The 141,837-nt window shown below is 42.8% G+C and overlaps 2 protein-coding genes across 5 annotated transcripts in view; both read right to left on the bottom strand.

The window, feature by feature from the left end:
* The window catches only part of trim108 (tripartite motif containing 108), a 9,659-nt gene extending 2,536 nt beyond the window's left edge, over positions 1-7,123 (bottom strand). The window contains exons 1-3 of the mRNA XM_060920486.1: positions 6,611-7,123; positions 4,479-4,574; positions 123-356 (exon numbers count right to left, since the gene is read on the bottom strand). Of these exons, the coding sequence (XP_060776469.1) occupies positions 123-356; positions 4,479-4,574; positions 6,611-7,042 (762 nt within the window). The 5' untranslated portion in view covers positions 7,043-7,123. The remainder of the gene's footprint in view (positions 1-122; positions 357-4,478; positions 4,575-6,610) is intronic.
* A 16,153-nt stretch (positions 7,124-23,276) lies between these two features.
* Positions 23,277-119,397, bottom strand: setdb1b (SET domain bifurcated histone lysine methyltransferase 1b). Of its 4 annotated transcripts, none has more exons than XM_060921579.1 (23): positions 119,188-119,397; positions 119,040-119,114; positions 101,280-101,521; positions 100,910-101,088; positions 85,463-85,503; positions 85,009-85,312; positions 78,286-78,487; positions 78,122-78,195; positions 73,252-73,442; positions 62,713-62,842; positions 62,459-62,591; positions 55,683-55,796; positions 55,219-55,534; positions 54,719-55,071; positions 49,675-49,791; positions 49,402-49,571; positions 48,902-49,135; positions 47,008-47,175; positions 34,142-34,320; positions 33,963-34,050; positions 29,627-29,862; positions 29,309-29,397; positions 23,277-23,861 (listed from the first exon to the last, which is right to left on the bottom strand). In XM_060921579.1, exons 3-23 carry the CDS (start codon positions 101,507-101,509, stop codon positions 23,744-23,746), a joined length of 3,666 nt encoding a protein of 1,221 aa, XP_060777562.1. In that variant the 5' UTR covers positions 101,510-101,521; positions 119,040-119,114; positions 119,188-119,397; the 3' UTR covers positions 23,277-23,743. The 4 variants fall into 4 exon arrangements, with proteins under 4 accessions (XP_060777562.1, XP_060777564.1, XP_060777563.1 ...); XM_060921581.1 differs by having other exon boundaries at positions 118,985-119,114; XM_060921580.1 differs by lacking the exon at positions 119,040-119,114.
* Between the last annotated feature and the right edge of the window lie 22,440 nt (positions 119,398-141,837).

A 141,837-nucleotide genomic window follows, 5' to 3' on the forward strand; every position in this document is an offset into this window, starting at 1 on the left:
CACATTAAAGTAATGATTTTCCTATAATTAAACAAGGTATGATTATTAAAAGGGTTAAAACTAGATTACAATATAAACATGCCACATTGGTTAATGCACTGTGAATATGTGTGTGAAGTTACCTGTAAAAAGCAGTCAGGTTGATTAATAGCCAATGCAGACTGAAAAACACGCTCTAACTCTTTTCCATCCATCAGTCTTTTGTTGATCATGGACGCGTTTTTGGACATGGCTGTAACGGCTTCCTGCTCTTGAGTCTCCAGCTGCTTTTTTATTTCCTCCTCTTTCTTTTTTAGGAAGCTGTGCATCTCCTCAAACCGAGCAGATATCTGGACTGATAGCTCTTTGGGCCTCATCTGTAGGGGTTAAAGAGGTATTTTTGGGTCGAATTAAGGCCTAATTATACTAGTATAGTAAGCCATCCAGTGTCTTGCATGAGTATTCAGCCCACTTGAACTTTTCCACAGTTTTGTTACAACACTGAACCAAAGTGGATTTTAGCATTTGATTTGATTTACACAATATGTCTAATATTTAAATGTTCACAATATGTTTAAATTGAGGGCGGCATAGTGGTGTAGTGGTTAGCACTGTCGCCTCACAGCAAGAAGGTTCTGGGTTCGAGCCCAGTGGCCGACAGGGGCCTTTCTGTGTGGAGTTTGCATGTTCTCCCTATGTCTGTGTGGGTTTCCCCCGGGTGCTCCGGTTTCCCCCGCAGTCCAAAGACATGCAAGTTAGGCTAATTGGTGGGTGTACCCCGCCTCTTGCCCATAGTCAGCTGGGACAGGCTCCAGCTCACCTGCGACCCTGCACAGGATAAGTGGCTACAGACAATGGATGGATGGATGTTTAAATTGTGGCACAATGTTAATTAGACTGTTGTCGGCTGCATAAGGGTTCACTGCCTGAGTCAAGCTTTGTCCTGGGCTTGTTTTGATTCATGATGTTGCTGTTTGTTTAGATATTTACTCTGGAGCATTCCAGATGCAGGTGTAGTTCTATTGAGACATCTAATGTGACACATTAATTACATACATTAATTACCTCCTCCTCCTCCTCTTCTTGGACTTCTCGAGCGCCTTCAACACCATCCAGCCCCTTATGCTTCAGGACAAACTGAACAGGATGCGAGTGGACCCCTGCCTGGTCACCTGGATCTCCAGCTACCTCACCAACAGGCCACAGTACATCAGGCTGAAGGACATCACGTCTGACACTGTGATTAGCAGCACCAGAGCACCCCAGGGCATGGTGCTGGCCCCTCTTCTCTTCACCCTGTACACCGCAGACTTCTGCTACAACTCTGAGCTGTGTCACATTCAGAAGTTCACCGATGACACAGCCATCGTGGGGTGTATCAGGGATGACAGAGAGGAGGAGTATAGGAGCCTGGTGAGGGACTTTGCCGTTTGGTGCAACAGGAACCATCTGCAGCTCAACACCATGAAGACCAAGGAGCTGGTCATTGACTTTGGGAGGTCCAGACCAAGGTCACGACCAGTTCTGATCGAGGGAGTTGAGGTGGATGCTGTGGATTCCTACAAGTACCTTGGGCTGTGGCTGGACAGCAAGCTGGACTGGACTTGCAACACCAACCACTTGTACAGGAAGGGACAGAGCAGGCTGTACTTCCTGAGGAGGCTGCGGTCCTTTAACATTTGCAGGAAACTCCTGTGGATGTTCTATCAGTCCGTGGTCGCCAGTGTCCTGTTTTACACCGTGGTGTGCTGGGGGGGGCAGCACGTCCAAGAAGGACACATCCAGGCTGGACAACCTGATCAGGCGGGCCGGCTCTGTGGTCGGCATGAAGCTGGACTCTCTGGTGACAGTGGCAGAGAAGAGGTCTATGGACAAACTACTGAGCATCATGGACGATGCCAGTCACCCTATGCACACCGTCATCAGCAACCAGAGGAGCCTGTTCAGTGACAGAATGCTCCTTCCCAAGTGCAGGAAGAACAGACTTAAAAACTCCTTTGTCCCTCACGCCATCAGACTGTACAACTCCTCTCTGGGGGGAGGAGGGGTAACAGGAGGACAGAGGACGGGAAGGAGCAGTAGCCTAGCCTAACAAAAAGCAATACTGGACAATGTGCAATATAAATGTGCAATACCTCTCCTGCTGGACTTTTTTTTAGTATATGTGAATACTTAGTTTAATGTATCTAGAAGTTTTCTCTATTTTCTATTCTCTGTTTATCCTATAATGATGCTGCTGGAATTTTAATTTCCCTGAGGAAAGCCTCCCAAAGGGATCAATAAAGATCTGATCTAATCTGATCTAATCTAATCTAATCTAATCTAATCTAATCTAATCTAATCTAATCTAATCTAATCTAATCTAATCTAATCTAATCGTAGTCTCTATTCAACTGTGAATGCTGATGGCAACTGGTTACACTGGAACTAGTTTTGAATCAATAAATTTAATTCTTATCTAATCCAGTCCATCCATTATCTGTAGCCGCTTATCCTGTACAGGGTCACAGGCAAACTGGAGCCTATCCCAGCTGACTGTGGGCGAGAGGTGGGGTACACCCTTGATAAGTCGCCAGATCATCACAGGGCTGAGACACAGAGACAAACAACATAGCCTAACCTGCATGTCTTTGAAACCTGGCGGCCATGTTTGTTTATAAATGGTCACAATCGCTTGCTAGTTCAGAAGTTTTATGTCTCCAATGTGTGACATCATGTTGTCTTGACAGCCATGCAATATCATAAACCATATTCAACGCTCATTCTCCATTGGGTAGAGTGACGTAATACACATAGGATAAGAAGAAGAAGCCTTTATTTGTTATATGCACACTCAAGCACAGTGAAATTCGTCCTCTGCATTTAACCCATCTGAAGCAGTGAACACACGCATGCACACACACAAGTGAGCAATGAGCACACATGCATACCCAGAGCAGTGGGCAGCTACAGTATGCTACAGTGTCTGGGGAGCAGTTTGGGGTTAGGTTCCTTGCCTCAGCCTAAGGCTGCCTCCATGTTAACCTAACCGCATATCTTTGGACTGTGGGGGAAACTGGAGCACCCAGAGGAAACCCACACAGACACAGAGAGAACATGCAAACTCCACACAGAAAGGCCCCCCTCGGCCACTGGGCTCGAACCCAGAACCTGCTTGCTGTGAGGCGACAGTGCTAACCACTACACCACCGTGCCGCCCAAAGAGATTGGATAAGTGATATGCAAACAATATTGCATGCTGTCAAACCAAATGAATGAAACCCGCTAGAAGGGAATAGAATACATGTTTTTATTCCATCGAAAAAGTGTCCTGTATGTATAATAATATGGGTTGTTTTATCTCATCTCCCATCTCATTATCTGTAGCCGCTTTATCCTGTTCTACAGGGTCACAGGCAAGCTGGAGCCTATCCCAGCTGACTACGGGCGAAAGGCGGGGTACACCCTGGACAAGTCGCCAGGTCATCACAGGGCTGACACATAGACACAGACAACCATTCGCACTCACATTCACACCTACGGTCAATTTAGAGTCACCAGTTAACCTAACCTGCATGTCTTTGGACCGTGGGGGAAACCGGAGCATCCGGAGGAAACCCACGCGGACACGGGGAGAACATGCAAACTCCGCACAGAAAGGCCCTCGCCGGCCACGGGGCTCGAACCCGGACCTTCTTGCTGTGAGGCAACAGCGCTAACCACTACACCACCGTGCCGCATGGGTTGTTTTATATATTGGCCACTTTATTAGGAACACCCATTAACCTGCAGTTTAATGCAGTTCTCTAATCCCTTATAACAGCAGCACAACGAATAAAATCATGCAGATACAAATCAAGAGCTTCAGTTAATGTTCACTTCAAACATCAGAATGGGGAAAAATTGTGATCTCAAAGTGGGACTTTCACTGTGGCCACTGTGGGTGTTGGTTTGAGCCAGATGGACTGGTTTGAGTATTTCAGAAGCTGCGGATCTCCTGGGGTTTTCACACACAACAGTCTGTAGAGTTTACACAGAATGGTGCAAAAAACAAAAAACACTGAGTGAGTGAGCGACAGTTCTGTGGGTGGAAACAAACGTCTTGTTGATAAGAGAGATCAGAGGAAAATGGCCAGACTGGTTTGAACTGCCAGGAAGAATATAGTAACTCATAGCAACTCTTTACAACTGTGGTGAGCAGAAAAGCAGCTCAGCATGTAACAGCAGAACACCACATTGGGTTCCACTCCTGCAGCCAAGAACAGGAATCTTAGAATCAAGAACTCGTTCCTATTAAAGTGTCCGGTGAGTGTAGATTCATGACATACCTATAATAACAATTAAGTCCATTTCTCTTCCAGGGTGTAACACTACAAAATGTATCCTAATGAATACTAACGCAAGACCTATGTATTCTAATAGGGTAACATTTATATTTACAAAAAAAAAAATCAAAAGATTTCAGTTTTGATTGTATATGTCTAAGAAACGGTGCTTTACATGTACAAAAGAGTATTTACCCGAGTCTTGGTGACCTCAGTTGCTTGTTTTTGGGTCATGTCATTCAGCTGTGTGTTCTCGTTGATGAGGAAACCCAGAGCATCCTTGAGTGTTCCCTACACGATCACGAAACAATGAAAAGATCTGATTTGGAAGTGTGGATTTCTTTTCTACAGTGAAGCAATACTTCAGATGATACATTTCAGGGATAGAAAGAGCAGCTTTTCCTCAGCATCAGATACTTGTTACAACGTCATGCAAGCTGATTTTGACATGAAACATCACTTTGATGCTCACTGGACCTGCCATACCTGTTGTTTACTAGATTCTATGACTGTAGATGAACACATGCAGAGGCATTTAGAGTGTCTTGCTAAAGTATTCATCTCCCTTGGTGTTTGTCCTGTTTTGTCGCATTACAAGCTGGAATTCAAATGGATGTTTTGAGGGTTAGTACCATTTGATTTACACAACATGCCAATTTAAAGGTGAAAATTGTTGTTTTATTGTGACACAAACAATAATTAAGATGAAAAATCAGAAATCTGGAGTGTGCATAGGTATCCCCCCCCCCAGCCCAAATTCAATACTTTGTAGAGCCACCTTTTGCTGCAATTACAGCTGCAAGTCTCTTGGGGTATGTCTCTACTAGCTTAGCACATCTAGCCACTGGGATTTTTGCCCATTCCTCAAGACAAAACTGCTCCAACTCCTTCAAGTTAGATGGGTTGTGTTGGTGGACAGCAATCTTCAAGTTATGCCACAGATTCTCAATTGGATTGAGGTCTGGGCTTTGACTAGGCCATTCCAAGACATTTAAATGTTTCCCTTTAAACCACTCCAGTGGAGTTTTAGCAGTATGTTTAGGGTCATTGTCCTGCTGGAATGTGAACCTTCGTCCCAGTCTCAAACCTCTGGCCGACTCAAACAGGTTTTCCTCCAGAATTGCCCTGTATTTAGTGCCATCCATCTTTCCTTCAGTCCTGACCAGCTTTCCTGTCCCTGCAAATGAAAAATATCTTCACAGCATGATGCTGCCACCACCATGCTTCACTGTAGGAATGGTGTTCTCAGGGTGATGGGAGTGTTTTGTTTGCACCACACATGGCGTTTTCCATGCTGGCCAAAAAAGAAAAAAAATCAATTTTAGTTTCATTTGACCAGAGAATCTTCTTCCATGTGTTTGGGGAGTCTGCCACATGTTGTTGGGCAAACTCCAAACGTGTTTTCTTAAGCAATGACTTCTTTTTTTTCTGGCCACTCTTCCATAAAGCCCCGCTCTGTGGAGTGTATGGCTTAAAGTGGTCCTATGGACAGATACTCCCATCTCCACTGTGGATATTTGCAGCTCCTTCAGTGTTATCTTTGGTGTCTTTGTTGCATCTCTGATTAATGCCCTCCTTGCCCGGTCTGTGAGTTTTAGTGGGCGGCCTTCTCTTGTCAGGTTCGGAGTGGTGCCATATTCTTTCCATTTTGCTATAATGGATTTAATGGCACTCCCTGGGATATTCAAAGTTTGGGATATATTTTATAACCCAACCCTGATCTATACTTCTCCACAACTTTGTCTCTGACCTGTTTGGAGGCTCCTTGGTTTTCATGTTGCTTGCTTAGTAGCGTTGCAGAGTCAGGGTCCTTCCAGAACAGGTTGATTTATACAGACATCATGTGACGGATCATGCGACACTTTGATTGCCACAGGTGGATCTTAATCAACTACTTAAGTGACTTATGAAGTGAACTGGTTGGACCAGCTCTTATTTAGGGGCTTCATACCTATGCACACTCCAGATTTCTGTTTTTTTTTTTTTTATCTTAATTATTGTTTGTTTCACAATAAAACAACAATCTTCATCTTTAAAGTTGTAGGGATGTTGTGTAAATCAAATGGTGCTAACCCTCCAAAAATCCATTTTAATTCCAGCTTGTAATGCAGCAAAACAGGACAAGCACCAAGGGGGATGAATACTTTTGCAAGACACTGTATAATATATAATTTTAATGCCTACATTTTATCATCATTGCACTGGTATTAATAGCACTCCTTCTCTCTCTATATGTAGTTTTGCTGGAGCAAAGAGAATATGATAAGGTTGTTAAACTATACTTTGAAATCCCAAATCTTATGGATTTACATGTATACTGTATATACCTTGATTATCTGAGCAGCCTCCTTCACAGGTTGAAAATGGTGGCCTCGGTGCTTCTCTCCGTCTCGGCACACGACGCACACGAGTTTCTGGTCTGTTTCGCAGAAGAGCTTGAGTTTCTCATCATGATCACTGCACACCAGCATGTCACTTAGGGCTTGTGGTGTTTGTGTGGGTGAGGTGTCCGTCTGGGTTTGTTGTTTTGTAAGATGCTTCTTCACGGCACTCGTCACGTTTCTTAGAATTCGGCTGGAGTGCAGATCGCTCTCAGTGAAAGGCCTCCGACACTCAGGACACAAATTCTGGCCACTGGTGCCTTGCATGTGGCCGATGATGCACTGGCGACAGAAAGCGTGCTCACAGGACAGCATCACTGGATCAGTGAACTCGCTCAAACACATCGAACACTCGATCTGCCAAAACAAGGAATCCATTATAAACGAGGTGCCGTGTTGCTCGAGACGAAGCTCTGCTTTCTCTGACTTTGTATAAAGCTTTCACTTTTGATACAAGTTTGACTTACTTATTATTGTTCCTGGCTTGAAAAGCCATCCAACCAGTTCTAGTCCACACATTTACACATGACGCAGATAGCATGATGATTTGCATCAAACTCCTCTAGAATTTACATACAGTGGTGCTTGAAAGTTTGTGAACCCTTTAGAATTTTCTATATTTCTGCATAAATATGACCTAAAACATCATCAGACTTTCACACAAGTCCTAAAAGTAGATAAAGAGAACCCAGTTAAACAAATGAGACAAAAATATTATACTTGGTCATTTATTTATTGATGAAAATGATCCAATATTACATATCTGTGAGTGGCAAAAGTATGTGAACCTCTAGGATTAGCAGTTAATTTGAAGGTGAAATTAGAGTCAGGTGTTTTCAATCAATGGGATGACAATCAGGTGTGAGTGGGCACCCTGTTTTATTTAAAGAACAGGGATCTATCAAAGTCTGATCTTCACAACACATGTTTGTGGAAGTGTATCATGGCACGAACAAAGGAGATTTCTGAGGACCTCAGAAAAAGCGTTGTTGATGCTCATTAGGCTGGAAAAGGTTACAAAACCATCTCTAAAGAGTTTGGACCCCACCAATCCACAGACAGACAGATTGTGTACAAATGGAGGAAATTCAAGACCATTGTTACTTTCCCAGGAGTGGTTGACCAACAAAGATCACTCCAAGAGCAAGGCGTGTAATAGTCAGCGAGGTCACAAAGGACCCCAGGGTAACTTCTAAGCAACTGAAGGTCTCTCTCACATTGGCTAATGTTAATGTTCATGAGTCCACCATCAGGAGAACACTGAACAACAATGGTGTGCATGGCAGGGTTGCAAGGAGAAAGCCACTGCTCTCCAAAAAGAACACTGCTGCTCATCTGCAGTTTGCTAAAGATCATGTGGACAAGCCAGAAGGCTATTTGAAAAATGTTTTGTGGACGGATGAGACCAAAATAAAACTTTTTGGTTTAAATGAGAAGCGTTATGTTTGGGGAAAGGAAAACACTGCATTCCAGCATAAAAACCTTATCCCATCTGTGAAACATGGTGGTGGTAGCATCATGGTTTGGGCCTGTTTTGCTGCATCTGGGCCAGGACAGCTTGCCATCATTGATGGAACAATGAATTCTGAATTATACCAGCTAATTCTAAAGGAAAATGGTCAGGACATCTGTCCATGAACTGAATCTCAAGAGAAGGTGGGTCATGCAGCAAGACAATGACCCTAAGCACACAAGTCGTTCTACCAAAGAATGGTTAAAGAAGAATAAAGTTAATGTTTTGAAATGGCCAAGTCAAAGTCCTGACCTTAATCCAATTGAAATGTTGTGGAAGGACCTGAAGCGAGCAGTTCATGTGAGGAAACCCACCAACATCCCAGAGTTGAAGCTGTTCTGTACGGAGGAATGGGCTAAAATTCCTCCAAGCCGGTGTGCAGGACTGATCAACAGTTACCGCAAACGTTTATTTGCAGTTATTGCTGCAAAAGGGGGTCACACCAGATACTGAAAGCCAAGGTTCACATACTTTTGCCACTCACAGATATGTAATATTGGATCATTTTCTTCAATAAATAAATGACCAAGTATAATATTTTTGTCTCATTTGTTTAACTGGGTTCTCTTTATCTACTTTTAGGACTTGTGTGAAAATCTGATGATGTTTTAGGTCAGATTTATGCAGAAATATAGAAAATTCTAAAGGGTTCACAAACTTTCAAGCGCCACTGTATCACTGCTGAAATATTCTCGGCTCTTTATTATTTTGTTTCTTAACAGATCTTTGGTGTCTTTGTTGCATCTCTGATTAATGCCCTCCTTGCCCGGTCTGTGAGTTTTGGTGGGCGGCCTTCTCTTGTCAGGTTCGTAGTGTTTTTTTTTTTTCATCTTAATTATTGTTTGTGTCACAATAAAACAACAATTTTCACCTTTAAAGTTGTAGGTATGTAGTGTAAATCAAACAGTGCTAACCCTCCAAAAATCCATTTTAATTCCAGCTTGTAATGCGACAAAACAGGACAAACACCAAGGAGATATCACTAAGGAAATCACTTTTGACAAAAGTTGTCACGATTTTTAAAACATTGACTGATAATAGCAATAAATGTTACGAATAATAGTAATAAAAAGATAGCTTTAAGCCCAGCCTCTCAAAGTTATCTAAAAGACACTGCCATTGCAAAGGCTTTGTGTTTATGTCCTCAGAGGGTGGAGAACAGAACAAAAAGCAGGGCTGGTGTAAAATGTAGTTAAACCAGTATATCAGCATGTACAAATCTTAAAAGGGTAATGTGCAGATATGTAAACAAGTCAAAGTTAACATAATATACAGCTGTGTTCAGAAGTTTACATACAGTTACATGAATGCCATCTTGGAGGACTCCCTAAAGTGAATGACGCATGAAATGGAATGACGAATGACAGGTAGTAAATTTGAACAATAAATGGTCCCTTATTATTCAGATTCTTACAAATGGAATAACGATTGAAATCTTTAGTTTTAGACCTCCCTAGGATAAGATAAGTGGGTGCTTGGTGGGATATCAGCTTTTACAAATGGAATGACAGGGTTTCTATATGTATTGTCTTACTTTGAGCTAATGTTGTCAGTGATATCACCTTTTACAAATGGAATGATAAGGTTTCTAGGTGGAATGACATACTTTGAGGCAATGTTATCAGTGATATCAAATTAACAAATGGAATGACATTGTTTCTAGGGTTAGGGTTAGGTTATAGGTGATATCACTGATAACATTGCCTCAAAGTATGTCATTCCACCTAAAAACACGGTCATTCCATTTGTAAAAGGGGATATCACTGATAACATTAGCTTAAAGTATGTCATTCCACCTGGAAACGCTGTCATTCCATTTGTACAAGGTGATATCACTGATAACATAACCTAAAAGTATGTCATTCCACTTAGAAACAATGTCATTCCACCTACATTTCAATCGTTATTCCATTTATAAGAATCTGAATGACAAGGGACCATTTATTGTTCAAATCACTAGCTGTCATTCGTCATTCCATTTCATGCGTCATTCACTTTAGGGAGTCCCCATCTTGGATATGAATGTCATGGCAATATTTGGGCTTTCAGTAATTTCTTTGAACTGTTCTTTTTCTGTGGCAGAATGATTGTACAGCGTACATTTTTAATTTATAAAACAGGAGAATTTGGTGCACAAGTTTTAATTTTCTTTGGGTTTTCTGAAATCAACACAGGGTCAAAAATATACATACAGAACACCTAATATTTGGATAAAATGTCTCTTCGTAAGATTCACCTTGACCAAACATTTTTGTTTACCATGAACAAGCTTCTGGCAGAATTCTGGTTGGATATTTCACGACTCTTCATGGTAGATTTCTTGGCATGGACTTGACTTGTAACACAGTCCATATATTTTCAATAGGGTTGAAGTCAGGATTTGTTTTAAGCTTAATGTTAGCCTGCTTTATCCTCCACAACCAGCTCTGATGCGTGTTTGGGTTCATTGTCCTGTTGCAAGTCCCAAGTCGTGTTCAAGTTTCTGATGGTTTATGCTGAAGAATTCTGAGGTAGTCCTCCTTCTTCATTAGTCCATCCACTTTGTGCAATGAACCAGTTCCACTGGCAGCAAAACAGCCCCAGAGCATGATGATCCTACCACCACCACCAGCTGGTACAGTGTCCCTCTGTACATGGTGGTCATTGTGGCCAAACAGCTCAATCTTTGTCTCATCTGACCACACAGCTTTCCTCCAGAAGGCTTTTTCTTTGTCCGTGTGGTCAGCTTCGAACTTTACTTAAGCTTGAAGGTGTCAATTTTAGAGCAGGGGGTTATTTCTTGGATAGCAGCCTCTTAGTCCATGGTGATCTGAACTGTAGACAGTGATCAATCAGCTTCCAGTTCATGGCAGGGCTGTGCCATGGTGGTTCCCAGGGTTGTTCCTGACCATCCAAACCAATTTCCTTTCAGCTGAGGGTGACAGTTTGGGTTTTCTTGAAGCAAAGGGGCTTGGCAAAGTAACTACACCTCACAATAGCTTGCATACAATTGTTTGAACTGATTTTGGAATTTGCAGTTGTTTAGAAATGGCTCCAAGAGACATTCTGGAGTTGTGTACATCTGTGAGCCTCTTTCTCAGATCTGCACTGAGCTCCTTGGACTTTCCCATTTTACTGTGTGTTGGTCAATCCAATGAGTGCTGTAAACAAATCCTTTTTATGAAGGCACAGAGAAGCTACCAGCTGTAGTCAATCATGATCACGAACAGGAAGTTAGAGACCTCAGCCTTGGCAAAATAAGAGACATTTTGGAAGTTTCAGCACCTTTGAATTAATAATCTTAGTGAGCATATGTAAATTTTTTACCCTGTATGTATAATTTTGACCCTGTGTTGATTTCAGAAAATCCAAAGAAAATTAAAACTTGTGCACCAAATTCTAGTGTTTTTTTTTAATTAAAGATATACGCTGTACAATCTGCCACAGAAAAAGAACAGTTCAAAGAAATTACTGAAAGCCCAAATATTGCCATGACATTCATATCCAAGATGACATTCATGTCACTGTATGTAAACTTCTGACCACAACTGTATATGGAATAAAACATGTGGGGTGTCTGCCATGCAAGTCTAAGCACATTAATATGAAGCTATGATTTACCTTGCAGCCAGAACTATTGGAAGGTAGGAATCCAGCAGAATTGGGACTTTAGTGATTGCCTATTCTAAGGGACATTATGAACATGATAATCAGCTTTTGGGTGGGCACTGCTGAATGTGCTTCTGGTCCTGGGTGATGCAACAGAAAAGCATTTGCCCTTTCTTCTAGAGAGACAATTAATTTGAGACTGCGTTTGGTTAAAGAAATACAAAAAAATATGATCACAGCGACACAGGCAGTCATGTATAACAGTGAGCTCATGCATGCATACGAGGGTAGATTGTAGTGTTGTAGTATTTGAGATTGGTCTTGGTCTCGAGACCACTTTTTGAAGGTCTCAGAATCAATTGTATTTTTGCTCGGTCTTGTCTCAGTCTGAGAGGACTGGGGATTTTATTTCAGGACCGGTTAAGACCACAACTGTGGGGATTTCTCTAAATTGCCTATGCATTGTCTGATTTATTGTTAACATCATGACTGTGATTGGATAGAAAACTTCCTGCTTCAAATGCGACCAGTAACGAGATTCATTGCTAATTTTTGTTACTGTTAACAGCAGTCACCCCTCTCCACCCCCATTCACACCCACTGGTCTGGTCCTGACTTGGTCTCAACCCTTCAAAGTCTTGGTCTTGTCTCAGTCTTGATACACTCTGGGCTCGGTCATGACTTACTCTCAGTTTAGGTGGTCTTGAATACAACACTAGTGGATAGCACTTTCCTCTGCAGGAGTTACTCTGCCCTGTCATGCAGTATGAACTAAAAAACCTCAAGTCCTTCCCGCACCATGCGGTCAGGTAGCGCCGATCTCCATAGCCCTCAGCCACTCACCTATACAGATAGGGTTACAGTGGGGGGCTAGTCCTCTGGTAACCACGAGAGTTTGACTCCTCACTCACATCTGTATTGCAGCATGCCTTGCCGGACAGCAGTAGGTACCATTTGTATGATGGTCTTTGGTATGACCCAACCACAAGTAGAACTCACGATCTCCCGATCGAGAGGTGGACACGCTAGCCCCTAGGCCAATTCGCAGTATGCAGTATGAACAGCAGTTCAAAAATATACATTTGGCTGAGAGGACGCATGTGAATCATCTCTGGTTGGTATCTGTTGTATGATAGGAAAGAGCTTGATGAGAATTGGCCAAGTTTATATTATGGAGACAAAAAAAAAAAAAACAAATTCAAAAGCACATTCAGTCTTTTTGTCTGTATGGACTCACAATTGTTCTTCAAGAGTAACCATGGTCTGATTTTTAATATTAAAGGTAGACTGCCTTTCAGATTTTTCAAGTGTAGGTCATAAAAATAATTTTCCCTGACACCCAAATATTTTTGTTTAGTGGACCGAAAGCTACTGAATTTGAATTACAGACTTCCAATTTTATTTGTTTTTTTTTTTTAAATAGAACAATTAATGACCACATGGCCCTAAATTTTCTGCTATTTTTTCCTGCTTCACCATGACCCAATTCAAGATACTACGTCATGCATTACGTGGTGGGCTTTCCCTGTTCATGCAAGGCATTGTGGGATACAAATCTGAAACAGGAGAGGAAAATGGAGGACATGAAACATGAAAGACCGACTACAGTAACGGAAAGCAAGTAGAAAAGACGTTATGTTATATACAAAGGAAAGGAAACGCAGGACCAAAGTAATAAATATCGGTGTGATCCGCTGTTCGTTTAGCGACAGAATGATGTAACTGTCAGTGCATGGTCAAGGTAAACCTGTAGATGGCAGTAATGCAACACTGTGGATGCCAGCTGCTGTAAAACCCAAAAGAAGAAGAAGAAGGTAAACCTGCGCATGCGCACACGGACTTCCTCTGTCTGCTTGACTGCGCAAAGCAAGTGATTTCATGCATATTATTTGCTTGGGAATCCACTCAAATTAAATAACTTCCCAGCCACAGAATGGCTTGATATATATAAGTGCTGTCAACAGTGATGGGAATAACGGCGTTACAAATAAACGGCGTTACTAACGGCGTTACTTTTTTTAGTAACGAGTAATCTAACTAATTACTTTTTACATCGTTATAACGCCGTTCCCGTTACTTACAATAAAATACTATGCGTTACTTTATTAACGCTGTTCTCATCTGGCACGCTGCTCGTTCAGCCTTTCTTTACTCTGCTTTAGTGTGGGGCGGGGAGACACGAGACAACGGCACAGTAAGCCAATCAGAGTAGATTTGGACAACATACGTAGGTAGGCCATGCCTACTGCACTACTGCGCGCTCTTTCAATCAGAAGACACAGCGATGGCGAGCGGTCAGCCCAGCACTGCGCTTTCACACTGGAAATACAGCCATTACTTTTCATTACTTGAAATAAAAGGCAAGAGTGTTTACGTGCAATGCACATTATGTCGAGGAACAAAGCGTTTGTCCTCGTCAGTGGCCAGTAATTAGTAACTTAATTTTAATAACTACAAAAATATATTACATTTGATATATGTCTTATCTCACATTGTCCCACAAAAATATTAATATAGTGTAGATAACATTACTAATTGGTTCTGTTAAGTGTCCATTTCAGTCATTAAACACATTTAACATTCACTTTTATTATGATTACACTAATTTAATTTGATTTTTTTTTTTTGAGGGGGAACAAAATGTAACGGAATAATTACTTTCTCTGGTAATTAGTTACTTTTATGACAAAGTAACTCCGTTAGTAACTCAGTTACTTTTTGGGAAAAGTAACTAGTAACTATAACTAATTACTTTTTGAAAGTAACGTGCCCAACACTGGCTGTCAAGCGATTAAAATATTTAATCACGATTAATGTCGCGACTGTCATAGTTAACTCGCGATTAATCGCAATTTAATTGCACATTTTTGTGACATGAAAAACCATTGTAATTCTCTTATCAGCATAAAAAAGTGAATGGGCTTGCTTTGTACCAATGTTTTTTTTTTTTTATTGCAGAGCATAACACGTCTTGTCACAGCCACTGCAAAGTCGGGCTGGAGCCGCCGATGGGAAAACAAAACCTAAGCCAAGCACCGTGGCTCTTCGTCCCGAGGCGTGGGGCTAGCGCGCCCTGCCTGCGCTGGTTCTTTGGGGGGAGGGCAGAGGACTCTGGCTGTGCGGGGCGTGGCATTACAGTCTAGCTGCTATCGTTTTTCTAAGCAAAGTCTCTGTTCCAAGTTCCTGGCAGTTTCAAAAGGTTATGAAAAACCTACATCATGTCACAGAGCGTTAATCTCGCGATAAAAAAATTATCGCCGTTAAAATTGAGTCAAGTTAACGCGATAATAACGCGACATTTTTGACAGCACTAATATATATATATATATATATATATATATATATATATATATATATATATATATATTTAGATATTACAGAAATAAACATATCACAATGACCAAATTTCAGAGGGAACTAAATTTCACCTATTTGATGAAATCGAAAGGCCGTCTGGCTTTGATATTTTTATATGTTTAGATATTTGACATTTAGTTATAGAATGACTACTCACTCTGTGTCAGGTTTCTTTGAACGTTTTCTGTAATGGAATCACCCATTTCATTCCACCGCTGTAAAATTACACACACAAGCCATGAACAAGTGATAACATATCTTCCAGGACATCAGCAAAACCCATTTGCTTGGCCCACCTGCATCAAGGTATCAGGTTGAGGCATAACAATCTCTTTTTAATATCTCTTGGTCTCTTTTTCCCTTTTTTGGCCTTTGACTTTCTTCCCTGTAATCAGTGGAATGTAGAGAACTTTACTCCTCCATTTCTAGCTGCCTTCCCCCACAGAAACTAGTGTTATTCCTTAAACTGAGCAGAGATTTTATGAAATGCATCATTAATAAGTACTTTATATGACGTCAGATTATATGTGGAGCTTTCTTTGGTTATTTATGTCCCTGCAGAACAGATCATTAAGTTCTCTGCAAATGAGGACAGGATATCGAGTGCTCTCTTCACTTCCACCTCAAAGATATCAAAGATTCCACTTAGGAGTCATTTGGGTAACACTTTAGAAAACTGATCCATAACGTATTATTTGAAATTTAATTATTAAGAGCATGGTTGAAAGGGGGCGGCGCGGTGGTATAGTGGTTAGCGCTGTCGCCTCACAGCAAGAAGGTCCGGGTTCAAGCCCCGTGGCCGGCGAGGGCCCTTCTGTGCGGAGTTTGCATGTTCTCCCCGTGTCTGCGTGGGTTTCCTCCGGGTGCTCCGGTTTCCCCCACAGTCCAAAGACATGCAGGTTAGGTTAACTGGTGACACTAAATTGACCGTAGGTGTGAATGGTTGTCTGTGTCTATGTGTCAGCCCTGTGATGACCTGGCGACTTGTCCAGGGTGTACCCCGCCTTTTGCCCGTAGTCAGCTGGGATAGGCTCCAGCTTGCCTGCGACCCTGTAGAACAGGATAAAGCGGCTACAGATAATGAGATGAGATGAGATGGTTGAAAGGGAGTCAAAGGAGAATACCGTACATTGCAGCCTTGTACTGTTGGTAATTTCTTGCCTTAGACCTTGATTGGCTAAACAAAAACAACACACCAAGCTTATACTTAACTAAAGAAACACGACTGTGAGGACATACACTCACCGGCCACTTTAATAGGAATTTGTTCTTGATTTTAAGATTCCTGTTCTTGGCTGCAGGAGTGGAACCCAGTGTGCTCTTCTGCTGTTACATGCTGAGCTGCTTTTCTGCTCACTACGATTGTAAAGAGTTGCTATGAGTTACTATATCCTTTCTGGCAGCTCGAACCAATCTGGCCATTTTCCTCTGACCTCTCTTATCAACAGTCGTTCTCTTGCATCCATAGAACTGTCGCTCACTTATTCAGTGTTTTTTTGTTTTTCGCACCATTCTGCGTAAACTCTACAGACTGTTGTGTGTGAAAACCCCAGGAGATCAGCAGTTTCTGAAATACTCAAACCAGTCCATCTGGCTCAAACCACAGTGGCCACAGTGAAAGTCCCACTTTGAGATCCCAATTTTTCCCATTCTGATGTTTGACGTGAACATTAACTGAAGTTCTTGATTTGTATCTGCATGATGTTATGCATTGTGCTGCTGTCAAGGGATCGGCTGATTAAAGAACTGCATACAACACCAGGTGGGTGAGTGCGTAAATTATAAAGATATTTACATTTTTACACACTGAGGAGTTGAACTGGGCTAAAGTACATATATATCAGGTAGCAGGGGTGTAAAGCTGAGGCTTCCACACAATTTGATACAATATTAAATCTTAAGGCAACAATATAAATATTCTTTCAATAAAACCGAATCTACAGCTCCAGTCGATATGTGGCCAACTTTGTTCAGGATCTGGTGAAGGTCACTGTTAAAGATGTGAATGATAATGATGTAGAGCAGGTCTATTTTATGGGCAAATGACTGATACTTTTTAAATTATAAATCAATATTAACTGATTTATGATTGTTGCCTGAACATGCAGCATCACACACTCAGAGGAAAGCGCTATCTTCCCTCTTCCACATATGAACTGACAGATACTCAGGACTGGCTAGAGCTGCTCTGATTGACCTGGAAGTGAGTATTCCATCCCTCCCACCCAGAGAGCATTGCCAATTCCACTCCCTTGACTCTCAGCTACGGACGACTGTGGCATTATTGGGTTTTTGAACTTGTGTTCTCTCTCTCGTTCTTTTATTTGTACCAATCAGGAACCCATCCATCCCTTGTTGGCTGCTGGGCTTGAACCCAGGACATTCTTGCTGTGAGGCGACAGCGCTAACCACTACACCACCGTGCCGCCCATCAGGAACCCATCCATCTGTTATAGCTACTTATCCTGTTCTACAGGGTCGCAGGCAAGCTGGAGCCTATCCCAGCTGACTGTGGGCGAGAGGCGGGGTACACCCTGGACAAGTCGCCAGATCATCGCAGGGCTGACACAGAGACAAACAACCATTCACACTCACATTTACACCTACGGTCAATTTAGAGCAACCAGTTAACCTGACCTGCATGTCTTTGGACTGTGGGGGAACCGGAGCACCCGGAGGAAACCCACGCGGACACGGGGAGAACATGCAAACTCCACACAGAAAGGCCCTTGTCAGCCACTGGGCTTGAACCCAGGACCTTCTTGCTGTGAGGTGACAGTGCTAAGCACTACACCACCATGCCGCCAAACAAGAACCATCATGCTAAAATGTATCATTTGGGTTGTAAATACACAAAATAATATGGAATACCATTCAAGGATACTTGAAACTTTCCAAACTATATATAATACATACAAGTTATAAACTACCTGACAAACCACAAACTACTTGTGATGTAACCATAGCAAATGGATGGATCTGGATTGTGGTACTTTTTTCTGATTTTGGGTGCCTTAGATTACATTCTTTAATATCTAGTCAGGTCATAGGTCAGTTTGCTTAAACTTTTAGTTCTCAATTCACAGGACACTGGTTTCCTATTGCACATGCTTTCAGGCGGCCTTGGATAGAACGCTTACAGAAAGAATGCTCACATGGCAAACTGACCGGACCACTATAATCACACAAACAAACGAGACACATGGATCTGCTTAGACAGAGAAGATACCATTTCTGTACTGTCTATAACCTTAGATCAGAAAAAGTTGGGAGGGAAACACAGACATAAAATGCAAATAAAAAAAGAAAGCAGGGATTTTAAAATTTACTTTGACTTGTATTTTACTGCAGACAGTATGAACCCACGATATTTCATGTTTTATCTGGTCAACTTCATTTCATTTGTTAATATTCATCCATGCCTGCGTTTCAGGCCTACAACACATTCAAAAAAAAAAAAGTTGGGATGAGGGCAATATAGGTCTAGTAATGAGGTAAAACTACAACCCCGATTCCAAAAAAGTTGGGACAAAGTACAAATTGTAAATAAAAACAGAATGCAATGATGTGGAAGTTTCAAAATTCCATATTTTATTCATAATAGAATATAGATGACATATCAAATGTTTAAACTGAGAAAATGTATCATTTAAAAAGAAAAATTAGGTGATTTTAAATTTCATGACATGAATTTTTCATCTCATTATCTGTAGCCGCTTTATCCTGTTCTACAGGGTCGCAGGCAAGCTGGAGCCTATCCCAGCTGACTACGGGCGAAAGGCGGGGTACACCCTGGACAAGTCGCCAGGTCATCACAGGGCTGACACATAGACACAGACAACCATTCACACTCACATTCACACCTACGGTCAATTTAGAGTCACCAGTTAACCTAACCTGCATGTCTTTGGACTGTGGGGGAAACCAGAGCACCCGGAGGAAACCCACGCGGACACGGGGAGAACATGTAAACTCCACACAGAAAGGCCCTCGCCGGCCACGGGGGCTCGAACCCGGACCTTCTTGCTGTGAGGCGAGAGCGCTAACCACTACACCACCGTGCCGCCACATGAAATTTTAAAATCACCTAATTTTAAATGTTGCTGCTTTTTTTTTTTTAAAAGCAGCAACAAATGAATAGATGGGTTATATGTGACAGAGTTAACCAGGGCAAACCCAATGTAAAATTCTCAGACTATACCACTATATAATTCCATTACAGACCGTGCTCATTTGGCTGACGCTTTTATCCAAAGCAGATTACACTTGAGATAGGATACAACTAGCTCCAGGGCCTAACTGTGGCAGTGCTGGGATTTGTACTCACTACTTTCAAATCAGCAGCTCAGAGCTTTAGCTCCTGAGCCACCACTTCACAAATGGTCTGTGCACAGTTCTTGGTTTATATACACTAGGACAGACCTGAAGTGTGTTTCTCTTCGGTATTTCACAACCTTGACCATTGCACAAGTTGAGGGAGAGTCTTGTGTTTATTCATATGATGAACCCATTGGTCAGGAATTGTGGGAAACCATTTGTTTGCTCTGAGGTTTGAATGAATGTGGCCACCTGACAAACACTTGTTTACGCTTTCTGAATTTCCACAAATAGGTGATTTTTGTATTAATTTGTTCTAATTTTGCAAGATCAGAATTTCAGTGATGATTAAATACCCAGGTGGCACAGTGAGTAGCACTATACTAGGCATTGCACGGCTACCAGAGGACCAGAAAGTAGCCAGCTAGTTGAATAGTCATCTTTTCCATTGTTAAAGCATTCATTGATTGTTTCATTGATTCCGAAACTGAGAGCAAACAGCATGGCATGGAAACTCCTTATACAGTGTCTTGCAAAAGTATTCATCCCCCTTGGTGTTTGTCCTGTTTTGCTACATTACAAGCTGGAATTAAAATGGATTTTTGGGGGGTTAGCACCATTTGATTTCCACAGCATTTTTTTTTTTTATTGTGACACAAACAATAATTAAGATGAAAAAACAGAAATCTGGAGTGTGCATAGATATTCACCCTCCCAAAGTCAAGTTCAAAGTGTTTGTCTCATGCACAGTAAGGACATGTCCTCTTCCACAATGAAATTCTTAGTTTGCTGTCCACCATGAATACCAATTACAAATAAATAAATAAATAAATAAATAAATAGGTGGAAGAAATAATACAAAGCAAAGGCAAATGTGGTGCAAAATAAAAGCAAAAACAAAAAAAAAAAAAACCCAGTAGAGTACAAAATAAAGGTAAATCTAGTGCAAAATAGGTAGTATAATACAAAAATAAGGCAATGATCGGACGTAGCAGCAAAAAGGGCAGTAATGTGCAAATATGTGCAAACAAATGTAAACAGTCTATAGTCATAAACTCCTGCCAGCTGTTCAGGAGTCTGATGGCAGTGGGAAAGAAAGAGTTCTTTAGTCTGACAGTCTTACATTTCACACTTCTGTTCCTCTGGCCTGAGGGTAGAAGTGTGCACAGTCCATCCTGGGGGTGGGTGGGGTCTTTGAGGATGGAGGCAGAGGTCTGGGCTTTGATTAGGCCATTCCAAGACATTTAAATGTTTCCCTTTAAACCACTCTAGTGTAGCTTTAGCAGTATATTTCTACGTTGTAGAACCACCTTTTGCTGCAATTCTCTTGGGGTATGTCTCTATTAGCTTAGCACATCTAGCCACTGGGATTTTTGCCCATTCCTCAAGACAAAACTCTTCCAACTCCTTCAAGTTAGATGGGTTGTGTTGGTATACAGCAATCTTCAAGTTATGCTACAGATTCTCAATTGGATTGAGGTCGGGGCTTTGACTAGGCCATTCCAAGACATTTAAATGTTTCCCTTTAAACCACTCCAGTGTAGCTTTAGCAGTATGTTTAGGGTCATTGTCCTGCTGGAACATGAACCTTCGTCCCAGTCTCAACCCTCTGGCCAACTCAAACAGGTTTTCCTCCAGAATTGCCCTGTATTTAGTGCCATCCATCTTTCCTGCCCCTGCAGATGAAAAGCATCCCCACAGCATGATGCTGCCACCACCATGCTTCACTGTAGGAATGGTGTTCTCAGGGTGTTGGGTTTGTGCCACACATGGCATTTCCCATTATGGCCAAAAAGATCAATTTTAGTCTCATCTGACCAGAGAATCTTCTTCCATGTGTTTTTCAGAATCCATGTGATTCTGAAACTGAGAGCACACGGCATGGCACATGGTCTTCTGTAGGACCAGCCTCTTTGAGCTGTCAGGAGTCAGTTGCTGGTGCCATGTTTGTATTCTTGCGAGTCCTGAGTTCAGACAGATGTTTTCTCGTAGACTCCACCATGTCTGGGAACAGTCCACTAGCTTAAATATCTCCACGAATTAAACTATTTCTGCAAATTCAACAGTATAGTGTCATACAGAGGGTCATACTAGCTTGTAGGTGACCCATGATCTGCTGACAGAGAGACTCTGTGGGTTTGAGAAATTGTATGAGCACACAGAGCATTGGATCTGCCTAACTCACACTGATGCCACTGCTGTGCTGCAGGTTCCTTATTGTAACATTCTTCTTATGAGACACATTTGGCTGAATCTCCCAAATGAGAGTCCAGTGCATGTAGCATAGCATTATACACAGATTTAATAATGGATATTTGTCAAATTCTCACGAGCATGTACTGAAATACCAAAGTGGAATGAAGTTCTCTCTCTTTGTACCAGTACACTTTGAGAGCTAAGGCTCTCAACAGTTTTTTCTTTTGATTTTTGTTTTCCCACTGCTTTCAGCCAATGCAACATCCATGTTTTGATGTTGGTGGTAGTGAGCACCATCTCCCCATAGGTGTTCAATTAGGTTTAGATCTAGTGATGGTGAACGTTATAGAATATATGATTTACAACATTTCCATACTCATCAACCTGTTCAGTGAATCCCTGTACCCAGTGGATGGGGGTGGAGTCATGAAAAGAAATTTGTACTTAGGACCTAAACCTTGGCAGCAAAATAAATGCCTCTCACAGCATACAAGTTGTTGCTTTAATTTGTCCTCTGATTAAATGTAGCAATCAGTGACCAAGAATTCTCATATGAGCTGAGAAAAAGCCCTCTTTTTTTCTCTGCCAGAAAACGGTGGAGTGCTCCCTCTGGGTTGGGAGGGAGTTGCTGCCTCAAGTGAAGGAGTTCAAGTATCTTGGGGTCTTGTTCACTAGTGATGGTAAAATGGAGCACGAGATGGACAGGTGGATTGGGGTGGCGTCAGCAGCAATGCAGGCATTGTACCGGTCCGTCATGGTGAAGAGGGAGCTGAGCCGGAAGGCAAAGCTCTTGATTTACCAGTCAGTCAGTCAGTCAATCTACATTCCAACCCTCACCTATGGTCATGAGCTTTGGGTAGTGACCGAAAGGACGAGATTGCGGGTCCAGGCGGCTGAAATGAGCTTTCCATAGGGTGGCTGGGCTCACCCTTAGAGATAGGGTGAGGAGCTCAGTCATCCAGAGGGATCTTGGAGTAGAACTGCTGCTCCATGTCAAAAGGAGTCAGCTGAGGTGGTTCAGGCATCTGATAAGGATGCCTCCTGGGCACCTTCCTTTGGAGGTTTTCAGGGCACATCCATCTGGGAGGAGACCTCGGGGTAGACCCAGAACATGCTGGAGAGATTATATATCTCATCTGGCCTGGGAGCGCCTTGGAATCCCCCAGGAGGAACTGGAAAGCATTGCTGGGGAGTGGGACGCCTGGAATACCCTGCTGCCACCGTGACCGGACTTTGGATAAGCAAAAGAAAATGGATGGATGTTGCTCAGAAATTTGTATTCATGCCTGAAGGATGCAAAATGTGCTCAATCTCAGTCTTGGTTCGGCTTAGAAACATGACCATCACCTCTATGCACTCAACTGGTGAATTAGTGGATTAATAAAAAGGGTTATTATACAATTTATACGAAAGAAAATTTTGGTGGTTCAATTACTGGCGTTGCTCATGATTTAACAAATCGTTTAATATACCGTAGACATTACAAGTCAATTAATATACCTGATTAATATAATGTACCAGGACTTACCTGTAACGCATTAGCAGTTGACAGTGTGGAATATAATGTTGAATGACTTAAATTGTACAATTTTTGTCCATCCAATTATGTTTTGAGTTATATCAAAAGAAAAGGCAGGTTGCTTATGAACAAAAATTTATTATGTTGCGTAGTACAGTTTGCTTTGTCCTTACAAACACAACGAATGCGGAATATACAGACAACGCATATACGGTGGCTTATAAAAACTGTGAAGCAAAGAAAACAAGTTCAATGAGCACTAATTCATAAGCTAAAAGAGATCAGGAGAAGAGAAAAGCATAGAGATGAGGCTTTTCATAGAAATTTATGAAATGCAGGAAATACTCATGTATGCACAACATAGTGTGGCCTTTCTTGGATTTAAGGCAGTGCTTAATGAAGGATGGAAGGAATTAAGGGCAATCTTGCAGCGAGAGTGAGCACCTGACATTTTCTGTTTCATATTTCATTCACAAATCAGTTCACTCTGCGTGATCCTCAAATGACAAATAATATTGTAGATTCCTAAAAACAGCACACGTACAGTCTATATGTAGGTGTGAAGGTAAATAATCTGTAAAAGTGTGTGTTAGAGCAGTCGTCCTCGGCACTCGGTGGAACCACAGCAGCAGAGCAGCTCTTTTCCTTCCACACTGCCAACCTCATAGTTATAATCCCATGTCAGCTCTGTTCCTGCACGGATTCTCCTGTAGATACAAAGTGTAGACGCCATTAGTACATACAAGACACAGTATACAAACCTACAGAGCACTCCACTATTATCGGCACTCCTTAAAAAGATTAATAAAAAGGGTTAGAACAAAAAAAAAATCCACCTTTTGGTGAAGTCGCTTCATCTCGCACTGAAAAAATTAGACAAATCCAACCCTTAATTCAAATAAATTTATTCAGAGAAAAAACACATGCCACTATTATTGGTGCCCCTGAATGAGTTAAACAGCACTGAGTTTTATCCTATACATTTTATAAGGTTGGAGATACAGAGCAGGGCATCGGAGCCCATTACTCTTTACACAATCTCTCCAGATCATTCAGGGTCCTCGGCTCTCTCCTCTTCAGCTCACCCCACGTTTTCAAATGGGGTTCAGGTCAGAGGACTGAGATGGCCAGGGCAGAAGCTTGATTCTTTGCTCAGTGAACCATTTTTGCATCGAGTTGGACACATGATACGGATCATTGTCCTGCTGAAAGATCCAATGACAACCCAGTTTTAGTTTCTTGGCAGAGGCAACTGGATTTTGATTTAAAATGTCCTGCTATTTCATGGAGCCCATGATGCCATGGACCCTAACAAGGTTTTCAGGGCCTCTGAAAGAAAAACAGCCCCAAAACATCACAGAACTTCCACCATATTTTACAGTTGGGATCGGGTTCTTTTCATTATAGCCATCCTTCTTTTTACACCAAACTCACCGCGAGTGTTTATTGCCAAAAAGCTCCATTTTTGTTCCATCAAACCAGAGAACAAGGTTCCAGTCAAAGTTGTAGTAACGTTTCACAAACTCCATGTTTTTCTGGCATAGCTTCCAAATACTCTGTTGGCACTGAGGTGGAGTCTGATGATGGTTTTGAGACTTGGAAAACCCAAGATTTTACTTTTTCTTGTAATTCACCAACAGTGGTCCTTGAGGGTGGTTTTTGCTTTTCTTACCCTCTTCTCTGTACGTGGGGCAAAATAAATTTTGGTCCTCTTCCAGACAAGTTTGTAACAGTTCCAGTTGGTGTCCATGTTTTTATTATTGCCCAAACAGTAGAAATGGGCATTTTCAAGGAGTAATATATATGAACATTCCCTAACTTATGGAGGTCAACACACTTCTCCCTCATTTGGTTTGTGTGTTCTCTGATCTTTCCCGTGTTGATGGATGACTAAAGGGATTTGGCTCTGTGTCACCTCATATTTGTACCCGAGTTAATCAGGAAGTCATGGATTACAGCTTGAAAGTTCCTACACACTCCAGTCAACTCGAAAATGTACAATTTAAATGGGAAACATGCTTCAGGTACAGTGTGTTCACTAAATTCCAGGGGAGCCAATAATACTCTCACTTTTTCTTTTGAAAATTATTATTTCTTGATCAGGGATTTGCTTTTCTCCGAATAATTTTTTTTTTTTCAATTAAATGTTGGATTTTTCTCATTTTTTCAATATTAGATGAAAGCTACTTCAGCAAAAGGTGGATTCTAACACTTTTTATTAATCTTTATAATGGGTGCCAATAATTGTGGAGGCCACTGTACAGCTATTGTTATGTCTGTTGAGCTGTTTTCCATGTTCATCTGAAGGTAAATGGTGTAATAATTTAGAAACAACATAAATTAACACCACAAACTCACCAACACAAAATAAGTAAGGAATAAAACATGATGGGGCGTGATGCAGTTACCACCCCAAAGTTGAGGATAACAGCTTTTTGCACCAAAGAAATTTGCCAACAATTACAAATCTTTAACGATTGACAGGCCATATTTTTATTCGTTTAAAGTCACATTTAATGTTATGGAACATCTATTAAACAAATTCTTGCTTGATGTACGTTAGTTATAGCAGCTACAGTCAGTTGCTCCCTCAGCAGTCTTGGTCTCCATTTGTCTGTGCGTCTCCGTCTGTCTCTCTGTGTTTCTTGCCATCTCTCTGCATCTCCATCTCTGTCCATCTGCGTCTCTCTCCCCATCTCCCTCTCTCTCCCTCTCTTCCCATCTCCCTCTCCCCCGTTTCAGTTAATGAAATAGTTCATGTTATGTCATTAATAATATAGTATAATAACAGGTCATGTTATTAGGCATGTCAAATGAAAATTCAAATTGCTTGAAACTGCTCACAGTGAATTCAGAACTGAATTACAGAATTAAAATATATTTCTGTTCTTGAGATATTACAAATCAAAGACTGAAAAAACAGCTTAAATTTTTAGAAAACTGATGTAATATTGTGTACGAGGACAACATGGTCCAAAATGGGCCTCATTAATAAAGGAGATCAAATGATTTTTTTCTTAATAACTTTTCTATTTTTCAAGATATTTGCATGGAAATTGGCAGGCACATAGACGGCTGTACACTGAAAAATTAGTAAAAAACTATTAAGCAAATTAGTATTGATTATGCGAATTAGGTAAACGTTAAAATCGGTACACTCTCTTCTTCAAAGTTTCACCAAATGGCTTTATTTGTGCAATATAAAGCTGATCTTAACTCATTTACACATCACAAAGAAGGAGAAAATCAATGCTAATTATAAAATCTGCATAAATAAGCACTGAACATGATTCGCATCTACCATTCTCAATCAAAATAAAAAAGGAATAAAAGATAATTTCTAATCCCCTCTTTATGCTCTGTAGGCCTTTGTATTTCTAAGTAGGGCCTACTAATGTTTATATGAAAGAATATAAATGATTATTTCGATTAACGTTCACAGCTTTCAAGGTGAACCTCGAAAAAACTGGATGTGACTCTCACAATAAACTGAGCTGAAATTGACACTCGCATTTCTAACTTCCGTTTTTTAAAAAAATATATCATTCCGACCACTAAGAGCTCAATATTTTTCATCAAAACAACTCCAGTTATATTCTAAACTAGTTATTTATTTACAGGAATCAGTTTGATTTGAAAAAATAAGTACAGTTGTGCTTGAAAGTTTGTGAACCCTTTAGAATGCTCTATATTTCTGCATAAATATGACCGAAAACAATTAGATTTTCATACAAGTCCTAAAAGTAGATAAAGAGAACCCAGTTAAACAAATGAGACAAAAATATTATACTTAGCCATTTATTTATTGAGGAAAATGATCTAATATTACATATCTGTGAGTGACAAAAGTATGTGAACCTTTGCTTTCAGTATCTGGTGTGACCCCCTTGTGCAGCAATAACTGCAACTAAACGTTTCCGGTAACTGTTGATCAGTCCTGCACACCGGCTTGGAGGAATTTTAGCCCGTTCCTCCGTACAGAACAGCTTCAACTCTGGGATGTTGGTGGGTTTCCTCACATGAACTGCTCACTTCAGGTCCTTCCACAACATTTTGATTGGATTAAGGTCAGGACTTTGACTTGGCCATTCCAAAACATTAACTTTATTCTTCTTTAACCATTCTTTGGTAGAACGACTTGTGTGCTTAGGGTCATTGTCTTGCTGCATGACCCACCTTCTCTTGAGATTCAGTTCATGGACAGATATCCTGACATTTTCCTTTAGAATTCGCTGGTATAATTCAGAATTCATTGTTCCATCAATGATGGCAAGCTGTCCTGGCCCAGATGCAGCAAAACAGGCCCAAACTATGATACTACCACCACCATGTTTCACAGATGGGATAAGGTTCTTATGCTGGAATGCAGTGTTTTCCTTTCTCCAAACATAACGCTTCTCATTTAAACCAAAAAGTTCTATTTTGGTCTCATCCGTTCACGAAACATTTTTCCAACAGCCTTCTGGCTTGTCCACGTGATTTTTAGCAAACTGCAGACGAGCAGCAATGTTCTTTTTGGAGAGCAGTGGCTTTCTCCTTGCAACCCTGCCATGCACACCATTGTTGTTCAGTGTTCTCCTGATGGTGGACTCATGAACATCGACATTAGCCAATGTGAGAGAGGCCTTCAGTTGCTTAGAAGTTACCCTGGGGTCCTTTGTGACCTCGCCAACTATTACACGCCTTGCTCTTGGAGTGATCTTTGTTGGTCGACCACTCCCGGGGAGGGCAACAATGGTCTTGAATTTCCTCCATTTGTACACAATCTGTCTGACTGTGGATTGGTGGAGTCCAAACTCTTTAGAGATGGTTTTGTAACCTTTTCCAGCTTGATGAGCATCAACAACGCTTTTTCTGAGGTTCTCAGAAATCTCCTTTGTTCATGCCATGATACACTTCCACAAGCATGTGTTGTGAAGATCAGACTTTGATAGATCCCTGTTCTTTAAATAAAACAGGGTGCCCACTCACACCTGATTGTCATCCCATTGATTGAAAACACCTGACTCTAATTTCACCCTCAAATTAACTGCTAATCCGAGAGGTTCACATACTTTTGCCACTCACAGATATGTAATATTGGATCATTTTCCTCAATAAATAAATGACCGAGTATAATATTTTTGTCTCATTTATTTAACTGGGTTCTCTTTATATACTTTTAGGACTTGTGTGAAAATCTGATGTTTTTGGTCATATTTATGCAGAAATACAGAAAATTCTAAAGGGTTCACAAACTTTCAAGCACCACTGTAGGTAAAGCTATGAAAACTCACTTCAACGTCTCCCATGGAGCATAACATCAAAACTAGCAGACGGAAAATTTTGTTGAATACTTCATCAGAAACAGTGAGAGCGAGTGAACATCCCTATAAAAGGTATCTGATTGATATTCATGAGTAACCCAGTCAGAAACTGATCAGGAGAGACAGAGAGAGAGAGAGAGAGAGAGAGAGAGAGAGAGAGCGAGCCTGACCGCTTTCCCGTAACTCAAAAAGCACCGTCAGTTTCCCGACGTCACGCGAGCAAAGCTTTTATTCTGTTGTACCAACTTCAACCTGCCATTACTCCCAAAGTACTGAACAAATCTTAATGAGATATTTCTTTGGAAAGCAGAGATCATACGCTTTTTAAATTCATGATAGAAAATATTCAAGAGTTAAGCAATGACGGATTTGGAAACTTAGATAAGCGCCTGCATGCACAATTTTCACAGCACCACCAGTGAGCGTCTATTATGCCTAATGTTACAGAGAAAACAGAAATTTCAAACCCCTTTGTCTTGAAGACTTTCCCGTGGTGGTGAACATACTATCTGTTAAAAAGTGCTAACACCAGAGACTCCTTTCATAAATGTTAAATAAACACCTCAAAACAGAAACCTCACTTTATCGACGTTTAGAGGTTTTTCTTCTGTCTTAAAAAAGCAAAATCCATTTATTAGTCTTCAATTATGTGGAGTGTCCATCATACAAGTCGCTGTGAATGAGCTGTTACTATAGAAACGATAACGTATTAGAACGAGCACATAAATATTTGAATTATAACTGGCACTACTGTCAGAGCTGCTGTTGTAGAAAATGACTCTACACCTTCTGACCAATCAGATTTGAGAATAACAGCACTGTGGTATATAAATGAAATATCAACATACTTGCTGGCAAAGAAGGCCACCCACGGAAATCGCAAGTCATGTGTGTCCACAAACACATTCTGGACGAAAAGGTTAGGACTGCAGCTATGCTGTAAGATAAGAATAAGATGGGTTAGATAAAGGGGGGGGGGCACAATCTTCTCTTAAATTCCTCACAAAATGGTAGCACATGGCAGTTACAGACTAAAGGCCATGAAGCTTTGCAGTATGAAGTCATACTAACTTAAGACGATGTAGAATTAGGATGGAGGGGGGGAAAAAAAAAAAACAACTAAAAGAAAAATTTTCTGCCTCCAAGATCAGAGGATCAGTACTGACATTGAGGTAGCGTCCAAGGTTGCCCTCAAGTTTGGCATCGATGATGTAACATGACTCCTCCCCATCAAAGAACTGCCGTGTGCTTTTGGAATTGTTGTCTCCGGTACCGCCTCCTTGGCCCTGATTGGCTGCCGAGCCCCCAGTTCCACCACCTCCTGTTTTCACCATCATGCTGTGCGAGGACTTTAAAGCAATGCCTCGCGTCGATTTCACCGCCACCTGCCTCTTCACCACCGCTGAGAGACAGAGAGAGAGAGAGAGAGAGAGAGAGAGAGCGCACACGCGAGTGAGCAAGAGATTAATAGGAGAGTCAAAAAGACCTGGGTGCCTGGGTTCTAGAAAATTTCCATTCAAGCAAAAAAACTGAATATATAAAGCTCTGCTTTCTGCAAAATCTTACCATGAAGACGCAAACCTCAGATTGCAAAGAACAAACAAGATCAACTGTGAGCTACTGCTCACTTGCGTATCTCCCCCCCCCCCCACTCCAGCTTATATCAGAATGTTGACTTCAACAAATAATGAACCCTGAAACAAGTAAGTAAAGAGCCGTGTCTCTCCCCAGGGATTTCAAATAGCATCCTGGGAAACTGGCATTTTGAAATAGCATGTTGCGTCTTGAAATGGCGTCAAAATCCACCCTGTACGTTTCGTAAATACATTCAGTTGGTAAACAGGAAGTGGATGTGCGACAGACCTGAAAACGGTATACACGGTATAGAACCCCAAGCTGAAACACTCTACCAAATATCAAGCAGTTGTGATTTGTAGTTGCTGAGAAAAAGGGGTTTTCGGATGGACAGAGATACAGACGGAGTGGGGGTATTAAATAAATAAATAAATGATATAATCTCTCCAAGACAAGGATTTGAAGCACGACATTTGGACAGGTGCCTTGAATTATGGTGGCTTTTTCCCCTCCTTTTTTTTTTTTTTAAAAAGTGTAACAAAGTCATGTAATTCAATGGAAATCGATGTGTAGTGTGAACAGAAGCAGTATTGCACTGTTTCTGGTGAGAAAACTCTTGTCTAATAAAGAGTTGTTGAATAACTACACACATTGATGCAGTTTGTTTATTTCACGACAAGGTCAGACTGGCCTTTTTTCAGTTTTTGATATGAGGTCATATTGATTTCACACAAAGTTGGGGCCTTTTTCGATTAATAATTTTTTTTTTTCAGGAATACTTTACAGAGAAAATGCTACAAGACAGCCACCAGGGACATTTCTGTGGAAAAGTGGCTTCAAGGTTGATATAAGATTGACAGGTGACTTTGAACATTTAAGAAAGTCTTGCAAAACTCAGAAAAGCTTATGTTCTTCACTTTTATACAAATATTGTTATAAAGCTAAATGAAATTTAGAGTGTATGTAATGCCTCCTTGTACAAAGCAACAATCATTATGTTGACTGACCATGTGTTTTCGAACCATAGCTGATCCAAAAGGCCAGAAATTGATGGAAAATCAATAAGATAAGCCGATTTTATTAATGGAATCTGACGAGACTGAACTGGAAGATCCCGAAGGAGTGCGTGACGTCACACATGTAACAATCTGGGTATCAATTTTGTTCATGTTGCACAGCGGTGGTTAGAGCAGTCTTGATATGGAATCATGTTTTGGAGAGAATTCTGATAGCGATTGGGATTCTTATACGGTATGTCGGATGAAGGGGCAGATGATGATCAAGGGTTTTCTGGAATAAATGGTTATCTTTTCGAGCCCCCAAGACGAGAAACTGCCAGTTCACGACGGTCTTCCTCTGTGGTGCGCACAAGACGGTGAGGTAGAGAGAGAAATATATGCAGAACATGGTGGTTACCTTTCCATCATGTTTTCCTGAACAAAACTAAAAACAAATCAAGTCTTCAAATACTGCAATCTGAGAGCATTTAACACATTTCAGTTAATAATTAAGGATGATTGTGCACGCACATTTTTCTTCCTGTTAAAGTGCATCAGATGTGATAAGATTGGATGTCGCGAGAGTGTAAATGTTGCTCATAACCTTGAGTCTGGTGCACTGTGTGTGAGAGAGAGAGAGAGAGAGAGAGAGAGAGAGAGAGATAATAGGGGAATCGACAAACTGTCCAAATGTCAGATCAAATGTCATTTATTAAAATCAGTGGGTTTCTTTTTTGCTCCAATAATTCCCATGCAGCGTTTCCGCTAGAAAAAAATTCTGCCGGTCATATATTCCATTGTTCCTAATTAGCCTAGTGCAGAAAAATTGGAAGTAGACTAGTAGCTTAAAGAATGACAATTAGACCGTATAAAAATAATGCAACATGTTTATTGGCCTTACTTTCAAATAATTCCATGAGCACTCGTTGCGCAAACGACCCCATGCGTTATTCGCACGAGGTGCCCGAGTTATTTTTAAGAAACGTATCATTAATGATGAACCAGCAATCATCCTTCCCCATATCAAACAAATCAGAAAAAAAATACAGGTTCTTCCTTGTGGTTTAATAAATTAATCCCCCATCCCCACATCAAACAAATAAGACTAAATAACAGCCTAATAATAACACTGTGTCTTGACGTGCACCTGAATGGTGCAGGTTAAATTGTCAAATAGTAGGCTAACTATCAAATTATTCATAACACTGCCTCGTATAATTGAACTCCTACTTTTTACGCTGTTTGGCAGTGTTGAAGTTGGCAGCTGCCGACATGAAATCGAAACTTTGCAGCGTCTCTCCACAACTGGCGATGCGCATATGTCGCGTAACCTTGTTGTCTGAGAGGCGACTTCGCTGCTTCGTCTTGATCCGATTCGAGACAGGGATCACACAGGCTATTTTGGTGAGCTTGGCCCACTCTGGAAATATTTCGTTGAAATCCCGTATGAGGACTTCACAGGCTGTGGCGAATTGCAATCTTCCATAGCCACGGAGCGCTGTCATCACAGCGAGGGCATCTTGTCGCAGGGCCACGGCATCGATAAGAGTGGTGTCTGCAGACTCAACGCTTGTGAAATGGGAAACAACCATTCTGATCGTTACCACCAATTACCTCACATCTCAGCCATGGGAACTTTTCACTCCATTCCGAACGAAACCCCCGACACTTTTGCTTTTTCTCTGGAGGTGGAGCTGTCGGAACATCTGGGACAGAGCGTTGATCATGGGATTCACCATCACCTCTCTTGTGAGTTGCATCTGGCCTCTGAAAAAAAACTTTTAAGGCTAGTCTGCCTGGGACCGGCCATATTTCAACTTAGCCTAGGTATTTGTTTGTTAGCAGAAGATGTTAGCCGCGTTCACTAAACAAAGTGGTTGTCATGTTTATTTTTACGCAGATTACGCTGTAGAATCTTTGCTGCAAACAAACGCTGGTCGGCCAATCACACATGTTCCTTCCGATGTGTTTTTATTAGGTTAAATTATTTTATTTTAATATTGTGTTACTACATTAGACCTAAATGGTAGTATTATTCTGAAATTCAAATTGTGTTAGAGAGACGGGATTATTAGTCAATTTCAATCGGACAATTTGACCAGTGAGATTTTATTTTCTCTGACATTTTTTTTTTTTTCCGGCCAATGTCCGGTAATTACCGGACAACGAAATGTCTGTTCCCATGTGGTCGTTCTGGTGGTGGTGGAACACTTGAAGCAGATTTATTATTAGTAAGTGACACAATCTGTCCGCTTCGTTTGCACAAACCTCACCCACTGTCACTTTAGATCCGCGTTTTTTGTTTTTTTTCTTGGAAATTCGTGAACTGAACGTCCTGTTGTATATGGATTTGAACATCCAAACACAACACAGTGCTTTCCCATCGTTATTTTTGTAAGATTCCTACAACAATATCCAATCTTGGTGAGTAAACAAGCACAGAGTCAGATAAACAGAAATGACCCAGATAACCGGGGTTCCACGTGTGACATCATGCGAGATTAGCCCTGAGGCAAGGCTGCCTTTTTTCTGGGATCCAGAAGCCACAATTTATTGATAGTTTTGCGCTTGATAATAAAATAATTTATATATTATTTTCCCCCCTGCTTTATTAATTCATTTTGGTCATTACTAATGATGTATATTCATTACAAAAAGGCATTACATAACACTTTAAACTCCAATGCTACCAACAACAAACGTTTTATCTTCAAAGCAATGACCATATTGGCTTTAAGGGTCAACACATGTCTAAATATATACATCTTTAACAATATTGATTATGATAATATCAGAAATAAGGACAAACCCTTTAATGCGCGCCCTCAATTTCACGCACAGACAACCTATGCCCACAAATGCACCAATTCAGAATGCAAAAAATGGTTAACAATACATCATTTGGGGTCTCTTTTGGTTTTTCCCTTACCCTGAGTCTTCTTTTCACGCTCTTTGTTGTCATCAGAGCCAGAGCTGATAGTCTGCACATCATCGCTGTCAGACAGGGTCATCACTTCCTACAAGAGGAATAAAAATGAGAAAATCTATGATGGATGGAGAGAGGGAGGAACGGGTAGAGAGAAACAGATGTGGTTGATATCCTTTCACCTTCTTCTCAGTCTTCATCCCACCCTCCATTTTTATATTTGGTGCGCCGGTGGAGGAAGACTGGCTGGTCAGCCATGAGGCCACTTTACTCTTCCCACATTCCTCCGGCACAGGGGGCTGCTTCCTGTCCTCTGTTCCTCCTGCCGACATGCTCAGTCCATCCTTACTGTCTTGACTCTCTGGAGGGAGAAGCACAGAGGAAGAAATTCAGAATTAAAATGCCTAAAATTACTTGCAACCGACTCGACTTTTTTTTTTTGAACACTGGGGACTCGAGACTGGACTCAGACTTGAGGTTTAGTGACTTGACTACAACACTGTTTAAATGTTCCCTAGCAAGTTTCACATTGGGTAGCCATCAACATGTTTCTGGCAAAATTCTGGTTTGATATTTGCTCACTCTTCTTTGCAGAATTGGCAGAGTTCAATTAAATTTGTATTCCTGGTACGGACACGACTTTCAACCATAGTCCATATATTTTCAACAGGGTTGAGGTCAGGACTTGTTTTAAGATTAATGCTAGCCTGTTTTATCCATTCCACATCCAGCTTTGATATGTATTTGCGGTCACTGTCCTGTTGGAGAACACAAGTTTCTGATAGTTTGAGGTTATGCTGAAGAATTCTGAGGTACTCCTCTTTCTTCATCATTCCATTCACTTTGTGCAATGCAGCAGTTCCACTAGCAGCAAAAACAGCCCCAATGCATGATGCTACCACCACCATGCTTAAAGGAGATACGCAGAACCTTTATTTTTAAATACATTTCTGAGTGGATAGTATCTCCATCCTTGACTCTTGTATGCTGCATAAATGGGAATTAAAAATATATATTTTTGAGAGTTAAAATCGACAGCAAAGTTGGCATTCGAGCTGCCCCGCTGAGCCAGCCAGCCAGCCGAGTGCGTGACGTCATAGCGGGAACTGGTTTTAAGGCCGAGGTCTTTGACAGCTATAGACCAAAGTCATATAAATACAACCCCAATTCCAAAAAAGTTGGGACAAAGTACAAATTGTAAATAAAAACGGAATGCAATGATGTGGAAGTTTCAAAATTCCATATTTTATTCAGAATAGAACATAGATGACATATCAAATGTTTAAACTGAGAAAATGTATCATTTAAAGAGAAAAATTAGGTGATTTTAAATTTCATGACAACAACACATCTCAAAAAAGTTGGGACAAGGCCATGTTTACCACTGCGAGACATCCCCTTTTCTCTTTACAACAGTCTGTAAACGTCTGGGGACTGAGGAGACAAGTTGCTCAAGTTTAGGGATAGGAATGTTAACCCATTCTTGTCTAATGTAGGATTCTAGTTGCTCAACTGTCTTAGGTCTTTTTTGTCGTAGCTTCTGTTTTATGATGCACCAAATGTTTTCTATGGGTGAAAGATCTGGACTGCAGGCTGGCCAGTTCAGCACCCGGACCCTTCTTCTACGCAGCCATGATGCTGTAATTGATGCAGTATGTGGTTTGGCATTGTCATGTTGGAAAATGCAAGGTCTTCCCTGAAAGAGACGTCATCTGGATGGGAGCATATGTTGCTCTAGAACCTGGATATACCTTTCAGCATTGATGGTGTCTTTCCAGATGTGTAAGCTGCCCATGTCACACGCACTAATGCAACCCCATACCATCAGAGATGCAGGCTTCTGAACTGAGCGCTGATAACAACTCGGGTCGTCCTTCTCCTCTTTAGTCCGAATGACACGGCGTCCCTGATTTCCATAAAGAACTTCACATTTTGATTCGTCTGACCACAAGAGAGTTTTCCCACTTTGCCACAGTCCATTTTAAATGAGCCTTGGCCCAGAGAAGACGTCTGCGCTTCTGGATCATGTTTAGATACGGCTTCTTCTTTGAACTATAGAGTTTTAGCTGGCAACGGCGGATGGCACGGTGAATTGTGCTCACAGATAATGTTCTCTGGAAATATTCCTGAGCCCATTTTGTGATTTACAATACAGAAGCATGCCTGTATGTGATGCAGTGCCGTCTAAGGGCCCGAAGATCACGGGCACCCAGTGTGGTTTTCCGGCCTTGACCCTTACGCACAGAGATTCTTCCAGATTCTCTGAATCTTTTGATGATATTATACACTGTAGATGATGATATGTTCAAACTCTTTGCAATTTTACACTGTCGAACTCCTTTCTGATATTGCTCCACTATTTGTCGGCGCAGAATTAGGGGGATTGGTGATCCTCTTCCCATCTTTACTTCTGAGAGCCGCTGCCACTCCAAGATGCTCTTTTTATACCCAGTCATGTTAATGACCTATTGCCAATTGACCTAATGGAGTTGCAATTTGGTCCTCCAACTGTTCCTTTTTTGTACCTTTAACTTTTCCAGCCTCTTATTGCCCCTGTCCCAACTTTTTTGAGATGTGTTGCTGTCATGAAATTTCAAATGAGCCAATATTTGGCATGAAATTTCAAAATGTCTCACTTTCGACATTTGATATGTTGTCTATGTTCTATTGTGAATACAATATCAGTTTTTGAGATTTGTAAATTATTGCATTCTGTTTTTATTTACAATTTGTACTTTGTCCCAACTTTTTTGGAATTGGGGTTGTAAAAATTTATGGTGAAAGTAAGAAATACCGTTACCGACTTGCTCAACTAAGACTGATTTGACTTCACTGATTGTGGGTTGACTCTCATTAAAACAGGATAAGTGTTATAACTTATGCAACATACATGTACATGCATGCATTTTCACGGATAAAACATAAAATGCTAATTAAATAATCAGATGAACTGAGACAATTACATTCTGAAGCAAATTAAATAATCTTATACCGGTAACTTAAATTCACCATACAAGTTACATGTATTAATCTAAATGCAGGTAAACAACAATTTTTTTTTTAAATTCAAATGAGAATCACAGCTTACCCGTCTGTGTTCTCGCTTCTTGAAGGCCGACCTTGTGGCCAATTGTTTTGAAGCAATCTGACTTTCAGTTGTTCGTTCAGTTCCCCGTTCATTCGCTTCTTCCATGTAAGGGTGAGATGGCAGCAATATCCAGTGGAGAAATCAGGCGGCTGCTGCTCCACTCATTCTCCATTTTCTCCATACTGTGTACTCCGCCATTACTGCTTGGCTCAGGCAATTACTAAAACCCGGGACGGGACGTCATCGGTTTTAGCAACAACCGAGGGGAGGTCACTGCCTGAGTGATATGTTGCGTCCTGGGTTTTACCAACAACCCTTGGCTCACACTCCGGGAGATCTGGTGCAACTGAACTTACTTTCTTTTAAAAAAATAAATAAATAAAATAAATGCTTTCCTTTTCTTGTAGTTTTATTTAATTGTTGATACTGCACCCTCTTTCAAAACAGGCTTATAGCCAACGCTCCTCAACAGATCAGAGGTCTCGTACGAGTCTTCAGTAAAATGTGCAGAGCAGAGGAGAGACCACTTCGTAGGCACCCAATGTGCCCGTGAACTTCTCGCAAAATGCATCCAAATCTTTGCAGTTTGAACATTCTTGGGCCACGGATACAACGCAAATCCACCTTCTGTCGTGTTGCTGCACTGGCCAGCAACACATCTATGTGGCATGGCGATAAATTAGCTCAAAATGGAGGATCGGAGTTGCAGTCAGCTCTGTGTCTTAGTATAGCGGAAATGGCGATGAGACCGATAGACTTGCTGTGACGTTACGGACGTCAAGGTCATTCACTCCGACCGCTGCCTACTGTATATGAATCACTTTAATCGTAAAAATGACTATATTAGTTTTATTGTTGACGCTTAAAACTATTCCTGTGCCATTCTTGAAGTCTCAAGGCATTTATAAACGAAAGTGAGGCCATGGTTCTGCGTATCTGCTTTAACAGCTGGTACAATGTTCCTCTGTAACACTCGTCATTGTGGCCAAAAACTTGATCTTTGTCTCATATGACCATAAAACATGCCTCCAGAAGGCTTCTTCTTTGTCCATGTGGTCAGCTGCAAACTTTAGTCGAGCTTGAAGATGTTGATTTTAGAGCAGAGGCTTTTTTTCTTGGACAGCAGCCTTTCAATCCATAGCGACTCACTTAACTGTAGACAGCGATACCGGTGTTCTAGGAGCTTCCAGTTCACGGCAGGTCTGTGCCTTGGTGGTTCCTGAGTTGCTCCTGACCTTCCAAACCAATTTCATCTCTGCTGAAGGGGACAGTTTGGGTCTTCTTCCAGCCAAGAGGATACATTTCCCAATAACTTGTTCTTACGCACAACTGCTTGAAATGATCTTGGAATCTATGTTTGTTTAGAAACGGCTCCTAGAGACATTACTGAGTTGTGTGTTGCTCTTTCTATGATCCTCTTTCTCATATTTGCACTGAGCTTCTTGGACTTTTCCACTGTACTGCATGTTGGCCAATCCAATGAGTGCTGTCAATCAAACCCTTTTTATGTTGGCACAGAGAAGCTACCAGCTGGAGTTAATCACGATCCCTAACAGGAAGTTAAGGGGCATTGGCAAGTTAAGACATTTTGGAACTTTCAGAACCACTGAATTAATAAGTGGGTGTTTGTAAGTTTTTGACCCTGTATGTATAATTTTGATCCTGTGTTGATTTCAGAAAACCCAAAATTAATTAAAAACTTGTGCACCAATGTATGTTGTATAATCATTTTGCCACAGGGGGAAAAAAACAAAAACACAAAAAAAAACAACACAGTTTAAAGAAATCACTGAAAGCTCAATACTGCCATTACATTCATGTTTGTACGTAAACTTTTGACTAGACAGATATACAGTCAGGTCCATAAGTATTTGGGCAGTGATACAAGTTTTGTAATTTTGCCTCTGTACACCACCACAATGGCTCTGAAACGAAGCAATCAAGATACAACTGAAGTATAGACTTTCGGCTTTAATTCAAGGAGGTTTAACAAAATAAATAAATAAATAAATAAATAAATAGCATTAAATGTTTAGGAATTACAGCTTTTTTTTTTTTTTTAAACACATTCCCTCCATTTTGGGCGGCACGGTGGTGTAGTGGTTAGCGCTGCCGCCTCACAGCAAGAAGGTCCTGGGTTCGAGCCCCGGGGCCGGCGAGGGGCCTTTCTGTGCGGAGTTTGCATGTTCTCCCCGTGTCCGCGTGGGTTTCCTCCGGGTGCTCCGGTTTCCCCCACACTCCAAAGACATGCAGGTTAGGTTAACTGGTGACTCTAAATTGACTGTAGGTGTGAATGTGAGTGTGAATGGTTGTCTGTGTCTATGTGTCAGCCCTGTGATGACCTGGCGACTTGTCCAGGGTGTACCCCGCCTTTCGCCCGTAGTCAGCTGGGATAGGCTCCAGCTTGCCTGCGACCCTGTAGAAGGATAAAGCGGCTAGAGATGAGATGAGTATCGTGTATGACCTCCGTTTGCTTGCCAGATCGTAGGATTCCGGACCACTCACAAACCAATCAGAGCGCACGATTTGATGGAAACTGGACCACGAAAAAAATAAATACATTTATGTACACCGATACACACTGGTACATCATAACATGCACAGGTTCTAACCTGCACAGACAGTAGGGATGCTAGAGTCTAGACCCACTGTTTACTGCACATAGATCTACAGATGACTAGGCCTACTACTAATAAATCTGATTCATCAAGTGTTCACCATCACCAGAACGACCACATGGGAATTATTAGAGCAAAAAAAAAAAAAAAAGAAACCCATTTATTTAATAAAAAAAAACATTTGATGAGACATTTGGACAGTTCGTCGATTCCCCTATTATCACCCACTTCATATTTTCTTTCAGTAATTACACTGAACAAATGTATGTTTTAAAGATTATATTTCTGCTTTTATTGAGGTACGTGTAAATATTTTCACTATATTTTGCAGCAGCCAGCTTAGATTAAAAATCCACAAACCAATCTGTGTTTCCAGTTCTCTCTGGCTGGTGGTGCACTATCAGCAGTGAGTGGGATTGTCATGAACTGGCATCTGTTTCTCATCTTGGGGGCTCGAAAAGATAACCATTTACTCCGGAATATCCTTGATAAATCATCTGCCCCTTTAACTGACATACAAGAATCCTAACCACAATTAGAATTCTCTCCAAAACGTCATTCTATATCGAGACTGCTCTAACTACTGCTGTGCACAGGAACGAAACTGACACCTGGATTGTTACACGTGACGTCACGCATCCCTTCGGGATCTTCTAGATCAGTCTCGGCAGATTCAGTGAACATCGGCGAATCGTATTAATTGTCCATCGATCAGCTAGGAGTTGAAAACACATGATTGCTGCTTTGTACAAGGAAAAAAAGTGGGGTTTCGGGACATTAACTTCACTTTAATTTGTCATGAAAGAACAAGGAAAACAGGCCATCACTAGTCATGAACCTGCTTATCAGTCCAATTACTTTATCCAATTACCCTTGAGCCGGTGAAAATGGAGGGAATGTGTAAAAAAATGATTAATTCCTAAATGGTTAATGCAATGTTTTTGTTAAGCCCCTTGAATTAAAGCTGAAAAAATCTACACTTCAATCACATCTTGACTGCTTCACTTCAAATCCATCGTGGTGGTGGTGGTGGTGTACAGAGGCAAAATTATGAAAATTGAGTCACTGTGCTGAAAGAATTCCTTAAAATGCTGTCCATGGAGTGACAGAGAAAGGAGAAGAGCGTGCTACTGCGAATGAAAGAGTTGATAAATGTGAAGCCATTTTATAATTGCGCTAATCGCAGGCTTGCACAAACCCCCTTAATTATGCCTCCACATCACTTCACTGTCAGTGCGTAATTGAGCTCTTCATGACTAAAACTCAATCTCTCTATTCCACTTCATTATATCTCATGGAGAGTAAATGGATGTTGCTTGATAATCTGGCAATAAACCAATCTGTTAAAGTGACATGTCAAGGTCTTCAGTCACACTAAGAGAACACGTGATCAATCAGATGAGGGCACTGCAAAGACAATGCACTTTGTTGCCTGATGCTTTACTTTTTTTGTATTATATATTCAAATGACTTTTGTCATTATGGCATAAATGGAAAAAGACAAGAGTGCTCTGAGAGCACAGTATTCCCCGCTGGCAACTCTGCCATAACTCTGGTAAAATGTGACTGAAAGAAATTACAATATGCGTGTTACCGACATATAACAAAGAATCCTGTCAAGTTGCATGAAATTCCTCCAAAAATTGAGAGAGGAGTTGATTTCAGAAGGCGAGTACCCTTCCTGGGACGGGCGGACAGACATCGCCACGACATAATCCCCCTTCGGGCCTTTCGGCCAGCGGGGGATAATATTATGAGGGAAGTTGATTTCAGAAAGCAAGCACACCTTGATGAAACCTTGTTAGGGTACATAGCATCATGGACTCCATGAAATACCAGGACATTTTAAATCAAAATCTAGCTGCTTCAGCCAGGAAACTACAAGAGTGCGCAGAGAGCACAATATCCACTGCTGGCAACTCTGCCAGAACTCTGGTAAAATGCAACTGAATTGAACAAAATTGCAACATGTGTATTAGTGACATAAATACTCCTGTCAAGGTTCGTGAAATTCCTCCAAAAATTGTGAGAGGAGTTGATTTCAGAAGGTGAGTACGCTTCCCGGGACAGACAGACAGACAGACAGACATCACCACGACATAATCCCCCTTCGGGCCTTTCGGCCAGCGGGGGATAATATTATGAGGGAAGTTGATTTCAGAAAGCAAGCACACCTTGATGAAATTGCCAAAGTACAAGTTTGTTAATAATGAAGGGCAGAACTCTGGGAAAATCTGCCCAAATTAAACGCAATTTCAATCTGCGTATAACTGTCATATAACAAAGCCTTTTGCCAAGTTTGGTGAAATTCCGCCACTAATTGTGAGAGGAGTTGATTTCAGAAGAACGTACACCCTCATGAAATTGTCAAAGTACAAGTTATTTAATCAAGGGTCAAAACTCTGGTAAAGTTTTCACAAACGAAATTAAATTGCAATATGCGCATTACCGTCATAAAACGAGGCCTTTTGCCAAGCTTCGAGAAATTTGTCCAAAAATTGTGAGAGGAGTTGATGTCAGAAGGCGAGCACACCTTCATGAAATTGTCAAAAGTACAAGGTCATTAATCAAGGGCCACAACTCTGGTAAAATGCGACCGAATTGAACAAAATAACATGCGTGCTAATGACGTATAACAAAGCCTTTTGCCAAGTTTGGTGAAATTCCTCCACAAATTGAGAGAGGAGTTGATTTCAGAAGGAAAAACACACTCATGAAATTGTCAAAGTATAATTTTGTTAATCAAGGGCTGTAACTCTGGTAAAATGTGACCCAATTTAACAAAATTGCAATTTGCGTATTAGTGACATATAACAAAGAATCCTGCCAAGTTGCATGAAATTCCTCCAAAAATTGCGAGAGGAGTTGATTTCAGAAGGTGAGCGCCCTTCCCAGGACATCGCCACGACATAATCCCCCTTCGGGCCTTTCGGCCAGTGGGGGATAAAAACACAGATTAGCCTAGGACCGAAAACTGAAATCAGTACAAACAGTATTTTATCTGTGTGCCTAAATAAATGGCATAGCTCAGAGGAAAAAAAAAAAGCCAAATGCAGGACCAGCTGTATCCCGAGAGAGTGTGAGTGAGTGATTTGCCAATAAATACTGGTACATTTAAAAGTAAGAGAAGTTACTCTTGAGGCTATCAGGGCTTGACTAACATTTAAGGAGTAGTAAAATACTATTCAAAGATTTTTAAATGATGAAATAAACCTCGGCGCGTCTCGTTTGATGTCAAAATGTGCATGATACCCGTGTCTCCCCTTTACAAGCTGAACTACTGAATGCTAAAAGTTCAGCGCATATTCAATGCAAACGTAAATTGTTTTGGTTTGCTTTCTTGCTAGTCATTAACATTAAGTGATGTTAGTTTCACAAAATTTTAAAGCAATTACACTCACCGGCCACTTTAACAGGAACGTGTTCTTGATTCTAAGATTCCTGTTCTTGGCTGCAGGAGTGGAACCCAATGTGTTCTTCTGCTGTTGCATGCGGAGATGCTTTTCTGCTCACCACGGTTATAAAGGGTTGCTATATCCTTCCTGGCAGCTCGACCCAATCTGGCCATTTTCCTCTGACCTCTCTTGTCAACAAGGCGTTTGTTTCCACCCACAGAACCGTCACTCACTCAATGTTTTTTGTTTTTCGCACCATTCTGTGTAAACTCTACAGACTGTTGTGTGTGAAAACCCCAGGAGATCAGCAGCTTCTGAAATACTCAAACCAGTCCATCTGGCTCAAACCAACACCCACAGTGAAAGTCCCACTTTGAGATCACAATTTTTCCCATTCGGATGTTTGAAGTGAACATTAACTGAAGCGCCTGATGTGGATCTGCATGACTTTATACATCGTGCTGCTGTCAAGGGATCGGCTGATTAGAGAACTGCATCAAACAGCAGGTGGGATGGGTGTTCCTAATAAAGTGGCTGGCGAGTACGTGGGTAGTTGAAATAAATAAGCTATACATGTTCTTATCAAAGTAATCCATATATAACGATGCAGTATCTCATGACAATTATTGGTTTTTAAGCCCATCATTAAGTCTGCTTATCGAGTATGTAAATTTGCACTCAGGAGCTCTTGTGGGATATGAATAATTCTTTCCCCAAACTAACTGGATTTTCATGAATACCACATTATTTATTTATTTTTTAAAATACATGCGCCTGTGAAAGATTTACAAATATAAAAGTCATTTATATTCAGCTTGAGAAATGAAGCTCATTGTGCCATAATGTTTACAATACTTTTTCTTTGAGGGATTATCCTAGTCAGATCATGAAAATCAAATGCTGTGATGGTGAAGCCATATGCTAACTAGAAGACACCTAGTTAAAAAATTAGCATATGACAGAAGCTGCCGAATTATTAAACGTTATGACACATCGGGTTAGGGTCATCATGAAAACGATCAATAATTGTAACATAACAGTTATATTCCTGGACATCTTCTGAAAACGTAGGACTGCATATTACAATGGACATCAGGTACATCACTTCACTGGGTCACTTTATATGGCTCTACGCCACGAGTTTTTACACACCAGTAGTATATCCACCACTAGTGGATTTAGTGCTGCTGCTACTTCTTGTTGTTTGTTGCTGTCTTTTGTAAGCAACTGTCCTTATTCTACAACCCTGATTCCAAAAAAGTTGGGACAAAGTACAAATTGTAAATAAAGACGGAATGCAATGATGCGGAAGTTTCAAAATTCCATATTTTATTCAGAATAGAACATAGATGACATATCAAATGTTTAAAGTGAGAAAATGTATCATTTAAAGAGAAAAATTAGGTGATTTTAAATTTCATGACAACAACACATCTCAAAAAAGTTGGGACAAGGCCATGTTTACCACTGTGAGACATCCCCTTTTCTCTTTACAACAGTCTGTAAACGTCTGGGGACTGAGGAGACAAGTTGCTCAAGTTTAGGGATAGGAATGTTAACCCATTCTTGTCTAATGTAGGATTCTAGTTGCTCAACTGTCTTAGGTCTTTTTTGTCGTATCTTCCGTTTTATGATGCGCCAAATGTTTTCTATGGGTGAAAGATCTGGACTGCAGGCTGGCCAGTTCAGTACTCGGACCCTTCTTCTACGCAGCCATGATGCTGTAATTGATGCAGTGTGTGGTTTGGCATTGTCATGTTGGAAAATGCAAGGTCTTCCCTGAAAGAGACGTCGTCTGGATGGGAGCATATGTTGCTCTAGAACCTGGATAAACCTTTCAGCATTGATGGTGTCTTTCCAGATGTGTAAGCTGCCCATGCCACACGCACTAATGCAACCTCATACCATCAGAGATGCAGGCTTCTGAACTGAGCGCTGATAACAACTTGGGTCGTCCTTCTCCTCTTTAGTCCGAATGACACGGCGTCCCTGATTTCCATAAAGAACTTCAAATTTTGATTCGTCTGACCACAGAACAGTTTTCCACTTTGTCACAGTCCATTTTAAATGAGCCTTGGCCCAGAGAAGACGTCTGCGCTTCTGGATCATGTTTAGATACGGCTTCTTCTTTGAACTATAGAGTTTTAGCTGGCAACGGCGGATGGCACGGTGAATTGTGTTCACAGATAATGTTCTCTGGAAATATTCCTGAGCCCATTTTGTGATTTCCAATACAGAAGCATGCCTGTATGTGATGCAGTGCCGTCTAAGGGCCCGAAGATCACGGGCACCCAGTATGGTTTTCCGGCCTTGACCCTTACGCACAGAGATTTTTCCAGATTCTCTGAATCTTTTGATATTATGCACTGTAGATGATGATATGTTCAAACTCTTTGCAATTTTACACTGTCGAACTCCTTTCTGATATTGCTCCACTATTTGTCGGCGCAGAATTAGGGGGATTGGTGATCCTCTTCCCATCTTTACTTCTGAGAGCCGCTGCCACTCCAAGATGCTCTTTTTATACCCAGTCATGTTAATGACCTATTGCCAATTGCCCTAATGAGTTGCAATTTGGTCCTCCAGCTGTTCCTTTTTTGTACCTTTAACTTTTCCAGCCTCTTATTGCCCCTGTCCCAACTTTGAGATGTGTTGCTGTCATGAAATTTAAAATGAGCCAATATTTGGCATAAAATTTCAAAATGTCTCACTTCTGACATTTGATATGTTGTCTATGTTCTATTGTGAATACAATATCAGTTTTTGAGATTTGTAAATTAGTACATTCCGTTTTTATTTACAATTTGTACTTTGTCCCAACTTTTTTGGAATTGGGGTTGTATTCTATTTTATACTATATTTAAACCACTGTGATGACCTGGCGACTTGTCCAGGGTGTACCCCGCCTTTCGCCCGTAGTCAGCTGGGATAGGCTCCAGCTTGCCTGCGACCCTGTAGAACAGGACAAAGCGGCTAGAGATAATGACATGAGAATGAGCAATATTTAAACGAGTTGGCCTAGTGGTTGGCCTGTCCGTCTCTTGACTGGGAGATCTACTTGTGGTCAGGTCGTACCAAAGACCATCATAAAAAAGGTACCTATTACCATCTGGCAAGGCACGCTGCAATACAGATGCGAGTAGGGAGTCAAACTCTCATGGTTACCAGAGGACTAGCCCCCCACTGTAACCCTAGCTGTATAGGCGAGAGGCTGAGAACTATGGAAATGGAGATTAGCGCCATGCCTCAAAAGAGCTGGTTAGTACTGGGACAGAAGACTGCCTGGGAAGACCAGATCCTCACGTGGAAGGGACCTTGACTTTGATACTATATTTAAATAATATTGGCTGGCATTGAGTGGTATATCAGATATATTCCATTCAGCTAGCATGATACTGAACAAGTCTTCTCGTGATATTGAATGGAACATATCTGACATACCATGAAAAAAAAAGCCATTATTATTATAACACTACATTCCTTTCGGGTGTTCGACGCGCCTTTCTCTTTCAAAATTCTCTCAAAATCTTCTGTATTTAACGAAGCAAACCTGGCAGTCATGTTTGTTTATAAATTGTCAGTCGCTCGCTAGCGTGGAAGTTTTACATCTCCGATGCGTGACGTCATGATGTCTTGACAACCATGCAACATCGTAAACCATATTCAACGCTCGTTCTCCATTGGGTAGAGTGACGTAATACACGTAGGATAAGCGATATGCTAACAATACTGCATGCTATCGAACTAAATGATTGAAACCCGTGATTATAGCCTTGTCTTTTTTTTTTTTTTTTTTTAACTTAACCTACATTTATCTATATATTTTACTCTGTACTTGAGCTGCTGCAACACCTGAATTTCCCCTCATGGGGATCAATAAAGGAATATTGTATCTTATAACAGGACTAGGATATATCCGATTTAACATATTTAAGCTTTATCCTTACCTTCCTTCATGCCTTTGGCCTGTCGGCGTGTCGTGTAGCTCCTCCACACTGAGCTGGAGGAAAAGTACGTGTCCTTCACGAAAGTGTCATCTGAGCTATCGCTCTCATCACCGTTTGACTCGTCCTTGTCCTCATCATCACTCTCGCCCTCATCAGAAGAGTCCTGGCCTGGGAGACAGAATCTCACTTTCACTTTTTCAGAAGAGTAAAAGTCTCTAACTATTTGGTCATGAAGCTACATGCATATGTGACCCCTCACCAAATCCAGGGACGCATGTCGGCTGAAACGAATCTGAGATAATTGCAAAAGAAGCATTTTTTTTTCGAAATTTGTGATTTTCGTTTTTTTCCATCATGTGCAAGTTGAGATCTTGAAGAATGCAATCAGTATTTCAGATAATAGATTGTTTTGTTGGAAAAGCATACATTTTTTGTTGCAAATGGTCTCGTTTTTGTCAGGACTGTAGCCTGCTGGGGGGTGTGGGTAAATTACCATATGGGCCATTCACATGATGATTTAAGTCTTTTTTTTTTTGCCAATCAGCTGTATGATACGAGCTGAGCTCATGGCTACTTAAGCTGCATACAGACGTGCAATTTCACTATGGAATGAGCAAGCTAAACAGAGCGCAGAGGAGCTGAAACACCACGAAGCAAACAGATGCACGGTATTTACATCGGAGATAACCATTTCTAGCAAAAAAACCCGCAACCTCGTTTTCCAGATTGAATGGAATACATGAATGATCGGATGATACACGGACCGTTCTAGGACTACATTCCATCGGAGGCATTGATGTGTGCCAGGCGCCGTTTCTCTTTCTGATGGGGTAAGTTTATTAATCTAAGGCTGTGTGGTTATTTTTGCATGTAACGGAGAGTGTTGTGGTTTGGTTAAGCCTAGGTCACAACCGGACGTACGATTTTTTGGCCGTGTGATTTTTGGCGTTTCCCCAAATCGCTGCGTTTTTTTTTTTGTTCATGGAGAAAGACGCGCGTTGGCTGTAAGTTTGTCTTGCAACCTAAAAAAACGTAAGCACCCGTAGAGTTTGTTTGACATGACAAAGAACCTCTGCAGCCGGTCTGCGGCTCGAAAATCAGCACATCACACGCGCGCTCTCGTGCGTTTCACGCGCGCCCTCCGTGCGTTTCTTGCGTTTTTTGCATGTCGACCGGCCGTAGGAGCACCGTAGTTGTGACCGAGGCTTTACATGAAACTAGCGTTGTGTTAGTTGTGCCATCATCGTGCTATCTTTCTTACGGTGTGAGTAATTTTTCAACCACAAAACGTTAAAGTATACTTTAGGACTTATTTTTGCACTTCATAATTGTTTTGGGCATACTTTGCATGGAAGGAAAATTGACGTGGTGATCTTTGTTTACATGAAAGTAGCATCGTGCTAGCTCGTAGGGGGTAGGGTTTTCCTTAATGTCATGCAAATGAGCACCATTATGTGCCCGCCCTGCACCCAGAGTAGCTGAGATGGAAAACTTTGAGGGCGATTTTCTCCCTTTTCTGTTTTAAGAGGTATGCACTTTCAAAAGGCCACACATTCTTCAAATATTGTCAGATCTCCACATGGAAGGCATCATTGGAAAGCTTAGAAACTGTACTTTCTGAATCTGTCAATAACTCAAAATGCCCCCGGGCCGACATTTGTCCCTGGATAACGTTATCTGACATGTCTGTCAACGTGCTTCATCTTATTCCATCCGTATCTTTTGCGACTACACTTCCCAAATACAAAACTCTTTATCTGATGGCCATTTGTTCAATATCAGCTTTTCACTCAACCGTCTCACTTTCCTGTATTGTGATTTGAAATAAATTTCACGCCCAGGCTGAGTTAGCCATTACTAGCATGCTCATATTTCATGCGTGGTGATCTCTCACCTTTGCTGCTCATGTTGCGGTCCTCTGTCTTGGGGCCATTTTTGCCCTGCTGGGACTGAGCCATTTTGACCCGGCTCATGTCTACACCGCTGCCCTCGCTGTCCGAGCAGTGTGCCTCGCTCTCGTAGCCCTCCTTAAAGTTCTCCACGCTCTCAATGTGGTCCAGGTTAGCAAAGTATTCATCGCCCATCTCCAAACCCTCCTTGTCCGCAAAGTCGTCCGTCAGGATTTTCCCTGAGAGAGGCATGGAATGACTGATTTCGAACGAGCACACCTTTTTTACAGACTCGATCAATAGCTTTTGTATTTCAGGACTTGTAGTTATACACAAAATGACTTCACAGAGAACTGGATCAAGGATGGAGATGGGGAAGGGAGTCAGAACACAATTCAGACACAGAGATCCTCTTAATCTTAATCACTGAGCTACCGTTACTCATATTTAACAAAGAAAATAGAGAAAAGGACAGAGCAGGGATCCAGATGAGCTCATTCAGTACCTGCATAGATACAGACAAAAGAGCCTTTAGCGACATCGTCGAGGCAGCGGATTCCCCAGCCCTTGTTCTGGGTCTTAAAGAGCTGCAGACGCACTTGAAGGCCGTGCTGCACCAAGCGGTTAGTGCACATCTGAGGGTTACAGCGGCACTGCTTGTTACACTCGTATATCCTGAAGGGGACAAAGCAAAAGGCAGGAAGATCAACTAGAGGGATCGTTTTTATTATTTGTAGTACACTGATGTAATGCGTATTCATGTGTGCGAGATACCAACCCAGTAGGTAAGCACTCATCCAGTCTTTTGTAGTTGTAGCCAGCATTGGGATTGATTTGCCCACCAGGAGTACACCCTGTGGCCTGCAGGGTCAGCTGGTGGCATGAACACTTTGTCCTGCAAACAAACTCATATATTCAAACCATGAAAATCTCCCCATAACCAGACTCCTGCTACATGTCTTACAGGAGTTTAATGCAGTCACAACCTGTATCTGCATCATGCTCAACCATAATCATATCTGACATTTCCATTTGATTTTTTTTTTTTTAATTATTAAATACGAGCTCTACAGTTATGCCCTGGAAAACAAAGGTAAAACTATAGACATATAAACATAGACGCCGCCTTCTGCGCAGAATCATACGTCATCCTCGCCGCCATATTGGATGGGGCAAAGTGGAGATTCTTCAACCGTCTCTGGTATAGCGTCTAGACAGTAGCTGAGAATAAAGATGCCTCATTCATGTGCTGCGTTTAACTGTACCAACAGGTTTACCGTCCAAACGAGATCACATGGGATTACCTTTCACAGGTGAGACTGGAAAAACACTTTTCATTGTATTTGGTCATTATAACGTAATTTTACGAACAGATTTTTCTGACTTTGTGGCTAATATGAAGTCTCGCGCATAATAGCCGCTCAGTGAAACCTATCTCCAAACAACGAAGTATTTCCTTCGTAACTATAACTACGCTGATTGTTGTTAGTTGCTTAGCTAACTTTTCACATACTATGTAGGTTTCCCAAAAATAAAGACATGAAAAAGCAGTGGGAGACAGCTGTGCGACGGGAAGGGTTTTCTGCTACTCCGTCATCCATGCTCTGCAGTGAACACTTCAGAACGGAGGATTTTGACAGAACAGGTCAGACAGTCAGGATCAGAGAGGGAGCTGTTCCTTCAGTCTTCAGTTTCCCAGCTCATCTCCACCGGGTAGGTGCAGAGTTATAAGCAGTGAGAATTAGATAATACAGTGCCACACTATGATGAACGTTTTTGAACGTATGATGAATGTTTTTAACCTTTCTGAATGTGAAGGAATCAGTGATGTATTTTGTTTTGGTATGACGTTAGAACCTGGCCGAACTCAGTTTGGCACTCATTCAGCTCACTTTATTCAACGAGAGTAGGTCTGTGTGGTGACTCAATAAATAAAACAGTACATTTTTATTTTCATTCACTATTTCCAGTTTTTCCACTATTTCCATCATTTATCATATTCAGTCTTGTAGGTTGGTTATTGTGGCCTCAGGTTTTGGTAGCTTGCTACGGTATGCTGACTGATTAGCTTACCTGAGCTATCTATCGCGTATCTGTCACTAGTTTGCAGTGTACAGTAGCCTGGCAAGCCAGACTAAATGTGAATATTTAGTCTGGCCTCGATCCGTAGACATTTCCGAAGCGGGTAGGAGGAACAAACCGCTGTCTTTCAAACTGTCTCTGTGCGTATAGGCCAACGCTCTGACCAATCAGCGCAACAGTGACCGTGACGTAGTCAGAGCGACAGAAAGCAGTGGGGGAGGCCTTGAAATAAATAATTTTTCAAAATGCGTATTAATTAATAAACAGGTTCTAGATATTAAGAAGTTTGGAGATAATGACCACAAGTTTGGAGTCTGTACCACATACACATTTTTTTCCAAGTGCTTTTCAAGGGTTTGCTTAAACTGTTTTTGAGAGTTTTTATTTAGTGGTGTTTGGTGAAATAATTTCCCTTAAATTTAAAATAACGGGAAAATAAGAAACAATCAAAAAGTAATGTTTCAAAGCTGTTTATTAATTCTTCGTACTGCACAAACTAGCCCCATCCTTTTGGCTACGAGCGGAGCCGGCTGGTAGATCAGACTTTTGCCATAGCCGGTCGGCAAAACAGCAAAAACGTTCTTCTTGAAAAGGAATGAGCGGAGAGCCTCTTCCTGCTCATGTTTCAACGAAAACTCCAAGTCTAATTATTCTAAAACTGATTCCAAAGCAGAGTCAAACGCGCGCTGTTCACTAGCCGTAGCCATCTTTCCTGCTGTGCTTTCTCCAGCGTCGCGCAGCTTTGTCGTCACTCCTGCAAAAGCCCGCCCAAAGAATCCAAACAAAAACCTTGCGTTGTGATTGGCGGGCATGATTTGATGCCCGGGGTGTTTTTGTTTATATGGTGCGAGGCTAGACCCATTCGCTAGGCAAAAAATATTTTTGGCCGCTAGGCGGTTGGGTCTAGTTTACTAGGCTAAGTGTACAGGGTATTTCGCACACTATTTATAACCATCACATTAAAAGTTGTGTGTTGTTTTGATGCCTGTTTGTTTCCCAAATATATACGTGTGTGTGTTAATGGGTGAATAAAAGGCATCGAGTTAAATGTTATTGTAGAAAGGGGCTTTATGAAGTTCAGTCCATTTACTTGCATTGGTTTACGGGGAAGATTTGCCACATCCAATATGGCGGACACTCTGACGTATCCCAGCAACGGGCCACCAGCTCAATGCGGCGTCTATGTTTATATGTCTATGGGTAAAACAAGAAACCCGGGGCTGGGTTTTTTTTTTTTTGCAACCCACTCACACCTTCATTTATACAACCCCAATTCCAAAAAAGTTGGGACACCACAGCATATTGGCTAACTTTTTTTTTGAGCGCTTGCCAAGCTTGGCGAGTGCCTCTCAGGAAGCACTCGCCACATGCATCAGGCCCGTACATGACTTAATTTGGGGTGGGGTGTCATTTTGACAATTGCTAATAAAGTATTCTTAAGTTCCATATAACTTAACTCCTTAATATTTCTTAAAAATGCCTAGTATTTATCCTCTTGGGACACCTGAGAGGGGGCGCAATAATGGACTTTACAGGCCCGTGATACGCACAAAGCGGCGCTGGGCCCCCTCCTAGAAATTTTTTGATAACACTGTTCATTCTTAAATCATTTGTTTAATTACTCAAATAAATTAACCGATAAAACCTGCTCAGATATGGTCTCCAATACTTGCTTTACACATCTGACTTTTTTTTTGGTCCAGTAAGAATATATTTTCATTCATAATCTTATTTCTCTCATCATTTTCTGTGTTGATTTACCCTTTTGTTTTTACAGGACTGACTAACTGCCCTTGGATGCTGAAACTCTTCAGGACAGGGGGTCCCAGATGGCATGACGTTAATACATTTAAATAAATAAATAAATAAATAATGGGGGTCTACCATGCTAAACTCACACTTAAATCACGATTTATATACCTAATAACCTATATGTACCTCCCACATCATGGTTGGGGGCCTCAAAAAAAGATATCTGGTGAGCGCGAGTCATGTGAGATTTGATTTTCTATGTAATTTGGTCTAATAAAAACAATCTCTCCCCACAAGCGGCCCCAGCCGAACGCGCCCAAAGTTGACATTCGCCGATGCCCGACATTTCCGGCTTCGTTTTAATTTGGCAACGGCGGCCCCCAACATGCGTAAGGAAGGAGTTTTTGTTGAATATCTCTTGAGTTTTACATGAATACTAGGTAGGAACCCATCGTTTTGATCACACTCGCAGAGAAAGGCAAGTCTGGGGCGATCTTTACTCGCCATTAGATTTCACAACTCGCATTTGGCAAGCGGTTAAACTACACGCTGACATAGTGTAAACTGTAAACAAAAAAAGAATGCATTAATCTGCAAATCATGAAAACCCTATGTTTCATTGAAAACAGTACAGAGACAACATATCAAATGTTGAAACTGAGAAATTTTTATTGTTCTTTGAAAAAATATACGAGCTCATTTTGAATTTGATATCAGCAACACGTTTCAAAAAAGTTGGGACAGGGGCATGTTTACCACGGTGTTGCATCACCTCTACTTTTAACAACACTCTGTAAACGTTTGGGAACTGAGGAGACCAACTGCTGTAGTTTTGAAAGAGAAATGTTGTCCCATTCTTGCCTGATCTACAATTTCACTTGCTCAACAGTTTATGGTCTCCTTTGTTGTATTTTGCGCTTCATAATGCGCCAAATGATTTAAATGGGAGACAGGTCTGGACTGCAGGCAGGCAGGCCAGTTTAGCACCCGGACTCTTTTACTACAGAGCCAGGCTTTTGTTGCACGGTCCCAAATTTTCTGAAACGTGTCGCTGACAAATTCAAAAGGAGCATATATTTTTCAAAACACAAAATTTCTCAGTTTCAACATTTGATGTTGCCTTTGTACTATTTTCAATGAAATACAGGGGTTCCATGATTTGCAAATTACCGCATTCTGTTTTTGTTTACAGGGTCCCAACTTTTTTGGAATTGGGGCTGTACAAACCTGCAAGAATTTCCACCAAATTTAGTTGGTTCCGTTTCCTAAAACAAACAAAAGCAGTAGCCTAATTTAAAAGCACAGCAACTAAAACCAGGGTTATTATGCAAATATGTTTGTGTTTTTGCACCCATCTAAAGCGAATGTAAAAACCTGTTGCTCACGGCAATTCTGTTGCATCCCAATGCACTAGTCTCAACCAGATGCCCTAAGAACCTTTCTAACAAGCATTAAAAAAATTGTGTGCCCTGTTCATATCTGTATACTCAAAAATGATGCAACACTAGTGCAAGCCATGAGGAAGAAAAGAGTAAAAGAGGCCTGGAAACATCTACAATAAACTGATAGCATTGAGAGAGCAGGAATAGACAAGAATTATCATCTTTATTATTATTATTATTATTAGCCTGAAATGGTCTGGTGTCCAATCCAGGATGTATTCCTGCTCCTGCCTTGTATCCTGTTATCCTAGGATGAGCTCCAGATCCACTGTGAGCACAGCCAAGATAAAGTGCTTATGAAAACGAATAATATTTCTCATTTTAAATTACTGGAAAAAAGCTCTCTTTACGGAAGTTTGCTTGATGCAGCATTCCAAAATAACTACGCAAATTACTACTAAAGATTTCACTTTGCCCAGAATTCTGAATGAGAACTGTGTAGAGAGCTCTGAATCGAAGTAAGTGTGGAAAGCACTGTTTCATATGCATGGGCCTGTGTGTGTGTGTGTGTGTGTGTGTGTGTGTGTGCGCGCACGAGACACTAACTTGTCCTGGCAGCCGTCGGTGCACTCACAGCCCACCAGGAATTCGAGGCTTGTGTTGATGAAGACGCCGTCCTCGGGGATGCGCTCTTTGCTGTAAGCCACGCTGGGTGGGGGAGTGTTGTCAATCTCGTTGACGCAGGACAGTGGAATGTCCTCACGTCCACCAGTGATGTCTCGGATGAAGTAGAAGGGCCTTTGTGGCTGGAAGCGGCGGTCCACCAGGACGTACGGGTCCAGACAGAACATCTCCAGGAAGATGAAGTCACAGTGTGTTTGGAAGAGGTAGCGCTGGATCTCTGCCATGTTCCTCAGGCTCAGGCCACACGGGGACTTGTAGATCACATGGAAGGACATCTGAGAGACCGAGGATGAACGAGAAGAAAAACAAAAAAGAAATGAGACTGAAAGAAAAGTTAAAATCACTTTAGCACGCTGCTGAACCACTAGCTTCGTTTTGAAACACAACGGAACAGAGCACTGCATGCTATCTCGTACACTGACCTTGCGGTTGAGGCGGCGGCGTGCGGTCATGCGGCGGAACTCGTACAGCAGTGGGGTGAGGAGTGGGTTTCGGCCCCGGTGGAGGTTGGTACGCGTGGGCCGGATACGCTTCAGACAATCAGGTGTACAGGTGTGTGCCATATAGAAGAGGCGATCATTAGGGGCCTGATAGGATGGTTCCTGAGGAATCCGCTCACTCGCGTAGGAAGATATGGTAGATATAGCGGACATACTAGTCATGGCAGGCGGCAAGGTTTGAGGAGCTGGAGCAATGGGCGTCAGGTTCTGTACTGGCCCTGACTGCAGGAAGAAAAGTCTAAAAAAGAGATGGATCGATGACAAAAAAAAAAAAAGTGGATTCAGTTGTCATCATTTGAAAACCTTAAAAGAAATTGTATGGCTGTAAAAAACGGTGACGAATTCAGAAGAAACCAAATATTACGCGTGCTGATGGGCTTGCTAACCTGGAGTTGTTGGTTTGGGGAAGGATGCCGACAGTTTTGACCTGGAGGTCAGTGGGAACAACCTGACGAACTGCAGGGACATACGGGGACGTGCTCTTCTTAGCCATCTGAGTCCTATAGAACAAAGACATACAGTACTGTGCAAAAGTCTTACGCAAACTTGTTTTTTAATTTTTTTTCATACAAACTTTGTTACAGATTTCTGTTTTATGACTTCTACATTATCGAGTCGGTACAAAAACATCTTAAGGAGTTCCAAACGCTCGTTTTCCAGCACAAATTTAAATGTTACAGAAAAAAAAAAGTATCTGAGCAGCATATTACACAAGAGAGCACTCTTCAGATTAAAAAAATAAAACATAATGAAGGCTGCTGGGTTTTGGTGCAAAATTAAGACGCAAGTGTGGCAGTCAAAGTGTCCAGAAGAACTGTGGCTGGTTCTGCAAGATGCTCAGTAAAGCCTACAGCTCGTTTCCACATAAAACTGCACTCACTGTACCGGAGACTTCTCATCTCATCTCATTATCTGTAGCCGCTTTATCCTGTTCTACAGGGTCGCAGGCAAGCTGGAGCCTATCCCAGCTGACTACGGGCAAAAGGCAGGGTACACCCTGGACAAGTCGCCAGGTCATCACAGGGCTGACACATAGACACAGACAACCATTCACACTCACATTCACACCTACGCTCAATTTAGAGTCACCAGTTAACCTAACCTGCATGTCTTTGGACTGTGGGGGAAACCGGAGCACCCGGAGGAAACCCACGCGGACACGGGGAGAACATGCAAACTCCGCACAGAAGGGCCCTCACCAGCCACGGGGCTCGAACCCGGACCTTCTTGCTGTGAGGCGACAGCGCTAACCACTACACTACCGTGCCACCCCTTACTGTTTATAGTATTTTTTAAAATGTTGAAACATTCCATGTCGTTAGACCACCCATTTTTTTATCTTTAGGTTCACGGATTTTTTCAACATATTTTTGATGTCGGTCGAAAAAAAAAAAAGTGTCCTTGTCCAATTTTTTTTTTGCATGGCAAAATTTCAATGTCGGATTAAGATGATAAAATAATTTAAATTCAAGAGAGACACACACACACACACACACACACACACACACACACACACACACGTGTGTTCTTGTGTACAAGTTTATAACACGGACTAGCATTCCAGTACTTCTCTGAAGGTATATATGTGGTCATATGACCGTTGAGCTCTCATGAGCACATCGAAGGCTGATGCGTTCGTGCTACTTGATTCGATAGGACTCTCTGCGCCGCCATCCTCTTCTAATTCCACAGTTAGATACTTGCAGCCAAAATCGCGAACTAACGTTATGGCAGGCGTATTCGGCATCGCGCTCGTTACATCACCACCTTCTTTCTGAGAACCAAAGATTGTTTTGATCTTTTCATTGTTTACTTTCAACGCTTGAGAGACGAAATCGCCCACGTTTTGGTTAGTGAGACAGTGAAAAGACTTTTCTTTACCACACTTTATGCTTACGTACAGTTGAGGCGATAGCTAGATCCATGCCGTCAGCGTCAGCCATGGTCAGCACGAGGTTGACGCGGTCGTAAATACCATAAAAACGTTCAAGTGAATACTCAATGTCGTAAATAGTTTCGTTTTCGGACTCGGCTGAAGTGGATATATACAACACACGTTGTCGTTTGTATTTGCGATTCTAATACTTTTTACTTAAAGAAATATGACCTAGTACCAGGGATACAGTGCTGTTACAAGAAAAATATGTGACTATTTTTTTTTTTACATTTCTTTTTGTACGTTTCGGCGGTTAAAATAAAAATAAAAATACGCACAGACTTTATTTTTCTAGCGGTAGTATTTAACTGCCGTCGGCAGATCCGCGATCCGAAAAATCTAAAATGGACTTATGTTTTAAGCCATTTTTGGACAGCATTTCTGTTAGTCCGCAAAGACGACACAGGTTTTAAACAAACTAGAAACTTTACTTAGCCATCATTCAACATTACAGCCATTCCATTCTCCTCGATATGAACGACTAACCCCTCGGTAAGCGCATGCGCAGTAACAGTTAACAAACTCCCCCTTTTTCTTTAAAGAAAAAAAACAAACTTAAGTATATTGCTGTTTAAAGAACGAAACTTCAAAAGAGCAAAGAAACATATACTGCCCTCATATTTACAGTCCATCAAAGTCCATTGTTGTCTTGTTTTTTTTTGTTTTTTATTCTTTGAGGTGCCACACGCCTTCGCTGAGTGCCTTTAGGAGGAGGAGAGCTGACGTTCCTTTCTTTGTCAAGCAGTCAGCAAGCTGATCTTTAGTCGCTGACCACATGATGTGTTGAATGACTCCTGACTGGATAAGCTCCTTGATATTGCTAATTTCAAGCCGTAGTCTCTTCTCTGTGACTGGTTTGGTTGACTTTACAGCATCCATCAGTGAGTGATTGTCAGTTACACATATTATTGGTAAGCCTCTGTGTTTGCAGTCACCTACAGTAAGTTCTGAGTACAGTGTGGCCAGGAATACTGCATTGTCGATGCCGTCTGCAAGGGCCAGTGTTTCTCCTGCGAGAGTACTTCTCACAACTCTTCTTATTCTCTTTGACTGCCAGCATATAGGAGAGAATCTTCCATTCTCTCCCATGAGCATGATGAGATGACCGCCCTGAGTGCCACCATCAGGAAGGTTGCCCATTGACGAGTCACTGAACACGATTAGCTGTAGGGAGCTGTCTTTGCCTAGGTGCTGGAATTTCAAGGTCACGTCATCAGATTTGAGTTTCTGAATCAGTTTGTTTACTGTGTGCAGGGTTTGAACAGTAGCAGCTTTTGTACTAGATGCTAACATGGACACATCACACATTGCGTCTGGCCTTGTTTGTCTTGCCACCCACAGTATTTGGCCAATCTTTGATCTTAGCATGTCCATTTCTTGATCGGTTAGGGGAGCATCACGCTCAGCAGCTCTAGTTGGGGTCGCTGATATGGGCTGGAGATTTTTGATGTACATACTCTGCTGTACCTGTACCGTGTCATTCAGAGACGAAAACTGCATTCCAATATAGCTGAACGTATTGTGCTCTTCTCGTCCAACTTGGAAAGCTGCTTTTAACTGTGGTATGATTGTTGTGGAAAACCTTTCAGATCCTCCCCAGATGAAATCATCCACATGACAGCCGAGTACTCCCATAACATTGGAGGAGTCATCTAGCCAGTAGAAGACTGCTGGGTCAACTTGTGACACGACTGCTCCCAACTGATGCATTGTGTCCTTGACTTTATTGTACCAATAAAGAGAGGCATCTGCTAGTCCATAGACACATTTCTTCAGTCTCCATAGAACACCTTGTCTCTGGGCCTCTGGTGGTGGACGAATGTAGATGTTTCGAGTCAATTCTTTGCCTTGCAAAAAGGCTGCTTTTATATCCATAGAATTTAATTGCCAATGTTTTTGACATATGACAGCCATGATCATTCTTAGTGACTCTGAGGCACATGTTGGAGAATCTTTTGGAAGTTCTTGAATGTGCATTTCCTCAAAGCCTCTGGCAACTAATCTAGCTTTCGGTGCGACACCATCAGGGGTTTCTTTAAGTGTACACACCCACCTTGTGGAGATGCATTTCTGTCCTTCATCTTTAACCTCCTCAAAGACATCATTCTTTTTCCAGTTGCTTAACTCTGCTTGTTTTGCAGGATCAAAGATATCGTCATCAACCATCAGAATATCATCTGGACTGCTTTCCTCGCATAAAATGCTATGCTCATCTGGTGACGTTTGAACATTGTCCATTTCGCCCAGATTTACTGAGCTTGTGGAACCAGCAAGATCGCCAGATCCATTGAACTGCACATTGTACCAGTTTCTGTGTTTTCCAGTGGCCTTCCCTGCACGACCTAGAATTTTTCCTGTTAAAGTTTGTCCACTGTCTCTATCTGTATATGTCACTGTTTGTCCAGCTTTTAGTCGCAAATCTCCATGTGTTGTGACTGTTTCGTTCTGTACTGTGTCAGCATTTGGTCTGTTGTCAGGTGCAAGTGGAGTGGCTACAGCATGCTCTTCTGATTCAGGCAAGTCATCATGTGTATTGGTCTCTTCCCCACTGTCAGTGTCGTCATCCTCGTGGTTAAGTCCAGAATCTGGTAGTGTTTGTTTGTCATTCACCTCTTGCTGAATATCCATATCTTCCAGCACTGTTTGTTGAGCATCAGTCTTTCTCAGTCTGGTGTGATGCACACGAACATAGGTGCCCCCATGCCTTACAAAGACTACCACACCATCTTGGCCAATGACCACCCCTGGACCTTTCCACTGTGGGCAGTCAGCTCGTTTGTAGTATACTTTGTCCCCAGTCTCGTATCGATCATCACTGGCTCGCAGTTGTTTGCGAAGGGCTCGTTTGATCCTTTCAGAGCACTCTGCTTCTGTGAATGCTCGGCGCGCTGCATGCAAAGTTGTAATATGCTGAGCCATCCAGGTATTCATCGTAGTGCTTTCTAGTGCTGGTGGCTTATCAGTAAGAACTGATGGCAAGTTGGGATTTTGCCCAAAGACCAGTTGGTATGGACTGTAGCCATGCACATTGTGCAATGAGTTCTTTGCCATTAAGGCCCAGTCTAGAGCCATTGCCCAGCTGCATTCATTTTCTCTCTTCACTTTCAACAAGATGTCAGTCAGGGTGTGGTTGTGTCTTTCCAAAAGGCCGTTGCTCCAGGGGCTATAGGCTGCAGTGGTTTTGAGTTCAATGTTGAATTTTTCAGCCATATCCCTCATTTCTTCATTGTTAAATTCACCACCATTGTCACTAAACAGCCTGTGTGGGGGTCCATGCACACTTATCCAGCAGTGGATGAGATGTTTCACGATGTCTTTGGGTTTCTTGGTGGTCACAATACTTCCTGCACTGAAACGTGTGAAGTGATCTATGACATGGAGATACCACACTCCTGGTTCCAGCTCATGTAAATCCACTGCCACTGTCTCATTGTAGGTTGAAGCCATGGGTAAGCCTACTGCAGGCTTTGGCTTTGGCTTGCTGTAACGTATGCATGTGTCACATTTGCTCACAACGTCGTTAAGAATGGCAATGCAGTCATCATCATTGTTACCTGCACAGTCCAGTAATTTTTTGAGCTTTTCCACGGAGGCATGTCCAAATTGTTTGTGTAGTTTTAACAACACCTTCTGTTTTTCCTGTTTTGTCATATTCTCAGTCACTGCCAGAACTTCGTCATTCTGGATGTCAATCTCATCTGAATTATCATTTGCTTTTATGTTAACACAATAGTGACCTGAGGAGGTCAGCTCAAGTTTCACTGGCTGCTTGAACATTGTGGCTTTATCATTTTCAATGTCCAGGACTGCACCTGCTCTTTTCAGAGATGTTTTGCTCAAAAGCAAGGGAATGTCGACTGGCACAACTTCTGTTTCTATCTGGCATTTAGTCTGCCCAATCACTGCTGGAATTGTGACACGCTTTGTGGAATGAACAAGTCTACCATCTCCAAATCGGAATGCTTTGGCACTGTTTTGGGTCTCAAGTTTATCTCGCTTGCTCAGTCCATCAACATAGTTGTCAAGCCATTTTTCTCCACAAACCGTTCTGGTGCATGCAGTGTCAATGACAGCTGATCCTAAAGCTTCCACCATGAATATTTCTGTGTCAGACAATGTTACCTTTGACAACAACGTTATGTGGCATTCTTCCGTGTCTTCTGTGTGACTCTCAATACTTTCTGTCAGTTTTGCCTGTTCATTTTTGTGAGGACAGTCCTTTGCCCAGTGGTAAGTACTCTGACAGATTGCACATCGCGATCTTCTTCCATATTTGTCTAATGGGTTGGACCCAGGCGGCGTCGTAATTTGACTTTGAGGACTCACTGTCTTTTTTTCCGGTAAATCTTGTGTAATACGCACAGTCAGGATCACTTGATGCACTAGCACAATCTGGCGGGGAATTGTCGCCAAATATCCGTTTCAGAGCAGATTTCATGTTACTGAATGTTAGGTCTGCGCAAGCAGTAAGAGCCAATTGTTTATCTTTAACAGTCAGTCCAGCAGTATCGAGTAGTTTAAATGCTAGAACAGCATCGGGAAGCTTCATTTTCAATTTACTCATTTTGTTGTATATCCGTTCGAATTCAATGATGTAATCCAGCATGCTAACGTTACCGTCCCTTTTGAGGTTGTCGAACTCCGTGTAGGCGTCATACTGACGGTCTTTTTCCTCTTTCAAGTAGACCGTGTCCAATTTCTGCAGAAGCGTTGTTAATCCATTGTCTTTGTTCAAGTCATCCGCGGGTATTTCAAGTGCTATGGTCCTTGCTCTCCCAGTTAGCGACAGTGCAACTGCTAGCGCTCGTTTCCTCTGGTCCAACTCGGTAACTAACTTCCAGATTTGGATCTCATTCTTCCAACTTTCATAAGACTTATTTTCATCAAAAAGTGGCGGCACTTTGTAGCTGTGTGCCGCCATCCTCTGCTACCAATGTTAGTCCGCAAAGACGACACAGGTTTTAAACAAACTAGAAACTTTACTTAGCCATCATTCAACATTACAGCCATTCCATTCTCCTCGATATGAACGACTAACCCCTCGGTAAGCGCATGCGCAGTAACAGTTAACAATTTCTTCACATGTGCCTAAGACTTTTGCACAGGACTGTGTCTAAAGGTAGCAAAAATTAGACTCCAGGTCTCGATTTAAGTGTTAATACAGGGAAGTGAAGCACCATGGGTAATGTTACCGGTACTTCTGCATGATGTAGGCAGAGTACTCACTCAGTGCGGATGGGCTGGGTGGGAGTAGTGAGCTGTGGGCGAGGTGGTGTAGGCTGGTTGACTGTGGAGCGGTTGGCGAGCAAATTGTTTTCGTTTGTGTACTGCACTACAGGGCCTTTTACTCTCATAGCTCCTGCACATAGGTGGATGAAGGACAGATAAAACAAATATAGAGAGATTTAGATATGTACACACAACGAATATAGCTAACAATTGACAAATAAATACACAAAGAACAGAAAAAAGTACGTTACCCATATTGGGCCGCACGCGCTGCTGGCCAGCCAGCTTTTTCTCCTGGTTGCTGGCTGTGCTCATTTTTAGGTTGAACATGGGCTCCAGGCGAGTCGAGCCACGATAGATCCACTCACTGCGCTTATCATCCTGCATACGACAAATAAACACAAAAGATTCATACAACTACTGAACAAATTTCATCATTGTCATGTAAACATCCATAATATGCATAGAAAAAACCCTCAATCACATGGAGCGAATAATGTGAGTGAATGATGAAACACTGTACAAAGTAAGAAAAAAAAATTATATTCGTTTATCTAGATAGAGACACAGAGCCCTCCGCTATTACTGGTACCCCTCGTAAATATTGCTAAAAAGGGTTAGAAAAAAAAGAGAAAAATCCAAACTTTAACTGAAATCAATTTATTCAGAGGAAAAAACAATTCCCTCATCAAGAATTAATTACTTTCAATAAAAACCACATGTGACACTATTATTGGCACCCCTGGAAATTATAGTGAACACAATATACCTGAAGCACGTTTCCTATTTAAATTGAACATGTTTGAACTGATTTTTAGTGTATGAGTGATTCCACCCTTATGGGTACTGAAATGGGGACATGAACTTATTTTTAAAAATTCACCTAAAACCATTTCTTTTTTTACCATCAGGTCACAAAACATGTAATCTTTAATGAATGATATGTTAAAAGATAACTTGAATTTTCTGAGATGTAATAAAAACATATTTATATGCCAAAGTCAAGCCTATGAGTTCCAAAATGATGTCTGTTACATTACTTCTGTTACGATTGTCCATCTCGCGTCTGTTACAAATTAATTACAATCTAGCTATATACCATGTTAATCTTATTGAAAGAATGTGTACGTTTATTCTACTACACGTTTATTAATTATATTTGCTAAAACATCACCTTCCTATGTTTCAAAAAATAATTCTACATTGTTAAAATTGAGAATATACATGTCCACAACACTTGTTACGTTCTGACTTTGGCATATAAATATGTTTTTATTACATCTCAGAAAATTAAAGTTATCTTTTAACATATCATTCATTAAAGATTACATGTTTTGTGACCTGATGGTAAAAAAAGAAATGGTTTTAGGTGAATTTTTAAAAATAAAGTTCATGTCCCCATTTCAGTACCCATAAGCGTGGAATCACTCGTATAGGAACTCATTCATGACTTCCTGATTAACTGGGGTACAAATATGAGGTGACACAGAGCCAAATTCCCTTAGTTATCCATCAGCATGGGAAAGATAAGAGAACACAAACCAAATGAGGGAGAAGTGTGTTGAGCTTCTTAAGTCAGGAAATGGTTATATATTATATTAAAAAAAAAAAACCTACTCGCCTGAAAATGTCCATTTCTACTGTTAGGGTAATAATAATAAAAAAGTGGACACTAACTGGAACTGTTACAAACTCGCCTGGAAGAGGAGCCAAGTTTATTTTGCCCCATGTACAGAGAGGAGGGTAAGAGAGGCAAAAAAAAAAAAAAAAAAAGATCAAGTTTATTTGTACAGCGCTTTTAACAATAAACATTGTCGCAAAGCAGCTTTACAGAATTTGAACGACTTAAAACATGAGCTAATTTTATCCCTAATCTATCCCCTGCAAGGTTCACTGTTGGTGAATTACAAGAAAAAGTAAAATCTTGGGGTTTCCAAGTCTCCAAAACCACCATCAGATGCCACCTCCATGCAAACAGATTATCTGGAAGGTTTGCCAGGAAACCCCCCCCAAAAAAACCAAACAAACCCAAAGTGTTTGTCAGTTAACCACAAACATAAGAGCCTGAAAGTTGTGAAACATTACTACAACTTTGACTGGAACCCCTGTTCTCTGGTTTGATGGAACAAAAATGGAACTTTTTTGCAATAAACACTCGCGGTGGGTTTGGTGTAAAAGGATGGTTATAATGAAAAGAACCCGGTCCCAACTGGAAAATATGGTGGAAGTTCTGCAATGTTTTGGGGCTGTTTCTCCTCCAAAGGCCCTGGAAACCTTGTTAGGGTACATAGCATCATGGACTCCATGAAATACCAGGACATTTTAAATCAAAATCTAGCTGCTTCAGCCAGGAAACTACAAGAGTGCTCGGAGAGCACAATATCCCCTGCTGGCAACTCTGCCATAACTCTGGTAAAATCCAACTGAATTGAACAAAATTGCAATATGCGTATTAGCGACATATAACGAATACTCCTGTCAAGTTTCGTGAAATTCCTCCAAAAATTGTGAGAGGAGTTGATTTCAGAAGGTGAGCACGCTTCCTCGGACAGACATCACCATGACATAATCCCCCTTCGGGCCTTTCAGCCAGCGGGGGATAAAAATTATGAGGGAAGTTGATTTCAGAAAGCAAGCACACCTTGATGAAATTGCCAAAGTACAAGTTTGTTAATAATGAAGGGCAGAACTCTGGGAAAATTTGCTCAAATTAAACGCAATTTCAATCTGCGTATAACTGTCATATAACAAAGCATTTTGCCAAGTTTGGTGAAATTCCGCCACTAATTGTGAGAAGAGTTGATTTCAGAAGAACGTACACCCTCATGAAATTGTCAAAGTACAAGTTATTTAATCAAGGGTCAAAACTCTGGGAAAATTTTCACAAATGAAATTAAATTGCAATATGCGCATTACCGTCATATAACAAGGCCTTTTGCCAAGCTTTGAGAAATTTGTCCAAAAATTGTGAGAGAAGTTGATGTCAGAAGGAAAACACACTAATGAAATTGTGAAAGTACAAGGTAACTCTGGTAAAATGCAACCGAATTGAAAAAAAAAAATATGCATACTATCGACATAAAGAATCCTGCCAAGTTTCATGAAATTCCTCCAAAAATTGTGAGAGGAGTTGATTTCAGAAGGTGAGCACCCTTCCCAAGATGGACGGACGGACAGACATTGCCACAACATAATCCCCCTTCTGGCCTTTCGGCCAGCGAGGGATAAAAACTGGATCAACACTGGATCTTCCAGCAGGACAATGATCCGTATCATATGTCCAACTCAATACAAAAATGGTTCACTGAGCACAGAATCAAGCTTCTGCCCTGGCCATCTCAGTCCCCTGACCTGAACCCGATTGAAAACCTGTGGGCTGAGCTGAAGAGGAGAGAGGGCCGAGGACCCTGGATGATCTGGAGAGATTGTGTAAAGAGGAATGGTCTCAGATGCCATGCTCTGTATCTCCAACCTTATAAAATGCTATAGGAGCGAATCAGTGCTGTTTTACTGGCAAAGGGAGGTTATACAAAGTATTAAATGCAGAGATGCCAATAAGAGTGGCACGCGTTTTTGTTGAAAAGAATAATTTCTTGATGAGGGATTTGTTTTTCTCTGAATAAATTTGAATTAAAAGGTTGGATTTTTCTCATTTTTTTCAGTGTGAGATGAAGCGACTTCACCAAATAGTGGATTTCTTTTCTAACCCATTTTTATAAGGGGTGCCAATAATTGTGGAGGGCACTGTATATATATGCTCATATGTAGCATACCACAAGATGTCTTATCAAATTATATTTACACAGGTGTGTATTCTATCTCACAAAGCTGTCCAGGTTAACAGCCATCCTATCCTTGTTTAATTAGTGACAACATTAAAGCTGTACTGCCTTTCAGATTTTTCAAGTTTAGGTCATAAAAAGAATTCTCCCCGACACCCAATTATTTTTGTTAAGTGGATTGAAAGCTACCGAATTCGAATCACAGACTTCCAATTTTATTAGTTTTTTTTTTTTAAAAATAGAACAACTAATGAATTTAGGGCCATGTGGCCCTAAATTCTCTACTATTTTTTCCTGCTTCACCGTGATGCAATACAAGATACTACAGTACATCATGCATCACGTGGTGGGCTTTCCCCATTCGCACAACGCATTGTGGGATACAAATTTGAAACAGGAGAGAAAAATGGAGGACGTGCAGGCCTAGGCATTAAGCATTTACCACTGGTGGCCCATTGGAATTGAAAAGTTACTGGCCCAAATGGAAAATGTGGTGGCCCGAATGCGCGCGGTACCCAAACCACGGCTGCCGCTGCAAGCACCACAGGTGCTTGCACAAAGAGGGGGGTCCGGGGGCCCTCCCCTGGAAAATTTTGATTTTTCAATTCATATTCGTGCATTTTAAGGTGACATTAATGAAAATAAGATTATTCATATTTTGTTAACATTATTATATCTTTATTGTTTGTTCACATTGATATTTTATTGTTTGCATTTCTTGTTCTATCAATTTCTTAGTTACGTTAAAAAATTTCCTTTGTTCTTGTTCTCTGTTCGTTTAACACATGCTGTTGATTACTGTTTTACATTAATTGTTTGTATAAGTTTTAGAATAAGCTAAGTTTTGCCTCACCATGCAACTAACTTGTTTATAGAATAAGCTTTGCCTGTAACCCACCCTGTGTGATGGAGACATATTTCCCTTTTTTGTCATGGTTTCAACTTTGGCTCATATATTCTTAACATTGTAGATATTGAATTCTCACCACTGTAGATATTCTTATAGAAATAGAAGTGCAATGAACTTTTTAAATACACCTTTATATAATAGCCACAAGACACACACAGGCCAGTCCCGAGTCTGGATGAAAGGTGAGGGTGGCATACTAACCCTCATCATGCTGGATTTAAATGGGCATTTTTATTGCCCATGAAGAAGTTTTATTTCTTAATTAATAAAATATCATGAGAATCATTGACAAACCATACAGTTCCTGAAAGGGTGGGCTTTGGGGAATAATCTAGTGAGATTTTTGCAAAGTCTTACGTGCTCGGGGGTGATTTATAACCCTAATTACCTGTTAATTAGCTAATTAACAGGTATGCTCAGGTGAGCCAAAAAGGGGTGAAATGTTGTATTTTTTTAATAAGACAAGATATAAACACCAAATTTTCAGTATATGCCCTTGGGGGAACTAGTAGTAAATTTTTGCAAATTCAGCTCATTTGCATAAACCGTTGCCATGGCAACAGCAGATACCCAAGCAACTGGGGGTATACTGGGTTTAGCATGATCTGGGTGTACCAGAGAGGGTCAGAATAGTTATTTTTGTTGTAATGAACTAATGTAGACCTAGTTTGGCTATTTTGATAGATTTCATCATCTTTGGATATTTGAATAATATAATATATGGGATCAGATCTAATTTACCACATTACTTTTTCTGTTCTTCTATTTCAGTCATGGCAACCAACATTTATACTTCATTCTTTAATCACTAAAAGTTGATCCACGTGTAGCCATATTTCTTGGCAGTGTATCCTGAAATTTTGATATTAATATACAAAGTCTGAACGATTTTACACCATCTGAAGCTAAAGCGCGCGTGTTGAAATGCTGTTTTACGACTTGGCGCCATATTTGGCGAGTTGTAAACCGAGCGTGATGTCGCGCGCTCTGATTGGCTGCCAAGTTCAAAATGAAGCTGTTTGTTAACACCCGATAGTTAATTTATGCACGATCGTATTTAAACTGTTTACCTGGCCTTTGGCCAGGTTGGGGAGCGTGGAGTTTGAATAGATTTCTATTTGAATTTCACCGTTCTGACGGTCTCCTTGCCGCAACCGTCTTCGTCTACAAGATGCTTTTTTCCCGCCAAAATGACGCTTCCGAACAGCACCGAACATCTCCGAAGATGACACACTCCTGCCGCGGAGCGGAGCGTGACGAAAACAAAGCTGACGGACCTCGTATCGAAAAGGTGTATTTTACGAACAATTTCTTCACAATTCTGGGTAAAATATGAGTAATAAAATTTGTTAATTTGTATCGAAAACGTACTGGCCCGCCCGGGCCACTGTTTGGCCAAATTTAGTGGCCCGAACTGGCCCGAAAGACTTAAACACCGCCGGGCCATCGGGCAAGTGCTAATGTCGAGCCCTGACGTGAGTGTGCGAATGAAACTTGAAAGACCGACTACAGTAACGGAAAACGAGAAGAAAAAGACGTTGTTATATACGAAGGAAAGGAAATGCAGGACCAAACTAATAAATATCGGCGGTCAGCGAGCACCTTGGTGCGATCAGCTGTTCGTTTAGCGACAGAATGATGGAACTGTCAGTGCACTGTCAAAGGTAAATCTGTAGATGCCAGTAATGCAACACTGGATGCCAGCTGCTGTAAAACCCAAAAGAAGAAGACGACAACGACGCCTAAAGGTAAACATGTGCATGTGCACACTGGACTTCCTCTGTCTGCTTGACTGCGCGAAGTGAGCGATTTCATGCACATTACTTGCTAGAGAATCCCCTCAAATTAAATAATTTCCCAGCTACAGAATGGCCTGGGATATATATATATTTTTTTAGATATTACAGAAATAAACAAACAGTGCTCAGCGTAAATGAGTGCACCCCCTTTGAAAAGTAACATTTTAAACAATATCTCAATGAATGCAAACAATTTCCAAAATGTTGACAAGACAAAGTTTAATATAACATCTGTTTAACTTATACCGTGAAAGTAAGGTTAATAATATAACTAAGGGTGTATTCAGACCAGGATAGTTCGCTTGCTTTGGTCTGAACCAAATGTTTTTTTTATTTTTTCATTTTGGTGCGGTTCGCTTTCACACTGTACATTTTAGTAAACGGACCAAAATCTGTCAACAAAGCCACGCGCCCTGAGGTCGTTCATCTATTGGTCAGAGACGACACGCGCACAAAGCGTTAAGTTCAAAAGTAGTCATAGAGGCTTTCTGTGCTGTTATTCTTTTTAATGTCAAAGCTATATGTTTTTTTCCAGTTTTTACTGTTTTCACAATTGTGCGATTACTATGCTGTTGTACAAGTAATTTATCAACGACGACTTCAAAGGGCAAGGCGGCTACGGAGGATAGCGCTGATGAGCGCACATCATGTTGTGACAGTTCTGGCTCTTCACGCAAGACGGAGGAGGTATGTGTCGGGATATTCGCCTTATCCATCGTAATAGATGAATTTCTTTTTTGCGTCGCTAGTACCGCCACTTTTTGAAAGAATGTCCCTGATTTTAATGTAGGTCTGACGGAGTTTCTTCACTTTTAGCCGACATTGTTCTGGGGAGTGCGTGAACCCCTTCTTCATTTTCTCACTGAATACAGCAAACACATCGGCATTTTTGTGTGTTCTCGCCAAAAGCTCAGATATGTGGACATCTGCCCATATATCCACAAGGGTACGCGTTTCTTCCTCGGCCCACGTTTGCCCCCTACTCATTTTTTGTACTCTGTAGTCTAGCCTACCACTGGCCTGAATGACTGAACGACTGTTGTAAGGTTCCCTTGACAACCGAAACAGTGTTTGCACTTTGCGGTGGAGTGTCAAGACTCTGTTTCCCATAATGCTCGACAAACGACGGAAGCTCCCGAGGTACAAAAAAGCAAAACTGTCGGATTAGGTCTGGTCTGCTTTCACACCTCCAAAAGGTCCACACCAGGGTTCCTTTGGTCCGGACCAGAGTTTGGTGGTTTGTATTCAGACCAACCCAAAAGGTCCGGACCAAGGGAAATTTGGTTCGTTTGGTCCGGACCAAACAACGTAGGTGTAAATACGCCCTTAGATTACACATTTTTCAGTTTTACCGTATTGGCTCGAATACAAGACGGTGTTTTTGTTGTAAAAAATAGCTCTTAAAAAGGGGGGGTCGTCTTAAATTCGCGGACTAGACAAAATGCCGCCAAAAACGAAAGTGAAAGTGAGGACAGTGAGAGTGAGCAAAGTGAGGCTGCGGATCTCTGTGCTGAGTAGCTGTAATTTAGCAAACTACCCTTTCCATTGTTTCAGTTGTTTATTATTGTAAACCTTAATGTATTGTTTAATGCATTGTTTAAAACATTTGCACTGTTCTGCAAATTTATTCCATATACCCGTAGGCTACGGGAAGTTAATGCATTGACATTCTGAAGTTTATGAACTTTCAATCTAAACCTGACAAATTTGTTGAATTAATGCAATTTAAATGTTTTAATTTGGCTTGTCTAGTAGCCTGCAGTTTAGCCTCTTTTTTTTACTTCTATGAAAAGTGTTCACGGAAATGAGACTGAAATGACCTCTATTTAAATGTGAAAAACAAAAGCCTCTAATTTTAAACAGAATTTTGAAATAAATACGCGTTATATGAATGAACATTTGGTCTTCAAAAAACTTTTTCCCCAAAGATGAACTTGGAAAAGGGGGGGTCGTCTTACATTCAGGGTCGTCTTATATTCGGGCCAATACGGTACTCAAATTAGGGTGGTGCAAAAATGAGTACACCCCACTGAAAGTCTCTGGAGCAAAGCTAAATTGCAGACTACAAATGTCTAATTTAACAAGAATACAAATCACAGGCGAGTCTAATTAGTCATTACACAGGTGTCCAGCAGACAGTTGACTATAAAAGAGTGTTACTTAAAGAAAACCCCTTCCCATTTCATGCTGTCAGCAATGGCACCACATGGAAGAGAAATGACAAGACCTGAGAAAGAAAATTTCTTTCCACCACAAAGGTGAAGGCTACAAGAAGATCAGCAAAGCTTTACTTATCAGTCAGAATACTGTAGCAAAAGTGGTACAAAAATTTAAGAAAGATGGAACTGCAACCATCTCACAGAGACGTCCAGGTCGTCCATGGAAGTCAACACCTCGACAGGAGCGTCTTCTGATGAGAAGGGTTGAAGAAAATCGGCATGCAAGTTCACTGCAGTTATCTAAAGAAGTAGAAAGCCAAACTGGGGTGACTATTTCCCGTGACACATATACGGCGTACGCTGCAGAGGAATGGCATGCATAGATGCCGTCCACGAAAGAAGCCTCTCCTAAAGCCCAGGCACAAAAAAGCCCGCCTAGAGTTTGCCAGGGCCCATGCTGACAAAGATGAAGACTACTGGGACTCTATACTCTGGAGTGATGAGACCAAGATAAATGTTTTTGGAACTGATGGCTTCAAAACTGTATGGCGTCACAAAGGTGAGGAATACAAAGAAAAATGCATGGTGCCTACAGTGAAACATGGTGGTGGCAGTGTCCTTATGTGGGGCTGCATGAGTGATGCTGGTGTCGGGGAGCTGCATTTCATTGACGGCATCATGAATTCACAGACGTATTACTCTATACTGAAAGAGAAGATGCTACCATCACTCCGTGCCCTTGGTCGTCATGCACTTTTCCAACATGACAAATGATCCTAAACACACATCTAAAGGGGTGTTCACACGGCAACTTTTACTCCAGTGTAGCACCGGGGCTGCCCCGGTAGAGCGTTCACACGGTACAAAGTTATACCGGTGTAGCCCCTGAAAGCTGCTTAAACCGGTGCAAATCTAACCCTGCTCGGGAGGTGGTTTAAGAAATTTACTCCGGAGTAAACGCTAGTTTGCGGGGCAGCACCGATATAAAATGGGACGTCTGAACGCTACAGGGGTAGACTCGCTATGCGTGAGGAGAGTTGATTACATACAAGCATTGCATAATTTGCATCCTGGTATTTTGCGCTTCCAAAATGGCGAAGATCAACAACAACAGAACTGCGTGTCTTCCAGTGTTGCCAGATTGGGCGGTTTTAAGTGCATTTTGGCGGATTTGAACATATTTTGGGCTGGAAAACGTCAGCAGTATCTGGCAACACTGGTGTCTTCATCCACGTTGTTTTCCCGGCGCTTGGTGATGCCATGACAACCGGGAAAAGGAAGTACATTTTCACGCATGCGCATATTTCATTTCCGCATTATTACTATCGTATAGCACGGTCGCAAAAACTGCCGTGTGATCGCAAGTGGGGCTGCACCGGTGCGAACACGCTTCTCTCTAGTAAGCAGGTTTGTGACGTGTGAACGCTCCACAAAATTTACACCGGTGTAAGATATATCGCAACAAAATACATCGGTGCAGCATCGATGCAAATATGTGCCGTGTGAACACCCCTTATGGCCACTGTTGGATTTCTGAAGAAGAACAGGGTGAAAGTGATTCAGTGGCCGAGTATGTCTCCTGATCTGAACCCAATCGAACACCTACGGGGAATTCCAAAGAGACAAGTTGAGCATCACTCTCCATCCAGCATCCAGTCACTAAAAGAGGTCATTGTTGAAGAATGGAAAAAGATTGATGTTGCAAAATGTCGCCAACTTGTTCATTCCATGCCTAGAAGACTTGGTGCTGTCATTAAAAATCATGGAGGCCATACAAAGTACTAGATGTAGTAGTTTCTGTTGTGGGGTGTACTCATTTTTGCACCACCCTAATTTGAGTAAAACTGAAAAATGTGTAATCCAAGTTATATTATTAACCTTACTTTCACATTACAAGTTAAACAGATGTTATATTAAACTTTGTCTCGTCGACATTTTGGAAATTGTTTGCGTTCATTGAGATATTGTTTAAAATGTTACTTTTCAAAGGGGGTGCACTCATTTACGCTGAGCGCCGTATATCACAATGACCAAATTTCAGAGGGAACCAAATTTCACCGGTTTTATGAACTCGAAAGGCTGTCTAGCTTTAAGAATCATCTAGAACAAGACAAGTAACAGGAAGTGATGTGCATCAGACCAGGAAGAGCATTTTGACGAGGCTGCCGTCAACTTCCTCTACGCGGCTCCTCCACCACGTCCCTTCCCACTCGGTTTTGATGATCTGACCCGGCTTCAGGAGCACCATGGGTCTGTTCGGGTATGCAGTGATGTATTCCTCGATGAAATCCCTGCATGACTCATCCTCAATGTCCTCCCACGTCTTCTGCACTGTGTACACACACAATCACACTCATTAGGTTTGTGCATGTTATTATCGTTTCACACAAACGTGTGGCTTTCTGGGAAACACGTCAGATGATCAGAAAGACTGAAAAATCAGGTACCGGCCAAAACAGTGTGTGTGTATATATAATATATACGAGAAACATTTTCTGCTTTATCTTAAATATATACAATACTGTGCAAAAAGTCTTGGGCACGTGTAAAGAAATGCTGTCGACCAAAAATGGCTTAAAAATAATTAAATGAAAATGTTTCAACATTAAAAAAAAAAAAAACTATAAACAGCAGTAAGCCATCATAAATGAAAAAGTCAATATTTGGTATGAGACGACCTTTTGCTTTAAAAAGATAAACAGTAGTCTCAGGTACAGCGAGTGCAGTTTTATAAGGAAAGGAGCTGTAGGTTTTACTGAGCATCTTACAGAACCAGACACAGTTCTTCTAGCAGCGTTGTAGTTGAGTCACTAAACCTCGAGTCCAGTCTTGAGTCACTAGCGTTCAAGTCCGAATCATTTAAAAAAAAAAAAAACTTGAGTCGAGTCCGAGTTGAGTCCAACACTCCCAGGGTTTTTTCTAGAAAAATTTAGTATGAGGGCGCTCACCATGGCGAGGGAGCGAAGCGGGGGGGGATGGTGCCGGTTGTCCGTCCCCCCCTCCGCCATGTGAAGCCTTTAAAAAAACTGAGGCTACAATGGGACATTCTGAGGCTGAGAGGGAAATTGTAACAAATTGTTTGTCAACACTGAAAAAGAAAAGTAATCTTCTGCCCCGGACAGTCTTTGGCTTTCTTTTGTTTCGTGCCGCTGGACGACATCTTTAAATGCCCAAGTGTCGACAAAAACAACTCGCGAACTACTTCTGTCAAAAACTCCCGCGCCGGTGGGTGAAAGGTCATTCAGTCTCGAACTCTCGCTCTACAAGTCAGCTGACCTTGTATGTAACCCATGTCAAATTTCGCGAGAGCAGCCGTGGCAAGTAAACAACTAAACATGGCGCCTCAGTCTGGAAAACGCCAATTCGGATTGTTTTTGCACCGTCTGGCGGTGTATCTACTATGATTGGAATATTTTTGGAGTAATTATAACGTATTTGATGATCAGACACATTGTCACGTGGTGTTGCTGGGATGTTTTCACGGAGAAAAGATCGTTTTGAGAAAGATTGCATGTTGTGCAGTAGCATATAAGTCAGGCTTTTAGATAGAGGGGCGTCTGGGCGTCTTTTCGACGCCCTGTACTGAAAAAAACAAGAAATTGGACGCCCTACTTTTTAGTACGACGCCCTAAAGACGCCCTAATATTTCCGCCCGTGTTATGTCCGGTAACTTAGCTGAATATGTTAAAAAATCGCCGAGTCTGAGCTTTCCGAGGATCTACAAGCTTTGTTGACACCGCCATTTTGGAAATTTCAGAAGTCTCGCTTTGACAGCTGTCTTTCCCGAAGACGCCCAGGGTTACCATAGCAACAGCACGAGCCCAGAGTACAAAATATAGGCACCCGCCGCAGAGCTACAGAAACACGCGTTTCTATGGCTGCACTAATTTCAAAGTTGTGAGAGCCCTCGTTATAAATAAATGGGTTATTAAATAAATTTGGTGTACAAAGCACTTGTAATATGCGTTCCCAGAGCAGAGGGGGAAAAGATGTATGCCTAGGAGACACTGGCATAAATATCCAGACAATATAGCCGTAGACTATATTGCCGCAGCTAAATGTGGAATGTAGTCTATAGAAAACCGGCCTTACCTGACATGTTATTTATCCCGAATAAATCCTTTTAACAGTAAATAACACATTTTCATGCAGATTTTCCCAACATTACAGGCTACGTAGTGGAGAGTGTGGTAGTCGAGCCGGCGGGTAGTATTTCTAGTAGGCTAAACAATAATCAAATACGACACGTTCTAAAGGATGCTGGGATTATACCATTATAATGTTTGAAGACTTAGCCATATTTCCTGTGTGTTTTTTTCTTTGTTATACTAAATCTTTGGACGCTAGCGGCTTTGAAAGCAAAACTGGTCAGCCAGGGTTGGTTGTCACACTGTGTTCGGGGTTGGTTGTCACATGTAATGCAATTGCAATAGGTGCACTACTGACTGAGACAAACACAGCTACAACAAGCTTTATTTATGTAGTATTCTGCGATCAGAAAGCTTTATAGCTAATTTGTCATGCTTAATATGCAACTCCAGCTCAAAAAATCCCAGAAATATACCCATTTTAATAATAATATTCATTAAAAATATACGCAGTTTGCAGTGTATTTTGTTTTGGTGTTCCCAAAGTTGATATTGTATTACCAATCTGTTATACCTACATGTATTTTGAATACATTTTCTTTAACATTTTTACATAATTCTCAAAAATATGTATGTATTTTCGGTTCCTGTACCGCCCCATTGAAATAACATTGTGACAACCAACCCTATAGGGTGTCACAATCTGTCAAAGTGTGTTTGACAGCCCATATCTTTTGAACACAACGACATAAAGTAGAAATACCACCTTCCAGTCGTACCTGAGACTTGCAGCTTCCTTTGTACATTGAAAGGGACCCTATTCATACTATTGATACAAGAATGTTGTAACAAAGGCAAAAACACTTGGCTGTATTGCTCAAAATTTGCTGTCAAAATGAAGGAAATAGCATTTGAGAGCATTAGAAATTTCAAAATTTTCCGGGGGAGTACCCCCGGAACCCCCTAAAACACTCGTGCCAGCGGCGCTCAACGCGCCGCTACACCTCGCCACATACAGTGACACCTGCAAAAAAGTTAGACTCCCTAAAAAAAAATCCTGCCTAAAAGCCTGATATAAGTGCATGGCCTAAGTGTGACTTGGGGTTCAATCGGCATTTCGGTAAGAGGGCGCACGCCGAGTGTAAGAGGGCGCAGCGCCCCTGTTCCCCGGTTTAGACGAAAGCCTGACTCCAACCGCACCATTTGACGATGGCTGTTTTAGTTTGTTCCTGAACATGACGTATGAACAGGTGAATGTGCTTCTCTTGGTCAAGAAGTGCAAAGTATTCTGTCAGAGATGGTTGGGAGACGGATGCAAGTTTAGAAGGTGTGTTTATTAATACGAGTGAAGAGGGTAAACAATCCAGAACGGCAGGCAAAATCATAAAACAGTGAAAAAGGTCGAGCGAGGCACAAATAGACTATCGTAGACTCTGCAGAATCAAAAACAAGAAACAGGAAATCAGGAACCCAAACAAGGAAATAAGGCTCGGTAATGTGTCAGCAACACAACTCAATACTTCGCAAAGTCAGTCTGTTTTCACAGTTTTCATATAGACGCGTTGATTGTGCCTTAATCCTGTGCAGGTGCGAGTTGTTTACAGTGCACGCAAGAGTCTGCTGGGTGTGCGCGCGCTGTCTGGAGCGTGCCCGAGAGTCTATCTGATGCACATGCCAAGGCACGCAGGTGTGACACTCTTGCACAAAATTAGTACAAAAATTAATATAGATACAAATATCTTATGCCAAATTATTACGGCATGTTACCAGAAAAAAAAAAACAAGTCCTCATCTTCATTTTTCGAGTCCGAATGCAGTTAATGCACAAGTCCGAGTCGAGTCACGGGTGCTTAAAATTAGGGCACGAGTCGAACTCGAGTACTACAAGCCTGTCTTCTGGACACGTTGACCGTCACACTTGCTTATTCATTTTGCACCAAAACCTAGTAGCCTTCATTATGTTTTCTTTTTTAATCCGAAAAGTGCTCTCTTATGTAATATACTGCTCAGATACAAACTTTTTCCTCTAGCATTTAATTTTGTGCTGGAAAACGAACGTTTGGAACTCCAAAATGTTTTTGTACTGACTCAATAAATATTTAATCTCATCTCATTATCTCTAGCCACTTTATCCTGTTCTACAGGGTCGAAGGCAAGCTGGAGCCTATCCCAGCTGACTACGGGCGAAAGGCGGGGTACACCCTGGACAAGTCGCCAGGTCATCACAGGGCTGACACATAGACACAGACAACCACTCACACTCACATTCACACCTACGCTCAATTTAGAGTCACCAGTTAACCTAACCTGCATGTCTTTGGACTGTGGGGGAAACCGGAGCACCCGGAGGAAACCCACGCGGACACGGGGAGAACATGCAAACTCCGCACAGAAAGGCCCTCGCCGGCCACGGGGCTCGAACCCGGACCTTCTTGCTGTGAGGCGACAGCGCTAACCACTACACCACCGTGCCGCCAGCTCCAACTCTTTCATCGCTAAAGATGAATGGGCAAAAATACCAGTGGAGACGTGCAAAAAGCTGGTCAGCAATTATAGGAAGCATTTGATTGCTGTAACAGCCAATAAAGGCTTTTCTATTGATTACTGAGAAGGGTATGAATAATTTTGGACATGCCACTTTTTGTTCAACTGTATAAAAGCGGAGAAATATATATATTTTTTTCCACAATGATGCCTCTTGTACATCGTCTTATCTTTTGGGAGAAGCCTGTCTCATTTCCAATCAAGAAAAAAAAACTTGCTGGTTGAATAAAAGTAACTTTAAGTCAAAATTTGCCAGGGGTATGAATAATTTCAGGCTTGACTGTATATAGGGTGCCTAGAGCTCAGTTTAATCGAGTTGGCTACTGGCCATGTGGAGCAGAGGGCAAGAAAGAACTGACTAGTTAGAGCAACACTTACAGGGTCTGCAAACAGGGTAGAGATCTGGCAGGGCTACATATGAAGCATAGCCATCATCAAAAAAGATCAGGAACCTGAAAGACATCAGTGCCATTATTTCTTGCGGTCATTGATCCTCCTTTCTCAAGAAAAACAACTTTTCATCAACATTTCCACTCCCTCACCTCATGCGGTTCTTGCTGTTGGGCATTTCAGCAACGATGCCAGCATACAGCCACACCTGGTTTCCATCTTTATATTTGGCGACGACCCGCGCACCAACGTACAGCCTCTCCAGCGTTGGGTGATAGTCGAACGCCACGTGATTCCCAGACAGCAGACTTTTCCCTTTATTCTCAAACTTCACCTTGTACTTAAAGCCGTTGCCTGCATCACAGGAAATAGCAGAGATGCCAGGGATTTTCAAATGCAAATAAAGTACAATGAGTGTTGTTTAAGCTCAGAGGTGGCATAAGAGCTGAATATATGCAGTGTTTCTCACTTACAGCATGCAAAAATAGAAAATGTGATCCACGTGTGTCGAAGAAAAGTCTCAGGCTAGATACTTTAGATGACACCTGGATAAAACTGATTTTAAATATTTTTGTCATGAGCATGTTGATAAGCTGCTATACAGAAGTCACACCTCTGGCTTTTTATTTCTAGTTTTACATGATGCAAGTGGAAGAAACTAATCTTTTAAGCTGCAAGGTGCTTGAGGGCTTTACGTAGTGTGTGTGTGTGTGTGTGTGTGGGGGGGGGGGGGGGGGGGGGGGAATCACCATGAAAAGGTCTAAACAGAAATAAAACGGAAATTAAAATCCTCACCCGACACGCCCTGTGTCCGAAATCGCTCCCTACTCACTATTATACCCTGTCCACACTAGGGATTTTGTACCGATACGAAACTACTTTCGTACCGCAACACCTGTCCACACTAGCAACTATACCGGTACTGTAGCGGTATAACTGTATCGGTACGAAACCCACAAATGTATGGGTTTCGTACCGGTACAGTATCGGTACTGTAGCGCTTCGCTGTAGTGTGGACAGATGAAGCGGCTCTGTATCGATACAAATATAATGCGCAAGCGCAATGAACCATTCCTACGTCTTCCGGGTTATTCATACAATACGCCCGTGCTTTCCAGCTGTAAAATGGCTCAAAACAACCGTGGAGCTACATGGAGCAGAGAAAGGGAGAGGGGGAGGGAGGGGAAGAAAGGGAGAAGGGAGAGAAAGTGAGGGGAAGAGAAGGGAAGAGGGAGAAAGTGAGGGGGGAGAAAGGGATTCTTTGGCTACGTTCACACTGCAGACTGAAGTGACTCAAATCCGATCTTTTCGCCCATATGTGACCTGTATCCGATCTTTTATTGACAATATGAACGACACAGATCCGATTTTTTCAAATCCGACCCAGGCCGTTTGGATATGTGGTCCTAATTCCGATTCCTATCCGATCTTTTCATATGCGACTTCAGTCTGAACCGCCAGGTCGCATTCATCCGACTTACACGCCATCAACAAGCCACAAACGTCACTATTCTGCGCTGAAGTAGGCGGCGGGTCTCTCAAAAAAAGTTACAACATGGCGCATAATCACGGGCGCAGATAGAGGGTGGGGGGTGGGACCCACCGGGTGGGACCCACCCAGATTTAAATTCACCTCGTTCGGTCCCCCCCACTTATAGGGAGGAAAAAAACGTCTATGCTGTCTTTCTTTGCATAAGGCAAACCTCACGGAAAAATCAAAAGACTAATTACCATTCGGTTTATTGAGGTGCACAGCAGTGTATACATAGTTGCAACAACTCACATAAAACAAAGACTGATATTCGGTTGGTTGAGCTGTGCAGACTGCACAGGTTGCGAGCTCGAGCTGGGTTGCTATGGTAACCCACAACAAGTTTGACAGGCATATCGGGGTTGGTTTGCTGGCAGCTTTGTCCCCCCCAGTTCAAAAAACGTATCTGCGCCCCTGCGCATGACATCAATGCGAGGGACGCTTCGGGCTGTGAAGGTTCTGAATCTTCTCAATGGAAGGACGCAGAGGTTAGGGAGCTGATTTCTATTTGGGGGGATACAGCTATTCAAGCTAGATTGGATGGGTCATACCGCAACCGGGCGGTTTTACTTCCGTAAACACTGGCCATGCTCACTGCGTGTGACGTCGTCGTATCCTGCAATGTGCATGCGGAACACTTTTAGGTCGCTTTCGTTCATACTGAGGATCACATACAAGTCGCATATATTTGTTAATGTGAACGACCTCACAAAAAAAATCGGATTTCACAAAAAAATCGGAATTGAGCATTAAGCCTTGCAGTGTGAACGTAGCATTAGTTTCTTTCTCAACTGCCTCGCGCGTTTTATACGATTCGACTGAATAAATAACCACCAGAAATACAGACTGTACATTGACAAAAAGCGCACACACGTTGTTTCATCTGCCATATTCTCGGAAGGAAGTTACTTGGTAACCACGGAAACATTTTGCGCACACGCATTTCAACTTCCGTGAAAGAAAACCGCAAACATTTCTCGCTAGTGTGGACAGATGCACTAAACTGTACCGGTATACTTTGTATCGATACAGTTATACCACTTTCGTACCGGTATAAGTGTGAACACAGCATTATATAGGGCACGCCATTTTGTAGTCTGAAACTTTAGTGAGGATTATCTACACCCTATATAGTCCACTCAAAGTATCCCACAATGCATCACGAAAAGTAGCGTACAACCGATGGTCACTAACCAAAGCAATATATATCCCATCATGCATTGCGGTTGCGCTGAAAGGACTCAAATTAAAAAGTCTTAAACTTGATTTAATAAAAGGCAGCGGCAAAGAAGAAATCATTCAGCCTTGATTTAAAAGAACTGAAAGATGCAGTAGACACAAAGTACTTTGTATTGATTAACGGGAGAAATGCAGTCAGTATAATATGGATTTATCACAAAAATACATGCATCATCATCTTTAACGTCCTTTTGTTCCTATATTTCATGGGGTTGGACGAGCTATGAACATTCTCCACCTCAGTCTGTTATAGACCATCTCTTCTTCGAGGTTAAGTTCCCTCATGCCCCTTTTCCACCAAAGCAGTTTCAGGGCTGGTTCAGGGCCAGTGCTTAGTTTGGAACCGGGTTTTCTGTTTCCACTGACAAAGAACTGGCTCTGGGGCCAGAAAAACCGGTTCCAGGCTAGCACCAACTCTCTGCTGGGCCAGAGGAAAGAACCGCTTACGTCAGCGGGGGGGCGGAGCTGTTAAGACTGACAACAATAACAAGACCGCGAAAGATCGCCATTTTTAAGCGACGAGAAGCAGCAGCTGTACAAACGCGAAGTCATCCATTATTATTATTATTATTATTGTTGCTGCTGCTTCTTCCGCGTTGTTTTTGCTTCGATATTCGCGCCAAGGTTTATGCAAACGTAGCGACGTAACTGACGTATACAGCGACGTAATGATGTGTCTTCTCTTAGCACCACAAGCGATGGAAAAGCAAGCTGGTTCTCAGCTGGCTCGCAAGTTGAACGAGTTGTGAACCAACACCAGCACTGGCCCCGAACCAGCCCTGGAACTGATTTGGTGGAAAAGGGGTATCAGATCTTCCTCTATACACTTCTTCCATATTTTCAGGGGCCTTCCTCGGGGGCGTCTTACATCAATTACAGCTTCTGCTGCTCTCTGTACCACACTACTCTCTTCTTTCCTTTTGATATGCCTGAACCATCTCAAACGTTGTCTTCTCATTAAATTCCGTATGCTTTCCAGTTGACATCTCTCTATCACTTCCTCACTTGATATTCCCGCTTCCCAATGTATATCTGCCATATATTGGAGCATCCGGCAATCACATCTCTTCACCATGTTTTCAAGGTTCCTATTCATCGGCCTTGATGCATGCACAGTACGTCTGTACTCTACTTTTTAGGGGAATTCCTTGATTCGTCAAAAGGCTAGATATCAGTTTCCATTTTGACCAAGCAGCTGATATTCTGGTTCGAACTGCTCTCTCTGCACCTTGACCGCAGTCAATAGTGTCGCCTAGGTAACAGAAGCGTTCAACTTCTTCGATAGTACCATCATCGACCCTTATTCTGTCTCCTTATCTCAGCACCTTGTTCTCTTCTTTCTCCTCTTCTTGTACAGGCAGAGCAGACAAAGTTTTCACCTGCTTGATTTACTCTCCTCAGTCCAGAACATCTCATGTGGCACCACTTCCTGCATTCTGTACATAGTATAGAGCTGGCGCCTACTCCCATTCCACAGACACTGCATGGATATCTACCTTGATCCCTGATCTCAACCACCTCCTTTCCCGATATCATCATCTTTGTCTTTTCTAAGTTTACCTTCATACCTCGCCTTTCTATCTTTCTTCTCCAGTCATTAAACATTCTGATTACTTCTTCTTCTGTCTCTGCTGTTAACACCACATCGTCGGGCATACAAAAGTTCCCAGAATTCGTCACTGCGTCCTTCCTTTGTTACTTCCTCCATGACGATTATGAAGAGAAGTGGAGAGAGAGGGGAGCCTTGGTGGACTCCCACTCTGATATCAAACTCCTCAGAGATTCCAGCCTTAGACTTGACCTTGAGTTTGTATAGGGTACAAACTTGCCTGTATCATATGCTCAAGTACAAGTTGCCTTCTTAGAGCCCAGACAATTGCATCCCTAGGCACCCGGTCAAAGGCCTTTTCAAGGTCCACGAAAGTGTGATAAAGTTCTTTTTGTTTCTTGATACTTTTCCTTTAACTGTCTAACGAGAAATATTGCATCGGTTGTTGATCTCCCAGCCTGGAACCCAAATAGACTGGTACCAAAATTCAAAAAAAGTGCTTATTTAAGGAGTTAAAGGCATTTTTGAGACAAAGTCGGCAAACAGTCTTATTTTGTCAATTTGGGTGTGCCGAATTCAAATCTGCAATATGCCGAGCTCTATCTGACCTCTAGAGGTCATTGAATTTTGGGCCTGTAAACGTCTCAGCTGAACCCAGTTTCTCAGCTTTCTAAGGAATGAAATGTACTACAATGATTAATGAAGTTAGCAAATGGCCTTGTTTGTTAAATGTTTGGGTGCTGAATTCATTTTTCATTTGTAAAACGACATATGACCTCTGATAACCTCAAGGTCATTAAACTTGGCCTATAGGCCTATGCATTTAACGGCATTTTTAAACGGACTTTACTCCCCCAAAAAGAATATGAACAGACAAAAAACAAATAGAAAGGAACAAATACAACATTAAATGCCAGTCCATGTACATGTGACTTACTTTTCACAATGAGAATGCCTAGGCGATCACCTTACATAACATTGCATTACATTTAGCGGTTATTGTTGATACAAAGCTACTGAATAAAGGACAGATTCAGCAGCATACAAAATGTGGGGGCATACAGGGTATACAGGTTAATCAGGGTTAGGATATATGAGAGTTTTTTGTTTTGTTTTAAACGGGGTAAAGCCTTTACAAAAAACAAAGAAAAAACTCTCATATATACTAACCCTGATTAACCTGTATACCCCCCACATTTTGTATGCTGCTGAATCTGTACTAGCAGGCAGTCTCTCCTGAAGACTAAATTAAACAATAATTATAAACTAATAAAATAAATGGCTCAGGCTTCATAGAAGAAAAAAAAACAAAACAATTTGAACAGAATCTCACAGTATGATGCTGAAGCTGCCTAAACAATGGAAAATAAAATACCATTTTGGCAAAAATGTTGGCATCCATTAATTTCTTGTATTAAGCAAAAAAATAAAAAATAAAGTGCATACAGTCCTTCACTGTAAACATAACATACTTTCAGTAACAGAATTTAAGCCTATTTTCCAGCCCAAAATATGTTCAAAACCCGCCAAAATGCACTTAAAACCGTCCAATCTGGCAACACTGCGCACATGCTGCTTCTCTTGAACGTATACACGGAAGTAAGGCGGAAGGTAGTTTGTCGACGTCACCTCAAGACGACGCCAACGATTGGTCAAATTTGCGGGAAAGTTGCGGTGATTGCATATAATTGCAACACCGCCCTGAATTCGCGGGGATTGGTTGAATTTGCGTTGAAGTTGCAAATCGCAACATCGCGAAATCCTGGAGGGTCTGCCAGTTAAACAATTAGCCAATGTGAGAGAGGCCTTCAGTTGCTTAGAAGTTACCCTGGGGTCCTTTGTGATCTCACCGACTATTACACGCCTTGCTCTTGGAACGATCTTTGTTGGTCGACCACTCCTGGTGAGGGTAACAATGGTCTTGAATTTCCTCCATTTGTACACAATCTGTCTGTGGATTGGTGGAGTCCAAACTCTTTAGAGATGGTTTTGTAACCTTTTCCAGCCTGATGAGCATCAACAACGCTTTTTCTGAGGTCCTCAGAAATCTCCTTTGTTCGTGCCATGATACACTTCCACAAGCATGTGTTGTGAAGATCAGACTTTGATAGATCCCTGTTCTTTAAATAAAACAGGGTGCCCACTCACACCTGATTGTCATCCCATTGATTGAAAACACCTGACTCTAATTTCACCTTCAAATTAACTGCTAATCCTAGAGGTTCACATACTTTTGCCACTCACAGATATGTAATATTGGATCATTTTCCACAATAAATAAATGACCAAGTATAATATTTTTGTCTCATTTGTTTAACTGGGTTCTCTTTATCTACTTTTAGGACTTGTGTGAAAATCTGATGTTGTTTTAGGTCATATTTATACAGAAATATAGGCAATTCTAAAGGATTCACAAACTTTCAAGCACCACTGTAGTCCTCTATATAGTAATTCCCTAGATAGTGAGTAGGGCGTAGTGAACAAGAGTGATTTCGGACACAGGGACTGACCGTTTGAATCACTTTAAAATAAGGAAGAAGTTAATTTATAACTTACCCACTGAGTTAATAGCGATCAGTGTTCCGCGGTGCCAGGTCTTGGTGCGTTTTTTACCCAGAATGCTCATGTTTATCCTCATGACATCCTGCTTTAGAGCTGGATTTGGTTGAGTGGGTGCGTGTGAAGGGCCTGAGGACATGAACACTGCCGGAATGTTTAGCATGGAGCCCCGGGACGGAGATGGAGGAGCCAGTCCTTTAGTAGGCGTGATCGCTGTGGATGGCGTTGGCTTACTGACTGAATGCATCAGGCTCTGTACCTGTTGCGTGGACCTCTGAAGTGCAGCTGATGCTTCCATGAGCTAAATGCACAGCAGTAGATTAAACATAACAGGTCTTAATGCACATATAATAACTCTGGAGTATACTTAGAGGGTTATTACATATGATTATATACAGTAATGTATGCAGGAGGCTTATTACGTGCAACATGAACTCATATGCACTCTTACCGAGTCTTTGACTGGTGTGACCTTCTTCATTGGGGGAACCACTGTGGGGGAAATTGATGTATTTTGTAAAGAATAATACAGCCAGAAAAAAAAATAAAATCATTTCACTCAGTAATACCATTTACACATAACCCATGTGGTGGTGGGAACCCCAGTAAAATAAATTACTGTGATTTGAACATGAGTACACAAATCACATTAAAACTATATTATATTAATCACTGCTTGGCATAGACTATATGGTTAAAAGTTTATGGAAACCTGACCATCACATCCATATGTGCTTTTTGAAAATCCCATTTCAGATTTAGTCCCCATTTGCTGTGAAATTAACCTCCACTCGACTTTGGAACATGGCTGTGAGGATGTTTGCACAAGAGCATTAGTGAGTTTGGACAAATAGCCATGACACACTGTTGGTGTTCATCCCAATGGTGCTCTGTGGGGTTGAAGTCAAGGATCTGTACAGGACACTTCTTTAAATATTAAAAAAAAAAAAAAAAAGGTTTGTAATGCCTCCAAACCCCACTTTTTTCCTTGTACAAAGCAACAATCATTATGTTGATTGACCATGTGTTTTCTAACCATAGCTGATCCCATTCATCTCATCTCATTATCTCGAGCCACTTTATCCTGTTCTACAGGGTCGCAGGCAAGCTGGAGCCTATCCCAGCTGACTACGGGCAAAAGGCAGGGTACACCCTGGACAAGTCGCCAGGTTATCACAGGGCTGACACATAGACACAGACAACCATTCACACTCACATTCACACCTACGGTCAATTTAGAGTCACCAGTTAACCTAACCTGCATGTCTTTGGACTGTGGGGGAAACCGGAGCACCCGGAGGAAACCCACGCGGACACGGGGAGAACATGCAAACTCCACACAGAAAGGCCCTCGCCGGCCACGGGGCTCAAACCCGGACCTTCTTGCTGTGAGGCGACAGCGCTAACCACTACACCACCGTGCCGCCCCCATAGCTGATCCAAAAGGCCATAAATTGATGGAAAATCAATAAGATCTGCCGATTTTCATGGAATCTGCTGAGACTGATCTAGAAGACCCCGAAGGGGTGCGTGACGTCACATGTGTAACAATCCAGGTATCAAATTCGCTCATGTGCACAGCAGTGGTTAGAGCAGTCTTGATACGGAATCACGTTTTGGAGAGAATTCTGATAGTGATTGGGATTCTTGTATGTCAGATGAAGGAGCAGATGATTATCAAGGATATTCTGGAGTAAATGATTATCTTTTCGAGCCCCCAAGACGAGAAACTGCCAGTTCACGACAGTCTTCCTCTGTAGCGCGCGATCGATAGATAGGTTACTTTTCATCATGTTTTCCTTAACAAAACCAAAAACAAATTGGAGTCTTGCAATATTGCAATCTGAGAGCATTTAACACATTTCAGTTAATAATGATTGCGCGTGCATTTTTCTTCCTGTTAAAGTGCATCAGATATGAGGAGATCAGATGTCGCGAGTGTGTAAATGTTGCTCATAATCCTGCGTCTGGTACACTATGTGCGTGAGATAATTTTTTTTGGGGGGGAATGGATGGATGGACAAACAAACTGTCCAGATGTCAGATCAGAGCTCATTAATTAAATAAATGGGTTTCTTTTTCTTCCTCCAATAATTCCCATGTGGTCGTTCTCAACACTTGATGAATCAGATTTATTATTAGCAGGAGACACGAAATCTGCCTGCTTCGTTTGCAAAAACCTCACCCACTGTCGCTTTAGTGTCATTTCTCGGAAATTTGTGCACTGAATGTCCTGCTGAATATGAATTCGAACATCCAAACACAGCACAGCACACTCACATCGTTAATTTTATAAGATTCCAACAACAGTATCCAATTTCAGTGAGTAAACAAGCATGGAATCAGATGAACGGAAATGACCCAGCTAACCGGGGTTCCACGCATGACGACATGCGAAATTAGCCCTGGGACAAGGCTCTCCTTTTTCCGGGATCCAGAAGCCACGATTTATCAGGGTTCCTACACATTTTCAAATTTAAAAAATTCCAGACTTTTTCCATACTCAAATTCTCAGGTTTGGAGACTGCAGCGAACAAACAACTACTCATATATTTAAAAGAATTACTTGAAAATCAAACAGGTACTCACATTATGACATACCACCAAAATGCATACCATATTTAGCTTGGCTTAAAATTTGTATCAGTGCCCATATATATGAGATGATTCCACGCTTATGGGTACTGAAATGGGGACATGAACTTATTCACCTAAAACCATTTCTTTTTTTTACCATCAGGTCACAAAACATGTAATCTTTAATGAATGATATGTTAAAAGATAACTTTAATTTTCTGAGATGTAATAAAAACATTTATATGACAAAGTCAAGCCTATGAGTTCCAAAATGATGTCTGTTACATTACTTCTGTTACGATTGTCCATCTCGCGTCTGTTACAAATTAATTACAATCTAGCTATATACCAGTTAATCTTATTGAAAGAATGTGTATGTTTATTCTACTACACATGTTTATTAATTATATTTGCTAAAACATCACCTTCCTATGTTTCAAAAAGTAATTCTACATTGTTAAAATTGAGAATATATATGTCCACAACACTTCTGTTACGTTCTGACTTTGGCATATAAATGTTTTTATTACATCTCAAATTAAAAGTTATCTTTTAACATATCATTCATTAAAGATTACATGTTTTGTGACCTGATGGTAAAGAAAAGAAATGGTTTTAAGTGAATTTTTAAAAATAAGTTCATGTCCCCATTTCAGTACCCATAAGCGTGGAATCACTCATTATATATATATATATATATATATATATATATATATATATATACATACACACACACATACACACTACACAAAATACAGGCTGCCACTCTGACGCACACGTATCTGATGCACACTTCAAGACATTAAAACACAGGTGTGTGAAGATGTCAAGCACATACAGGATGTCCCGAGAAAAGTGTGTATACATTTTTTTATCACTGTAAAGTACTGTATGTGTTTATTAAAATCCATGTAATTTTCAAAGAGTAATAGAATTTACAGACATTTTATTATTTAGTCACCGCCTGTTCTCAAACTGACATCCATTCTGGTCCAGTCACTGCTGACAATACAAATCACATTCAATTCTCTTGGTATTTTTGGACATTCACTTTCAGTGACTGTTGCAGGTCTCATAGCGTAGACTATAAACATCAGTTAGAGGCAGTGATAAAACAATAAAGTGATGTCTGTAAATTCTATTACACCTTGAAAATGAAATGAATTTTAATAAACACCTACTTCACAATGATTCAAAGTGTGTATACATTTTTTCGGGACACCCTGTATGTTGTGCGCACACAGAAGTTTACTGAAGCTTCTAATTTGAAAACAGTCATTATGGCATTTTTTGTATTTACTATTGTGTTTTATGAAGGCCCTGTGTTAGTTCCACTGTAGATCACATTTTGTCCACATACCAAGAGATGGCAGACGTGGCCGAGACGTGGCCACCCTAACCAGTATGTAATGGCTGCAGTGCCCTTGAGCAAGGCATTTAACCCCACATTGCTCCAGGTTGTAACCATGTTGTACCCTGTAATAACTAAGTGGCTTTGGATAAAAGCGACAACTAAATGTAATTATAATAATAATGTAATAACAGCATTGTTCAGTTTATATGTTTGCGTACACAGCCTTCATATTTTTGTTGGCAGTTTTTTTTTTTGTCTTGGGTCGCTTGTTTTCAGGGTCCATGTGCCTTATTTTTCTAGCAAATCCTGGAACACTGCCAAATAAGCCATACATGTAAGCATTTTTACACTGACTGATGTGTGTTCACGCGTGTTCAAGAGGCGTTTTGTAGCAGGGGGTTTTCCTGCGTCTTGTCCAAAGTCTTGCAAGAAGCAAGCAGGTTCAGGGGGTGTGGCGGAGCGCATGCCAGTACAACAGAACACCCGTTTCCCTCCCTCCGCATTTCAACACATTTCTTTGGCAAAATTCAACTGAATGTCGGAATGTTGAGCTTCATTTTACTATTTAGCGGCAAAGGTCTGGAAACACAAATATTTCTCCATACCCTAATTTCCATTTTCCATACTGCGTAGGAACCCTGATTTATTGATAGTTTTGTGCTTCATTTTGGTCATTACTAATATATATCATTTAAAAGCATTACAATAAGGCATTACATTCACTTTAACAGAAGTGGCTTTGTGCACAGGAACATTGTCATGGCAGAACAGGTTTGGGCCTATTAGTTCCAAAGAGTGAAATTCTTAATGTTAAAGTACACAAAAACATTCTGTAACCTTGATAATGCCAGCTGATATCATTATGTCTTCAGGTTTGGGTCATGTTCCAATCCACATACAACTGCAACCGCGTTATAATGAACTCCTTGGCAGATGTCCATACCATAAAGTTCATAATACTGAAATGGACCCACTTGTCACACCACTCACTCACTCTTACATAAAACAGGACCAACTGTATTTACAACCCCAGTTCCAGAAAGGTTGGGACACTGTATAAAACACAAATAAAAAGAGAATGCGATGATTTGCAAACCCTATATTTCATTGAAAATAGTATGAAGACAGCATGTCAAATGTTGAAACTGAGAAATGTTATTGTTTTACGAAAAATATATGCTCATTTTGAATTTGATGTCAGCAACACGTTTCAAAAAAAAAAAAAAAAATGAGACAGGGGCGTGTTTACCACGGTGTTGCATCACCTCTACTTTTCACAACACTCTGTAAATGTTTGGGAACTGAAGAGACCAATTGCTGTAGTTTCGAAAGAGAAATGTCATCCCATTCTTGCCTGATATACAATCAGTTGCTCAACAGTTCGGGGTCTCCTTTGTCATATTTTGTGCTTCATAATGTTTTCAATAGCAGACAGGTCTGGACTGCAGGCAAGCCAGTTTAGCACCTGGACTCTTTTACTACAGAGCCATGCAGTTTTAATATGTGCAGAAAGCGGTTTGGCATTGTCTTGCTGAAAGAAGGAAGGCCTTCCCTGAAAAAGATTTAGTCTGGATGGCAGCATGTTGCTCTGAAACATGTCTATATCATTCAGCATTAATGACGCCTTCCCAGATGTACAAGCTACCCATGTCATGTGCACTAATGCACCCTCATACCATCACAGATTCTGGCTTTTGAACTGTGCACTGATAACAAGCCAGATGGTCCCTCTCCTCTTTAGCCTGGAGGACGTGGTGTCCATGATTTCTAAAAATAATTTCTACTTTTGATTTGTCAGACCTCAGGACAAATTTTCCACTTCGCCTCAGTCCATTGTAAAAGAGCTCGGGCCCAGAGAAGGTGGCGGTGTTTCTGGATATTGTTCATATCTGGTTTTAACTTGCATTTGTGGCTGCAGTAATGAAGTGTTTTCACAGACGATGGTTTTCTGAAGTGTTCCTGAGCCCATACAGTGATTTCCACTACAGACACGTGTCTGCTTTTAATGCAGTGTCGCCTGAGGGCCTGAAGATCACAGGCATCCAGTGTCAGTTTTCAGCCTTGTCTCTTGCATACAGAGATTTCTCCAGATTCTCTGAATCTTTTCATGATGTTATATACAGTGGTGCTTGAAAGTTTGTGAACCCTTTAGAATTTTCTATATTTCTGCATAAATAGGACCTAAAACATCAGATTTTCACACAAGTCCTAAATGTAGATAAAGAGAACCCAGTTAAACAAAATGAGACAAAAATGTTATTCTTGGTCATTTATTTATTGAGGGAAATGATCCAATATTACATATCTGAGTGGCAAAAGTATGTGAACCTCTGCTTTCAGTATCTGGTGTGACCCCCTTGTGCAGCAATAACTGCAACTAAACATTTCCAGTAACTGTTGATCAGTCCTACACACCAGCTTGGAGGAATTTTAGCCCGTTCCTCCGGACAGAACAGCTTCAACTCTGGGATGTTGGTGGGTTTCCTCACATGAACTTCAGGTCCTTCCACAACATTTCGATTGGATTAAGGTCAGGACTTTGACTTGGCCATTCCAAAACATTAACTTTATTCTTCTTTAACCATTCTTTGGTAGAACGACTTGTGTGCTTAGGGTCATTATCTTGCTGCATGGCTCACCTTCTCTTGAGATTCAGTTCATGGACAGATGTCCTGACATTTTCCTTTAGAATTCGCTGGTATAATTCAGAATTCATTGTTCCATCAATGATGGCAAGCCGTCCTGGCCCAGATGCAGCAAAACAGGCCCAAATCATGATACTACCACCACATTGTCTCACAGATGGGATAAGGTTCTTATGCTGGAATGCAGTGTTTTCCTTTCTCCAAACATAACGCTTCTCATTTAAACCAAAAAGTTCTATTTTGATCTCATCCGTCCACAAAACATTTTTCCATAGCCTTCTGGCTTGTCCACGTGATCTTTAGCAAACTGCAGATAAGCAGCAATGTTCTTTTTGGAGAGCAGTGGCTTTCTCCTTGCAACCCTGCCATGCACACCATTGTTGTTCAGTGTTCTCCTGATGGTGGACTCATGAACATTAGCCAATGTGAGAGAGGCCTTCAGTTGCTTAGAAGTTACCCTGGGGTCCTTTGTGACCTCGCCGGCTATTACACGCCTTGCTCTTGGAGGGATCTTTGTTGGTCGACCACTCCCGGAGAGGGTAACAATGGTCTTAAGTTTCCTCCATTTGTACACAATCGGACTGTCGATTGGTGGAGTCCAAACTCTTTAGAGATGGTTTTGTAACCTTTTCCAGCCTAATGAGCATCAACAACACTTTTTCTGAGGTCCTCAGAAATCTCCGTTGTTCGTGCTATGATACACTTCCACAAACATGTGTTGTGAAGATCAGACTTTGATAGATCCCTGTTCTTTAAATAAAACAGGATGCCCACTCACACCTGACTGTCATCCCATTGATTGAAAACACCTGACTCTAATTTCACCTTCAAATTAACTGCTAATCCTAGAGGTTCACATGCTTTTTCCACTCACAGATATGTAATATTGGATCATTTTTAACTGGGTTCTCTTTATCTACTCTTATTACAGTACTTGTGTGAAAATCTGATGATGTTTTAGGTCATATTTATGCAGAAATATAGAAAATTCTAATGGGTTCACAAACTTTCAAGCACCACTGTACGAGTACCATAGATGATGTGATCCCCAAATTCTTTGCAATTTTACATTGAGGAACTTTATTCTTAAATTGTTGCACTGTTTCCCCATGCAGTCTTTCACAGAGCAGTGAACCCCTCCCCATCTTTACTTCTGAGAGACTCAACCTCTCGGCAATGCTTTTTTTTTTTTTTTTAATCCAGTCAAGTTACTGACCTGTTGCCAATTAACCAAATTTTTTTTAGCATTACACAACTTTATCAGTCTTTTGTTGCCCTGTCCCAGCTTTTCTGAAACATGTTGCTGACATCAAATTCAAAATGAGTATGTATTTTTTAAAAAACAAAATTTCTGTTTCAACATTTGATATGTTGTCTTTGTACTATTTTCAATGAAATATAGGGTTTCCATGATTTGCAAATTATTCCATTCTGTTTTTATTTACAGTTTACACAGCGTCCCAACTTTTTTGGAATTGGGGTTGTAATTTATATTTACACTTAAAGTGCTAGTCTTACGAAAAAGACATCATAAAATCCTGGGTTTTCGGTGGGATATGCTCCAAAAGGTTGTAAAGTTCACCAATAACTTAAAAAAATTGGTTCCCAAAAAATTTTTCACATCTGAATTCTGTTCCAAAAAAAAAAAAAAAAATCACTAAAAGCTTGTCCGTCATTAGCTCGCAGTGATTTATTGGTCAGTGGCGCTGCATGCGTGACGTCATATGTCCAACTGCCTTCTTTTGCAAAGCTCTCCACAACTTTACGACAAGGACAAAGAAGTGACTCAGAGTAAGCATGTTTTGGTTTGCTTTTAGATCAGTAATTGTCTGTCGTCTGTCTAAGTATTATATTTGGCTACATAGAAACTACCTTAGAACGTTATTGATCTGACGAAAGACAACTTCAAGCAACAGGCTAAACACAAGCTTGACCCTTAGGCCAACTTTACATTAGACCGTATCCGTCTCGTTTTCTTCGCGGATGCACTGTCCGTTTACATTAAAACGCCTGGAAACGCCGGGAAACGGGAATCCGCCAGGGTCCACGTATTCAATCCAGATCGTGTCTGGTCCGGTGCTGTGTAAACATTGAGAATACGCGGATACGCTGTGCTGAGCTCTAGCTGGCGTCGTCATTGGACAACGTCACTGTGACATCCACCTTCCTGATTCGCTGGCGTTGGTCATGTGACGCGACTGCTGAAAAACGGCGCGGACTTCCGCCTTGTATCACCTTTCATTAAAGAGTATAAAAGTATGAAAATACTGCAAATACTGATGCAAATACTGCCCATTGTGTAGTTATGATGGTCTTTAGGCTTGCCATCCTTCCACTTGCAAGTGGTAAGTGATGTGCGCTGGGATCACACACACAACGGCTCAGTCCCGAATCACTGCTCGTGCACTACACTCGCACGCTCTGAGCTGCGCAGGGCCGGAGTGCGCACCCTCCAGAGGGCACTTGCTGTTCAGGGCGGAGTGATATGGAGCGCAGCCGCTGAGGAGGAAGCGATGAGCCGCACTGACACATTTCAACTTACGTGCCGAATTAGTCATGTGATTAGCGTATCCATGTATTGGCGTTGCTGTGTGCACGCTAATCGTTTTTAAAAACGTTAATCTGATGATCCGCTGATACGGTCTAATGTAAACCCCACCTTACTGTGCGGCGGTGAGTTCTTTGGGATGGCACTTCTGACTTTTGCTTCCAGATGGTAGGAACTGCTCCGCGTTCCAGATGTCGCTCAAATCCTTCTATGCAAATCTGCCTCACAAATTGATCTTTTTCAAAATGTACGGAGCAGACACCAAACCGTCTTGTCGGCTTGAAGTTACCTCTCTCTGTCCATACAAATCGAACCCGCTCATGTCCCAAGTGTCCTGCAGACTTTGAGCTATAATGGATTGAAATCCTGCTTTTTTTTTTGTAATCAGCTACACTTGAACAGCCTTGAACAACACATCTCAACGGAGGCATGCTTTGGTTTTAATTTTGTTTTGGGAAAAAAAAATAATTGTTAAAAACGTGCTACGTTTTACAAAGCAGATGAAGCCAGAAATGCTGCAAACTTTCAAGAGTAGCGCATATGACGTCACTTGCTTTGAATTGACAATAACTTAACCAGGAACGCGTTCGTATAATGGCGGCATTTGGCAAAGAGTCAAATTTACTTTAACTAGAACAATGTTCCCAGTCTTGTATTAAAATAAATAGTTTACTGTCTAAATTGTAACACGTCTCGTTACCGGTTATGTTTTCGGTAGCGCTGGTTTGTTGGTTTGTCTGTTAGCAACATTACGGAAAACGTTATGAACGGATTGCTCTGAACATTTTTTCCAGAGGTGTGACTGGGCACAAGTAACAATCCATTAAATTTTGGCGGTGATCCGGATCACCTTCTGGATCCTGGATTTTTTTTTAAAGGATTCTTGGAGAGGTGTCTACGCTCTCCGAGTGCTTTTCTAGTTTTATAAGGTATAATTTCCAGGGGTGAGGCCATTTTCGTAAGACTAGCACTTCAATTCGCTTCCATATTTACGAAGCAAAGGAAATAAGTCACTCTTTTCAATATCATAAAATTAACACGAAGATTGTAAACTTTCAGTTCGCAAAAGTACGTGTGGCAGCGAGGGCGTGGTCGAGTGTCGACTGTGAATGGCAGGGACTCCGGCTGAACCAGCAGCTGACGTGATGAGTTACATCTGTGTCTAATTACTGGCTGTCTATTCATGCGTCTCTGTGTGTCTTTCAGCTGGCCAATGACTAGAGAGAGAAGGGCGGGGGGGGGAACGACAGACAGAGATAGCTGTGTTCCCTAATGCACGCACGCTCGAGCAAAACAGTCACTGAAAAGTGAAAGTAAAGGTAAATAATAAAAAACACACTTTGACCTGTTGCACCTGTCTCCCAGTTCCTCATTGCCCCAGTATACAAACTGTTACATGATGATACTAGTGAAATCCCACCAGTTTTACATGTAATCCTGGACTGCTTTAATGTTAGGTGCAGCCTCCTTATCATGAACTTCTCCTTCCGAATCACTCTCGCAGTTCACTGAGTTAAAGGATCATGAACGGAGGCAATGATTTCTTCGCCCGTTATAGAAATGACGGAGGTTACCGGGGTATCGTTGTCAATGTCCACCCACTGACTCGCTATGTGTTCTATAAATCTTCACCGTTCAGTTCATTCATTCATTAAGCCTAGGCTGAAAACGTATCTATTTAGTCAAGCTTTTGGTTAAAGGAGAACTGAAGTCATTTTTAAACTTGCTTTATTTATTTCTTAATTAACGTGTTTTCAATTACGTTTCCGGTTTTAGTAACCTTATATCGTGACTCGTATTGGCAACTAATTGCAATTAAATATTATACTTATCGGCCTATTCGGTTTTTAGCCACGTTGAGTTTAGTTCGTTTGGTCCACGGCAGGCGTCGCTTATCCGCACGATCTTCACGAGACTTGTGCGAGACTTCAAAATGTCAAGTGCCAGCGCCGCCATTTTGAAAACTGTTTTCCAAACGTAATATTGCACAAAACGAGTTTAAATGACGATTACTGCCTACTTTTTTCAAACTTTCCCGATTGCTATCAAAACAAACAAAACTTCCGGCTTGATTACGTCAGCATTCGAAAGAGGGCGCGTGCGCACATCTTTTGACAACGCTGGCAGATGTTGGTCACTTTGATTTTCGCTGTACGTTTTACTTCCGTCCTACGATGTCTCGCACAGGTCTCAGCGCATCTCGTTTACGGCCATTGCTTTGACAGATATATTACAGAGCATATTTCATTCAACTTGCTATAGCGGTGACAAAATAGCGATCAAAAATGCGTTCCTATATTTAATAAAATGAGAGAAATAGAATTTTGATTAAAAAAAATTTGCTTTCAGTTCTCCTTTAATAGCTTTATTAGGTAACGGAGTAGATCTGGAGGGTCCTCAGGCATAGAATGTTCTGGTCAACTGGGATGTATGGATGCTGTCAGCCCCTTACTCACTCAAATTTGTTGACAGTGTAGTGGCTGGTTGCTTTATGTCCCGGGGCTCCCTCATGTCTGTGTTACCTTCTGGCTCTCCCCTTTTAGTTACGCTGTCATAGTTAGTTTTGCCAGAGTCCCTGCTTGCACTCAGCACAAAATGTATCCTGTTCTTACTCATCATGTGACATTGGGCATACCTAACAACCTGTGTCTTCTCCCCCCCACCGTCGATCCGTCTGAGTTACATGTCGATCCTGAGCTCGAGACGCTGACCTCTTCTGCTCCTTGGACTCACCTGATCCATCCTGATTAGGGATGGCGAAAACTTAAAAAAAAAAAAAATCTTGACCGACCACCGAACCTCATTAGCCGGTTAAAGTCGGTTAACCTAGGAGTTTAAAATTCTAGAATTGGAATTATTAGAATCTATTCTAAATCTAACCGCGAGCATCCGCACATTCAGTCCCAGTCGCTGCCCTCCACTCACATTACCTTTTCTACAGCGCGAAACATTTAGTCAAACGCGGCACTGATGTCGAGGGGTTTGTATCGGAGCGGAGGACGAATGGCTCCAGCTTAGAGACAGTTTCAGTTGGCCATGATGGCGTTGAAAATAAAGTCAAGTGCTAGAAGAAGTACAGAACATTCAGTGATGGGAATAACAGCGTTAAAATAAAGGCTGTTATAACGCCGGGTAATCTAATTAATTAGCTACAATCGTTATAACGCCGTTACCAATATCAACACGCCATTACTGCATGGTATTGAAGTTGCTCTGAAGCCGTCACCGACTTGGCTCACAGACATAAAAGCTGCGTTTGTCGCTCCCCCTCCAGACACCGCTGTCATTTCATTCTCTCCCCTTCCCTCCAGAAGTCGGCATCTGCGCCTTTAGTTTGCGTGGAGAGATCTGATCTGCAATAACATGCATTGTTGGCTACAGACCGAAACATACTTTCAGAATGCACTGGCCAAGGCAGGACTAAACTCCATGTGCCTTCTAATAATAATTTAAAAAACAAAACAAAACAAAAAAAAAACAGAAATGGCGCGCCATTTGGCAGATGCCGCCTTTTTCACGGCTGAATCGCGCAGATCCGATTTTTTTTTGGGGGGGGAGGGGCATTGGAGTGTGATTATAATTTCATCCAAGTAAATTCTGTATCTAAGCAAATGCCGTTACAGTCCATGAAACACAGGAAGTATGAGAAGAAAACAGTAAATCAGAAAGCTGCACACATTTGCGCAGCTTTCGCGCAAACGTGCGCAGCTTTCTGATTTACTGTTTTCTTCTCATACTTATACTTCCTATGTTTCATGGACTGTAACGGCATTTGCTTATTTAGTAATTTTAATACAGAATTTACTTTGAAATTATAATCAGACACTCCAACGCCTCCCCTAAAAAAAAAAAAAAATCAGATTTGCGTGATTCAGCCGTGAAAAAGGCGGCATCCGCCAAAAGGCGCGCCGTTTGCATCCCTGATTAGTAATTTGTAAGCTAAAAAGCCTGTGTCTACACTTTTCTTTTGCTGAGCGGCAGCTGTCTTCAACTGGGGCGGGAGGGCGGGACATGACTGAATGGGTGTTTCTGATTTGTCAGCTGTCGTCCTTACACCGCATGGCACGCCCCAAGCGTTTACAACACAGAATTCCAGGTTCTCCGCTCCAAAACGATTGATTTTTTTTTTTTAACCGACAACCAAAAAAAAATTAACCGGTTGACGTTGATTTGGTCAACCACCGGTCAAACGGTCATCGGTTAACATCCCTAATCCTGATGCCCTACTTCTGGCTGGCGTCTTATCACGTCGCTCCTGTAGAGGACGCCCCCATATGGACAGTCGAAAGTCGCACTTGGAGGACGCTCCGGACTCTTACAGTAATGCTTTTATGGCTGAGGACTTCAGCTGACTTGCTAACTTTAGGACTGCAGTTGTTATGAACAGTTTTGCACTCAAGTTTCCATCAATGAACAGTTTATAACTTCAACAAAACAAAATTCATGTTAAACTAGAATGAGCTTCCTGGTGACACAGTTGTACTTTGTGACTACTGTATATAGGACACTGTTCTAGAAGCGAGTTATTTATAATCACGCTATCTATTAATCACCCAAATGAGGATGGGCTTCTTTTTGAGTCTGGTTCCTCTCGAGGTTTCTTCCTCGTGTTGTCCGAGGGAGTTTTTCTTTGCCACCGTCACGACAGGCTTGCTCATTGGGGATAAAATTAGCTCGCGTTTAAGTCAAGTTTATTTTTATAGCGCTTTTAACAATAGACATTGTCGCAAAGCAGCTTTACAGAATTTTAATGACTTTAAACATGAGCTAATTTTTTCCCTTAAAATTTAGTTTAAAGTCTTTATATTTCTGTAAAGCTGCTTTGCGACAATGTCTAAAACTAAACTTGACTTGATATGACTTGCAAATCACTGATGCCAGAAGATGATGTTTGTCCTTTTATTGATCTTTTGATCACTGTGTTCTCGATAATTGTTAAAGATCGACACCTAAGCTGGGCTCATTAAAGTGCATATTCTGGACCAATTTCGTTTTTTTTTTTATATGAAAGAACGTCCCTTTGCACACTCATCCAGAAGGGTAATTTTGCACAAGGCCATCTGTCTACAGCAGAAAAAAAATAAAAATAAAACGCATCCGGAAAAATCCCAAGCGAGTCTGGAGCCAGATTCGTGACGTCACCTGCGGAAGCACCAGCAGGCTGCGCGAGCTTTGCACGGTTTCAGTGCACAGCCTGTGTAGACCAAGCACTCCCATTTCTCTCTCATTGTCCGGTCTTTTGGAAAACGATGAGTACTAATCCCATCAAGATTGGTGTTGCTACACCCTCCTACGATACATCTGTTAACCATTTTAATAATTACTTGATAGTGTTGAAGAAATTTGCAGAAAACCACCAGGTCGTTTTCTCATAAACAAACCAGCGCTGATGTAGGATTCAGAGGGAGGCGTCCCGCACGCGACGTCACGAAAATCAATGTTTCCCTGGAAATCCAAATGCCAAATTTTTTCAGAAGCGGACCAATTCACCTCAAATGGCTTGATTTCAACTGAATTTTTCTGGTATTGCGCAAGGTAAAGAAATTACAGAGAATGCAGAATGTTACAGACATTTGACCAAAGTTTAGTATAAAATAGCAGAATTACATTGATCTCGCTCCTGAATTTACCCGTGATATGCACTTTAAGCCTTTGTTTATTGGCGTTAACTGGATTACTTACTGTTTTTCTCAGGGGGAGGAGTGCATGGTTCAGTGATTTTTTTTTTTTTTTTAAGACTCCGACTCATCACTCAAAGTATGGGACACGAAGTTAGTTCATTATATGCGACAGTTCGTAGTAAAAGAGTTTGTTACAGCTCGGCTGCAGTGTACTACCATACCAAGTAGTAGGGCTGTACACCAGCGGTGCCTTCAAACCTTTTTGAACTTTCCACCTTAATTCCGACATTATTTATAGACTTGCTTGCTTTTGAGGTTTGTATTCATGTTAAACCAATTCAAAACTAATAACTACAAGAACTACCAGATCAACACCATGTTAGCCTGGGCCCGCCCATCCTAAGTGTGACGCAACACGAGGGCCTGTTGCGAGCTTAGTCTGGCAAGGCAAGCTATCTACAGCTCTTCCAAGCTCCCGAAAAATCGGGAGCCAATCAACTTTGAGCATCTCCAACGGCCCTGGGTAGAGGCGTGTTCAAGGCACTGACGTAGTAGAACTGCGACCGGAAGCCATAGATTGTTGACAGAATCTATGCCGGAAGCACTTCATTCACTAGAAACATTACGAACATGGAGCAAGTTGTCATTGAAAACGGAGCAAAGAGCAGCCCTGGAGGTATTTATTGAAAGGAAGGACGTTTTCGCCTTGCTCCCGACCGGCTTCGGTAAGAGTTTAATCTACCAGTTAGCCCCGTCGCGTCACATACGTCAGAGGAAAGAGTGATGTGATTGGTTTAAGCTTCGTCACAGCCTTTTCTGGCTTCGACCAGTAGCAAACTGAGGCATTTCAGGGAGGCGGGTCAACCACGCACTTTGGGAAACGGTTGGGCTTAATATCTTTGCCAGACCAAATGCTCGCAGAGCTTTGAAGTCACGTTAGCCAGGCTAATACCATGTTCTCCTTCTGTTCATGTGGGTTTCCTCCAGGTGCTCCACTTTCCTCCTACCTCTAGCAGATGGAATGACTGCTCTAGATTGCCCCGATGATGGATGAATGAATGAATGAATGAAGTAGCGATAAGGCCATGGATTCACTCCATCACACTATGTAAGCACGTACATCCTCTCACCCAAGACATCAGCGTCCACCTACCACAACCCACAGCAATGACGTCGTCGTCATCGTCGTCGTCTTCGTCATCGTCGTCAATTTCGATGACCTCGGAAGCGTTGCCGCCACCTACTTCTTCGTCTTCAGAGCTGCTCTCGCGATACTCCAGACCTATGTTACTGTACAGCTCTTTCACTAGAACTTCACACTGTATTACAGACCTGTGGAACGCACAAACAGAGCTTCGTGTTATATTACTGACTGCAGCGAGTAAACATCTCCGGGATGCACAATACTTCCACGTTCTGGTCAAGGCGTAATAGATTAGTTAGGACAATGCAACAACCATCTCTCTCTCCCTCGTTTTTTTTTTTGATTGGAAATAATTCTTCCTCACCCAAATACAACTTACTCTGATGCACTGGAGCAGAGTGTGTCCATACTGGCCATGTCCTTTTCTTTCTGCTCAACCCAGGTCTGCATTTCGGCTAACTGGGCCTTCTTGAGCAGCACGACCTCACTGCTGTCCACCTGCTCCTCGATCCACTTACGCAGCTCATCCAGAGAAACGCCGAGTTCCTCCTCCAGCTCGGGCCCCAGCTCCATGTCCAGAGCCGAGCCCAAACCTGCGTCCACCTCCATACCGACCTACCACTGAAAGAGTGAAACAAAAAGACTTCATTCTTACACTAATTAAGAACAAGTGTGAAAGAGAGAGCATGATTCAGTTCCAGAGCTGAGCACAAGTCTTCATCCACATCACTTTGCATAAGCAGCGTTACTAGGAAACTGGGCTACTTTTAAGCTGCTGCGAGAGATAGATTTTTTTTAGTCTGAGAGTCGGAGGGTGAGCATTTCGCACACAAAATAAAAGATCTAAATGTGAAGCAAAAGCATCTTTTTCATCTGTTATACAACCCCAATTCCAATAAAAGTTGGGACGCTGTGTAAACTGTAAACAAAAACAGAATGCGATAATATGCAAATCATGGAAACCCTATATTTGTGGGTGGTGCAGTGGTTAGCACGGTCGCCTCACAGCAAGAAGGTTCTGGCAAGGGCCTTTCTGTGTGGAGTTTGCATGTTCTCCCCGTGTCCGCGTGGGTTTTCTCCGGGTGCTCCAGTTTCCCCCACAGTCCAAAGACATGCGGTTAGGTTAATATGGGACGGCCTTGGGCTGGGGTGGCCTTGAGCGAGGCACCAAACCCCCAACTGCTCCCCGGGCGCTGTTAGCATGGCTGCCCACTGCTCTGGGTATGTGTGTGCGCTCATTGCTCACGTATGTTTGCGTTCACTGCTTCAGATGGGTTAAATACAGAAAGGAATTTCACAAGTGTGTGATGAATAAAGTTGTTGTATTTCAGTGAAAATAGTATAAAGACAACATATCAAATGTTGAAACTGAGAAAGTTTATTGTTTTTTGAAAAACATGCACTCATTTTTAATTTGATGTCAGCAACACCTTTCAGAAAAGTTGGGACAGGGGTGTGTTTACTACTGTGTTGCATCACCTCTACTTTTAACACCACTCTAAATGTTTGGGAACTGAGGAGACCACAGACAGATGGACAGAGACACACGGACATGGAGAGAGAGAGAGAGAGAGAGAGAGAGAGAGAGAGAGAGACGCACACAGAGAGAAACACACGCGTGAGCACAGACAGAGAGAGACACACAGACAGATGGACAAAGAGAAACAGAGAAACGCATGCACACAGAGAGAGACGGACAGAGAGAGACACAGACAGAGACGCGCACAAAAACGCGCACAGAGAGAAACGTACAGAAAGAGAGAAAAAACACGAGAAACACAGAGCGAGCAAAACAGAGAGAAACACACAGAGAGAGAGACACACGCACACAGAGAGAAACACACGTGTGAGCACAGACAGAGAGAGACACACAGACAGATGGACAGAGAGAGAGACACAGGGAAACACGTGCACATAGAGAGAGAGAGACGGACAGAGAGAGACAGACAGAGACGCGCACAAAAACGCGCACAGAGAGAAACATACAGAAAGAGAGAAAAAAAAACAAACACGAGAAACACAGAGCAAGCAAAACAGAGAGAAACACACACAGAGAGAAACAGACACAGAGAGAGAGAGAGAGAGAGAGAGAGAAACAGACACACAGAGAGAGAGAGAGAAAAAAAACACACTACGTTCACACTGCAAGGCTTAATGCTCGATTCCGATTTTTTTGTGAAATCCGATTTTTTTGTGAGGTCGTTCACATTAACAAATATATGCGACTTGTATGTGATCCTCAGTATGAACGAAAAGCGACCTAAAAGTGTTCCGCATGCGCACTGCAGGATACGACGACGTCACACGCAGCGAGCATGGCCAGTGTTTACGGAAGTAACCTAAAGTTTCCTGTGTATGACAGTAGCCAGCATGGAGTACCTGGCGATGATGCAGTTGTTGTTGCGACGGAGCCAGAACATGCACAATAGCCGGATGTTAAGGAGGAGGTTGAGAAGGAAGAGGGCAAGGGTTTTGGCTCAGGCGTTCTGCGGGGTAGTGACTGCAACCTCCGTTCAAAGGAACATCAAAGCCATGTCGTTGTAACTTTTTTTGAGAGACCCGCCGCCTACTTCAGCGCAGAATAGTGACGTTTGTGGCTTGTTGATGACGTGTAAGTCGGATGAACGCGACCTGGCGGTTCAGACTGAAGTCGCATATGAAAAGAGCGGATAGGAATCGGAATTAGGACCACATATCCAAACGGCCTGGGTCGGATTTGAAAAAATCGGATCTGTGTCGTTCATATTGTCAATAAAAGATCGGATACAGGTCACATATGGGCGAAAAGATCGGATTTGAGTCACTTCAGCCTGCAGTGTGAACGTAGTGACAGAGACAGACACACACACAGAGAGATAGACACAGAGAGAGAGAGAGAGAGAGAGAGAAAGAAAAACACACACCAGGGCTTTACATGAACTTTTTTTGCTCACCGGCCACTGTGGCTAGTGGTTTTCCCGAGTCACTAGCCATTCAGCCTTTTCACTAGCCACAATTTTGTTGTCAGGAAATCGCAGTTTTTTCTTCACCATGATGCATTAAAGTTCGGAAGAGCTAGATTTAATTATGAATGTCAGCGTATAATGTATCTCTACAGTAGCACTCAAGTATTCAGTGCTGTTAAGGTAGCTCCATATATGAAAACATGCAACCAGTTCAGACAAAAATATAAACAGAGTATTCTGTTTATTGAACTCAAATTCAAGCCCCTTACAATATGAAATATCGTATAATATGAAAAATAACATTCAGTACAACTGAACTGATTCTAATATTAAACGTCCAATTCAAAACATTTATCACTGAAAAACATTTGATGTTTTGATATGCAAGTATTATGTGTATTATCAAGTATTATTATGTATTTATTAATAGTGTGTGTGTGTGTGTGTGTGTGTGTGTGTGTGTGTGTGTGTGTGTGTGTGTGTGTGTGTGAGAGAACATGTGTAGAGAGAGACATTAAATGTCCTCATGACATTCATCATCAGATGAGTCTGAATGGTCCATGAAAAATGGTCTTCGTGACCTGAGGCTTCCAGCAGGCCATAAGTTGATAGCTGGGGCGAGATCAACTTCTCTCCAATCGCGTGAACGTTCGTACCAGGGCTTTGAACCGGTTCAAGGAACGAAAATGAAAACCGGGAACTTTTTCTATTTCACATGGAACAGAAACGAAACCAGAAACTTTATTATTTATGTTCCAGAACAGAAACGCTTATTAAAAATAATGGTAACCGGTTAATACCGGTTTTTATTTCGTTCCTCAAAGTTTCCGTAGCCTACAAATAAAAAAAAGTCATTCTTCTCCTGCGCAAGTTTCTATGACCCGCTGGGGTTCACTTCCTGTGTGACGTTCGCTGACTGAATGGAGAGAGGGGGAAGGTGGACTACTATCACGTCTCCACGTGATAATAAGTGAGTAAGTGAATTACTGAGTGTCTGAGCAAAGAAGAGCCTGAACGTTGCAACCTCCCTATTGGCTGTTTGTAAAAATGTATCAGTTGTTGCCCCTCCCACGGGAATCATCGCGGGCTCGAGAGACGAGACCTGACGAGTTAGTTCGTTGGTAGCAGAACAAAATGTCTGGACACAAATCGGGTTTTCAGAAAAGGAAAGAAAATAAACGGAGGGTTGAAAATACAAAAAAGGAGGCAGAAAATGCAAAATGAGTTTTGAGGTAGGACAAATGGTTACTTTTTAAGGCAGCCCGCCGTGGCTGCAGGCTTTCAGTTGTGTCATTGAATGGTTACTTTTCTGAGGCAGCCCGCCGTGGCTGCCTGCAGGCTTATTTATTATAGCCCATTTAGTTAAAATAGTTGATATAAAATGTTTATAGTTATGTGATGGCTGTCCTGATTTAGACTGGTGTTTTTTTTTTTTGGGGGGGGGATGTTGCGCAATGTTGCACCTGGGTCCAGATTAGCGGAGAACCGGCCCTGGCTACATTTCAGGTGTAGTTTGTTTTATGTATGTATGTATGTATGTATGTATGTATGTACTTGCATAGATGTGTACTTGGTCTTCCAATATGGCACCTAACAAAATCTCACGGCGCGGTGACGTCATGCGGTAGCCCTCTGTAGGGCCTGACTAGCCTTTGGTAACACACTAAACGAATTATCTTTCATTTTTGGCACTTTTTCTGTTTGTGTGGATGGGAAGACATACTGAGAATCCAAATTGCCAACATTTGAAATAATAATTGTTTTGAATTTTGTTAATAATTGTTTTTTCTTATTTAATGAAGGTTGTAATAGAATTAGCCTACATTTGGCTTAAGCTGGATGAGACAGAGACATAATTTTAGAGCCATTTGTTAAACAGCTGACAGGGAACGTAATTAACCGTTCCAGGAACGAAATTTTTTTGTTCTAACCGGTTCGGGAACGTCTATTTAATGGTGGAACCCAAAACCGGAAACGTTAAAATTCCGTTTCTGTTCGGAACGAACCAATAGGAAAAAAATTCTGGTTCAAAGCCCTGGTTTCTAAACAGCAGCTCCATTCTCTCCAGCTCAGCCGACTTCATGACAGCCAGGGACTGAAAGCAATGCTGTCCTGTAGTGAACTAGCCGTCTTCGCCTGTTTTGATGTTATAGTACTGATGTGTGCATTTGACTTTTCGTGGTCCTTTATAGTTTCGAATTTAAAATTACTGGTGCCTGTCTTTGCCAGACTTTCTACAGTCTTTGCAATACATGGTATTTTCGGTTTTGCTATGAACTAGCCAATCTCGCCCGAACTTCCATTTGTCATTGAACTGTCTTATCTTCCGATTAGCGTCTTGTTCATCTCCATAGCCACAGCCAGCTACAGGGGTGATAGCGTTCCGGCGCCGCGCCGGATTTCCGGCGTACCGTGGCTGGGGAAAAAAAAAAAATCAAGTTCGCCCATTGTCCTGTGTCATTCTGAGATGCGCAGATAAACAGTAAAGGGAATTCGCATGATATGGAACTAGTGGGAAAAAAGTGCCGTCACGGCACGAATTAGACCCTCGGAGGGTCTAATTCGTGCCGTGACGGCACTTTTTTCCCACTAGTTCCATATCATGCGAATTCCCTTTACTGTCTATCTGCGCATCTCAGAATGACACAGGACAATGGGCGAACTAGAGTTGTTTTTTTTTCCCCAGCCACGGTACGCCGGAAATCCGGCGCGGCGCCGGAACGCTATCACCCCTGCAGCTATAAGGCCACCACGGTCTGGACCTCAGTCATTTTTAAGAGCTGAAAATACATTTGTACGCTAAATATTCAACTGGATAAAAAAAATAAAGAACAAAAACTTCTCCGTAAAAAAGTGCATTGTTAATTATAAAATTAATAAAATAAATTAATAAAATAATAAAATCTTCTGTTTTGTGCGCGTGGCTCTGAGACCAAGAACACAAAAGCAAATGAGCGCTCGACTCGGCGGAAGAACACAGTGCAGGAGACACGGGGTTTCCGTGGGAACCATCAGCGCACTTTCATCAAGCTGTTAAATTGACATTTTCGAAGCAGCATAGTTGTAGCCTACCTTGTTTGTCTCATCTCATCATCTCTAGCCGCTTTATCCTGTTCTACAGGGTCGCAGGCAAGCTGGAGCCTATCCCAGCTGACTACGGGTGAAAGGCGGGGTACACCCTGGACAAGTCGCCAGGTCATCACAGGGCTGACACATATGGCCCTTTTCCACTACCCTTTTTCAGCTCACTTCAGCTCGCTTCAGCTCACTTCAGCCCGACACGGCTCGCGTTTCGACTACCAAAAACCAGCACGACTCAGCTCGTTTCAGCCCTGCTTAGCCCCTAAAACTCACACCGTTTTGGAGTGGGGCTGAAGCGAGCCAAGCCGTGCCGAGTGAGGTTGGGGGCGTGAGCAGACACTCCCCTGTGCACTGATTGGTGAGGAGGAGTGTCCTCACATGCCCACACACGCCCCGCGAGAGCGCTGGGATCTGTAAACACCGCAAACCCGGAAGAAGAATAATTATGAATTACGAGAATTATGAAGCTTTATGCGCCTCGCCTCATCTATACGCTCTTGCCAGTATCTGTTGGCGTTGTCGGTGACAACAAGCCACAGCACCAAGACCAGCAACACTAACGACTCCATGTCCTCCATGTTTATTGTTTACTATTCGGGTCGTGAGACTACCGCTTAAAAAATTACTGTACATGGCTCTTCCTGTCACCGTTGCAACCTCTGAGCGCTCATTCGTATGCCCTTCAAATAATGTGCGCAGTATAGGCTATTGATGTTTTATTATGAGCCATGTACAGTATGTCGCCTAATGTTTTTTTGTTTGAGTTACATGTTCGTTTGAAGGACTTAATGTACAAAATAACATAGTTGCACCCTGTAGTGTTGAAATTGGTAAACACAGTGCATTCAGTGAGGTTTGCACCGCCCTCCTTTTATTTCTGACTCTTCCTGTCACCGTTGCAACCTCTGAGCGCTCATTCGTATGCCCTTCAAATAATGTGCGCAGTATCGGCTATTGATGTTTTATTATGAGCCATGTACAGTATCCTAATGTTTTTTGTTTCTGAGTTACATGTTCGTTTGAAGGACTTCGTTTTTGTAGCCTAGTACAGTGACATACAGAGCATCGTGGACGAGTTCGCGGAGCGCAAGGCTCGTCGTATGCCCTTCAAATAATGCGCGCAGTAGGCTATTGATGTTTTATTATGAGCCATGTACAGTATGTCGCCTAATGTTTTTTTGTTTCTGAGTTACATGTTCGTTTGAAGGACTTAATGTACAAAATAACATAGTTGCACCCTGTAGTGTTGAAATTGGTAAACACAGTGCATTCAGTGAGGTTTGCACCGCCCTCCTTTTATTTCTGACTCTTCCTGTCACCGTTGCAACCTCTGAGCGCTCATTCGTATGCCCTTCAAATAATGTGCGCAGTATCGGCTATTGATGTTTTATTATGAGCCATGTACAGTATCCTAATGTTTTTTGTTTCTGAGTTACATGTTCGTTTGAAGGACTTCGTTTTTGTAGCCTAAAATGATGTTATGATAAGCTTTAATAAAGGGCCCGGTCATTTGCCCCGCCCCCGGCCCGGCTCTGACTTGTTCCGCCACTGTCACTGATGTCACTGTTTGCGCTGCTTAACGACATCACGTGACGTCCACCCACTTTCGCTAACTCCACCCAATGTGTCCACCCACTTCCAGCCAGCACGGTTCAGCGCGGTTGTAGTCGAAATGCAACTCCAACAGCCCCGCTCAGCTCGACTCAGCTCGACTCAGCACGGCACGGCTCAGCCGCGTTTGTAGTGGAAAAGCGGCAATAGACACAGACAACCATTCACACTCACATTCACACCTACGGTCAATTTAGAGTCACCAGTTAACCTAACCTGCATGCCTTTGGACTGTGGGGTAGAGCCCTGCACTCCCGCGGGACCCGACACAAAGCAGTGCGGCGCGGGACAAATTTTGAAAGCTCATTGCGGGTGTGGGCGGGAGGGGGAGTGCACAATGCGGGCGCGGGCGGGAGAGGTGATAAGCTGCAAACTAAACTAACTAAAAACGTGTTTAAAATAAAATTTATAAATTATTAATTTATGTCTATCATATATAATTTGTGCTGGATATTTTATTTGGCATTAATAAAACATTTTAAGATGCCTAAATTTGCGGATGGGGTCTAATCTCGCGTACGTTTCCAATTCCTTTCCGCTCTTCCGTGTTTGAGATCTCCGATCATGGCAGAAGAGCAGAGCTCCTCTAGTGAAGCTCACAGTGCTTCAGAAGTAAGTGCTGCTTTAAAAAGAGCTACATTTACCATTAAAAAGTCAAGAGTATTAGTCCTAAGTATTAACTAGTATTAAAAAGGACTGTGTATCGCAGATTGTTCAATTTAAAGCTAGAAATAGACAGTGTATAATCTGAGGAGCTGGTTGTGGTTGCGCAACACTTCATATGAGAGGAGAATGAAATCGCGGTTGGAATCATAACGCCACAGACTCGGAAGTGGGAGTGCGAGTGCGCAAAGCGAGAGCTGTCAATCATGAGCGTGTGCAGCGCTCAACTTGGAATGTGTCAGCAGAATGTCAGAGTCTAAACAATAAACTTACAATAAATGAAGGATCGGTCAGCGGAGAGCTCAGCTAAGCTCAGCATGTTTAATTCCCCAAGCCAATGACAGGAACTTTCGTGAGAAATAACGCGAACGTCTGCATCATGCGGGATTTGCGGGCGGGAGCAGGACAAAATATGGCAGGCGTGGGCGGGACTGAAAATCATAATTCTTTGCGGGAGCGGGACTGAAAATTCTGTCCCGTGCAGACCTCTACTGTGGGGGAAACCGGAGCACCCAGAGGAAACCCACGCGGACACGGGGAGAACATGCAAACTCCACACAGAAAGGCCCTCGCCGGCCACGGGGCTCGAACCCGGACCTCTTGCTGTGAGGCGACAGCGCTAACCACTACACCACCGTGCCGTGGCTCCGCCCTACCTTGTTTGTGATTTTAAAAATAAATCATTCGATAAGCCAAAGCAATAGAGTGGAAAATTTTAACTTATGCTTGCCTTGGATAACTTTGCCGAAAGCATGGTGGTGTATACTGATTTTTTTCCCCAGAATATTTGTGTGTGTGTGTGTGTGTGTGTGTGTGTGTGTTTGTGTAGATGTAATGGATGCCAGATTGTTAATGTATCTCAGTTCCATAGGCTACATGGTTAGGGTATCTTTTGTCCTCATTGCTTGGGCCAGATCAAACCATTAAACAAGCTTAAATTATTCTTACTCTTGCCACATACATGATTTTTTTTCAAAACTGATGATATTCAGTTCAAACACCATTAAAAGTAATTTCAGGAATAGAGCTCGTGTGACATGTAATTCACCCCTATCATTTAAATATACCGAACATTTTTCAGCGCACGCTTTGCGCATCACAGACCTCGGTGATTTTAAAATGCTGCTCCGGCCCGGTTCATCTCTGCCCTTTTTTCCTGAGCAGCAGGGTTTGAAACTCCAGCTATTTGCTGTCACATAGTGTGCTTGTCAGTCATCAGCAACTTTGTTGCTTCATTCATTAACCGCAGGTTACCGTATCACTGATTTTATCTGAGACGTCAACGAATGTCCTCAACAATTCTAACATGTTGTCAGAATGTTATGCAGGTGCTCATGGGAGTTGTAGGCGCGTAATATTACATTGCAATGTGTTTATTATATCAGATGCCTTCAGAGAAAACTACAATTAAAATATATTGTCAGACCACAGAATAAAGCACACGCCAAAGTGGCTAGTGGGACTAAAGTCATTACCCACCAAAGCCGAATTTTACCCGCATTTGGCGGGTGGGTGGGTGCTAATGTAAAGCCCTGACACAGAGAGAAAAAAACACACACACACACACACAGAGAGGAGAGAGAGAGAGAGAGAGAGAGAGAAACACACACAGAGGAGAGAGAGAGAGAGAGAAACACACACAGAGGAGAGAGAGAGAGAGAGAAACACACACAGAGGAGAGAGAGAGAGAGAAACACACACAGAGGAGAGAGAGAGAGAGAAACACACACAGAGGAGAGAGAGAGAGAGAAACACACACAGAGGAGAGAGAGAGAGAGAAACACACACAGAGGAGAGAGAGAGAGAGAAACACACACAGAGGAGAGAGAGAGAGAGAAACACACACAGAGGAGAGAGAGAGAGAGAAACACACACAGAGGAGAGAGAGAGAGAGAAACACACACAGAGGAGAGAGAGAGAGAGAAACACACACAGAGGAGAGAGAGAGAGAGAAACACACACAGAGGAGAGAGAGAGAGAAACACACACAGAGGAGAGAGAGAGAGAAACACACACAGAGGAGAGAGAGAGAGAAACACACACAGAGGAGAGAGAGAGAGAAACACACACAGAGGAGAGAGAGAGAGAAACACACACAGAGGAGAGAGAGAGAGAAACACACACAGAGGAGAGAGAGAGAAACACACACAGAGGAGAGAGAGAAACACACACAGAGGAGAGAGAGAGAGAGAAACACACAGAGGAGAGAGAGAGAGAAACACACACAGAGGAGAGAGAGAGAGAAACACACACAGAGGAGAGAGAGAGAGAAACACACACAGAGGAGAGAGAGAGAGAAACACACACAGAGGAGAGAGAGAGAAACACACACAGAGGAGAGAGAGAGAAACACACACAGAGGAGAGAGAGAGAAACACACACAGAGGGGAGAGAGAGAAACACACACAGAGGGGAGAGAGAGAAACACACACAGAGGAGAGAGAGAGAAACACACACAGAGGAGAGAGAGAAACACACACAGAGGAGAGAGAGAAACACACACAGAGGAGAGAGAGAAACACACACAGAGGAGAGAGAGAAACACACACAGAGGAGAGAGAGAAACACACACAGAGGAGAGAGAGAAACACACACAGAGGAGAGAGAGAGAAACACACACAGAGGAGAGAGAGAGAAACACACACAGAGGAGAGAGAGAGAAACACACACAGAGGAGAGAGAGAGAAACACACACAGAGGAGAGAGAAACACACAGGAGAGAGAGAAACACACAGAGAGGAGAGAGAGAAACACACAGAGAGGAGAGAGAGAAACACACACAGAGGAGAGAGAGAAACACACAGAGAGGAGAGAGAGAAACACACACAGAGGAGAGAGAGAAACACACACAGAGGAGAGAGAGAGAAACACACACAGAGGAGAGAGAGAGAGAAACACACACAGAGGAGAGAGAGAGAGAAACACACACAGAGGAGAGAGAGAGAGAAACACACACAGAGGAGAGAGAGAGAGAGAAACACACACAGAGGAGAGAGAGAGAGAGAAACACACACAGAGGAGAGAGAGAGAGAAACACACACAGAGGAGAGAGAGAGAGAAACACACACAGAGGAGAGAGAGAGAGAGAAACACACACAGAGGAGAGAGAGAGAGAGAAACACACACAGAGGAGAGAGAGAGAGAGAAACACACACAGAGGAGAGAGAGAGAGAGAAACACACACAGAGGAGAGAGAGAGAGAGAAACACACACAGAGAGGAGAGAGAGAAACACACAGAGAGGAGAGAGAGAAACACACAGAGAGGAGAGAGAGAAACACACACAGAGGAGAGAGAGAAACACACACAGAGGAGAGAGAGAAACACACACAGAGGAGAGAGAGAAACACACACAGAGGAGAGAGAGAGAAACACACACAGAGGAGAGAGAGAGAGAAACACACACAGAGGAGAGAGAGAGAGAAACACACACAGAGGAGAGAGAGAGAGAAACACACACAGAGGAGAGAGAGAGAGAGAAACACACACAGAGGAGAGAGAGAGAGAGAAACACACACAGAGGAGAGAGAGAGAGAAACACACACAGAGGAGAGAGAGAGAGAAACACACACAGAGGAGAGAGAGAGAGAAACACACACAGAGGAGAGAGAGAGAGAAACACACACAGAGGAGAGAGAGAGAGAAACACACACAGAGGAGAGAGAGAGAAACACACACAGAGGAGAGAGAGAGAAACACACACAGAGGAGAGAGAGAGAAACACACACAGAGGAGAGAGAGAGAAACACACACAGAGGAGAGAGAGAGAGAAACACACACAGAGGAGAGAGAGAGAGAGAAACACACACAGAGGAGAGAGAGAGAGAGAAACACACACAGAGGAGAGAGAGAGAGAAACACACACAGAGGAGAGAGAGAGAGAGAAACACACACAGAGGAGAGAGAGAGAGAGAAACACACACAGAGGAGAGAGAGAGAGAAACACACACAGAGGAGAGAGAGAGAGAGAAACACACACAGAGGAGAGAGAGAGAGAGAAACACACACAGAGGAGAGAGAGAGAGAAACACACACAGAGGAGAGAGAGAGAGAAACACACACAGAGGAGAGAGAGAGAGAAACACACACAGAGGAGAGAGAGAGAGAAACACACACAGAGGAGAGAGAGAGAGAAACACACACAGAGGAGAGAGAGAGAGAAACACACACAGAGGAGAGAGAGAGAAACACACACAGAGGAGAGAGAGAGAAACACACACAGAGGAGAGAGAGAGAAACACACACAGAGGAGAGAGAGAGAAACACACACAGAGGAGAGAGAGAGAGAAACACACACAGAGGAGAGAGAGAGAGAGAAACACACACAGAGGAGAGAGAGAGAGAGAAACACACACAGAGGAGAGAGAGAGAGAAACACACACAGAGGAGAGAGAGAGAGAGAAACACACACAGAGGAGAGAGAGAGAGAGAAACACACACAGAGGAGAGAGAGAGAGAAACACACACAGAGGAGAGAGAGAGAGAAACACACACAGAGGAGAGAGAGAGAGAAACACACACAGAGGAGAGAGAGAGAAACACACACAGAGGAGAGAGAGAGAAACACACACAGAGGAGAGAGAGAGAAACACACACAGAGGAGAGAGAGAGAAACACACACAGAGGGGAGAGAGAGAAACACACACAGAGGGGAGAGAGAGAAACACACACAGAGGAGAGAGAGAAACACACACAGAGGAGAGAGAGAGAAACACACACAGAGGAGAGAGAAACACACAGAGGAGAGAGAAACACACAGAGGAGAGAGAAACACAGAGAGGAGAGAGAAACACAGAGGAGAGAGAGAGAAACACACACAGAGGAGAGAGAAACACACACAGAGGAGAGAGAAACACACAGAGGAGAGAGAGAGAAACACACACAGAGGAGAGAGAGAAACACACACAGAGGAGAGAGAAACACACAGAGGAGAGAGAGAAACACACAGAGGAGAGAGAGAAACACACAGAGGAGAGAGAAACACAGAGGAGAGAGAGAGAAACACACACAGAGGAGAGAGAAACACACACAGAGGAGAGAGAGAGAAACACACACAGAGGAGAGAGAAACACACACAGAGGAGAGAGAAACACACACAGAGGAGAGAGAAACACACACAGAGGAGAGAGAAACACACACAGAGGAGAGAGAAACACACACAGAGGAGAGAGAAACACACACAGAGGAGAGAGAAACACACACAGAGGAGAGAGAAACACACAGAGAGGAGAGAGAGAAACACACAGAGGAGAGAGAAACACACAGAGGAGAGAGAAACACACACAGAGGAGAGAGAAACACACACAGAGGAGAGAGAAACACACAGAGAGGAGAGAGAGAAACACACAGAGGAGAGAGAAACACACAGAGGAGAGAGAAACACACACAGAGGAGAGAGAAACACACACAGAGGAGAGAGAAACACACAGAGAGGAGAGAGAAACACACACAGAGGAGAGAGAAACACACACAGAGGAGAGAGAAACACACACAGAGGAGAGAGAAACACACACAGAGGAGAGAGAAACACACACAGAGGAGAGAGAGAAACACACACAGAGGAGAGAGAGAAACACACACAGAGGAGAGAGAGAGAAACACACACAGAGGAGAGAGAGAGAAACACACAGAGGAGAGAGAGAGAAACACACAGAGGAGAGAGAGAGAGAGAAACACACAGAGGAGAGAGAAACACACAGAGGAGAGAGAGAGAAACACACACAGAGGAGAGAGAGAGAAACACACACAGAGGAGAGAGAGAGAAACACACAGAGGAGAGAGAGAGAGAGAAACACACACAGAGGAGAGAGAGAGAGAGAAACACACAGAGGAGAGAGAAACACACAGAGGAGAGAGAAACACACAGAGGAGAGAGAGAAACACACAGAGGAGAGAGAAACACACACAGAGGAGAGAGAGAGAAACACACACAGGAGAGAGAAACACACAGAGGAGAGAGAGAAACACACAGAGGAGAGAGAAACACACACAGAGGAGAGAGAGAGAAACACACACAGGAGAGAGAAACACACACAGGAGAGAGAAACACACACAGGAGAGAGAAACACACACGAGAGAGAAACACACAGAGGAGAGAGAGAGAAACACACAGAGGAGAGAGAAACACACAGAGGAGAGAGAAACACACAGAGGAGAGAGAAACACACAGAGGAGAGAGAAACACACAGAGGAGAGAGAAACACACAGAGGAGAGAGAAACACACAGAGGAGAGAGAAACACACAGAGGAGAGAGAGAAACACACAGAGGAGAGAGAGAGAGAAACACACAGAGGAGAGAGAGAGAGAAACACACAGAGGAGAGAGAGAGAGAAACACACAGAGGAGAGAGAGAAACACAGAGGAGAGAGAAACACACAGAGGAGAGAGAGAGAGAAACACACACAGAGGAGAGAGAAACACACACAGAGGAGAGAGAAACACACACAGAGGAGAGAGAGAGAAACACACACAGAGGAGAGAGAGAGAAACACACACAGAGGAGAGAGAGAGAAACACACACAGAGGAGAGAGAGAGAAACACACACAGAGGAGAGAGAGAGAAACACACACAGAGGAGAGAGAGAAACACACAGAGGAGAGAGAGAAACACACAGAGGAGAGAGAGAAACACACAGAGGAGAGAGAGAAACACAGAGGAGAGAGAGAGAAACACACACAGAGGAGAGAGAGAGAAACACACACAGAGGAGAGAGAGAGAAACACACAGAGGAGAGAGAGAAACACACAGAGGAGAGAGAGAAACACACAGAGGAGAGAGAGAAACACAGAGGAGAGAGAGAGAAACACACAGGAGAGAGAGAGAAACACACACAGAGGAGAGAGAAACACAGAGGAGAGAGAGAGAAACACACACAGAGGAGAGAGAAACACACACAGAGGAGAGAGAAACACACACAGAGGAGAGAGAAACACACAGAGGAGAGAGAAACACACACAGAGGAGAGAGAAACACACAGAGGAGAGAGAAACACACACAGAGGAGAGAGAAACACACAGAGGAGAGAGAAACACACAGAGGAGAGAGAGAGAAACACACAGAGGAGAGAGAAACACACACAGAGGAGAGAGAGAAACACACACAGAGGAGAGAGAAACACACACAGAGGAGAGAGAAACACACAGAGGAGAGAGAAACACACAGAGGAGAGAGAAACACACAGAGGAGAGAGAAACACACACAGGAGAGAGAAACACACACAGAGGAGAGAGAAACACACACAGAGGAGAGAGAAACACACACAGAGGAGAGAGAAACACACAGAGGAGAGAGAAACACACAGAGGAGAGAGAGAAACACACAGAGAGGAGAGAGAGAAACACACAGAGGAGAGAGAAACACACAGAGGAGAGAGAAACACACACAGGAGAGAGAAACACACACAGGAGAGAGAAACACACACAGAGGAGAGAGAGAGAAACACACAGAGGAGAGAGAGAGAAACACACAGAGGAGAGAGAGAGAAACACACACAGAGGAGAGAGAAACACACACAGAGGAGAGAGAAACACACACAGAGGAGAGAGAAACACACACAGAGGAGAGAGAAACACACACAGAGGAGAGAGAAACACACAGAGGAGAGAGAAACACACAGAGGAGAGAGAAACACACACAGAGGAGAGAGAAACACACAGAGGAGAGAGAAACACACAGAGGAGAGAGAGAGAAACACACACAGAGGAGAGAGAGAGAAACACACACAGAGGAGAGAGAGAAACACACACAGAGGAGAGAGAAACACACACAGAGGAGAGAGAAACACACACAGAGGAGAGAGAAACACACAGAGGAGAGAGAGAGAAACACACACAGAGGAGAGAGAAACACACACAGAGGAGAGAGAAACACACACAGAGGAGAGAGAGAAACACACACAGGAGAGAGAAACACACAGAGGAGAGAGAAACACACAGAGGAGAGAGAGAGAAACACACACAGAGGAGAGAGAAACACACACAGAGGAGAGAGAAACACACACAGAGGAGAGAGAGAAACACACAGAGGAGAGAGAGAAACACACAGAGGAGAGAGAAACACACAGAGGAGAGAGAAACACACACAGAGGAGAGAGAAACACACACAGAGGAGAGAGAAACACACACAGAGGAGAGAGAGAAACACACAGAGGAGAGAGAGAAACACACAGAGGAGAGAGAAACACAGAGGAGAGAGAGAGAAACACACACAGAGGAGAGAGAAACACACACAGAGGAGAGAGAGAGAAACACACACAGAGGAGAGAGAGAGAAACACACACAGAGGAGAGAGAAACACACACAGAGGAGAGAGAAACACACAGAGGAGAGAGAAACACACACAGGAGAGAGAAACACACACAGGAGAGAGAAACACACACAGAGGAGAGAGAAACACACACAGAGGAGAGAGAAACACACAGAGGAGAGAGAAACACACAGAGGAGAGAGAGAAACACACAGAGAGGAGAGAGAGAAACACACAGAGGAGAGAGAAACACACAGAGGAGAGAGAAACACACACAGAGGAGAGAGAAACACACACAGAGGAGAGAGAGAGAAACACACACAGAGGAGAGAGAGAGAGAGAAACACACAGAGGAGAGAGAAACACACACAGAGGAGAGAGAGAGAGAGAAACACACAGAGGAGAGAGAAACACACAGAGGAGAGAGAAACACACAGAGGAGAGAGAGAAACACACAGAGGAGAGAGAGAAACACACACAGGAGAGAGAAACACACACAGGAGAGAGAAACACACACAGGAGAGAGAAACACACACAGGAGAGAGAAACACACACAGGAGAGAGAGAGAGAGAGAGAGAGAAACACACACAGGAGAGAGAAACACACACAGAGGAGAGAGAGAGAGAGAGAGAGAAACACACAGAGGAGAGAGAAACACACACAGAGGAGAGAGAAACACACACAGAGGAGAGAGAAACACACAGAGGAGAGAGAAACACACAGAGGAGAGAGAAACACACAGAGGAGAGAGAAACACACAGAGGAGAGAGAAACACACAGAGGAGAGAGAGACACACAGAGGAGAGAGAGAGAGAGAGAAACACACAGAGGAGAGAGAGAGAGAGAAACACACAGAGGAGAGAGAGAGAGAGAAACACACAGAGGAGAGAGAGAGAGAAACACAGAGGAGAGAGAGAAACACAGAGGAGAGAGAAACACACACAGAGGAGAGAGAAACACACACAGAGGAGAGAGAAACACACACAGAGGAGAGAGAAACACACACAGAGGAGAGAGAAACACACAGAGAGGAGAGAGAAACACACAGAGAGGAGAGAGAAACACACAGAGAGGAGAGAGAAACACACAGAGAGGAGAGAGAAACACACAGAGGAGAGAGAGAGAAACACACAGAGAGGAGAGAGAGAGAAACACACAGAGAGGAGAGAGAGAGAAACACACAGAGAGGAGAGAGAGAGAAACACACAGAGAGGAGAGAGAGAGAAACACACAGAGAGGAGAGAGAGAGAAACACACAGAGAGGAGAGAGAGAGAAACACACAGAGAGGAGAGAGAGAGAAACACACAGAGAGGAGAGAGAGAGAAACACACAGAGAGGAGAGAGAGAGAAACACACAGAGAGGAGAGAGAGAGAAACACACAGAGAGGAGAGAGAGAGAAACACACAGAGAGGAGAGAGAGAGAGAAACACACAGAGAGGAGAGAGAGAGAGAAACACACAGAGAGGAGAGAGAGAGAGAAACACACAGAGAGGAGAGAGAGAGAGAAACACACAGAGAGGAGAGAGAGAGAAACACAAAGGCAGTGGCTGTGTACTGTTTGCTGTCCCTCCCTGCACGGTCTCTGCCGAACCTGCCATTCGTTCTGATCCCGCTCACATCTTCAACAAAGCAGCTTCGCTAAACTCGGTTTCCTTAGAGACGGTTTCTAGGAGATACGCAGGTTAATGTTGCTGTTAGCATTAGCATGGTGGCTAGGAAGCTAACGAAGCGTAGCTTACCAACAAAGTCCGGCCTTTAGCTCCTGAATCGCTCCAGTTCTCAGCTACTCACACCAGCCACGGAGAAACTTTAACGTCTTTATTGAGCAAAATCTTAAACATAACAATGGCTGCATAAAAATTCCATTTGCACCAAAAGTGACTTTTGCAAGCTACGCTTAATAGCCGATCATTCACCCGGTCTTCGACTCTATCGCTGTTATTTTTCCCCTACCCGTATTGCAACAAATCCCGCCTCCGTGAAGGCGGTGCTTCATCGGCCAGCATCCAATCATACACAGAGGAAAACTCCAAGCCAATCACAAGCTTATCCGACATAATACGGGTGGGGAAACTAAATCGCGCGCTGCTTCGATTGGACAGTCGAAGATGAGCTTTCACACCGACCAATCAGAGCCTTATTATGAGTGCCTTGCCCGATGACGAGTCAGTATGGCCCCGCCTACATGAGACATACTGTACGTTTATGAAACCTTAACATATACTGGATATAGGTAATTTAGAGATCCAGAACTTTCACTTTTTAATTTTGCCAGAGATAAAGGCAAAGTCCAAAATGGCACATACTAAGTAAGGCGTTCAACACTGTACCACATGAAAGGCTCCTGGCAAAACTCAAGCAGGCAGGGATACAAGGCTCAATACATAGAGTAGTTGGATTAGGAATTTTCTGACCCAAAGATCCCAACAAGTAATTCTTGAAGGGGCAGTATCATCACCCACACACGTAACATCAGGTGTCCTGCGAGGCACAGTGTTAGGGCCTTCGCTCTTTCTCATGTACATCAAGGTCAAGTCAAGGTCAAGGCTTTTTTTAAATTGTCATTTCAGCCATATACAGTTGGTACAGTACACAGTTAAAATGAAACAACGTTTTTCCAGGACCATGGTGCTACATAAAACATCAAGTCAAGTTAAAGTCCAGGGTGGCACGGTGGTGTAGTGGTTAGCGCTGTCGCCTCACAGCAAGAAGGTCCGGGTTCGAGCCCCGGGGCCGGCGAGGGCCTTTCTGTGCGGAGTTTGCATGTTCTCCCCGTGTCCGTGTGGGTTTCCTCCGGGTGCTCCGGTTTCCCCCACAGTCCAAAGACATGCAGGTTAGGTTAACTCGTGACTCTAAATTGACTGTAGGTGTGAGCGTGAATGGTTGTCTGTGTCTATGTGTCAGCCCTGTGATGACCTGGCGACTTGTCCAGGGTGTACCCCGCCTTTCGCCCGTAGTCAGCTGGGATAGGCTCCAGCTTGCCTGCGACCCTGTAGAAGGATAAAGAGGCTAGAGATAATGAGATTAAGTTAAAGTCACTCCCATGCCAAGACCTGATCTTCCCAGGCAGTCTCCTGTCCCAGTACTATCCAGCTCTCGAGGCGCCAAACTCTGCTTCTATAGCCCTCTGCCTCTCACCTATTATATAGCTAGGGTTACAATGACCAGCTGGTCATCTGGTAAACGCAAGAGTTTGACTCGCTACTCACATCTGTATTGCAGCATGCCTTGCCAGATGGCAGTAGGCACCATTTTTATGATGGCCTTTGGTATGACCCAACCGCGAGTAGAACTCACAATCTCCTTGCTCAAGGACACTTCAGCAATGAATAAAGAGGGAGAGGAAAGTGCTGTTCACTCAACTCTCCTCACATTTTTCCTGCAGGTCCTGAGAATCAAACCAGCGACCCTTTGGGCCTAAGGTTGCTTCTCTAACCTTCAGGCCATGGCTGCCCCCTTTTGTATTTATATTTATTGTATTATGTGTAAAAATGTATTTATTCAATGACATCATGGATGGGATAACATCAGAAGTCCACCTTCTAGCTGACAACTGTATCATGGACAGAGAAATAAACTCAGAACAGGACTGTCAGAATCTTCAGAAAGACATTGATTGTCTCTGTGGGTGGAAACAATGTTGGCAAATTAAATTCAACAAGACCAAATGCTACGCTCTGCACATAATCCATAAAAGGAACCCAACTAACTCAGATTACAGGATGAGGAATTTGATTTGAGAAACTGTATCAAACCACACTTATCTTGGAGTAGAATTACAGTGTCTTGCAAAAGTATTCATCCCCCCTTGGTGTTTGTCCTGTTTTCTTGCATTACAAGATGGAATTAAAGTGGATGTTTGGGGGGTCAGCACCATTTGATTTACACAACACACCTACAGCTTTAAAGGTGCAAACTGTTGTTTTATTGTGACAAAAACAATAATTAAGATGAAAAAACTTTGCTAAAGAAAACATGTTTGGAGTTTACCCAACAGCATGTGGCAGACTCCCCAAACACATGGAAGAAGATTCATCTCATTCATCTCATTATCTCTAGCCGCTTTATCCTTCTACAGGGTCACAGGCAAGCTGGAGCCTATCCCAGCTGACTACGGGCGAAAGGCGGGGTACACCCTGGACAAGTCGCCAGGTCATCACAGGGCTGACACATAGACACAGACAACCATTCACACTCACATTCACACCTACGGTCAATTTAGAGTCACCAGTTAACCTAACCTGCATGTCTTTGGACTGTGGGGGAAACCGGAGCACCCGGAGGAAACCCACGCGGACACGGGGAGAACATGCAAACTCCACACAGAAAGGCCCTCGCCGGCCCCGGGGCTCGAACCCAGGACCTTGTTGCTGTGAGGCGACAGCGCTAACCACTACACCACCGTGCCGCCCTGGAAGAAGATTCTCTGGTGAAATGAGACTAAAATTGATGTTTTTGGCCATCATGGGAAATGCCATGTGTGGCGCAAACCCAACACCCTGAGAACACCATTCCTACAGTGAAGCATGGTGGTGGCAGCATCATGCTGTGGGGATGTTTTTCATCTGCAGGGACAGGAAAGCTGGTCAGGACTGAAGGAAAGATGGATGGCACTAAATACAGGGCAACTCTGGAGGAAAACCTATTTGAGCCAGCTAGAGGTTTGAGACTGGAACGAAAGTTCAAGTTCCAGCAGGACAATGATCCTAAACATATTGCTAAAGCTACACTAGAGTGTTTAAAGGGAAACATTTAAATGTCTTGGAATGGCCTAATCAAAGCCCAGACCTCAATCCAATTGCAAATCTGTGGCATAGCTTGAAGATTGCTGTACACCAAAGCAACCCATCTAACTTGAAGGAGTTGGAGCAGTTTTGCCTTGAGGAATGGGCAAAAATCCCAGTGGCTAGCTGTGCTAAGCTAATAGAGACATACCCCAAGAGACTTACAGCTGTAATTACAGCAAAAGGTGGCTCTACAAATTACTGACTTTGTGGGGGTGAATGCACACTTCAGATTTCTGTTTTTTCATTTTAATTATTGTTTGTCACAATAAAAAAAAATTGTACCTTTTAAAGTGGTGGACATGTTGTGTAAATCAAATGGTGTGAACCCCCAAAAATCCATTTTAATTTCAGCTTGTAATGCGACAAAACAGGACGAACATCAATGGGGAAGAATGCTTTTGCAAGACACTGTATGTGTCAACCCTGCGATGATTTGGTGACTTGTCCAAGGTGTACCCCACCTCTCGCCCATAGTCAGCTGGAATAGGCTCCAGCTTGCCTGTGCCCCTGTAGAACAGGATAAGCGGTTATGGATGATGGATGGATGGATGGATGGATGGAATGACTGGAATGTAAACTGAGCCCATTTGATTTCATATATAGTGTACAGTCACTGGATGGATGATGGAGAAAGAGACATGCTAGATTTGTAAGAAATGCACTGAAGGTCTAAAAAAATGCAGAAGTAAAACGTATGACTTCTTTTCTTGGAAATGCAATTAAGTTGTAGTCGTACTTAAGCATTTCTGTTTACGCACATTGACATTCAATCTTTGTTACCTGTTGACGTCCTCCTCAGTTCACGGTTGGCTTCTTCTCCTCGATCTCTCTCTATCCAGGTGCCCCTGTTGTCAGCTGGTGTTTGGAGGTGTGAATAGTCTGAATGCAGTAAAGAATCACATCCACACAGCTCATTCTGAGGTCTTCCTTAAACTCCCCTTGTGCCCCATGGTCTTCAAATCTGCTTCCAGTGCTGATACTCACTGTAGCACCCAGCACCCTCAGCTCTCAGAGAAAGCCAAGCAGTCCAAGTGGGTTTGTACTAAAACATGTCTATATTTCTTACTTGCAGCTGTAATTGCAGCAAAAGGTAGGTCTACAAAATATTGACCTTTTTTTTTTTGGGGGGGGGGGGGGGCTTTCATACTCCAGATGCTTTTTTGTAATGCTTTAAAATTAATATACATCATTAGTAACAACCAAAATGAATTAATAAAGCAGGGAGGAAAATAATATTAATTATTTGTTATTTTATTATCAAGCACAAAACTATTGATAAATCGCGGCTTCCGGATCCTGGAAAAAGGCAGCCTTGCCTCAGGGCTAATCTCGCACGATGTCATATGTGGAACCCCGGTTATCTGGGTCATTTCCGTTCATCTGACTTCGTGCTTGTTTATTCACCAAGATTGGATATTGTTGTAGGAATCTTACAAAAATAATGATGGGAAAGCACTGTGTTGTGTTTGGATATTCAAATTCCTATACAACAGGACGTTCAGTTCACAAATTTCTAAGAAAAAAACACAAAGCTAAAGCGACAGTGGGTGAGGTTTGTGCAAACGAAGCAGGCAGATTTCGTCTCATCTCATTATCTCTAGCCGCTTTATCCTGTTCTACAGGGTCGCAGGCAAGCTGGAGCCTCTCCCAGCTGACTACGGGCAAAAGGCGGGGTACACCCTGGACAAGTCGCCAGGTCATCACAGGGCTGACACATAGACAACCATTCACACCTACAGTCAGTTTAGAGTCACCAGTTAACCTAACCTGCATGTCTTTGGGGGAAACCAGAGCACCCAGAGGAAACCCATACAGACAACATGCAAACTCCGCACAGAAAGGCCCTCACTGGCCACAGGGCTCGAACCCGGACCTTCTTGCTGTGAGACGACAGCATTAACCACTACACCACTGTGCCGCCCTGGCAGATTTTGTGTTGCCTACTAATAATAAATCTGATTCTGTTAGGGTTTTGCTGGGATTCGAACCTGGTTCGTTGGTGTGATAATCCAGCAAACCCCCACTAGGCCACCAGGGGGATGACTCAAATGCAGAGGCGTGAGGCGGAAGTAGAAAAAGAATCAAAAGGTTTATTTAAACTATATACACTATATACAGGGCAAAACAAAAGACAAAAAAAAACCAAAGAGTAAAATCCAAAAGAAAAGCAAAGTGCAAAAATACAAAAGCTAAGAAGATCAAAAAACACAGTACAAAGGAAACTGGAGATAAACATAACAGCACAAAGACTCCGTGACAAGAGGACTGAACTCAGGGGTATAAATAGACAAACTAATTAAGGACACAGGTGAAGATAATTAGGCAATTAACACAAACACAAAACACAGGAACAGTGGCAGCCTCTAGAGGCCAAAATAAACACGACATGAAAAGGAAATAACAGCGGCCTCTAGAGGCCAAAACAGTCCTAGTCCTAACAGGACCCCCCCCCTAGGAGCGTCTCCTGACGTTCCCAGGGCGATCCGGATGGGCCGAATGGAAGTCCCGACATAGTTCTTTATCAAGGACATCCCGAGCAGGAACCCAGCAGCGCTCCTCAGGACCATAGCCCTCCCAGTCCACCAGATATTGCAACCCGCCGCGGACCCGGCGGGAGTCAAGCAGGCGATTCACAGTGAACACAGTCTGCCCCTGGAAGATGCGGGGGGGGTGGGGGGTTCCTAGGGGCAGGGGCATACGTAGACGTCAGTACGGGCCGTAACAGGGAAACATGGAAAGTGGGGTTGATCCTCAGAGTCCGGGGCAACTGGAGCCGGTAGGAGACAGGGTTCACCCTGCGCACCACCTTGAAGGGGCCAAAGTAGCGAGGAGCAAGCTTGCGGTTCTCCACCCGCAGTGGAAGGTCCTTAGTGGACAGCCAAACACGCTGCCCAGGGCGGAAAGCGTGTGCAGGTCTTCTATGGCGGTTGGCCTGAGTCTGGTTGGTTCTGGAGGTCTGTATGAGGGTCTTCCTGACCTTGCTCCAGGTCTTGCGACACCGTCTCACATATTGGTTGACCGAGGGCACCCCCGCGTCCTCCTCCTGGTCCGGGAACAGAGGTGGCTGGAACCCGAATTGGCACTGGAATGGCGACAGCTTGGTGGCCGATGACTGCAGGGTGTTGTGGGCGTACTCCGCCCATGGCAGCCAGGTGCTCCACGATGTCGGGTTATCCATAGCCAGGCCTCGCAGGGTGGTTTCCAGGTCCTGGTTGAGCCTCTCCATCTGACCATTGGACTGTGGGTGAAACCCAGAGGAGAGGCTGGCAGTGGCTCCGATGACCTTGCAGAACCCGTGCCACACTCGGGAGGAGAACTGGGGCCCTCGGTCTGAGACGATGTCCTGTGGAAGACCAAAGACTCGGAAGACATGATTAAACAAAAGTTTCGCAGTTTCAAGAGCAGAGGGGAGTTTGCACAGTGGTATGAAGCGGCAGGCCTTGGAGAATCTGTCAACTAAGACCAAAATGACCGTGTTACCTTGTGACTCAGGGAGACCCGTGATAAAGTCGACTGCCACGTGGGACCAGGGACGCCGGGGAATGGTCAGAGGATGCAGGAGACCCTGGGGACGCTGTCGTGGGTTCTTGGTTCTCGTGCAAACCTCACAGGACAGGACAAATGACCTTACTTCCTTCTCCATGTTAGGCCACCAGAAGCGTCTTTTCAGGAAGTCCAGGGTCCTCCGAGCTCCCGGGTGGGCGGTGAGAGGGGAAGAGTGACCCCACTGGAGAACCTTGGCCCGGGCTTGATGTGGGACGTACAAGAGGCCTGGTGGCCCCGTCCCAGGACCGGGGTCCTGGCGTTGGGCTCGTCGGACAGCCTCCTCAATACCCCAGCGGACAGGGGCCACAATCCGGGACACAGGGATAATAGGCCCGACTTCATTCTCCCTGTTAGTGGCAGAGAACAGTCTGGACAGTGCGTCAGGTTTGGTGTTCTTGGAGCCGGGGCGGTATGAGAGGGTGAAGTCAAACCGACTGAAAAACAGGGCCCACCTAGCCTGTCGAGGGTTCAGTCTCTTGGCTTGCTGGAGGTACTCCAGGTTCTTGTGGTCAGTCCAAACCAGGAATGGATGTTGTGCTCCCTCCAGCCAGTGCCTCCACTCCTCAAGGGCCAGTTTGACCGCTAGCAGTTCTCGATCCCCCACATCGTACCGGGACTCAGCAGGACTCAGGCGGTGGGAGAAGTAAGCGCAGGGGTGCAGCTTTCCTTCCGAACGTTGAGAGAGCACCGCGCCGACGCCACTGTCCGAGGCGTCCACCTCCACGATGAATGGTTGGGAGGTGTCCGGGAGAACCAGAATGGGTGCCGTGCAGAAGCGGTCCTTGAGGTCTTTGAACGCCTTTTCTGCCTGAGGAGACCAGCCATAAGATCCACCTGTCCCTTTGGTGAGGTCTGACATGGGTGCTGCCACAGAACTGAAGTCCCTGATGAACTTGCGGTAGAAGTTAGCGAATCCTAAGAACCGCTGAACCTCCTTAACGGACTTGGGAGTAGGCCAATCCCGGACGGCCAGGGTCTTGGCAGGGTCCATTTGGAGTTGGCCTGTCCGTACAATAAATCCCAGAAAGGAGACCTCGGGAACATGAAATTCGCATTTCTGGGCCTTGGCGAACAGATTGTTCTGTAGCAGCCTCTGGAGAACCTGGCGGACATGGTGGCGGTGCTCCTGCACGGTCTTGGAAAAGATAAGGATGTCGTCGAGGTAGACAAAAACGTATAGGTTAATCATGTCCCTTAAGACGTCGTTGATTAGGGCCTGAAAAACAGCTGGTGCGTTGGTGAGTCCGAAGGGCATCACCTGGTATTCGTAGTGCCCAGACGGGGTGTTAAAGGCAGTCTTCCACTCGTCTCCCTGTCGGATACGGATGAGGTGGTATGCGTTCCGTAGGTCCAACTTGGTGAAGACGGTGGCGCCTTGGAGCAGGTCGAAAGCTGTGGACATCAGCGGAAGGGGATATCGGTTGCGCACAGTGATCTTATTCAGGCCCCTGTAATCAATACATGGTCGGAGCCCCCCATCCTTCTTGCCGACAAAGAAGAAGCCGGCTCCAGCAGGTGAAGTGGAGGGTCGAATAAACCCAGAGACCAGGGCGTCTTTGAGGTATTCCTCCATAGCCTTGCGTTCTGGCTGAGAGAGGGAAAACAGTCTGCCACGAGGAGGGGTAGTCCCAGGGAGCAAGTCGATGGCACAGTCGTAGGCCCGGTGCGGAGGAAGAACGGCGGCCCTGCTCTTGCTGAATACTTCCTTGAGATCCCAGTACTCTGTGGGAACTTGAGATAACTCGGTGAGATCAGGGGGCTCGGCAGGAGACACAGGAGAGCTAGAGAGCAGACAAGAGGCATGGCATGCAGGGCCCCATTCCACAACCTGGCTTGTTACCCAGTCTATGCGAGGGTTGTGGCGAATAAGCCAAGGAAGGCCTAGAATAACTGGGAACTCAGGTGAAGGAATCAGGTGCAGGGATATTTCTTCCTTGTGACCTTGAGACTGGAGGAAGACTGGAGAAGTAACTTGGGTGACTCTTCCATCACCTAACGCTTGGCCATCGAGGGCAGACACAGACAGAGGGACTTCAAGAGGTGCAGTAGGTATATTGATGCTTTGGGCGAAGTGAATATCCATAAAGTTCCCAGCCGCCCCTGAGTCTATCAAAGCTTGACAAGAGTGGACAGACTCACCCCAGGAGATGGAGACCGGGATGTAGATTCCTTGGCCAGGGAGTCCGGGAGAGAGGGTAGGCCCCGTCACAACCCTCCCTCGGCTGGACGGGGCGGTCCTTTTCCCAAGAGTTCGGGACATGATGCTCGGAAGTGACCAGGCTTGCCACAGTAGATGCAGCACTTGTCCCTCCTTCTGCGCTCCCTCTCAGATGCGGAGAGGCGAGTACGACCCACTTGCATGGGTTCTGGACAGTCACTGAAGGAGGTAGACGGTCTCCAGGTAGAGGTAGGGAGGCTGGGGGGGCTCAAGGCTTGGTGGCGTTCTCTCATCCTGTTGTCCAGACGAATAGCATGTGAGATGAGGGTTTCGAGGTCACTTGGGCATCCAATAGAGGCCAGACCGTCCTTGATGGGGTCAGACAGACCATGGTGGAAGGCTGACACCAGGGCAGTCTCGTTCCATCCACTTACTGCTGCGAGTGTTCGGAACGAGATGGCGTAATCTGCGACGCTTCCTCCTTGCCGGATGGACATGAGCTTTCGGGCTGCGTCGGTACTGATGTCTGCCTGATCGAAGACCCGAAGCATCTCTTCAGAAAACAGCTGGAAATCAAAGCACTCAGGTCCCTGTCTTTGCCAGATAGCAGTAGCCCAGGCTCGCGCCTTACCAGCTAATAAGGTGATCACAAAGGCAATCTTGCGGCGATCCGTAGTGTAGGTGGTAGGCTGAAGCTCAAAGGTGAGTTGACACTGGGTAAGGAACTCTCGGCACTCACTGTGCTTGCCGTCATACCTCTGTGGTGCAGGAAGGCTGGGTTCGCGAGGTGAAGAAGGCAGCATTGCAGGAGGCACTGGAGCAGGAGTGGGAGCTGGATCAGGAGCAGGAACTGGATCAGGAGATGCAGGCAGAGATGTCAGCTGTGCCAGGGTTTTCCCAATTTGCTGAAGCAGTTCCTCGTGGCGAGCGAGGGCCTCACGTTGGCTGGTGAGCGTACGTCCATGAGCGTCCATGGTCGCTCCGAAGCGTGTCAAAGCTGCCATAATTCCCTGAAGGTTGGCCGGGTAGACAGTTGAAGCAGCCTCTGCTGAGTCGGTCATGACGGAGTCTTTCTGTTAGGGTTTTGCTGGGATTCGAACCTGGTTCGTTGGTGTGATAATCCAGCAAACCCCCACTAGGCCACCAGGGGGATGACTCAAATGCAGAGGCGTGAGGCAGAAGTAGAAAAAGAATCAAAAGGTTTATTTAAACTATATACACTATATACAGGGCAAAACAAAAGACAAAAAAAAAACCAAAGAGTAAAATCCAAAAGAAAAGCAAAGTGCAAAAATACAAAAGCTAAGAAGATCAAAAAACACAGTACAAAGGAAACTGGAGATAAACATAACAGCACAAAGACTCCGTGACAAGAGGACTGAACTCAGGGGTATAAATAGACAAACTAATTAAGGACACAGGTGAAGATAATTAGGCAATTAACACAAACACAAAACACAGGAACAGTGGCAGCCTCTAGAGGCCAAAATAAACACGACATGAAAAGGAAATAACAGCGGCCTCTAGAGGCCAAAACAGTCCTAGTCCTAACAGATTCAAGTGTTCATCACCACCAGAATGACCACATGGGAATTATTGGAGCAAAAAGAAACCCATTGATTTAATAAATGACATTTGATCTGACATTTGGACAGTTCATCGATTCTCCTATTATCACACATACAAACACACACACACACACACACACACACAGTGCACCAGACGCAGGATTATGAGCAACATTTACATGCTCGCGACATCCGATCTTATCATATCTGATGCACTTTAACAGGAAGAAAAATGCGCACATGCAATCATCATTAATTATTAACTGAAATGTGTTAAATGCTCTCAGAGTGCAATATTGCAAGACTCGATGTTTTTAGTTTTGTTCATGAAAACATGATGAAAGGTAACCACCACGTTCTGCTCATCTCTCTCATCTATCTATCTCTCTCTCCATCTCGTGTGCCCTGCTGAGGAAGACTGCTGTGAACTGAGTGAACTCGCAGTTTCTCGTCTTGGGGGCTCGAAAAGATAACCATTTACTCTGGAATATCCTTGATAATCTTCTGCCCCTTCATCCGACATATAAGAATCCCAATCACTATCAGAATTCTCTCCAAAACGTGATTCCATATCGAGACTGGTCTAACCACCGCTGCACACAGGAACGAAATTGATACCTGGTCTGTTACACGTGTGACGTCACGCACTCCTTCGGGATATTCCGGATGATTCTTAGCAGGTTCTGTGAAAATCGGCTAATCTTACTGATTTTCCATCAATTTATGGCCTTTTGGATCAGCTATGGTTCGAAAACACATGGTCAATCAATATAATAATTGTTGTTTTGTACAAGGAAAAAAGTGGGGTTTAGAGGGATTACATACACTTTAATTAATGTTTGTGCCACAATAAAACAACAGTTTTCACTTTTAAAGTTGTAGGCATGTTGTGTAAATCAAATGGTTCTAATCCTCCAAAAAAATTTTAATTCCAGCTTGTAATGTGACAAAACAGGACAAATACATGGGTGGCACAGTGGTGTAGTGGTTAGCACGGTCACCTCACAGCAAGAAGGTTCCAGGTTCGAACCCAGTGGCCGGCGAGGGCCTTTTTGTGTGGAGTTTGCATGTTCTCCCCGTGTCTGTGTGGGTTTCCTCTGGGTGCTCCGGTTTCCCCCACAGTTCAAAGACATGCAGTTAGGTTAACGTGGGGCGGCCTTGGGCTGAAGTGCCCTTGAGCAAGGTACCTCTAGTGTGGCTGCGTGTGTTCACTGCTTCAGATGGGTTAAATGCAGAGGATGACTTTCACTGTGTGAATTGTGCATGTGACAAATAAAGGTTTCTTCTAAATACCAAGGGGGATGAATACTTTTGCAAGACACTGTAAATGACAAACTAAGCTGGGCAAACCACATTCAAAAAGTGACTTCAAGGGCAAACCAAATTCTTGGACTGCTTCGGAGGTATCTGCATAGTTGCATACAATACCCTAGTAAGAACCCGACTTGAATATTGTGCATCAGTATGGGATCCTTATCAAAAGGACTGCATATCTCAACTGGAGGGAGTTCAGCGACGCACAGCCAGATTCATCTTGAACAACAATAAGAAAAAGGCTAGTGTAAGGTAAGATTTATTTTTGTGTAATTTGTTTGGTGAATTATCTAATTTTCCTCTTTTAATGAAAGAGTTGGTATAATTTCATTAATGGTAATTACAGCATATACTGCATACTGGACATGTGGAGGTTGTGTTCTATTCCTTCATTTAGATCAGGAACAACTTAATATGGTACACCCTGCCTGTAAGGTTCGTTATGGTTAAGGTTGGCAGAATGATATGGTGTAAGGTAAGGGGGTCATAGATCACGTTGTTGAGTTGTCAGTTGTCCTACAGTTGTGGCGGACATTAAAGTGAATTGAATGAGGGAAAAAGCTGACCCTGTGTTTTCTCTTCTCCCATGACCCAAAGTTAACTTTTCAAAGCAGTCCCGAAAAAGCCGCGTTACACAAGTGTAAAGAAAATTCTTAACTATCTCAAATGGGAACAATTAGAACACAAGAGGGGGCGGCACGGTGGTGTAGTGGTTAGCACTGTCGCCTCACAGCAAGAAGGTCCGGGTTCGAGCCCCGTGGCCGGCGAGGGCCCTTCTGTGCGGAGTTTGCATGTTTTCCCCGTGTCCGCGTGGGTTTCCTCTGGGTGCTCCGGTTTCCCCCACAGTCCAAAGACATGCAGGTTAGGTTAACTGGTGACTCTAAATTGACCGTAGGTGTGAATGTGAGTGTGAATGGTTGTCTGTCTATGTGTCAGCCCTGTGATGACCTGGCAACTTGTCCAGGGTGTACCCTGCCTTTCGCCCGTAGTCAGCTGGGATAGGCTCCAGCTCGCCTGCGACCCTGTAGAACAGGATAAAGCGGCTAGAGACAATGAGATGAGATGAGAACACAGGAGGGCGGTTCAGAGGCTGACACTCATCGACAAATCAATGGACACAGACTCATACCAAACTAAGCCATCTACACAAAGAGTATTAACAAGGAAAAAGACAGCCAAATCATTTGATAAAATATCAGCTAATAAGGATTGTTACAAATATTCACTATTCCCAAGAACATTTGCGCAATGGAATTGCCTCCCAGCAAATGTTAGAGATGCCCCCACTGTAGACACCTTTAAATCCAGACTGTAGACAGTTGATCTGGGTAACGTCATCCAAAAACCCCTGTTCAAAAATGAATATCCTGCTCAGTCATGTTACATCTTATCTGTGGAGTTCATGTAGTAGCCTACCAGAACCATACCAGAAAGGCTATCTGTGTACAAACAGTAAAAGAAATAAGCTCTCGAGCGCTGCATAAAGGCAGTTGTGGTAGAAACTGAAGTGTGTGTATATAGTATCTTGGCTTCTATGGTAACCACCGGGTGCTGGTTGCAAAACCAAACATCCAGGGGGTGGAGTTGGACCTGATCCTGTGACACGAAAATGTCCAGTGGGTGGAGACAACTCATTGTACTTTAGGCTGGTTCAAGGAAAACTCTAGGATTTTTAACCTGGGCCTTAGTTTCCCATCTCTTTGGGTCCAAATATTTATTCGGGACCAAATGATTGAAATGGTTCCAGTATTGAGTTAGAATACTATAACTGGCAACCACAAAAGACTACACAATGTAATTCTATGGGGCAATCATCTGTGTCAAAGTAAACTGCTTGTTTTCGTCACTGAAAGACTCATAATATTATTATAAGTGTCTTACAACATGGAAAGGAGCCGTGTGTGTGTGTGTGTGTGTGTGTGTGTGTGTGTGTGTGTGTGTGTGTGTGTGTGTGTGTGTGAGAGAGTGAAAATAAAATAATAAAATAATAAAATAATAAAGGACTAGGAATTGGTCCAGTGATATATCAACTTTTATATCTTTCAGGATGTTTTGTGACATTAAAGCTGTGGCATTGTAGCCCAAAATACCCTATACACTGTCATAGGAGTCCATTTCTGTCCCCCAAGGTATAATCTACATTAAAGGAAAAGGCAACTTTTGTACAAAATCACCACAGATAGATAGATAAATATATAAAGTAATCGATCATGGAATTTATAGAGAAAGAACAGACCGCATAACAGTATCTTTTAACTTTTAATAATATGGGCTTGCGCTGAGCTCAGCGAAGATGCGTTCCGCCGTATTGATCTACTGCGTGACGTCATGCGGCCCACCACTGAAAAGAACTCTTCAGTGCTTCATGGTAATAAGGTAAAAAAACAGTACAATCACTTCTTCAAAGTTTCACCAAATGGTTTTATTTATGCAACTTAAAGCTCATAATACTGTATAACTTTGGTTGAGTAAAAACACGGAGCAAAAACATGGCTGAATCCTGAATGACTCCTATTTGGATTTGTCCTACCAAGCCTACTGCGCATGCGTGAAGCGGCTCGGCTCAGTTTTCCCTTTCGGGCGCTCTCGTTTTCTGTTAGAATTTGGCAAAGAAAAAAATAAATAAATATTATTTACCAGCTTACCGGGTCCATGAACATAAATCTGACAGCTGACAAGGTCGGGATATAAACGAATCGAATACAAGCCACCCGCCGGGACTCGTAATCACAGTGATCTGCTTGTAAACACTGTTTTCATGGGCCCAGTGAAGTCACAGATCAGAGGGAGGCGCATTAACGAAAGATTCTGATTGGTTTATAGTTGCCCACAATCTCAAAATGGCTGACTCCTCCAACTTCGACTCCTCTGTGTCAATTCATGATTTCAAAGTTAAAAATATTTTTTCATGTTCGATATATAACAGGGGCTTCAAAGTGTGGGAGAATAGCAGGGTACAAATAATTTACAGCAGGGTGCAAAATGGTAAAATGTCTGCCAGTGGCAGACATAATGCACGCAAAGCATGCAGGGATAGATAGATAGATAGATAGATAGATAGATAGATAGATAGATATATGCAAGTACGAATTTTTCATGGGGCGGGATGGTTTGGAACAGGCCATCTAAAATTGGGATAACATTTACCCGGGACAGGTATTTGAGGCGGGTCGTCTAGCTTAAGCTTGATTAGCGTTGTTACGCACGCCAGTGTTTCCCACAGAAATATTGGAGACTATGGGGGCAAGCCATGGGGGAGGCGCGGGGGTTGTTTAAAATTGAGTGATATGTTAAATATTAAGTTATTACGGAAAAACTATTGATTAAAAAAACAGACACTGAGAAATGGTCCTATAAACAACTTTACCAATATAAAAGATTACCAGGACTACAAAAATGCAGAATAGGCTTTACTTATCCAAATGCACCTGTTGGTTCAAAAGTTAAAATGCAGAGAACCTCACAGCACAACATGAAGTTACCTTCAAATATAATATAAATGCCTCAGCTTTCATGTAAGAAAAAAAAAAAACTATTAATACTAGTTCTGTGTGCAGGCAGTCTCTCCTGAAGACTAAATTAAACAATAATTATAAACTAATAAAATAAATGGCTCAGGCTTCATAAAAGAAAAAAACAATTTGAACAGAATCTCACAGTATGATGCTGAAGCTGCCTAAACAATGGAAAATAAAATACCATTTTGGCAAAAACGTTGGCATCCATTAATTTCTTGTATTAAGTAAAAAAAAATATGTTGCCAGATACTGCTGACGTTTTACAGCCCAAAATATGTTCGAAACCCGCCAAAATGCACTTAAAACCGCCCAAATTGGGCGGGAAAACGCGCAATCTGGCAACACAGGCGGCAGTAATGGCTGCACTCATGTTGAGGATGTAAACACAATCTGACAACACAGGCGGCAGTAATGGCTGCACTCGTGTCGAGGATGTAAACACAGTTGACGCGGCAACGGACATACATGACATAGTGGATGTAATTTACGTTCACAACTTTTTTTGCTGTCAGAAATATTTAATATTAAATTTTGTGACTCGACTGACAATAGCCGGCGGCATAACAAGCCATAGCCGGCGATTTGCCGCCGGTGACCGGCTACTTTTGAGACCGCTGTATAATGGAAATAATTAACGGAATTGATTACATATATGGCGGCACGGTGGTGTAGTGGTTAGCGCTGTTGCCTCACAGCAAGAAGGTCCTGGGTTCGAGCCCCGGGGCCGGCGAGGGCCTTTCTGTGCGGAGTTTGCATGTTGTCCGCGTGGGTGTGCTCCGGTTTCCCCCACAGTCCAAAGACATGCAGGTTAGGTTAACTGGTGACTCTAAATTGACCGTGAATGGTTGTCTATGTGTCAGCCCTGTGATGACCTGGTGACTTGTCCAGGGTGTACCCTGCCTTTTGCCCATAGTCAGCTGGGATAGGCTCCAGCTTGCCTGCGACCCTGTAGAAGGATAAAGTGGCTAGAGATAATGAGATGAGATGATTACGTATATGTTTTTCTCCTATTACACACCTGGTTTTGTACAAAAGTTGCCTTTTCCTTTAATGTACCCTCCAGAGCTCATTACTGGACCTCAAGGTAACTATGCGTACCTCTTTAGGGCCAAAAAGGTACACATACGTTCCCAATCAGTATATAAACGGTACGAATAAGTACCTTAGAGGGTACTGCCCCAGTGACATGTCGTTGTACCCCTAAAGGGACAATAATGTACTTTATTTTCTGAGAGTGTACAGAGATACAACGGTGTCTGTTGACCTCAATAACTGTAAAGAAACTGTAGAAAATGACTGGTTCTGCAGTCATTGTTTTACTTTTCTTCCTTCTGGTCTTACCCTTCTCTTCTTCCAGCAGTGGTGACTCAGCGGGTTAAGGCTTTGGGTTATTAGTCTGGGGTTCGAGCCCCAGCACAGGCAAGCTGCCACTGTTGGGCCCTTTGGAAAGGCCCCTAACCCTATTGGGTCAACCCATCCACAACGGTCTCATATAGAAGTGGGGAAAAAGATGTAAAAAGAAGAAAATAGTCCCACATGGATATCCTAAAGATTTCCCCAAAATAGTTTGCACCCAAAACTCACTGATTTTCAGGGGACGTGTACCTAAGAACTGCAGCTACAGTCATAAAGGGGTCTTAATGCTCAATACTCATACATTGATATACTCAGGGGTTAAATTGGGCCGGGGCTGTCCGGGGCTGAGCCCCGGCACATAAGCTCGGAGCGGATGGCATATGATCACGCACACATCAAAAGCAACAAACCCTTTTCACGATTTTCAGTTCTGAATAATTAAATATCGTTTTATTAATCAATAAACCCATGACTTTTATGAGATAGATCATAGTCTTCCTGATAACAAGACGACCTGTCAAAGCTATTTAGAACAGAACTTGCGATCAGAGATTCTGGTTTCTGGAACACTGCGTGGGTTGCCAATTCCGCTTTTTATAAGCGACTTTGGGGTTTCTTTTTTTGTGAGCTCGCTTTAAAAAAAAATCAGAAGTCGTGGTTTGCGGGTTTTTGGGCTTGTGTTTCAGCGTTGTGACTTGTTTATAATTTTCTCCGTACACGGTCTCCTTTTACCTGCATACGATCCTATTATTAGTGTAATTATTATTGTTATTATTATGTATTCAATTATTTATTTGGCATGTGGTGCTTTTTGTATTGTCTAGAACATACATAAGATGAGCATATGATAGCAGCAAAATAGAAGCACAATCATTTGAATGCAGCAAAACTTTTGCTGCATTCAAATGATTGTGCTTCTATTTTGCTGCTATAATATGCTCATCTTATGTATGTTCTAGAGACAATACAAAAAGCACCACATGCCAAATAAATAATTGAATACATAATAATAACAATAATAATAAATGCTTCCAATGTTATAGTGTTGTTTGTATTTGGTTGCATTCACTGCATGAATATATTTGATTGACAATTTGACTGACAGTGTTTTGGCATATTTAACATTTATCCTCCAAAATAAATCAACTGTTTTGGTTAAGATTGTGCAAGCCTTCAAATTTTCTCACTGAACATTTCTCCTTCACATTTTTCACCTGTAGGCATGTGACAAGATTTAACATGATATTGCTCAACCTACCTCTGTAAAGTCAGCTAACAACTTATTAAAATGCACCAGAATTCAGCAAATAACATGTATGATAATAAAAAACTTCTGGGGGAGGACCCCCAGACCCCCCACTAATCATTTCCTTCAAACCAATGTACAACAACCTGTACAATCTGTTACATTGGCCAACCAATCTACATTCAAACTGCCATAATGTGTAGGGGGGCACTACAAGACACACATAGGCCTACAACACACAGATAAGGTGTATATCTCTGTGCAATATGATATGGTTATCAAATTAGAGGGTTATTTTCCAAAAAGTATATTGGGGCAGGGCGGCGGGGGCAGGGGCGGGTACGAGGCAGAGCCCCCCCACATAACCAATCCCAATTTAACCCCTGGATATACTGTATATGAATGAGATTAAATGTGTATACCAATTCGATTAATGCCGAATCAGATTGGTCAGAAGACTCTCTATAACAGAACTGTGTTCTTATTTAGGGCCGAAAAGGTACATATATGGTCCCAAGCAATATATAAAAGGTACAAATAAGTACCTTAGAGGGTCCTGCCCCAGTGACAAGCTGTTGCACCCCTAAAGGGACAATAATGTACTTTATTTTCTGAGAGTGTACATCATGTTTTTGTGGATTTTGCTCAACATATTCCTGTTGGTTCCTGACTTCCACCCTTCATCTGGCCCTTAGCCATCTGGACAAAAAGGACATGTATGTTCGAATGCTGTTCAGCATTCAACACAATCATTCCTCAGCAGCTAATTGGAAAGCTGAGCCTGCTGGGCCTGAACATCTCCCTCTACAACTGGACCCTGGATTTCCTAACTGAGAGGCCTTAGTCAGTCCGGATTGGGAGCAGAACTTCCAGTACCACCATGCTGAGCAGTGGGGCCCCCCAGGGCTGTGTGCTCAGTCCACTGTTGTTTACTCTGCTGACTCACGACTGTGCAGCAACTCACAGTTCGAATCACATTATCAAGTTTGCGGATGATACGACTATGGTGGGTCTCATCAGTAAGCACGATGAGTCAGCATACAGGGAGGAGGTGCAACAGCTATCGGACTGGTGCAGAGTCAACAACCTGTCTGTGAATGTGGACAAAACAGGGGATGGTTGGTGACTTCAGAAGAACACGGAGTGACCATTCTCCACTGTACATCAACGGCTCACTCGTGGAGAATGTCAAGAGCACCAAATTCCTTGGTGTTTATCTGGCAGAGTACATCATCTGGTCCCTCAATACCAGCTCCATAGCCAAGCCCAGCAGCATCTCTACTTCCTACACAGGCTGAGGAAAACGCATCTTCCCATCACCCGTCCTCACAATATTCTACAGAGGGACTACTGAGAGCATACTAAGCAGCTGCAGCATGGTCTGGTTTGGGAACTGTGCCGTCTTGGATCACACGACACTAAAGCGGATAGTGCGGACAGTTGTAAATGTCCTTGTGGTGTAAAGGACATTTACACAACACGCTGCATCTGGAAAGCCACCAGCATTGTGGCTGACTCCACACACCCCTCACACAATCTCTTCACCCTCCTGCCATCTGGAAAAAAGCACCAAAGAATTCAAGCCTTCATAGCCAGACTCAGTAACAGTTTCTTCCAACATGCCCTCAGACTCCTCAACTCTGAGGGACTGGACTGATACACACAGACTGTTGATCTCATCACTCCCACTGTAATCTTTGCATAGTGAAGAACAATACCCTATCACTTTTTACAATGTTTATAATGCCATCACACACATAATGTTTACATCTACAGTGGTGCTTGAAAGTTTGTGAACCCTTTAGAATTGTCTATATTTCTGCATAAATATGACCTAAAACAACATCAGGTTTTCACACAAGTAAAAATCTTAAAGTAGATAAAGAGAACCCAGTTAAACAAATGAGACAAAAATATTATACTTGGTCATTTATTTACTGAGGAAAACGATCCAATATTACATAACTGTGAGTGGCAATAGTATGTGAACCTCTAGGATTAGCAGTTAATTTGAAGGTGAAATTGGAGTCAGGTGTTTTCAGTCAATGGGATGACAATCAGGTGTGAGTGGACACCCTGTTTTATTTAAAGAACAGGGATCTATCAAAGTCTGATCTTCACAACACATACTTGTGGAAGTGTATCATGGCACGAACGAAGGAGATTTCTGATGACCTCAGAAAAAGTGTCGTCGATGCTCATCAGGCGGGAAAAGGTTATAAAACCATTTCTAAAGAGTTTGGACTCCACCAATCCACAGTCAGACAGATTGTGTACAAATGGAGGAAATTCAAGACCATTGTTACCCTCCCCAGGAGTGGTCGACCAACAAAGATCACTCCAAGAGCAAGACATGTAATCGTCGGCAAGGTCACAAAGGACCCCAGGGGAAAGTCTAAGCAACTGAAGGCCTCTCTCACACTGGCTAGTGTTAATGTTGACTTGATGGTGAGTCCACCATCAAAAGAACACTGAACAACAATGGTGTGCATGGCAGGGTTGCAAGGAGAAAGCCACTGCTCTCCAAAAAGAACATTGCTGCTCGTCTGCAGTTTGCTAAAGACAAGCCAGAAGGCTATTAGAAAAATGTTTTGTGGATGGATGAGACCAAAATATAACTTTTTGGTTTAAATGGGAAGCGTTATGTTTGGAGAAAGGAAAACACTGCATTCCAGCACAAGAACCTTATCCCACCTGTGAAACATGGTGGTGGTAGTATCATGGTTTGGGCCTGTTTTGCGGCATCTGGGCCAGGACGGCTTGCCATCATTGATGGAGCAATGAATACTGAATTATACCAGCGAATTCTAAAGGAAAATGTCAGGATGAACTGAATCTCAAGAGACGGTGGGTCATGTGGCAAGACAACAATGCTAAGCACACAAGTCGTTCTACCAAAGAATGGTTAAAGAAGAATAAAGTTAATGTTTTGGAATGGCCAAGTCAAAGTCCTGACCTTAATCCAATCGAAATGTTCTGGAAGGATCTGAAGCGAGCAGCTCATGTGAGGAAACCCACCAACATCCCAGAGTTGAAGCTGTTCTGTACGGAGGAACGGGCTAAAATTCCTCCAAGCTGGTGTGCAGGACTGATCAACAGATACTGGAAACATTTTGTTGCAGTTATTGCCGCACAAGGAGGTCACACCAGATACTGAAAGCAAAGGTTTACATACTTTTGCCACTCACAGATATGTAATATTGGATCATTTTCCTCAATAAATAAATGACCAAGTATAATATTTTTGTCTCATTTGTTTAACTGGGTTCTCTTTATCTACTTTTAGGACTTGTGTGAAAATCTGATGATGTTTTCGGTCATATTTATGCAGAAATATAGAAAATTCTAAAGGGTTCACAAACTTTCAAGCACCAATGTATGTATTTCTTTTAACATATGCTACTTCAAAACGCACACTTAACTTTCCGTACATTAACAGTAACAGCTACTGGTTGGGACTGGACTGTCTGTCTGCGCTAGTTGTCGTTTTTGCACTGTCCTGGTTGTCTGCACTTGATGTTGTCGATGTTTGTACTTTATGTTGTGTGCAGTTTATTGTCTACAATGTTGGCACCTGCTGCAATCTTGCACTTTATGTTGTTATTTGTGAATTTGTAGTCCTGTGATGTTTAATGTAGCACCATGGTCCTGGAGAAACGTTGTTTTATTTTAACTGTGTACTGTACCGTCTGTATATGGTTGAAATGACAATAAAAAAGCCTTGACCTTGACTATTCAGTCACCGTGTACATAATCTACAGCTAATAATAAACATATAAAAAATGTTGCTACTTCACAACGAAAAGTGTATAATCACTGATATATAGTGACTGTGAACAGATGTTTATGAGGAGAACTTTGTAAAAGACAGTGAGATTCTTGCAACAGAAAAGTCTTTAGACTTTTTAGATGACTGTACGCTTTTGTGTTTCTCATTAGATTAGATAAGATTTGATTGGATTAGATTCGACTTTATTGTCATTGTGCAGAGTACAGGTACAAAGCCAATGAAACGTGGTTAACATCTAAGCAGAAGTGCAGTAAAACAGTATAATTTACAGATAAGTGCCAGAAGTAAGTAACATAGCATCTCCTCTCATTCTCGTCTCATTATCTCTAGCCGCTTTATCCTGTCCTACAGGGTCGCAGGCAAGCTGGAGCCTATCCCAGCTGACTATGGGCGAAAGGCGGGGTACACCCTGGACAAGTCGCCAGGTCATCACAGGGCTGACACATAGACACAGACAACCATTCACACTCACATTCACACCTATGGTCAATTTAGAGTCACCAGTTAACCTAACCTGCATGTCTTTGGACTGTGGGGGAAACCGGAGCACCCGGAGGAAACCCACGCGGACACGGGGAGAACATGCAAACTCCGCACAGAAAGGCCCTCGCCAGCCACGGGGCTCGAACCCGGACCTTCTTACTGTGAGGCGACAGCGCTAACCACTACACCACCGTGCCCCCTGTAACATAGCATAGTGATGCTATATGTTACAGTATATACGGTGATGGACAGTGGAGAGTCACAAAATATCAATATGCTTGTAAATATTTAAATGCATATTTACAGCCTCTTCCAAAAGCATTCATCCCCCCTTGGTGTTTGTCCTGTTTTGTCACATTACAAGCTGGTGATGTAAAACTCATTGAACTGTAGACAGTGATCCATCAGCTTCCAGTTCATGGCAGGGCTGTGCCATGGTGGTTCCCAGGTCTCCTCCTGTTCTCCATGTCTTTTTCTGTCGCAGTAACCATCCTTATGTCCTTCTTCACCACATCCATAAATCTCATCTTTGGTCTTTATCTTTTCCTTCTACCTGGCAACTCCATCTCCAGCATTCTCACCTCATCTCATTATCTGTAGCCGCTTTATCCTTCTACAGGGTC

Source organism: Neoarius graeffei, chromosome 5, assembly GCF_027579695.1.
Source record: "Neoarius graeffei isolate fNeoGra1 chromosome 5, fNeoGra1.pri, whole genome shotgun sequence".
Lineage (NCBI taxonomy): Eukaryota > Metazoa > Chordata > Actinopteri > Siluriformes > Ariidae > Neoarius > Neoarius graeffei.

Excerpts from the sequence above, each read along its gene's own strand:
- setdb1b (XM_060921580.1), bottom strand. The coding sequence starts at position 101,509 with ATGGAGGTGGACGCAGGTTTGGGCTCGGCTCTGGACATGGAGCTGGGG. Across the intron at positions 73,443-78,121 it reads CTACCCTGTTTGCAGACCCT|TGCAGAAGACGTGGGAGGAC; the intron begins GTAAGTGTTGCT and ends GTGTGTACACAG. Across the intron at positions 49,572-49,674 it reads GATGAGTGCTTACCTACTGG|GATATACGAGTGTAACAAGC; the intron begins GTTGGTATCTCG and ends TGTCCCCTTCAG.